The sequence below is a fragment of the Bos taurus genome, chromosome 20, assembly GCF_002263795.3.
Source record: "Bos taurus isolate L1 Dominette 01449 registration number 42190680 breed Hereford chromosome 20, ARS-UCD2.0, whole genome shotgun sequence".
Lineage (NCBI taxonomy): Eukaryota > Metazoa > Chordata > Mammalia > Artiodactyla > Bovidae > Bos > Bos taurus.
In genome coordinates, this window is record NC_037347.1 from 33,293,545 (window position 1) to 33,437,723 (window position 144,179).

Below are 144,179 nucleotides of genomic sequence, written 5' to 3' on the forward strand. Positions count from 1 at the left end.
GGCCAAGGACAAGAATTTTTTTTACATAATGGATCATCAAATGAGGAGTTATTTGGAATGCCTATAATGCTACAAAAATAGAAAAACAATGTACCCTTAAATCATAAGATGTATCAACATAAAAGCCATTCCATATATTTTTTAAACAACACTTAGTCTAGTTGTTTGCCTGAATCCTAAGTAACTTCCTTTTCCATCACTCATTGATACATGGTACTCAAAGATGAGTCCTTCATATGTTTTAGGTTAAATATTTCCCATTTTAAACAAGCCCTCTTATGGCCTTAACAGCTTCGTTATCCCCTGTCCTTAATAAAACCAGGCTCTCTCCTGACCTTTCCCTGGTCATAGCTGCTACTCACTAACTTTCAAAGAAGGTCAGGGAATAGAACTTAGTGTTTTTCTTCCTCTCCTGCTTTCCTGACTCCCTCTGTTCTTCTTCCAGATCATAACTCTTGTTCTTTTTGTAAATTCTGTCTTCTGTAGATTAATTCCACCTCCAATCCCATCATTTAAGTCTCTCCTTTTCTCACTTGGTAAGGAAAACGTCCTGACTCTCTCTGCCCCTCCACTGTCGCCCTGCCCTGCACTTCTTCTTTACCCTATTAGTGATTGTTATTAAAATTCCAAATGTATCTATTCAACTTAATTGTCAGTATTTTAGAGAGCCCTCTAAGCTCTAGCAACTTACATTTTTCAAATTTTACTTTCATGATGACCAAATTTATTCCAAGTTTACAAATGAAGAAAGTAAGGCTTGATAAGGTTAAGGCATTTGCCAGCATCACAGTTAGAAAACCTTGAACCTGTCCAGTATCAAACTCAAGTAGCATAACTCCAGAATTTTACTCTTCCCCCATACTCCTCCACTGCTTCTAAAGTATTTTGATTTGTTTTTTCAAGAATGTTTACTGTTTATCTTCTTGAAAAATTCTAAGCTTTGTGAAAGAAGGGATCATATCTATGTTGCCACATAGGTAAGTCATAGACCCACGTTTGACACAAAACAGGTGTCTGGTTTACCTTTGCTGAATAAGTGAATGAACAAACTGGTCGATATCTAATCCTATATCTTAAAAACTTAAGAGATAGTTGATAGGTTGATAGTGATCAGTATTTTTATTTTCCTAGGATAAAATCAAGCATATTGACCAAAATGGAACCACAATTATAAACCACTTAGTAATTTATAGCATGTTTTTAGATTTTTCTTTAAAAAATTTTCCATTTGCATATATAAGTGAAATTGCTCAGTTAACTCTCTCAATTTAGACTTGTACAAGAAAGGACAGGTTCAATTAATAAAATATCCTAAAGAAATAAAATTTTATTACTTAAATGCTTATCACAATAACCAAGTCTGGCAGCCTACCAGGCTTCCCCGTTCCTGGGATTCTCCAGGCAAGAACACTGGAGTGGATTGCCATTTCCTTCTCCAATGCATGAAAGTGAAAAGTGAAAGTGAAGTCGCTCAGTCGTGTCTGATTCTTAGCGACCCCATGGACTACAGCCTACCAGGCTCCTCCATTTATGAGATTTTCTAGGCAAGAGTATTGGAGTGGGTTGCCATTGCTTTCTCTGACAATTTGCTTAATGGATATTTATTGGTTCACTAATAAATTAGTTATCATTTGCTTTTCCAGTAATTTTTTAGAATATCAATACATATGCCCAAGATTATTCTAAGTATTACGGAGAATATATAAGAAGGAGAAGACCTAAGCTTTGTTCTTAAGTACTTTTCAGTCTAGCTTGATAGATGAGACAAATAATGGACAGTTTTTAAAAAATCTCTAATCAAGTGTCATTTTGTATGACACATACTGAAATGTTACAGATATTCCAAGTGGGACTACTTCCTGAGAGCTGGAGAAGGGAGGATAGTTTACAGGAGGAAGTGACTGTGAGAGAATGTAGGCTTTTCATTAATAGAAGTAAGAGAATTTTAGAAAGACAGAGAAAGCTAGAGAAATTGGTCATAGGAGGTGCTCAGTCCTATCAGACTCTTTGCAGCCTCATGGACTGTAGCCTGCCATGTTCCTCTGTCCATGGAATTCTCCAGGCAAGAACACTGGAGTGGGTTGCCAGTCTCTTCTCCATGGGTCCTTCCTGACCCAGGGATTGAACAAGCACCTCTTGCATTGCAGGCGATGTCTTTACCGTTTGAAACCAGGAAAACATAGGAGGTAGATGAGTAGAACAAAAAGGCAAATTGTTAGCCATAAAAACAGTTTGTGATAGGAAAGAATTGCAGTGCTCTGTTTAAAACAACAAACTGGCTGATGGAAGGCAGTGACTGCCACACTGAGCTCTTAGACTAACGTAAGACATGACAGAGAGCAGCGGAGGATTAAGAGCAGGGTGATGAAAAGGGTCAGCGGGAAGATCACACAGCATTATTTTTAGAAGGATGAAGGAAGAGCAGAGACTGAAGGTAGAGAGCAGCTAAGATGCTACCAGAGTTATTTAAACACTAGATGAAAGGGACCTGGATCACCATTAAGACATGAGGAACCGAAAGGAATAAAGAGATGAGTCACCGAGAAGGCAGAATTGAAAGGGCATGTTGACTGAAAGAATATACAGATCTCATGAAAGGAAGAAATAAACAGTTGTATCAAAGTTCTAAGTCAAGAGAATCAGAACAAGCATGGCACCACTATTAGATAAGGAAGAATTAGTTGTGAAATCAGTTGGTGGGTAAAAAATGGAGACTAAGAAGTTTGGGTTTTAGACACATTGTTTTGGAGGTGACAGAAAGCATAAGCATGAGATTTTTTAAAGCTTTTACAAACATAAGACTGAAATGTAAAGGAAAATCTTGGCCAGAAATTTATTTGGGAATGAAACCAAATTTTCTATTTTGTATTTAAAATGTATTACCTTTTCTCATCACACTATATAGTCACACAGAAACTTCTGGACACCACAAACAGGCTTTCAGGCATTGAGAAAATTATTCCTGGTGCATTCAGTTCCTCCAAGAACATCACTGCTTTTATGTCCCCCACCATATTATTCATGACATCATTCTGAACTGGGACTTCCCTGAAAGATCTGTATAATCTCTTCAGAATCCTAGGAATCAAAGTTCAAGATTGAACATTTTTGGATTTCCCAAAATGTATTTGGATTTCCCAAATGTATTTGGATATGTTTTGTTATCTCCCAGGGTCTCAGTTTTGGGAGAGAGAGTGTAGCCAAGATCCAGTGGTATAATGGAGGCAGGTTATACCAGCTCATGAAAGTTGACTGTTGTATTTTCAGGGATGTTGCTAGGCAGCTGTTAAACATGGACATCATTTTAAATAAAATCATACAAACTTAAGTTTAAATTAATTATATCAAGAACAAAGGTAATAAATACCCAACTCATCCTGTTCTAATAATTCTAATACATCTTTACTAATTTTATTAGCATTTTTCTAATAAAATAGACTTCACTAATATCTATGCCCTTGAGGTTATTTATGTGTAATGTATCTTCCCAGCTCCCCATTCAATGAAATCAGATTGGTAGCTTGAAATTTTCCATAAAGTATTTACAGAACAGAAATTGGCAAATGCAATGGAAAACATTTACCAACACACCACTGCTCATGATTCACCTCTTGCCATTACTCCCTTGAATTCTTCATCTCTTCTCTTTTTTTCCCATGGTCTTAGGGTTTTATTACTTCTGCTTCATGTGTGAAAGGCCTGCCCTTGTATCTTCCTCTTCTTGAGGGGAAAATTTAAAAACTGTAACAATGACATTTATTATTTACTTTAAAATAAGGGCAGCAGAGGACCTGGGCTTTCAAAATATTATCCTCATTGCATGACTACTAACTTGCTTTGCAAACTTTATCTTCCTAATGAATGAAAGGACAAGTCTCAGCCAAGGTTTCAAATCATCCCAAACTCCAAATTAATAGAGTTCCATTAGTAAAGATTTATTATAGCAACAAGTAGCAATAAACTGTGAGTTATTCTGAATAACTCACAATTTCAAATGTCCCTCCATATTTTACCACTTTGGCATTCTTGGTTCCTCATAACTTTCTTAATTTCTCATGGTTATCAAGTTGATTTGATTTATCTAGTAATTAATGAACATAAGTAATTGTGTTCCCTTGGCATCTTTAACAAATGGAATCACCTTAGAACAGCAATCTCAGAGCAGAGGATTTTCTGTTTCCAGAAATGGAATGGAAAAGGTAAGAGATTGCTTCATTAATCACTAACAATTATTTTTTAAATTGGAGAAACCACAGACTAATGAATGTTTCAGTTTCTTCCAGCTCCTACATTCAGTCTTAGTTAATTAAGCCCTAGACCAAATCTCTATTTTCTCACTCTGTTGATTAAATGGCCACTTTGCCAGAGAGAACTTAAAAGAACAAGCTTTGGGGAAATACATTCATTGTCAAATTCTCTGATGAAATGATCCCAGTTTCCCTGAGTTATGCAACATTTTCTAACCCAAAGAAACAGAATAACAAAGTTTCATTCATGGGAAAATGCTAGAATTTTTCCCTGAACACGAGAAAATGGAATTTCTATTATTAAGACAAAGAATCTAGTTACTTTGGACCACATCAATATCAATACCTTGCCATTATAATATACAGTGCTTTCCACTTTATCCTTTAAAAGAAATAATGTTATGCTCACCCAGGAAGAATCATCTTTATGGAAGAGCATTCTATACTGTTTACCTGGTTTTGTAAACTCTAGCTACCAAAACCTTATCTCTATTGGTTAAGCTAAGTCTATCCATCCAGGTATCATACATAGGAATACTTGAAGGTTTAATTTACTTTCAGGGATTTATCAAGAGACAGAAATATTTCTGGAAATTACTGAAGCAATGTTCAATAACAGTACCACATGCATAGTATGCTGCTAATGCTGCTGCTGCTGCTTAGTCATTTCGGTCGTGTCCAACTCTGTGCAACCCCATGAACTGTAGCCCACCAGGCTCCTCTGTCCATGAGGATTCTCCAGGCAAGAATACTGGAGTGGGTTGCTATGCCCTCCTTCAGGGGATCTTCCCAACCTAGGGATCAAACCTGGGTCTCCTGCATTGCAGACAGACTCTTTACCACCGGGGCACCAGGGAAGCCCATGCTTAGTATAACCAGAATCAAACAACAAATTAATTTAGTGAAAAAGCTAAGTAAACTGTAAATGTATACCCAGGTAACATTCTCGTATCACCTGATGATAATCTCGGAGAAGGCAATGGCAACCCACTCTAGCACTCTTGTCTGTAAAATCCCATGGACGGAGGAGCCTGGTGGGCTGCAGTCCATGGGGTCGGTAAGAGTCGGACACGACTGAGCGACTTCACTTTCACTTTTCACTTTCATGCATTGGAGAAGGAAATGGCAACCCACTCCAGTGTTCTTGCCTGGAGAATCCCAGGGACGGGGGAGCCTGGTGGGCTGCCGTCTATGGGGTCGCACAGAGTCGGACACGACTGAAGCGACTTAGCACCAGCAGCAGCAGATGATGATCTAGCATAGCTAGACAAAATGATCTGGTCTCACCTGGATATTGCTGTTTCTTTCACAGTGTTCTTTCACATCTTTAAGATGGGAGAGCTCTTTTTCCTTCCCAACCTTTATTAAAAAATGCACTGATTTATTTTTGCTCATGCACTTACTTAGAAACAACTGAGTATTTATCACATTTCTGCAGATGTGCTTGCCTCCCTCTAAAGTGCACTACAAAAAGTTAATTGCCTACTTTTCTGTAACAAGAATAGCTCTATGCTCTTTTCTTACGTTATTGGCCTTTGATGCTCATCCCTCTGCCATGATGTGAATGTTCTACCGGTGAAGAGTTTCTCTATCTATGATATCAGTAGAAACAGTTACACCTTCTTTAGAGATCTGAGGTGAGCATCTCTCAAATCAGATAGTCCAGTTACACTTTTTGTAGACCATATATCAAATAACAGTGGTAACAGCAGTTTGACATCATTGTTTACTTCATATCCAGTATCTTTTATGCCACCATCTCCTTACAGATCAGTGGTTTCATTTACTTTTGACAACTATCAGAAGGAGTAGTTAGAGCAATTATCATTTCCTTATTTAAGATGAGATAACTGAACCCTAAAAATGTTAATTTACATTCCCAGGTCAAAATTGGTGACTGAGCTAGCATTAGAAGAAAATTTTCATATAGATAAATGTTCATGATAGTGTCAAATGAATTTTAAAAATATAAAAATGCAGACAAAATGACATGCATGACAGAATATTAATTTAAAATATACACACACAAAGAAATAAGGCTGGTAGAAAAGCATATTTTATTTATATCAAATATCTGCTATCTTCTAGGCTATGATAGATACTATTTACAAAGAGGAGCAGAAATATGGTCCTTACCACACTGTCACTAATAATTGAATGCTAATAAAATAAATATAAAAATAAATCTATGATAACACATTGTGGAAAGTGTTAACTAAGTGCTATGAATAGTATCTAATTTAATATGAATAAGGGCTGATTAGACTCTGAAGGAGTTAATCGAGATTGCAAGCAGAAAGATGACTAGGAATTAACCAGGTGAAAATGCTGGATGATTTTTAAATTTTTCTCTTTACTTTTCTGACTTTCCAAATTTCTACAAAACATGAAGTTTACTTTACCAGTTAGGAAATAAACAGGTGTGACTTTTGATTTTTCTCTCTGGCAGAGTACTTCCCATCAGACCAAACTCTTTTAAAAAAATTCTAAAAGCTAAAATTAAAAAGAGAATAAGCAAGACAAGAAATACTTTAGCAATCAAGAAGACTGAGCAAAGGAAAATCCACTGTGGTAAAAGAAATTCTCGGTCACTTTTCCTTTTAAAGACTTGTCTGACATATGATATGGGCTAGAGTCTTAACAAAAAGTGGGAGGCTAGAGCTTTCTGGAGTCTCTTAGTCCTAGGGAGCCAAAAGCTAGTAGACTTCTAAGATAGCCAGAATTCAAGGGATAGGCAATAATATGGAAGATTTTAATCCACTGCTCAACAGTAACTTATAGGACAAGCAACCAAAATTCAGTAAAGATGCAAAAGATTTGAAGAATACTATTAATAAATTTGACTAAATTGGAATAGGTAAAAGATTACAAAATTTTTCATATACACTTTTCAAGTGTATGTGAAACATTTGTCATATGTTGGTAGATAAAAGCCTGGCGGGCTAAAGTCCATGGGGTCGCAAAGTCACTCAGACAGCACTGAGTGACTGAGCAGGCACACACACACGCACAATCACTCATTGGATCAAATCACAAGCCTCAGAAATTCAAAGGGATGGAAATATATAAATATACTCTCAAATAACAGCGGTACTTATCTATGTATGTGTATTCTACAATGTTTGGAAATGAAGTGATACAGTTCTAAATTATCTATGGATGGAAGATATAATAAAAATGGAAAATTTAAAAAAATTTAACTTGAAAAGCAAATGCAACATATCAAATCTTGTAGAATAAAATGAAATCAATGTGTAAAGGTAAATTTAAAACCTTAAATGTATGTGTTTAGGATGAAAAAACTGAAAACAAAAAATACAAGTTTATTAAAACTTAAAAAAATTAAACCCAAACGAAATGAAAAGAAAATGATAAAGGGCAGAAGGTGATAAAACAGAAAACAAGAATGCTGAAGAGAAAATTAATAAGACCAAAAATTGGAGCTTTGAAAAGACTAATACAATTGAGAAAACTTAATACTGAGAGAAAATAATTATTAATAACAAAAATGCTAGCATTAGGAATAATAAAAGACATCATTAGAGAGCCTGCAGAATCTAAATTTACCATACAGGCATTTTTTGAACAACTTTATGCCAAAAAATAGAAACAAAAAGAGAAATGGACAAATTCTTGAAAAACAAAAATATCAAAACACAAGAAAAGAAATAGATAATTTGCATAGTCTATTTTGATTAAATAGATATTATGTTTTTATTAAATTCTTTACCTCTCCAAAACTTAGGTCCGTATTGGACTTACTTGCAAATAATTTTAAATAACATTAATCTTAAACTCTGTCACATTATTTACAAAAAAAGTTTGTTTAACATGGCCAATATAATCTTATTACTGACATTTGACCAATACATTAGAAGAAAGGAAAATTATAGGCCAGTCTTTCTCATGAACATAGAGACATAAATCTTAAATGTATATAAGCAAATTAAATTCAACTAATATCCTATTAATTATATTAATAAATTATTTAATAAATAAAATTTATTAATCTTAAATTAAAATTTAAGACATAAATCTTAAATATATATTAGCAAACTCAAACATTTCCAAATTGCACTTAGTCTCAAATGCAATGGTAGCTTGAGATTCAGAAATCATTTGATGCTATCTATCTTCAGGTGTGGTACTTTTAGACAAATCCAAAGTGAGAAATATTCTAAAATTAGCTGGTCTTTATTCCTCAAATTAATTAATGCCACAAATGACAATGAAAATTTAGGCATCTCTTGTTATATTAAAAGAGGCAATGAAACTAAAGGAAACAAGATTTGGGGCTGGATTCTACACTGGAGAGAAAAAAGGCCATAAAGGATAGTACTGAAACAATTAACAGTATTGAAATGTGAAAAATGTAAACTGTTCATGTCATAAACAATATAACAAAATTAGATAGAAGTACTGTATTAGTTATTAGCTTTTCTAAATTTTATAAATGTACTTGGATCAGCAGTACACTGGATACAACTCCTAGACGCAGAGAGGAGAAGGGTGGTTGCCAGGGACTATGGGGAGTGGGTAATGGGAGCTCTTAGTCAAAGGGTGTAAACTTTCAGTTGTGCAAGATGAATAAATCCTAGAGATCTACTCTACACCATAGTGCTTGTCCTTAACAATACTGTATGCCTCTGCTGCTGCTAAGTCACTTCAGTTGTGTCCGACTCTGTGTAACCCCATAGTTGGCAGCCCACTAGGCTCCCCCGTCCCTGGGATTCTCCAGGCAAGAACACTGGAGTGGGTTGTCATTTCCTTCTCCAATGCATGAAAGTGAAAAGTGAAAGTGAAGTCGCTCAGTTGTGTGTTCGACTCTTCACGACCCCATGGACTGCAGCCTACCAGGCTCCTTCGTCCATGGGATTTTCCAGGCAAGAGTACTGGAGTGGGGTGCCATTGCCTTCTCCAACAATACTGTATAGTATACTTAAAAATTTTTGTTAAGGGGGTAGATTTTATGTTAAGTATTCTTATAAAGAGGATGGAAAGAAACCTTTGGAAATGATGGATATGTTTATGGCATAGATTGTGGTAATAGTGTATATTTATCTCCAAACTCTTCAGGTCGTATACATCAAATACATACAACTTTTTGTATCAATCACACTTCAATAATTTTTTTTTTTTAAGTAAGTAGACTGGTTAAATAAACTGTGAAGTTCCTACAATGGAACTTATCTTTGTTGTCTTCTTTGTTGTCTTCTATGCATTGAAACCTAGGGGAACACTGTTTTCATTCAAATAGACTACTTCACTTTGGGCTTCCATAGTGGCTCAACGGATAAGAATCTGACTGCAATGCAGGAGACACGGGTTCAGTTCCTGAGTTGGGAAGATCCCCCAGAGGAGGACACGGCAACCCACTCCAGTATTCTTGCCTGGAAAACACCAGGGACAAGGATCCTGGCGGGGTACAGTCCATAGGGTTGCAAAGAGTTGGATATGACTGAGGCAGCTGAGCACTGCACTTCTCTTTACCTGTTAGCAAAGCCTGAGTCAATGTAATCATGCAAAAGTTCAGTTAGGCATATTCCATGGTGCCAAGAAAACATATTTTGAGATCTCTTTTCCTGAAGGGTTTCATATTTTTATCATATCCTTGCATCTTGAAAGCTTCACTTGGTAACCTGGCACCTGGGATTGCTCATCCACCGAGCCTGTTGTATTCCTCACGGATCCCCTTTAGTATCACTAGAGAGAAGAGCAGAAGCAGCATGTTTAATCAAGCACAGTTTCATTCAACCATCTAGTCACTCTAAAATAATAAAAGCATCACAGTTTTGTAACTAATTCTCTGCTACTGTCTTTGTTTTCCTGCCTCACCTAACATATATCTCCCCAGTACACAGTGGGGTAACAATAACTATTAATTCATAAATGTCAACTACAGATGAAACCATAAAACGCAATGCCTTTATTTATTACAATAGTACCTGAGGCAAGTTCAGCTTCAGGCTGAATGCAAATCTTTCCCTTTACATTCTCATAAATTGTATTCATTATATCTGTATTCAAAACATATTGAAAAGCTTAATTTGTGATAGAAATTCAAAAGGATTTACACATGTTAAAATTTCTTAGGATGAGGAGAAGAACAGGGAAATTATCTGGTTAAATGAATACGATTAAGAGATTAAATGTATTCTCACTTGAAAGGCTACGTGAAATTCTACTGAACTTCAATTGGCCATATGGACTTAAAACTTCATCAATTTTTCTCTATAATGGGAAAGAAGTAAAATGTTGCAAATTCAAAAGGATGGGGAGAATAGAGGAGAGCACATAAGACATAACATCTTAACATCTTTTAGAAAACAAAAAACAGATGGAAGGATAGTACCTGACTTAGAACAGAGGAAGCTATATGCTAAGAGTCACACAGAGAAGAATTCTGAAGAGAAGACAGTCCATTTTCCAGAGAACCCTGTGGAGGAAAAGGACTAGGAAGCACCAATTCACCTCACTCAAGATACCTAACTTTAGGTTTAGAAAAACAGATCTTAATACGTGAGATGGAGAACATTGGAGGTACACACAAATAGTGGTTTTTTCCCTCTTAATTTCTTTAAAATATATACATTAGCTTAAATCAGTTTTCCAACCTTTGTTTTCCTTATTGCGCCTTTGAAGTCTATTTAGACACTTTTTGCCTAGTCATTCCCTCAACTCCTGCAATAAAATTTTAATACTTGACATATATGGTACACCTGTTTATATGTTGTACATGTATCTGCTTTATGTACAAAAACAACAATCTAAAGTTTGTTATTTTCGTTTAGTATAGTGTTTAAAATGACTGAATTTTTAACTTAAAAGTTACGTTAAAAAATTTAAAAGCGACATCACGTAACCTAATTTTATAACTGCATAAACACATGCTTGCTAAGTCACTGCCCTCATGTCCAACTCTTTGCAACCATATGAACTGGAGCTCTGCAGGCTCCTCTGTCCATAGGATTCTCCAGGCAAGAATATTGGAGTGGGTTGCAATGCTCTCCTCCAGGGGATCTTCCCGACCCAGGGATTAATCCTGAGTCTCTCCAACTCGATGGACATGAGTTTGAGCAGGCTCTGGGAGTTGGTGATGGACGGGGAAGGCTGGCATGCTGCAGTCCATGGGGTCACAAAGAGTTGGACACGACTCAGTGACTGAACTGAATTGAACTTGCATCTCCTACATTGGCAGACAGGTTGTTTACACTAGCACCACCTGGGAAACCCATAACTGCATAATTACTGCTAAGTAAGTTTTAATGTCATTTATTTAGTTCTGAAAGTTGTAAAAAAAATATAACAGCAAATTAGCAAGGTACATAATACACAGTAATAAGACCTCTCAAAGCAATACATTTTTGAAAAAAGCAATATAACATTTGTGAACAAAGGTCCATTTAGTCAAGGCTATGGTTTTTCCAGTGGTCATGTATAGATGTGAGAGTTGGACTATAAAGAAAGCTGAGCACCAAAGAATGGATGCTTTTGAAGTGTGGTGTTGGAGAAGACTCTTGAGAGTCCCTTGGACTGCAAGGAGATCCAACCAGTCCATCCTAAAGGAGATCAGTCCTGGCTGTTCATTGGAAGGACTGACGATGAAGCTGAAACTCAAATACTTTGGCCATCTGATGTGAAGAGCTGACTCATTTGAAAAGACCCTGATGTTGGGAAAGATTGAGGGCAGGAGGAGAAGGGGATGACAGAGGATGAGATGGTTGGATGGTATCACCAAGTCAATGGACATGGGTTTGGGTTAACTCCGGGAGTTGGTGATGAACAGGGAGGCCAGGCGTGCTGCAGTTCATGGGGTTGCAAAGAGTTGGACACAACTAGCGACTGAACTGAACTGAACTTAAATATTAAAGTTCTTAAAAATTATTTTTAGTGAAATCAACTTTTAATTTTTACTTGACATGGGACAATAAAGAACCGTTATTTATTTGAATATTGTTGGTTTTTTTGTCTTTTTAGTTCTCAACATGTTAAATAACTTTTATTGAATTCAATAAAATAAACTGAAAATAATTTTTATTTAATTCTCAAGCCCAAGCCATACACAGAGACACTGAGGATCAATCAATGATCCAATGGCAGCCAAAAGACACGAAGACCACTTCTTGCAAATATGCCTTGAGATAAATCACATAATTGAAGAAAAGAAGCCATTTACTCACCACAATTTCTTAGCACTCATCTTATATTTTGTATATCTTCCTCGAATCCAAGGTCATTACCACTCATGTGCTACCCAAGAAACCCAGCAAGTGAAATTAAATCCTAAGGAATAAGGTTCTGTTGGGTGAATTTTTACAGACTATTGTAATAGCCAAGAATTTTTCATCATCTTCACCAACAGCCATTTTCATCCTCTTGAGAACAATGTCATCCCTATCATAAATGTATAATTTAAAGCAACAATTGTAACAGTGTGTTATGTAGGTTACATTAAGACTATAGTGTAAATGCCTGGGATTAGAATAAAGGCAGTTTTGTGGGTGCTGGTATTAAGAAATGCTTCCAGGATGGCTCAAGCGGTAAAGAATCCACCTTCAATGCAGGAGATATAGGTGAGGCAGGTTTGATCCCTGGGTCGTGAAGATCCCTTGGAGGAAGAAATGGCAACCCACTCCAGTGTTCTTGCCTGGAAAACCCCATGGACAGAGGAACCTGGCAGTTTACAGTCCACGGGGTTGCAAAAAGTTGAACACTACTGAAGGGACTTAGAACACACACACACGTTCATCTAACACAGCTTAGCTCAAATGTTCATCCTTCATCCTTTTCTGACCTCCAAATCCTTTATACTTTCTCCTAGCAACCTATTATTTTTATATCACTCTTCATATTTAAACAGTTTTAAAGTTATTATTTCAAAAGTTATACACTTTATGTGTGTGCTTATTTTTTAATATGTTTTGCCTAATATACTATAAGTAAGCTCATGAGAGCAATATCTGTTTTAGCCACAATTATATTCAGGGTTGAATTCATTCACTAATATATAGGTGGCACTCCAGGGGTATTTTCAAAATGAACTGAGAAACAGTTTTTTTTAAATATTTCCAAATTGAAGATAGGTTTGGAAGTAGTTTGAATTCATTATCAACACTCTTAAAATCAAATTTTAATAGATTGGTAAGAAACAGTGGCTTTTTATTGGGTCATAGAAAGAATAAACACAGTTAAGCAATCAGTCTCATTTTCATAAGTGTTTGAAAAAAAAAATCATGAAATCAAGAAACTTCTTTGTCTTTGCATCACATACTATACCATGTCAACAGAAGTTGAATATTTTGTCACTGTAAGACTGTCCTTTGTCATCATTTATTAAAAAATACAAATATACACCAGAGTTTAGTTATTTTTAAAAAGTGACTTCCCGTAGTGCAACCCTTGACAGTTACGGGGGAAGGAGGGTGTTCTTTTTCTTTTTTTTGTAATCCAGGTGCTTGACTTAAGCTTTGATTGCCAAGGCATTCACTGCAAACACAGCTATCTCGGATAAACACAATGCAGTCACATGACTAGATAAAGAGTCAGGCCACCTTCTCCACTGAGGCTCCTTTGTTTTGGGCCACTATTTTTCTCTTCTCAAGCTTTAAATTCCCGCTCTTAGGTTTTAAATTCACCAATAAAGAGTGAGCCTGGGGAACCTTAGACCTCCACCCTTGACCCCAATAAAAGAAGAACCCCTGGTGCTTGTTCACTCACTCTTGCACTCTCTCTCTACCCAAGACTTCACTGTGTGGTTCCAGGTATGCTGTAAAATTTCCAGTTTCTGTAAGTAATAAATTTGTATTTTTTCAAAGTTTACTGATGGTTATGGTTAAAGGGTATTTTGCAATCATAAGAACCACAAAGCTAGTCGCACCACAACACTGGTAATTGATGGACTCAGACAGCTACATAACACCTCTCTAAACACTTCAATTCGTCCCATTTCTTTCTTTTCCTTTCTACTTTTGCTGTGTTGCACTGCTCTGGTAAAGATGCTATATATATCCTGTTCATGCCCTGTTAGACTTCCAAATACTTAACTAAAATAATTCCTCCCTTAAAGATCTTGAAGAAAATGGGTATTTATTTGTGTGATGCAAATTGTGAAGAGAGGATGTGCTCTATTTCTCATTGACTTTTAGCCTGTTGTTAAAAACTGGAGATGTTAAAAAAAAAAAAAAAACTGGAGATGTTGATTTGCCCCAACAAAATCTGGCATATTGAGTATAGCACTTTCACAGCATCATCTTTTAGGATTTGAAATAGCTCAACTGGAATTCCATCACCTCCACTAGTTTTGTTCATAGTGATGCTTCCTAAGGCCCACTTGACTTCGAATTCTAGGATGTCTGGCTCTAGGTGAATGATCACACCATCGTGATTATTGGATCATGAAGCTAGGTTCCTTTCTTTGCCTTGAAGCCTCAAACCTAGCCAAGACCTCACTGATCTCTTACTTGGACTTATTCTTTGCTCCATGCTTCATCTATTGCCCTAAGCCTAGAGGATCACATCAGTGATCATTATTAACTTTTCAGTATTTTTCCACAGCCTCATTATCAAAATAAAAATGTTCCCTCAAAGCACATCATCAGAACTATCTCAAGGACCTCACATCTCTGTTGCTTTTATTGCTTCACTCATTAGCTACTCACAACCCTGAAGATAAGCAGTGTTCAATACAGCCCACTCACCTCTTTTAACAGTCACACTTGAACTTTGAATGGCCTTTTTTCTTAGCCTCTTTCCTTCTGTCTTACAGGTTAATCCTACATGGTGCTACCTGAAGAAAGCTATCCAATTTCTAGCTTTCTCTTTCCATACAACCCTAGGGGGAAAAGTAAGCCATTTTTAGCAAATATTTAGCTGATTTGTTAATTTCTACAAAGTTTAAGAAGGAAATAAATTTGGATTGGCCTCAGAAGAACAGATGCACAATACACTAATAATTCAGAATTTGGAATTGAGGGGTGAGAGTTCCAAGAAAGAAATACAATGGCAGGAGAAATTATATCTCATTTCAAGGAACAGCAAATTTTCCAATCTAGCTGGATGATGGTATATACAAATGGAAGAAGAGAAATGTGTCTAAAGAGCTAATGTAGGCTCAAATTGCTCTGGGCTTAAAACAATTAGGTGTTGGGACTCTATTCCTAATCCAACAGCCTTTTACAAAAGAGCAACACTGAGATTTTTGCATAGTTCGTGCCACTGGGAGGTGAGCTACAGAACTGAGCTGAGCTTCTGAACTACTCTAGCAAAGTAGTTCAAAAGGAATTGCAGGAAGAGTCCAAAGGCTAGAGACAAATTAAGCCACTGATAAGATCTTCAAGGTGTGAGTTCATCATGGCTGGAGGGGGAGCTGTAACTGTAGACTAGGTGAGGAGGTGGAAAAGATGCAAAGTGCATAGACAAGAGAGAGTTACAGGAGTTAGAACCTAGCTTCATGACCCAATAATCACGATGGTGTGATCATTCACCTAGAGCTAGACATCCTGGAATGCGAAGTCAAGTGGGCCTTAGGAAGCATCACTACAAACAAAGCTAGTGGAGGTGATGGAATTCCAGTTGAGCTATTTCAAACCCTAGAAGATGATGCTGTGAAAATTCTATACTCAATATTCCAGCAAATTTGGAAAACTCAGCAGTGGTCACAGGTCTGGAAAAGGTCAGTTTTCATTCCAATCCCAAAGAAAAGAAATGTCAAAGAATGCTCAAACTACTGTATGATTGCACTCATCTCACACGCTAGTAAAGTAATGCTCAAAATTCTCCAAGCCAGGCTTCAGCAATACGTGAACTGTGAACTTCCAGATGTTCAAGCTAGTTTTAGAAAAGGCAGAGGAACCAGAGATCAAATTGCCAACATCTGCTGGATCATCGAAAAAGCAACAGAGTTTCAGAAAAACATCTATTTCTGCTTTATTGACTATGCCAAAGCCTTTAACTGTGTGGATCACAATAAACTGTGAAAAATTCTGAAAGAGATGGGAATACCAGACCACCTGACCTGCCTCTTGAGAAACCTGTATGCAGGTCAGGAAGCAACAGTTCGAACTGGACATGAAACAACAGACTGGTTCCAAATAGGAAAAGGAGTACGTCAAGGCTGTATATTGTCCCTCTGCATATTTAACTTATATGCAGCGTACATCGTGAGAAATGCTGGGCTGGATGAAGCACAAGCTGGAATCAAGATTGCTGGGAGAAATATCTATAACCTCAGATATGCAAATGATACCACCCTTATGGCAGAAAGTGAAGAAGAACTAAAGAGCCTCTTGATGAAAGCAAAAGAGGAGAGTGAAAAGTTGGCTTAAAGCTCAACATTCAGAAAACGAAGATCATGGCATCCGGTCCCACCACTTCATGGGAAATAGATGGGGAAACAGTGGAAACAGTGTCAGACTTTATTTTTCTGGGCTCCAAAATCACTGCATATGGTGATTGCAGCCATGAAATTAAAAGATGCTTATCCTAGGAAGGAAAGTTATGACCAACCTAGATAGCATATTAAAACACAGAAACATTACTTTGCCAACAAAGGTCCATCTAGTCAAGGCTATGGTTTTTCCTGTGGTCATGTATGGATGTGAGAGTTGGACTGTGAAGAAGGCTGAGTGCCGAAGAACTGATGCTTTTGAACTGTGGTGTTGGAGAAGACCCTATAGGGTAACTTGGACTGCAAGGAGATCCAACCAGTCCATCCTAAAGGAGATCAGTCCTGGGTGTTCATCCGTTCATGACTACTGAAAAGACCATAGCTTTGACTTTTAATATGCTGTCTAGGTTTATCATAGCTTTCCTTCCAAGATGCAAGTGTCTTTTAATTTCATTGCTACAGTCACCATCCTTGGTGATTTTGGAGCCCAAGAAGAGAAAATCTGTCACTGCTTCCATTTTTTCCCCTTCTGTTTGCCATGAAGTGATGGGACCGGATGCCATGATCTTAGTTTTTTAAATGTTGAGTTTTAAGGCAGCTTTTCCACTCTCCTCCTTCACCCTCAGCAAGAGGCATTTTAGTTCCTCGTCACTTTCTGGCATTAGAGTAGTATCATCTATGTATCTGAGGCTGTTTTTAAAATACCTTACAAAAGAAAAGAGACTGAAGATAGAATACCAGATGGGGGTAGGAAGAGAATCATAAAAAGAGAAAAGGGGAATTTCCTGAGGAAAATATGTATTGTACCATGTGCAATAGGTACAATACATCTTGTACCTGGACATGGAATGAAATTGTTAAATGGCATCACCGACTTGATGGACATGAGTTTGAGAAAGCTCTGTGAGTTGGTGATGGACAGGGAGGCCTGGCATGCTGCAATCCATGGGACTGCAAGAGTTGGACATGACTAAGTGACTGAACTGACTGACCAGGTCCAGGAGCCAATAGAGAATTGAAAAGTGGTGATTCAGTTTGGCAATGAGGAAGTTACTGATAGTTATTGTTCTTGTAGGATGGTTGTATTTATGACAGTTTCAAACAGTGAAGTTGATAAGGAGTAGATGGTAAGAAATTAAATGTGGTGAATTTAGACTATTCTAATAATTTTAGTAGTAAAAGGAAAGAGAAAAAGATCATAGTAGCCTGAGGTCCAAAGCAAACTTATATTTTCTCCACTTGAGACTTTTTATCTATGATTCTCCATGTGAAATAATTTAATTTGCATTTCACTTTATCGACTCACACATTGACTGACAAAGTACACTCTAAAGGGCTTGTGAAATAGACAGGGTCATTAGTCTTGGCGCTAATGAGAAATTACAGTATTTTTGCTATAATGATAAGTTGGCATGTGAATATTTAACATATGAAAAAGCCTTCAGAGAGTCAGCTGCTCCCACTGTTCATTATCTTATGTGTGGGGTTATTTTCTTGGCAGAAAATACCATTTGGTTGTGAATCTATCATCATTAGGAGAGGAATAAAGATTTTTAACAATACACATTCTCCTTCTGGAAAAACGATAATTGCTCCCTCTTAAGTTTCCATGTCCTGGCTCTAAGTTCCTCCCACACCCTTCTGTTTCTCTACAATTAAAGCCTTTTTTACTGGTCAGTCAAATTTAAGCTCACTAGCAAATTTCTACATTATGAAAATATGGAGCATTTTGTGCGAAAAGATATTTCTTGTCACTAGCCAACACTTTATAAAGTCTGCACTTGCTTAGAGAGCTCTGATGAACTTCATAGTATGCTTCGTTTTTCAGCAGCATGCATCCAAATATCATTTAGAGAGTACTCGTGTTCTCACCCAGAGGTAGACCTGAACATAACTGTACACAAGCATTCAGTTCCTAGCTCTGAAACAACACCCAATTATTGGACTGAAGTAACACTACTACTACTTCTCAAAGCCAACTGGACATAGTAGTTGTATTGATCAGACTAGAAATCTTTCCCTTTGGTGTTGTAGGATTCAGAAAACTTTTTCTGTAGAGGGCCAGATAATAAATATTTTTGGCTTTGCATGCTATATAGTCTCTGTTGGGACTTCTCAACCCTATTGTTGTAGTACAAAAGCAGCCACAGACAATGACTAATTGTGTGACTTTATTCCAATAAAACCTTATTTACAAAATAGGCATCAGGCTAGAATTGTCTCACTGGCTTTAGTTTTCCAATCCCTGCTCTAGAAAAGGACCCTGAGTGGGATATGCCATTTAACCATCTACGAGAACACAAGATGGAGAATCCAAATACATCATTGAAAAGATGCTAAATTCTCCTTTGATGCCAGGTCACTCTTGCATCTTAGACATTTGTACCTTCTCTCAAGAATTCCTCTATACATCCTTCAGTTCTTTCAACCTGTGTTTTTCCTGTACCATGACACACAATATTTTTACTTCTCTATCTTTCTTATAGCACACATTAATTAATAGCTCTATCTAGCCTGATTCTACTGAGTCTGGACTCTTATCTCTCCAGGGTCTGACTTTTAGCATTTTCCCTTAAGTCCAAACACAATACCTTAGGGAAAATGCATTCAATTTTAGGCCCTCAAAGAACCAACTAGAAAAAGAAGTACTCACACACAAAGGATATATTTTCTTACCCAGGCATAAAATATTTTCTCTCTTCTTTATTGTCTCACATCCTCATGGTTGAAATTGCTACACCAGCCCCAAGTGTCCTCAACACTGGCGTGCAGTACACCACTTTTCCTTTCTTCTTAGCTTAAATTTTCAGTCTTTAGAGTCTCAATACAATATAGGAGAAAGAAGACAGACTTGTATTCTGGGTCTGACCTGCTTCGGTCTTGGTTAGGTTACTAGATGCATGTTAAAGCATGGTATCTTGGAGTACTGGCTCTCTGCTGTGCTCCTACGAATCTTTATACTACTCAGGTAATCACTCCCACCACTTGGTGAAAATTTAATTTTTCTGAAGAATATTTGTTTTAGCTGCTTTCCATATTGAGGATATAATTAATATTTTAAAGACATTTTATACTGTTTTAAAAAAAATTTTTAGAGAAACATTTATTTTACAAATGAGGAAACAACTTCAATGAAGTAAAGTGATTTGTTAAAAATCACCTAGCTGGTGATTACCAGAATCGACAGTAAGGCAATTTCTATCTCCACATTTTTTCTCTCCCTTAGTTTTCTCTTTTCCTATTACACTATTTTGTTTCACTTCACCTTAGCAAATACTCATATTAGCAAATATCAAGCTATTAATATATTGTGAACCTTTCATAGAATCATAATTGTCATTAGATGTAAAGAACCCACTTGATCACTGTTATTTTAAATCTTTCCAGATTAAGTATTTTGCTTGGTTTTGCTTGGATATAGAAATACTTTTTTGATAATAAACTTGTATCCAGTAACCTTACTAAATTCATTTATTAATTCTAATTTATATCTGTAACTCCTTTTGGATTTTCTATGTACACTACCATTCTGTCTATAATTCAATTTACTTTACTTTCTTTTCAATGTGATACTTTTTTTTTCTTTCCTGATTGCACTTGATAAGATTTCTGGTGCAGTACAGAATAAAAATGGTGATAACAGGCATCTTGTCTCTTTTCTGGCCTTAGGAAGAAAAAGTTCAATATTTTTGCACTAGCTATGATATTAGCTACAAGGTTTTTTGTTTTTGTTTCATTTACTTTACTTTACCTTATACCATTTATAAAAACATAGTGTGACTATAGAGAACTAAGGAGGATATCTAAAATATAAAACTATAGGATTCTGAAGAAAATTTAGGACTATGACTTCAGATTTCTTAAAATAATTTCTTAAACAAAAGAAAAACTATCCAAAGCAAAAATTATCAGAGGAAAATAGACAAATTAGATGACATTAAAATTAAAAGTCTCTCATCAATCAAAAATACCATAGATAAAACTAATAGATAAGTGACAGACTAAGAGATCTGTAAAATCCATATCGTACAAGACACTAATATCTAGAATGTATGGGACACATCTGTACAGATAGAAAGCCAGACTGTCAGGTGAGAATGAAATGCTGAAGTTCGCTGTTGATCACTGACATGCTACTTCAACAACACTTAACAAACAAAAAATGCTAGGAAGAAGTCTTCGTAGGCTGCTAGTAAGAGTTTAAACACGTATAGTTTTTCTGAAGAGCAACCTGGAAGTCTCTTGGAATTTTTCTCAAAGGTTCACAAGGAAAGAGTACATTGTGTTTATAATTGCAGGGAGATGAAGGCAACAAAAGTGCGAAGAGAGTGGGAAAATAAAAGGTAGTCCATACAGTGAACGTCTGTGTTCCAGTAGACATACACCGCATACGGCTCAGAAGCATAAAGTTGGATGAAGAAAGGAAGAAATCAAATAAAACTTTTAGCAAAATACCATTTGTGTAAATCACAAAAATACTCATAGAAAATGAGACATCGTGTTTTTAGGGTTTAAACACATATATCTAAACAACCATATGTAAGGGTAAACATGAAATGTACTAATATATAACTAATCTTGGAAAAGAAATGAAACAAAATCATGGGGGAAGATAGTGCAATTAAATAAAAGATCTTGCACAGACCAATGATGATATGGTTCTGTAGATCATGGAATATGATAAATTCTGTGCCATTTAAATCTTTTTAAAAATGTATACTGTCACAAAATTATATATATATATGCTTTTTTTGCATACGTGTATGTGGAGAGACACATACATGTATCTGACTGAACATTATATGATTGAAGCACATTATATATGGGGTATGTACTCCAACTATGAATAATTTTATCTGTTTATGAAAAATGATTTTGCTTTTCCTCTTCATGCTTTTCACATTTTCTAAATCTTTCTCAATAAATATTACATAATCAGAAAAAATCTATATATTTTTTAATTAAATGGACACATTGCTAAAGGAGAAGGCAATTTTAAGCACTTTATTCTGACAGTTTTTTAAAATGGAGTCAGAGATTTCTTTTATCTTCAGTAGCAGTACCCATTACAATAGTTCTTGAATGGGAAAATCATTGAAAAAGCAGGACCCTGTGTAATATCTCACTCTTAAGAGATACAGGGTTGTTGCAGAGTTGTTTCAGTGCTACTCTCTCAATTCATCCCACCCTGTCTTTCCCCCACTGTGTCCACAAGTTTGTTCTCTATGTCTGTCTCTCTATTCCTGCCCTGCAAATAGGTTCATCAGTACTATTTTTCTAGATTTCATATATATGTGTTAATATATGATATTTGTTTTTCTCTTTCTGACTTACTTCACTCTGTATAACAAGCTCTAGGTTAATCCACCTCTACAGAAGTAACTCAAATTCATTCCTTTTTTATGGCTGAGTGATATTCCACACATTACCATATGTAAAATAGATAGCTAGAGATAGTGGCAAATTGCTGTATAATACAGGGAGCTCAACCCAGTACTCTGTGACAACCTGGAAGGGTAGAATGAGTTAGAGGGTGAGAGGGAGGTTCAAGAGGGTGGGGACATATGTGTACTTACATAAGACAGAAGTCAACACTACATTGTAAAGCAATTTTCCTCCACATAAAAATAAATTTTAAAAAACGTAACAAGGAAAAAAAAAAGTTTCAGGATTACTGCTGATTGAAGTAATCATTTCCAAAGTCCAGATTTCCCATGGAATGTTTGTTCTGACAGCGCTCTAGGTGTTGTTAGATCTCTGGGACATGACCTTGTGTCAGCTAGCAAAGGGGAAAAAAGATTTGTTTGGATTATTCTATAAACCCTTTTCACTGTGAGTACCTATTGTTTCCTTAGCCATCTGCAGATTAGTTCTCTGGATACCACAAACTGGATACCACAATTTTTGTTTAAGGTAAGTGACATAATGATTTCATTTGTAATTTTAAGATTTCAAAATCATAGATCATGCTTCCAACAAACTTGCCCTTTCATGCATGAAAATACATAACAGATTACAGTCTTTTACCTTCCTTTTAAAGTAAGATGTAACTATTTTGCTTAAACCTCAAAAGAACCAAAAGGTTCATATTTCTTACAGAAGTGTCCTTCCAGAGAGCTGCCTTGGTGAATCAAGTTTTTCTATGAGATAAACTACATTTAAAAGTAAAGCAAACATACCTTTTAGCCAAAGACTAGTCATGTGCCTGGGCTCCCCAGATAGCACCAACAGCAGTAAATACAACTTCTTGAGCTTCTAGGGCATGGGCAGAAGGAAAAAATAAAAAATAAGAGATTCAAGACATTTACAAGAAGATGGAAAGGAAGAACTTGAACTTAGGGTCAGACTAGAACATCTTCTGAACCTGTCAGGTAAGATGTGCTGAACTGCCTTAGGAACAAATCATTCATGTGAGTCAAGGACATGGTAAGGTGATGGATCAGAATAAAATGGATTTCACTCTATAATAGAATTCTCCACATGCTCACATAGCCATCTTCAATGGTTCAATGGAACTGCTCATTTTTAGAGTTCAAGAGGGTTGGCAATGAGAAAACTTCCAGAACTGCTGCTCTTCTACCATGCTACTGCAGTGGAAAATTTTTCTTAACTATGTTTCTCTACTCACTGAAAATTTTTTTGTTCCATGTTTATATGAAAATTGTGTGGTAATGGGCATAATGCCTGCATGAAATTTTAGATATCTCCAAAATGTCTAAAGATGTTAAAAATCGATAAATAAGGAATGCTTTGATATTAGATGCTGGGCTATGATAATAAAAAAATAAAAGAAATAATTATCTTTATTTGAATGAGAATTATTTTAACATAAGTCAACTTTTCCTTATAACAATAAAATGTTATAAAAGCTACTGATTAGCTATTTTATTAGCATCTCCTCAAATAAGAATCTTTGGCGTTATCATCTTCATTTATAGCATTTTCCAAGTTGTCTCAGAATAGTATAGCCAAATATGAGATTAGAATATTTTATATGGATTCTGTTATTGCAGTTTTATGATAAGAGGAATAAAATCCACCTATACTTTTCAAGCTTTTGGAAGTTAAAACAGAGTGTCTGCTGAGAATTGAGAACTAGTAATCTTTTGTAATTCAATTTTGCCCGATCATTTACATGCTGATCCCACAAAATAAGAATTTATTTTCTTTACAACTGAATTATTCTGGAACATATCTATCTCTTCAAAATTTAATAAGAAAAAGATCAAATAAATAAACAACAGGAAAACCCCCTCTGTTTATATCTCCTTCCTTGCTGAAACGGTTCCTGCTTGAGAAGGTCCCAATTTGGGGGTGGGGGATGGGATGTGGTCTGTCTAGTGATTAATAAGAAAACTTCATATTGTTTAGAAGCCTCAGGGCCCTTGGCAGCTGGTAGAAAGCCAGTAGAAAATCATTCAATCTCAGCTTGGGTCTGATGTGTAGCATATAGAACTCATACTATGTATTTGGTTTGAACCCCGCCTAATTTCTGGACACTCTTATCCCAAAGTCTATGGTTCTGTATTGCTGAAGAAAACCAGAAAAGGTGAGTTAAATACCAGTGAACTAAAATTAGGCTACCCTAGTGGCTCAGATGGTAAAGAATCTGCCTGCAATGTGGGAGACCTAAATTCCATCCCTGGGTTGGGACGATCCCCTGGAGAAGGGCATGAAAAACCCACTCCAGTACTCTTGCCTGGAGAATCCCTGTGGACAAAAGAGCCTGAAAGACTACAGTCCATGGGGTCGCAAAGAGTCAGACATGACTGAGAGAACTAAAATTGGCAGGCAAGTGCAGTGGTCTTTAAAGGAGTCTCTTGTTTTTATGATTGAAACAGCCTATGGGTGTAGCAACTTACATGTATCCTATGGCTGATTCATGTTGATGTATGGCAGAAACCAGGTCAATACTGTAAAGTAACTATCCTCCAATTAAAAATAATTTTTTTTTAAAGTTTGGATAAAAATCATGAAAAGCATCTTCAGTTTCTGTCTACCCTCCTCAGACAGTGATAATGAATTCTGTTTCTTTATAACTCATTCAATGAATACTCAAATAGGTGTCAATTCCATTTCAAATTAAAGGACATATTCAGCCACATGTCAGTGGATTTTGTTGCTTTTATTCTAGGATTTTTCTCTGAGCTTGTAGGACAATTTGAAAATGTTTACTGACTGACATACTAAATGATGTAAGTTAGAAAGACAAATGCCATATGATATGGGCAATATACAATATGATACAAGTGAATTTCGGAGAAGACAACGGCACCCCACTCCAGTACTCTTGCCTGGAAAATCCCACGGACGGAGGAGCCTGGTGGGCTGCAGTCCATGGGGTCGCTAAGAGTCGGACACGACTGAGCGACTTCACTTTCACAAGTGAACTTATTTACAAGACAGACTCATAGAAAGCAAATTTATGGTTACCCAAAGGGGAAAAGGGTAGGAGAGGGATAAATTAGGAGTTTCGAGTTAGCAGATACAAACTACTATATACAAAGGAAATAAACAAGATCCTACTGCATAGCACAGGAAACCATACATCCAGTTTATTTATATATATATTTGGGCTACCCTCATAGCTAAGTCTATAACCCTTAGCTAATCTCTAACCCTTGTGGCTCAGATGGTAAAGCGTCTGTCTACAATGCGGGAGACCCGGGTTCAATCCTTGGGTCGGGAAGATTCCCTGGAGGAGGAAATGGCAACCCACTCCAGTACTCTTGCCTAGAAAATCCCATGGACGGAGGAGCCTGGTGCAAGCCACTGTCCATGGGGTCGCAAAGAGTTGGACATGACTGAGCAACTTCACTATCTTTCTTTCTTTCATAGCTAAGTCAGTTAAGAATCTGCTTGCGATGCAGGAGACCCAGGTTCTAGTCCTGGGTTGGAAAGATCCCCTGGAGTAGGAAATGGCATCCCACTCCAGTATTCTTGCCTGGAGAATCCCAAGAACAGAGGAGCCTGGCAGGCTATAGTACATGGGGTTTTAAGAGTCAGACACAACTTAGTGTCTAAACCAGCATCAGCATATATATATATATATATATATATATACATATATACATGCATATATATATATACACACACATATACACACATATATATACACATATACATATATAAATATATATAACTAAATCACTTTGCTGTATCCTGGAAATTGTTGTTTTTCAATCCCTCAGTCATGTCTGGCTCTTCGTAACCCCATGGACTACACAGCAAGCCAGGCTTCCCTGTCTTGCAGTGTCTCTCAGTTTGCTCAAACTTATGTCCATTGAGTCAGTGATGTCATCCAATCATTTCATCCTCTGTTACCCTCTTCTTCTCCCACCCTCAATCTTTCCCAGCATCAGGGTCTTTTTCAATGAGTCAGCTCTTCTCATCAAGTGGCCAAAGTATTGGAGCTTCAGCTTCAGCTGAATATTCATCAGTCCTGACAATGAACATCAGGACTGATTTCCTTTAGGACTGACTGGTTGGCTCTCTTTGCAGTCCAAGGGATTCTCAAGAGTCTTCTTCAGCACCACAGTTCAAGAGCATCAGTTCTTCAGCACTCAGCCTTCTTTATGGTACAACTCTCACATTGGTACCTGTCTACTAGAAAAACCACAGCTTTGACTAGGTAGACATTTGTCGGCAAAGTAATGTCTCTGCTTTTTAACACACTGTCTAGGTTAGTCACAGCTTTCCTTCCAAGGATAAGTGTCGTTTAATTTCATGGCTTCAGTAACCATCCACAGTAACTCTGGAGCCCAAGAAAATAAAGCCTGTCACTGTTTCCACTTTTTTTCCCCCATCTATTTGCCATGAGGTTAATGGGACCAGATGCCATGATCTTAGTTTTCTGAATGTTGAGCTTTAAGCCAGCTCTTTTACTCTCCTCTTTCACCTTCATCAAGAGGCTTTTTAGTTCCTCTTCATTTTCTGTCATTAGAGTGGTATCATCTGCCTGTCTGAGGTTATTGATATTTCTCCCAACAATCTTGATTCCAGCTTCCAAGTTGAGCTTCATCCAGCCTGGCATTTTGCATGATGTACTCTGCATAGAAGTTAAATAAACAGGGTGACAATATACAGCCTTGACTTACTCCTTTCCCTATTTGGAACCAGTTTGTTGTTCCATGTCCAGTTTTAACTGTTGCTTCTTAATCTATAGATAGGTTTCTCAGGAGGCAGGTAAGGTGGTCTGTTATTCCCATATCTTTAAGAATTTTCCACAGAGTTTGTTGTGATCCACACAGTCCATGGCTTTAGCATAGTCAGTGAAGCAGAAGTATATGTTTTTCTTGAATTCTCTTGCTTTTTCTATGATACAATGGATGTTGGCTATTTGATCTCTGGTTCCTCTGCCTTTTCTAAATCCAGCTTGTACATCTGGAAGTTCTTGGTTTATGTACAGTTGAAGAGATGGGAATACCAGATCACCTGACCTGCCTCTCGAAAAATCTGTATGCAGGTCAAGAAGCAATAGTTAGAACTGGACATGGAACAACAGACTGGTTCCAAATAGGAAAAGGAGTACGTCAAGGGTGTATATTGTCATCCTGCTTATTTAACTTATATGCAGCGTACATCACGAGAAATGCTGGGCTGGAAGAAGCACAAGCTGGAATCAAGGTTTCCAGGAGAAATATTAATAATCTCAGATATGCAGATGACACCACCCTTATGGCAGAAAATGAAGAAGAATTAAAAAGCCTCTTGATGAAAGTGAAAGTGGAGAGTGAAAAAGTTGGCTTAAAGCTCAACATTCAGAAAACTAAGATCATGGCATCCAGTCCCATTACTTCACGGCAAATAGATGGGAAAACAGTGGAAACAGTGACAGACTTTATTTTTGGGGGGCTCCAAAATCACTGCAGATGGTGACTGCAGCTGTGAAATTAAAAGATGCTTGCTCCTTGGAAGAAAAGCTATGACCAACCTAGACAGTATATTAAAATGCAGAGACATGACTTTGCTAAGAAAGTTCCATCTAGTCAAAGCTATGGTTTTTCCAGTAGTCATGTATGGATGTGGGAATTGGACTATAAAGAAAGCTGAGCACCAAAGAATGGATGCTTTTGAACTGTGGTGTTGGAGAAGACTCTTGAGAGTCCCTTAGCCTGCAAGGAGATCCAACCAGTCCATCCTAAAGGAAATCAGTCCTGAATATTCACTGGAGGGAGTGATATTGAAGCTGAAACTCCAATACTTTGGCCACCTGATGTAAAGAACTGACTCATTTGAAAAGACCCTGATGCTGGGAAAGATTGAAGGCAGGAGGAGAAAGGGACAACAGAGGATGAGATGGCTGGATGGCATCACCGACTCAATGGACAAGAGTTTGGGTAAACTCCAGGAGTTGGTGATGGACAGGGAGGCCTGGCGTGCTGCAGTCCATGGGTTTGCAAAGAGTCAGACACGACTGAGCAACTGAACTGATACTGATAACTGTTGACACCTAGCTTGGAGAATTTCGAGCATTACCTTACTAGCATGTGACATGAGTGCAATTGTGTTGTAGTTTGAACATTCTTTGACATTGCTCTTCTTTGAGATTGGAATGAGAATTGGCCTTTTCCAGTCCTGTGGCCACTGCTGAGTTTTCCAAATTTGCTGGCATATTGAGTGCATGTTTTGTTAGAGATACAAAAATCAAAATGGCAGTATTAGGGGGCAAGTATGGTTTTGCTAACTCCATCCATTAACTCACAGATCCTCAAGGCTGCACAGCACATGGGGAACTACTGATCCAAGTTTTCTCCGGCATTTAGCCACATCTGAGCAAACCCTCTTGTGGTCTGGGTGGTGAAGTTCCAAGCATGTAGATTAGTATTACTAGAAATCGAATGAAAGGATACATCTCATCTAAGAATGTGGAGTCTGGGGCTTACTTGTCATGTAGCTTCAACCTTATGTACCTGCTAAAGCCTCAGCCTCATCATCCCTAAAATTAGGAAGTTTAACCTAAAGGTTTCAAAGACCCTTTCCAGCTCTAACTTCTCTGAGTCTAAAAGTAGAGATAATGGGACAATGAACTCTTTAGCAAGCTATTAATACCAAGATGCCAGGAAACTAAACAGAGCTTCAGAAAGAAAGGTTCCAAAGTCCTTCCCCAGTCCCAGAAAGGTATGAAAAACTGAAAGGAAGTACTAGGTAATACTTGAGGGTATTGTCTGCACAAAATAAGTAATTATCTTAAAAAGTGTAAGATCATATAAAAAATTCCATTTGGAAATGGATGTGATACAAATATTTACTACACACTTTGATTGGTTCTTTTCCTTTACAGGGTTTGTTTTCATTCTTCTAAGTGATATGATCTCCTCTTTGTAGAATTTTGTCTTTATTTAAATTAGCAACATTATTTAGAATTTCTTCTACACAGTGCTGGTAATGTCCTCAGTTTAACAACATGAGAACTGAAGGATCATCCTCTCTATCACATTTCCAAAATAAATGGTGGTTTTCACACTGGATTACATACATTTTAGGGCTGGTTTAGGGAATTGGAGGCTAGTTTATGCCCACTGACTTCAGCCTGGCTGGCCAGTGGCAGCTTCATTTTTATTCTGTATTGGAGTTCTACATAGATTTCTTTTTTTTTTAAGTTTCACTGCTTAAAAAAAGGTTGACTTTCCTGACTGGGTTTGAACTACACCATACTAACTAATTGTACATTATGATATACCTTCATTCAATGAACACTTACTGATGCCTGTTCTTTACCCAGCCAATGTGATAGATGTTGAGTGGTAAGATGACTGGGATTTGGTACTGACTCTTAGTCTTGTGAGCCACTTGGGCTTCCCTAGTGGCTCAGATGGTAAAGCGTCTGTCTGCAATGCAGGAGACCCGGGTTCGATCCCTGGGTTGGGAAGATCTCCTGGAGAAGGAAATGGCAGCCCACTCCAGTATTCTTGCCTGGAAAATCCCATGGACCGTGGAGCCTGGTAGGCTACCGTCCATAGGGTCGCAAAGAGTCGGACACGACTGAGCGACTTCACTTTCACTTTGTCTTGTAGCCTATCACTCACAGTTCAGAGAAACTTAACTAGTACTGGGATTTTGAACTATGGGAATGTCCACCCTAAAAGTCTTTAGAAATAGGATTTATACTCATAAGGTTGTGAATTTATACGTGTTGACTTAAGGAAGGCAAGATGTTTTCAAAGATCATATTTGAGGCTGTAACCGAGAATGATTTGTTAAGTTTTACCCCATGAATGTTTGATATGTATTACATCATTTCTTTTCAGGATCTGGAGGCCCTCCAGGCATGGCCAGACACTCCGTCTTGTATTTTATCCTGCTGAGTGCTCTAATTGACAAGAGCCAAGCCTGTTTCTGTGATCATTACCCATGGAGTCAGTGGTCCAGCTGCTCAAAAACCTGCAATTCTGGAACCCAGACCAGACAGAGGTGGGTGTGGGCTTTGTAGCTTTTCTATGTGCCCTGGGAAACCTCAAGGACAGAATTAGCAAAATCAAAAAGTGCCACACTAAGCAATGGGAAAGAAAATATATCTGCAAGTATAATTTTTGCAGAGTACAATCTGCAAAAATTTTTTTACTTTTAAAAAAAACTCATGAATTTGGGTGGAATTTGATGTCTTTTCCACGTAAGGTTAAAGTGGAGTCTACTTTTGTTCTCTCCATAAAATTGAAGCATTTTAAAGAAATTCAATTAAGAATCTGTGCAATATTTTCAGTTGACTATTTAATTTACTTAGAATCACAACTTGGGTTTTTTTTTTTTTTTTCAATCAGCACATAACTCTGCTTGCCTACAGTTAGTGAGTTAATTATAGAGAATTTTCTACTCATTAAACTGAGTCTAACAGGACCTCAATTGAGCAGCACTGCTAGCTATTAGCTCGATTGTTGGCATGGACAAGAAGGCAAGAAAACTGTGTTTTACTTGGTAACATTTAATAATTCAGTCTTTTCATTAATTCAGATTATTCCTCCCCCATAGTTTCTTTAAATCTGTTAGATATTTCTGTTCCATGAAGACGCTCACGTGACTTGGAAGAAAAAAGGCATATACTTAATGTGTTTTTAACTGTTATGGAACTTTTTAGAGATCTAATTTAGAAAACTATTTTTACATATGTAGTGTGAGTCTCATTAAAATCACCACCTGATGGCCTCAATAAACCATCTACTCCGGATGTAAGAACAGATTTGTTCGTAATACTTCCCTACTCAAGAGTCCCTTAGTAGCTCACTACTGCTGCTGCTGCTGCTAAGTCGCTCAGTCGTGCCCGACTCTTAGCGACCCCATGGACTGCAGCCTGCTAGGCTCCTCGGTCCATGGGATTTTCCAGGCAAGAGTACTGGAGTAGCTCACTACTGCCTGCCAAATAAAGTACCATAATAAAAGTTCATCCCTCTCGATTATGCTCTTCTCAGGTGCATCCCACAAACTCCTCCATGGACATATCATACTCCTTCCCTGCTAATCTGTGCACAAGCTGTTTCCTCTGAACACCCTTCCCTTTGTTGCCTGGAAAACTCACGTGGATTTTTCAAAACGTATCTCTCATGTCACTTTCTCCTTTCATCTTTAGCCCCACAGAGCTCTGGCTCTATCTCAATCATTGTACTTACCACATTGCATTGTCATCTTTTAAGCAATTAGCAGAAACTTTCTTCTTTCTTTTTCTTCCAATCCCTCCCAGGAATTCCATCACGGCAGGCTTCATAGACGTGTAGCCTGTGCATTCACACAGGACCCCACTCGGAGAAGGGCTGTGGTTTGGCTTCATGCTCTGCCTCCTCTCTTTGGAAATTCTTAAGAATTTATGAATATGTGTTGCTGTTCAGTCTCTCAGTCATGTCTGATTCTTTGTGACCCCATGAACAGTAGCCCGCCAGGTTTCCCTGTGCTTCACTATCTCCCAGAGTTTGCTCAAACTCATGTCCATTGAGTCGGTGATGCCATCGAAACATCTCATCCTCTGTCATCCCCTTCTCCTCCTACCTTCAATCTTTCCCAGCATCAGGGTCTTTTCCAACGAGTTGGCTCTTCACATTTAGGTGGCCAAAGTATTGGAGCTTCACTTTCAGCCTCAGTCCTTCTAATGAATATTCAGGATTGATATCCCTTAGGATTGACTGGTTTCATCTCTTTGCAGTCCAAGGGACTCTTAAGAGTTCTCTAGCACCACAGTTTGAAAGCATCAATTCTTTGGTGCTTAGCCTTCTTTGAACATGTGACCCCCCCCCCCACTTTTATTTTGCTTTGTGCCCCACAAATTATGGACCCAGTCTTGAGTTCCATTAAGTGGTAAAAACTGTACATATGGTGGACTGCTTGATTTTCCACGAAAACCTCTTTCCTTTTATTCACTATAATTGATGCTCAATGAATATTTTTCTTATGGGGCTGGAGCCACAGTAAAGACACTCATTCTAAGCAGCTTTCTCCTCCTTATTATAGACGGATTGTTACAGATAAGTACTATTTTGAAAACTTTTGTGGCCAGCTTTGTACCAAGCAGGAGTCCAGAGAATGTAACTGGCAAACTTGCCCTATCAATTGCCGCCTGGGAGATTATGGACCCTGGTCAGACTGCGACCCTTGTGTTCAAAAACGGGTAAGTGAAATGTGGGTATATTCAGGAAATCAGAATCATAAATTCTCAAATTCCCTGACAAACTCAACAATCATAGAAATGATGAATTACTTTAATTTCTGGAAATAAATTGTCCCAGCTTCCACTGAGGGAAATATTTTAGGGGGAGGCAGGATTCATTTGACATGCTTTATTGGCATGTGAATACCAAAAAAAAGTTCTGCCTGCCACCCCCCAAACCCTGAGGATTGGTATTGCACTCACCCAGCTCTGATTTCCACTGCCTCTGCCCTGTGAGAGCTCACAAAGCAAAAACAGGTGCTAAAAAATGTGCAGTTCAGTCCAAGATTTAAAATCAGACAGAAATGAGGTACATTAATTAAAATGACTCCTTGCCCTTTCTTTAACTGCCCCCTGCTAAGGGAAAGTCCCTCGATTTGTTTATTGTTCCCAGCTGCAATATTTACCTACCTCAAATTCATTCCAGGTAGGGCACTGGCCCGGGTGAATCCCAGTCAGGGTAGGTGCTAAGCATTCAGACATTAGGGAAGTAAAAGGAATTGACCCAATACAAGGAAAGCACCCACTATCTCACAGAGATAGTTAGGTTCCTTTGCACACATCATCTTATTCAAACTTCACATCACATTGTTTTTCTACCCATTTTACAGATGAGGAAGTTATAGCTCATTAGGGGTTAAGTAATTTACCCAAGCACACATCACTAATGAATAGAAAGCTACGTATTGAACTTGGATTTTTCTGACTTTAAAGTCAGTACTTTTGAATCCTATTCTATTTCTATCCTTCCCTGACTCTTTGATTTACTACTGACCATTTAAAACCTTTCAAAGTGTGGAAAATGTGCCAGCTTTGGTTTCCACAGTGACTTTCTCATACAAAAGCCCGCCCCCATCAATCCTTTCACATTTATCACTTCACACTATCTTTGAGGAATAAAAGGGCTACTGTTACGACCTGGAAGATTTATTGCACTCAGGACATGCTCAGTAAATATTTGTGCATTTGATTTTGATTCAATTTAGAATCCTATGATTTCAGAGTTAGAAATCTTCAGAAATTTGTTGTCCCACTTCCTCGTTTTACAGGTTGGAAAAACGAGACCCCAAAAGTATTGACTTCCCTAAGAAAACACAATAACGGAATTGGAAAAAAATCATTAGTAATTTAGCAAATGCCACTATAGGAAAAATCACTACTGTGACTGAGAAGCCCAGTTTTCTTAGATACTTTCTGGCTTCGACCCAGCCTCAGAGGTATTCACCTTTCTCTCCTTTCCTTTGAGTTCAAGGTTAGGTCCAGCCTCAGAGGTATTCACCTTTCTCTCCTTTCCTTTTAGTTCAAGGTTAGGTCCATCCTGCGCCCCAGTCAGTTTGGAGGACAACCATGTACGGAGCCTCTCATGACCTTTCAGCCGTGCATTCCATCCAAGCTCTGCAAAATTGAGGAGATTGACTGCAAGAATAAATTCCGCTGTGACAGTGGTAATGTACTTTTGAAAAATGTTCAGTCTTCACTAAAAATGACTAAAGTTATTCCAATTGACTCCCAGAGAAAGTCATGATAGAAAAGTCCCACCATATTTTAAGCCTAGGGAGACAGGGATGTTATGCTACCAATTACGTACTATTCATGTGTAAAATTACAGCTTTGAGGCTATAATCATCTTGACCACTTACCTGATTCCTTTGCTCATCAAGAACAAGTTCCCAGGTTCCTACACTGTTATGAAACAGGAGGAAGAGAATGAGGAGGAGGAAACAGAGGAGGAAGCAGATACTTTTAAAAATCGGCTATTAATAAGCACAACTGAAATAAGCAATTGAAAAGGAGTGATGCATTTTAAAATTTTAATATGGTTTATTAAGATAAGGATGTTAATGCTAAGATATTATGTAAAGGGGATGGTTAGAGATGATGTAACAAATTTTCTGGTACGGTCCATTGAATGATTCCAAAGATAATCACAAAAGAGGAGACTGCAAATGATTTAAACAATGGCAACATTCCCTTCAAGTTCAATTCTCATACAGATTCATACATTTTGATATTTAAGTATTGTTAGATTATAATCAAACCTTGAATATACTACTTAATCTATGTATTCTCTTGCTAATTAATAGCTTTCCAAAGCTCAGCATGTTGAACCATATAGGTCAGATTTCTGCAAACTTTTTCAGGAGAAGTCCAGGTGGTGAGTATTTTAGGCTTTGCAGGCCATACAGTCTATGTAGCAACTATTCAGCTCTGGAATCGTGGCATCAAAGCTGCCACGACTTGGCAGTATACAATAGACAGTATATTCAACAAATGAACATGACTATGTTCCAATAGCATTTTATTTACAAGAGCAAGTAGCAGGTCAGTTTTTGTCCATGGGCCATAGTTCACTGATTTCTTGTATAAATAGTCAATTTTAGTTAAAATAAAATTAGAGTTCTGATGAATAAAATCCAAATTATTTGCATACTCTAAAATACATTGAAAAGTAGAACTAGATGGAAGATTTCAAATTCCCATAGAAAACTGACCCCAGACTTGTACATAATGTTTCTCTTCTCTTACTCTTTGCTTCCTGCCTTCAGCTTTACCAATCTTTTCTGAAAGTCAGACAGGAAGGCTGGTTCCAGGGTTTTCTCTCTGTACCTCATCCCCAGAACGGGATGTGAGGGTGAGACATGGGTAGGGAGATATACATTATGCCTATGTAAATAAGGGGCTTCCCAGGTGACCTTAGTGGTAAAGAAACCACCTGCCAATGCCAGAGACACAAGAGATGTGGGTTCGATTCCTGAGTGGGGAAGATCCCCTGGAGGAGGAAACGGCAACTCACTCCAGTATTCTTGCTGGGAAAATTCTATGAACAGAGAAGACTGGCCGGCTACTGTCCATAGGGCCTCAAGGAGTCAGATGTGACTGAGCAACTGAGCAACCAACAACCAACTGGAAGCTAACAAGAGGCAAGAAGGATCTTCCCAGAGTTTTGGAGGGAGCATGGCCCTGCAGACATCTGGTTTAGACTTCTGCACTCCAGAACTAGGAGAGAAAAAGTTTCTGAATTTCCGTTTATAAATAAGGTCATGTCACATATTGACAAAACAGGGAATATGAGAAAAACCTTGATGGCAATGGCTAAGGGGATACAGACCTAAGCACTATATTCAGAATATTAAGATAAAAGTTTAAAACTGATGCACATCAATTTGAAGCTTGAAGGGTAGTTTCTAGAACAGATTACCAGGGAGAATTCTTATATTCAATAGATGATAAATTATGAAATTTATTATGAAAGAGTTTGTTTATGTCAAAAATATCCACAAGTCTGAGAAGTCTTTAGATATATCCATGTGCTATCAGTTCAAAATGAGTGATTTCAGGAAAGTTACTGGTATAGGCACAGCAATCTCTACTTCATCAGTAATACGTCCATAGCTAGTGATATAAACTGAACTATTGAAATGCATCTGTAATGGTTGATAAGCAGCTGCTACCCTGAGCTCTCTTAGTGACCTCTGCCCTACTGTCCAGATCCCTTCATCAGAAATTCCTAGATCTTCCCAGGATCCAACCATTAACTAGTTAATCTCTGGTACAAATATGGTTGGCATCCATTCTGACTGGGTAATGCCATGGGCTCTTGGTTGTTGAATATTCCACTGAAGATGATATACCACTGTACTCTCCTAAAAACATCCACTAATGCCACTCTCAAAGGAATAAAAGATTGGATGGACCATTATTTGTCTGACATATCAGGATGATGTAAGTCATCCTGACAAATATCAGGATGATATTTGGATCAGTTAACAACAGAAAAAAATCTCTATCTTTCCTTTCCACTCTCATGATTGCTCTTCAGAATCTTCCAAGGCTAATTGTATTATTTTGTTTTGTTTAGTTTTTTAAATATTTTCCATGGGTGCACTGTGTCCCTCCATTCTGAACCCTCCTCCCATCTCCCTCCCCACCCCACCCCTCTGGGTTGTCTCAGAGCACTGGCTTTGAGTGCCCTGCTTCATGCATCGAACTTGCACTGGTCATCTATTTTACATATGGTAATATACATGTTTCAATGCTATTCTCTCAAATTATCCCTTTAATGTATGCATGGATCTTTGAGAAGTACCCATGAGGCAAATCCCCATGCACTATGCCAACTCCTCTCAAAGTGCTAACTTTAACACAGAGATGAGAATTTGCAACTGGTTATAAAAATAATATACCATGTAGTAACATAAATCAATTCAAGTAAATAGGAAAATCATATATAATTCTAAATGACTACATAATTCCAGGTGTAAATATATACATGCATGTGTTGGCTAAAGCAAGCTGACTTCTACAAATTCTGTACTATTGAAATGTCCCTTCACCTCTGCCATTCCTTCTTTAGTATAGGATATATTTGTGGCTTACAAATCTTTCCCCTTCCTATTCCATTGTGTTTCCATGACCTGGAACCATTCTCAACTGTGTCCCATCAGTCCTATTTCACACTGCCACCCATTCCTAAACTTCGCTCAAGAGAAGTCCTCCTGCTTTCATCCCTACCCTTGCTAATGTTGTTGTTGCTGTTTAGCCACTAAGTCGTGTCCAACTCTGTGCAACCCATGAACTATAGCCTGCCAGGCTCTTCTGTCTGTAGGATTTTCCCAGCAAGAATGCAGGAGTGAGTTGCCATTTCCTTCTGCAGGGGATCTTGCCGACCCACGGATCAAACCTGAGTCTCCTGAATTAGCAGGTGAATTCTTTATCACTGAGCCACCAGGGAAGCCCACCCTTTTTAACAGAGACTCTATAATATCCCTAAAATTGTTAGCACAAGTTCACAGTGAAGTCAAACAAACCAAAATGTCAGAGTTTGGAACACAGAAAGGTTAACTGCAGAGCCATACAAGGAGATGAGTGGTTCAAGCCCTAAAAACCCCTGAGCTCCCTAAAACATTTCAGTAAAGCATTTTTAAAAGCCAGGTAAGGGAATGGGGTCACAGGATATGTGATCAGCTCATGCACAGTTCTCTGACTGGTTGGTGATGAGGTAACAGGGTTGTGTCACAGAGGTTAACTTTATCAGTCCTTAGGCTCCAGGAAGCCTGGGGCTATGTGTTCATGGTCATAAAGAGGTTAACATCTTCCATTTGGTAGGGGGTTTTCACACCTTTGAAACAACTCAGGACATGTGCATCAAATGTGTGTGTATATTCAGTAGGTACTTCAGAGAGGAGCTAAAGCAGAGGATACGAGAGAAGGCCAGCTGGGAAAGCCCCACAGGGTCCTGCTCCATTACAGAAGTATCAAATGAATAGACTTTCTTACATATCTGGTACCCTGATCACAAACCTAGGTTAATGAGAATTGTACCTTGCATGTGTATCCCTACCTCCATCTGATAAAATGGGAGTTTTAGAGTAAAATATAAAAAATCAGCTCTTGTTCAAGTTTATAAGTACTAGGTTCAGAACTTTTAAAAACTGTGAGATGTGTCATTTTTTTCTCCTTTAGGTAAAGCATCACTATTTCAAACTAAATTACCCATTCTGCACTGCTCTAGGAAAAGCAAACAAGAAAAACCAGAGATGTGTTATTTTTAAAAACTGGGTATCTTTCAGGTTATATCTTAGGACCGACAGGAATTCAATTCCCTCTATATTTTCAGTCTTGGGTGATTATGATGCTCGTACCTATAATAAGTGTCTTGTTATAAAATTTTGAATAATCAAAGGATGATTTAATTACTTTCATTATATTCCACCTTCTTACTGATGATTCCTCAGCTCAGTTCAGTTGCTCAGTCGTGTCCGACTCTTTGTGACCCCATGGATTGCAGCATGCCAGGCTTCCCTGTCCATCACCAACTCCCAGAGCTTGCTCAAACTCATATCCTGAGTCAGTGATGCCATCCAACCATCTCATCCTCTATCGTCCCCTTCTCCTCCCTCCTTCAATCTTTCCCAGCATCAGGGTCTTTTCCAATGCGCCAATTCTTCACATCAGGTGGCCAAAGTATTGGAGTTTCAGCTTCAGCATCAGTCCTTCCAATGAATACTCAGGGCTGATTTTCTTTAGGATGGATTGGTTTGATCTCCTTGCAGTCCAAGGGATTCCCAAGTCTTCTCCAACACCACAGTTCAAAAGCATCAATTCTCTGGTGCTCAGCTTTATTTATAGTCCAACTCTCACATCCATACATAACCACTGGAAAACCATAGCTTTGACTAGATGGGCCTTTGTTGACAAAGTAATGTCTCTGCTTTTGAATATGCTGTCTAGGTTGGTCATAGCTTTTCTTCCAAGGAGCAAATGTCTTTTAATTTCATGGCTGCAGTCACCATCTGCAGTGATTTTGGAGTCCAAGGAAATAAAGTCTGTCACTGTTTCCATTGTTTCCCCATCTATTTGCCATGAAGTGATGGGACTGGAGGCCATGATCTTAGTTTTTTGAATGCTGAGTTTTAAGCCAGCTTTTTCACTCTCCTCTTTCACTTACTTTCATCAAGAAGCTTTTTAGTTCCTCTTCACTTTCTGCCATAAGGGTAGTGTCATCTGCATATCTGAGGTTATGGTTATTCCTCCCGGCAATCTTTATCCCAGCTTGTGCTTCATCCAGTCCGGCATTGTGCATGATGTACTCTGCATATAAGTTAAATAAGCAGGGTGACAATATACAGCCTTGACGTACTCCTTTCCCTATTTGGAACCAGTCTGTTGTCCCATGTCCAGTTCTAACTGTTGCTTCCTGACCTGCATACAGATTTCTCAGGAGGCAGGTCAGGTGGTCTGGTATTCCCATCTCTTGAAGAATTTTCCACAGTTTGTTGTGATCTACACAGTCACATACTTTGGCCTAATCAATAAAGCAGAAGTAGATGTTTTTTTCTGGAATTCTCTTGCTTTTTCTATGATCCATTAAGATTATTAACCCCCCAAAAGTTGAAACTAAGTGCTTTCTGGGGAACTCTTTATTAGTAAAAAAAAAAAAAAAAATCAACAAAATATATAATTTCCTCAAGCACTTTAGTTGATCAAAATAGTCACTCATAGCTGTATTGAAATGTTGATCACAATTTAAGATAGGTAACGAGATGTGTGTGTATGCGTGAGGGTGCTCAGTCGCTCAGTCATGTCTGACTCGTTGCAACCCCATGGACTGTATAGCCCACCAGGCTCCTCTATCCATGGAATTTTCCAGACAAGATATTCCTGAGTAAAACATTCAATCACTGTTGATGAGACTTGTACAAAATGGTACAGATGCCAGCATTCCTGATTATATGCAAGAGACTGAGGAGCAGGAGACAGGCTATCTGTCATTGTAGACAGAGTGTTTCAATTTCAGTAATATACAGGCACACACTGTTTCCTAGGATCATTATGAAATTCAGCAAGTTTTAAAAGAAAGGGAATTATCTGAGTTGGTACTATTTTCTAAACTCACTCACATAAATTGCTATCTAACACTGTGGTATCCAGGAATTTAATGTGTCCAAAAAATAGATATAGTAAATTGTATGTAGTGAAACTCTTATTATGGTAATTATAACAGTAATCATATATAGTGAATATCTACAATAAAATATTTAATAATGTATAGTAAAGTAGGGGTTTCCCTGGTGACTCAGACAGTAAAGAATCTGCATGCAATGCAGGAGACACAGGTTCTATCCCTGGGTCAGGAATAACCACTGGAGAAAGGATTGGTAACCTACTCCAGTATTCTTGCCTAGAGGGCTACAGTCCATGGAGTTGCAGAGTCAGATACAACTTAGTGACTTACACTTTCACTTTTTTTTTTCACTTTTCAAAATAATTATTTATAGTAAAATATACTGATAGTAAGTGTGCAATTTGATTTTGACAAATATATACACCCATATAAATAACCCCGGATCAAGGTACAGAAAATCTCCATAAACCCCAAAAGTTCCTTGTTTCCTGTTTCTAGTTAATCCTTCTTGTTCTTTTTTTTTCTTTTTTTTTTAATCCTTCTTGTTCTTGAACATGAGATAAAAGACTCAGATGACATGACTCGTCTGTGTCCAGCTTCTTTCTCTCAATATAAAATTTTAGACATTAAGTCACGTTATGTGTACCAGTAGACGTGTGTGTGAAACTATAGTTTTTTAAAAATAAAAGCAGTGACCTTGAGTCTATTATCCTGAATTAAAATTCTGAGCCTCTTGTTAATTTTCTCCTACAGAACATGATTTATGCAGCAAGCTCACTGTAGTGGGAATGGGATTCTAGAGTTATTTCTTTAAGACAATCAGCTCAAGAGTGACTAAATAATTCTATCCAGACTCTTGCAATTCTAAACAAGAGAAAATATCAGTTTGTTATTCCATTTCCTTATTTCCTATCAAAAATAATGAAAACTGGCCCTCTACCTTCCCTTGAAATTTAAAGTAATCATGTTTCAAATCAATACTCTCTTCAATGACCATTACTTGTCAATATTACTATTTCTTGACCAGGTCGCTGCATTGCCAGCAAGTTGGAATGCAATGGAGAAAATGATTGTGGAGACAATTCAGATGAAAGGAATTGTGGAAGGAAAAAAACAGTATGTTCACGGAGCCATAATCCCATCCCTGGTGTACAGTTGATGGGCATGGGGTATGTAACATCTTTTTATCGTTTGGGAAGTAAAACCATTTCAAAACCAGAGCTGGAAGCAGCAATGAAGCAGTGAGACCCACCATTGTCCACATTCCTCATTAACCTCTTACTCCTTCCACTAGTCCTATCTGTCCCTGATACTTGGCTGCCAGGCTTAATGATAAAAATAATTATTTTTAATTTTTAGCTATTTAATAAATTAAAATGATAATTTCAGTTTAGCATTTCCACATTTAGTGCGTAGTAGACAATGTTATGAGTACTTCATAAACATAGTTTGTTTAAAGTCTTATGGCAGGTATTCTTTCCTTCCTGAGTTCCCTCAGGGCTCACCCGTTCACCCTTGGTGGTAGCTGCAATTGCTGATGATTGTGACATCCTTTGTTTACTGATATGGCAGGAAATATTCCATTTCTCAAATGGTTTTTAAGCATCATTCAATGACGGGTATTTTAAAAATCACCATTGTGCTTTGATCTTCTAAAACTTATTCACAATATTTCCCTATTACAATCTTATTTTAAAAAAACAAACAAACAAGCAGAAAAAGAAAAGAAAACAGGAGCTAAGCCTTAGTTGAAAGCATAAGAAAAACCAGTAAAGGTAATTTCTTGTACTCTCCTGTTCTCATGATAAATAATTCTCCCTTCAGTTTTTGGCCAGAAAGCAAATAGTATTATACAGGCTTTTATTGCTTTGTAGTGAGATTTTTAAAGTCTTTACTTGTACTGCCCGACTTGCATAAAAAGAAACCTTGAGGCACTAAAGACAAACAGCAGCAGTTGCAAATACAACCTCATTTGATTAGAATGAAAACTAGCAGCTGTAGAACCAAACTCAAGTATAGCAGAAAGTGGAAAAGTCATTAATCTGGAAGTAAGAGGAGCCCTGTTCTAGACCTGAAAGTGTTAGTCGCTCAGTTGTGTCCTGACTCTTTACAACTCCGTGGACTTTAGCCCGCCAGGCTCCTCTGTCCATGGGATTCTCCAGGCAAGAATACTGGAGTGGGTAGCCATTCCCTTCTCCAGGGGATCTTCCTGACCCTGGGATCGAATCTGGGTCTCCCGGATCTCAGGCAGATTCTTTACCATCTGAGCCACCACCTACTTCTGCATTAATTCACAATATTATGACCAAGTAAGTGAACATCTCTCAGCTGTAATTTCCCCATCTCTAAGTTGGATGGCTACAAACTGATTTGAGGTTGTCCTGAGAACTCCTAATTAGAGTTATTTCAACAAGAGTGTTTCACAGCATCTTCTTATCAAGGTACAGAAATGGTTTCCTTTTTTTCTTTTCTTTGGAAGAAAAGCTCAGCCAAAAACTCCCACTGATAATACCATTTTCCAATGTTCTGATTGATTCTGGGTAACATTACAAACTCACCTCTTGTTCAGTTGATCTAGACTCTCGAGTTACAGATGGGAAAGACCACATGCTATGTGTACTTTGGCAGAAGGACCATGTGGGACTCTGCCAACCAGAGCTGTTGTCCCAAGGATTCTCAGAAATGAGCAAAACCCGCTGGCTCAGGGACAGCCAGTCCTCTCCTCGCCTCCCCAGGGATTGAGAGTTCTGAGAGCTGCTTACTGGAATCTCTAATTTTCTGGCCTTAAAATCACGGCTTCTCTCCAACACATTTCTACCCCAAAAAAGAAGCTTCCTGAGTGACTGTCCTTCACTTTTAAATGGCATCTTTCCAATAAAGAATTTAACAAGACATTCCAACATTGCTACTTTGTCAGCATCAGTCACCAGGTCTGAAATCTGAAGCAAGAATCAGGCAATAATAGTGTGCTGTTTGTGTTCTCTCAGGCTCAGACAAGGTACAAATGCATACACACAGACGCACACACACACATGTAGAAATAAATACACAAACACACATGCATATTTATATACAGAAGTTCTAATGAAATTCAAAAAGTTATAAAATATAACATTAACAAATTAGATAATTAGATAAAACACTTTAGAAACCTAACATATTAAAAGCCACCATGTGTTTGAGACACCAAAATGTTTAAAATCAACTTAAATACCACAGAGGCGAGCAGAGAAAATAGAGCCAAAAACTGCTCCATAGCTGACTTCACTTCTAAAAGTCTCCTTGGGGTGCCCTAACAGAGCCATCTCCACAGAAGTCCTATCTTCAGCCTCTGCCAGCAGTGACTACCATCAGAGAGATTCCTCATGACCTAGGAGCCATTTTTCTCAAGCCCTTTCTTGTTTGTGATGAACTTATAAGTACACTGTATAAGGCAGTATAAGATCATCAGTTGTTTTTTCCTCATTGCTGCTGCTGCGGCTAAGTTGCTTCAGTCGTGTCCGACTCTGTGCGACCCCATAGACGGCAGCCCACCAGGCTCCCCTGTCCCTGGGATTCTCCAGGCAAGAACACTGGAGTGGGTTGCCATTTCCTTCTCCAATGCATGAAAGTGAAAAGTGAAAGTGAAGTCGCTCAGTCATGTCCAACTCTTAGCAACCCCATGGACTGCAGCCTACCAGGCTCCTCCATCCATGGGATTTTCCAGGCAAGAGTACTGGAGTGGGGTGCCACTGCCTTCTCCTTTTTCCTCATTGACCCCTCTTAAACCAGAAAGTGAGTCCTAAACACCTGTGTTAGTCATGCTAACTTAAGTACTTTGGAAAGTTTTTCCCAGACCAGCTCCTCTTACTTCCTCTCTCAAATGCCCACTGATACAAACTCAAATATGGATGAGAATTTGACTATGAGATATATCTTACAGGAAAGGTAAGAATCATTCTTTTTTTTATCAGTTTTACTGAGATTTGATTGACATGTGGGTTTTCCTATTATGTACATCTTTTATTCTCACACCATTGCCACACCACAACAATTTTGATGCCAGACATAGGCAGGGGGTTCCCCCCACCAAGCAATTGTCTGTGACACCAGGTGACTGCCCCATAATTTAATTGAATTTCAACCTTAGCTACCTGAAGATAGTATTAGATTCATAGGTTAAAGGCGCAGTCCTGCAAGACTGCCGCCACTCCCCCAGAATGTCAGATACTGATTCCAAGTTCAGGTTCGCATATGTGCTTCTGTCACATCGAGATTCCCATAAACTCCTCCTTGGGTTTGATTAATTTGCAAGAGCTACTCATAGAAACCAGTAAAACAATTTACTTAAATTTACTAGTTTGGTATGAAAGAATATGATAAAGGATACAGATGAACATCCTGTTGGGAGAGAGAGGTATGGCAAGGATGTGGAAGGGGCATGAGCTTCCATGCCTTGCTTGGGTACCACTCACCTGCACCTCCATGTGCTCACCGACCTGGAAGGTCTCTGAACCCCATACTTTTGGGATGTTTATGGAGTCTTCACTACATAGGCATAATCCATCAATACCTCTATTTTCAGCCCCTTTCCCCTTTCTGGAGAATGGAAGGTAGGGCTGAAAATTCTAAGCTTTGATTCATGGCATGATCTTTCTTGTGACCAGTACCCATCTAGGAGCCCACAAAGAATCACCTCATTGGAACAAAAGACACTTTTATCACTCAAGAAATTTCAAGGGGTTAGAAGCCTTGTGTCAAAAACTGGGGTCAAAGACCAAATATTAGAAAAAAAGATGCTCTTAGAGCTCTTACTACGTAAATTACACGGGTTTTGGGAGCTCTGTCCAAGAAATGGGCAGCAGACGCCATCATGGGTATTTTCTATTATCTCATCATTGGTTTCCCTGGTGGCTCAGTGGTAAAGAATCCACCTGCAAGGCAGGGGACGCAGGAGATGTGGGTTCAATCCCTGGGTTGAGGGATCCCTTGGAGGAGGGCATGGTAACCCACTCCAGTATTCTTGCCTGGAGAATTCCATGCGAAGAGGAGCCTGGTGGGCTACAGTCACACCAGGTGGTGGGTCTTTGTGGTGGGTCACAAAGAGTCAGACATGACTGAAGCAACTGAGCATGCACGCATTATCTCATCATATGTGATTCAGCAATACTAAATTTTTGACAAAAAACTTTTTTTAAAAGAATTAATTTAACAGATATTAATATCTATAAGAACTTGGAAAACAAGTAGCATTCTGGAGAAGTTCTTATCTACCACAAAACAGTTTCTTAAATACTTGATTTATACTAAGCTAATTAATCTCTCTGTGCTTCAATTTCCTCATTTGTAAATGTGTATAATAATTGTACCTATATCACATGGTTGTCATAAATATTAATTAAATATAATATTAATATCAAATACAGATCAAACAGTACTAGACACAGTAAACATTATGTAAGCATTTGTTAAACAGATTTTAAATATCATTATACTTATTAGTAAAAACAATAATAATAGATTACAATTCTATTAAAATATTACTATTTCATTATTAGCTCTTTATAAGAATTCTTTTACTATATGATAGTAAAGAGAGTGGATCCAGAATGGCATAAATTATGTAGTAATTTATTTCATAATCTGCTTCCAAAGTTTGTGTTGGTTTTGTAAGTCATGAAATAATTATAAACCTAAATTTTATTTCATAGTGAAAGCTTGGAACAATTAAATAAGTGGAATATAGAGAACCTAACAGAGCGAGAGGGGTTGAGTTTTGACTTCCAGATCTTTTTGGATACCTCACCATAAACTGGAAAACATGGGCTTTCCTTCAAGCCATTTGTCAGAGTCAAAAAATGCCTAAGAGAAGAATTTCTTTCATATAACTAGAATAAATTTTAAAGACTGCTTTACATCTATTGAATTCTTAAAAATTACTCTGTTTCTAGGTTTCATTTCCTGGCAGGAGAGCCCAGAGGAGAAGTCCTTGATAACTCTTTCACTGGAGGAGTGTGTAGAACTGTCAAAAGCAGTAGAGCAAGTAATCCATACCGTGTTCCGGCCAATCTAGAAAATGTCAACTTCGAGGTACGCCAGCCTATCTTGAGGGCATTCCAAGTGCCAATGGTGATTATAAGCTAAATTTCAGTGAAAAAAGAGTCATGAAGGAAGGGACAGAATAAAAAGGTAATGAGCATTCTTCATCGCTATCATGTGCTGACATTTATTCCTTCCACAGCTCAGTAATGTCAGTGTTTTCATCCTTAATTCACAGATGGAAAACAAGGAAACTAATTTGCCCAAAGTTATACATCTATCAAGAAATTGGGTTCAAGATTTAAGCACAACTTTTCCAAATTCTGGAATCCATGCTTTCTCCCATGAACAAATAGCTATAATAGGTCCCCACTCAGATAAATGACTTGGTATATTCAGAATCCTCTACCATAGTTCTCTCAGATAACCACAAAATTTAGACATAAAACACATCTAAAAAATCCAGATGAATTTAAGCATAATGGGGGTAATTCTATTTACCTTCCATCCCATTTTACTAGTTGGTTTGGTTTTCTTTTCATTCTTCTGAGTGATAAGGGGCCGTGTATTATATATTCTTAGAATCTAGCCCAGTGCCTTACACATGATAAGTACTCCATACTTGCTGAACTAAAGTAAACAGTTTGTTTATTCTCATTTATGATAAGGCAAACAGGAAAGACACGACTTTAATTGTTGTATCCATGCATACAAATTTGACACGCTAGAGAGAATTTCAGAAAATCTAATGATTTCTGAGACCACTTTTCAGATAATATGCATTCAGCAAGTCATTCGATCCTTTAAAAAAAAGATTATATTCATATAAATATAGTCATTTTCCAATTTGACAAACTAAACTTAAAAACCATCTAATACATATTAATGGATGTGGAGAAATATCCTTGGAATCCAACTGCCAAGTTCAAACTCCTTTGGGGAGACTTACCTTGAGAAGTCCCACCTCTGCCTGGAAGTAAATGTGACAAGAGTAACAGGTGACCCTGACCAGGTAAAGAAAATACTCGCTCTCTCGCCACAGATCCAGAAGATGCTAACCCCAGAGGATTCACTACCACCAAGGGAGGTAGAAAAGGCCTTGCTGGAATGCTGAAAAAGAACTCAGAAGAGACATACTTCCAAAGAAAAGATAGCATCAAAAATTCTGTCAATGATGGAAGATGTATTCTATTCTTAAGACGTAGGCTCTCTAAATGGAGCTAAAACCCAAACGTTTATATACATGATTGTTATGTTGAAGGAAGGTTTCTGGCTCCTAAACAACCAATCCATTAGCTTACTTTCAAAATAAATAACCCCCCCAAAAAAATACTGCCTATACTCTCAGCAAGCATCTCTTTTATACAGTTTTACAAGTAAAAACTCTTGGCTCAACACATGATAACAAATATGGACAGAGTTAACACTTTACTCTTAAATAATACTATGAGTTTTACTCAGGTGCCATAACAACCTTCCCAGAAAGAGAAATGAACTTTATGTTCCTCTTATTAATAATAGGAGGTTTAAGATCACTGAAGTTAGAAACTTTCTCAGAGTAATGCAGCAAGTAAATGGCACAGTGGAATTAGAATTTGTGCCAGATAAGACCTTGATAGTAAAGTATCAAGAAAGATATTAATGACTCTGCAACAAGTGCCAGGTCTGAGTACCTGTCATAAACTCTCATTTAAAAGGTATCACCTGTGAAGTTCACCAATGATGTGCTGCTGCTGCTGCTAAGTCGCTTCAGTCGTGTCCGACTCTGTGCGACCCCATAGATGGCAACCCACCAGGCTCCCCCATCCCTGGGATTCTCCAGGCAAGAATACTGGAGTGGGTTGCCATTTCCTTCTCCCAATGATGTGCTAGAGCCAGTTTTTCCAGCTTACAAAAGCCAACTGTTAAATTTTCAGGACTTTTGTAAGCTGATTATTAAACATGACCATTATTAGATATTAAATATATGATCTTATATTAAGATTAAAGATATTAAATTTAAATAAAGATATTAAAAACATATGATAATTACTCAAAATATATCATTTCTCAATTATTTTGGCACATGTGACCATGAATCTATGCTCTTGAAGTTGATTTATTGTATCATAAAAGTACTACGTAATAATTTGCAGGACACAACACTTAACCATCAATGCCAATTGGCAGTCCTTGCTAATTGTTATAAACCATTAGTTTCCCCACCACCCCCCTAAAAATAATAATTTGCTACTGTGTATCTTTTTCCAAGTTTGAATTCAGGAGTATCACATAGGTAGTTAGCTTGAAATCAGCATAGTAGAATATATACAGCAAGAGAAAGGTCAATGCTGTAGTATTAAATCACAGGTTTGTTTTTTTTTTTCCCCCTCTCAGACAATTGATTTTTAAACGTTTACCAGCAGAATACTGGATCTACCCGTGTAACTTAGTAACCCAAGCCTGCATGCCAAGTTTCAGCAGGAAATACAGCCTGAAATTCCTCATTCAGAAGGAAGTAGATTCTTCTCGTTATCCATGTAGTTCTGAAATTCATTCAGCCTTAAGAAGCTGCCTGAGTTAGTCTCTATCTATATGTCATTGAGTTTTAGATAATATTCAACTGTTGAGGAAGGTCATGGTGATATTTCTTCAAAGATATGGAAATAACCAGAGCCGAGGTCACTTACTTTCCTTACAGTAGCTTACTTTCCACTGACCCCTGTATTACTTTGTTCATGCCGTTAACAGGCATCTGTGCAAATCTAAGCTATTCCTCACTGAAAACAACAGAGGAAGAGAAATTCAGCAGGCATCTGACTTCCATTCTTCTACAGTATCAGAGCATATTGAGACAATAGAAATCATGAGCTGGCCGGTACACAAAGACTAGAGAAGGCTGCTGAATGGAAGGCAGTTGGACAGGAAGTCAGAATGGAAGACGGTAGGAAGAATCCTGCCCCTCAGGGATCTCCCAAGTGCTAAATGCAGAGCTCTGTCACAGTACTACCCCTGCACCAGTCCCCAGAGTTGTATCACTATCTCAGGACACCTCATCTCTTTTCTTAGGAGTTGCTGCTTGCTACTGGCTAGACACTAAGTACTTGCTGTCACCAGCGAAGTACAGAGCACAGTTATCACTAGTCTTTTTGATTCTTACCAATACACTGACCTACCTAGATAACATTTCTTGCTGCATCCTAAAGCCTGAAAGACTTCAAAGGTCTGCAGTGCCCCAAAGCCTCTCTAAATCCCTTGTGAAATTCAGAACTTTAGGCTCTGTCTCTAATCCTCACATCACAAGCAACCAAGTGTCGCCCATCCTGTCCGTTCCCCCAGCCTCTCTCAACTGTTTTCTACCCCTCCCTACAAACCCAGCTCCTTTCTTCAGACACAAAAGTGAAAATGTCGACACATTTCAAGCTCTAGGAGTCATCAGCCCACAAGATCCACAGATAGTCAGGATGGGCTAGAAATAAGATGTAAAATGGGGATTAAAACCTTTTTCCCAGAGCTTGCTTAACATCTCTTTCTGGGAAAAGCTAGGAAGATGAAGCTAATCAGAGCTCGCCAGCTGTTCTTTACACATTATGAAAAGAACTCTTCCTCCTTTTGAAATTGTCTTGGCTTTCCATATTCCTGTTCATGGAACAGCATTCCCATTCATTATTTCTCTCTCTCTCTCCCCACCCCTGCCCCCCCCCCCCCGCCCCCACGCACATGAACACACACACATTCACCTCTACTTGGTCAACAACTTCTGTTGATTTACCTCCTAAATATCTTTCAAATCCACCACTCTGTCTCTATCCAACCAATGCTGCCTTGGACCTAGCCATTCTGTTTCAACTGACTTTTTTGCAACAGTTTTTTAAACTGCTCTCCTTGCCTCTACTTTAGCTATAGTTAACATGATCTTTGCAAAACAATCTGCGGCATCCCCAATTTTTCAATCCTTCAATTAATATTGTTAAAGAACTTATTAGATGCAAAATCTTGCCTTTAGAAGTCAATTCAAATGCTTTATCAGAATATACGAGGCCTGGCCCGTTTCCCAGTTCAATTTTTCAGCATTGCTCAGCGATAAACTTGCCTTCTCACCAAGCTAACATACATGGTCAGATTTTCTCTGAGCTTCTTCCCAGGATACCCAATGTCCTTACTTTACATGCAAATATATTTTTTCTTTAGGTCGACACATCTTTTCTTACATGAGGGTTAATTTATAAAACTAAATATTTGTAGCCGAGGTTTTTAAACAAATATTAAAGAAATGTCAGCAACTACATTTAATTATGGTTGTATTGCTTTGTTGTTAATGGATGCGCTTCATTGTGGACATTTTAAAAGCTAACTAGCATGCACTGCAATGTCTCAAAGGAACCCTGAACTTTTGACCGTATTTTACTGTTGAGCAAGACTCTTGCAGCTGGGTTATTTCTTCCCTTGACTAATTGTGCAAGCTATTTAACCATGACATGTGGTTTGCCTCACTGTGCATTTTAATATCAAATAATTTAAAACAAGAGTTTTTTTCATTACCAACAAAACAAGCATTTTTAACATAAAGAGGTACTCTTCAATCAATCAACTTTGCAACTTTTAAAAATTTGTCCAATGTTCTCTTCTTACTAGCATAACCATAGCAAGGGTTTACCTTGTGCTTGGAAAATTCATCAAGTACTCATAATTCAAGTTTCACTGGCTGCTGTTTCTCTTCTTCTCAGACCCAGTCAGATGAAAACCGATCACCACCTACCAGACAGAACCAATGGATTATTGGTGATTTGTTCTCTGTCTTGCAGACTTGGCCAGTGAAGTGCTAATGCCCAGTATATGAATAAGGCTGAGGGGTTCAGGATGGAGCCAGAGCAGAGTAGGACAAGATCTGCCCTCCACTTTTCTAGGTCTCAATTTTCTGAAACATACCTTCCATTAGCTTGCAAAGAGCATCAAATTCACAGGCAGACTAAACATAGGTCTGTGTTCTTGTCACCTCACTAAATCTCAGTTTGGGGTCACTTCCTTGGTGGTAACTTCCCTAGTATTGCCTTTCTGAATTTTATAGTTATTTGTGGCAATCCCCTTGGCAACATAATGCTACTCTCATTGAGTGTCTGCTTGTCTCTCTCCCTCACTAAACTATTAACTTCCTGAAGACACAGACTAATACTATTCCTTGTTCTCTAGGAAAACGGGTCCACAATAACTGTTTACTCAATGCATGAATGAATGAATGATCATTGCATTAGGTGTTCACAAATAGCTCTAATTTCCTGAATTATGTTTTATTTCTTGTGGATTTTCCTCCAGGTGCAAACTAAAGAAGATGATTTGGAAGCAGATTTCTACGACGATTTAATTCCTCTTGAAGATAATAAAGATCAAGAAGCCTTAGGTTCTGGCCTAGCAACGAGCTCTTTTCGTGTACCCATTTTCTATTCCTCAAAGAGAAGTCAAAGCAGCTCCCATTCTTCTGCCTTCAAACAAGCCATTCAAGCCTCCCAAAAAAAGGTAATAAAAGTGGTTCTTGATCTTCTTAATTTCTCCTGAAAAATAACACCAATTCCAGCAATCGTGCAAGGAGAAGGAGATCATTTTAATATCAAATAGTAGGATTTCCAACATAGATTTAAGTAGACTTACTTTTTTGTTGTTATAGCCCACTTCAAAAGTTATAGAGATAATAATGCCTTTTTTGCAAGCATTTGGCTGTGTTTGTGGTTGTGTTCTTGCTATTTTAACTTTTGTCTTATTATTTTAAATGCTTTTCTTATAAAACACATGTAACAGAATTTTGCTTTTTTTTTTTAACATAATCTGACAGTCTAGGGTCTTTGCTGGAGAAATTCAGCCAACTTCTATTTAGTATCTTTCCTGAAATATTTAATCATGCTCCTTCCCTCTTTAATATATTTCACTCATTTAACTTTGTTGCTAGTTTCTTGTTTCTTTACTTTTCTTTGTCACATTTCTTCTTACTTTTTTTGGTCATTTTGGAAGTTCTACTAAACTTTTAAATTCTGCTGGTACTTACCCTTCTCTGGTTAATGCACATAATTAAACCAATGTTTTTCTTTTATTCCATAAAGTGATATATAGCCTCCACCAAAGGATTAATCATTTTTCTACTCCCCGCATTCCATTCCCACAATCTCCAAACATACTTGCTTCTTTCTTTCCCCACCACTACCACCACAAGCCTCCAAAGCCTCCAGTTTTATTGAGATAGTTCAAAACCTTTGTATTCCAAGTTATTCCTAGGGATTGTTTCGTATTCTTTTTTATATTATATATGTTCATTAGTAATTTATTCTGGATCCCATCTTCCCTATTAACAATTCCTCACATAATACTGATAAATTCCAGTCCAGAATATGTATTTTGTACTTGTGTATTACTATGTATATGTGTATGAGTATATATTTTATATAGGTCTAGCACTTTGGCCACCTCATGCGAAGAGTTGACTTATTGGAAAAGACTCTGATGCTGGGAGGGATTGGGGGCAGGAGGAGAAGGGGACGACAGAGGATGAGATGGCTGGATGGCATCACCGACTCGATGGACGTGAGTCTGAGTGAACTCCGGGAGTTGGTGATGGACAGGGAGGCCTGGCGTGCTGCAATTCATGGGGTCGCAAAGAGTTGGACAGGACTGAGAGACTGAACTGAACTGACCTCCCATATACATGCTCATCACCACTTCTTCTTTGATCTTCCCTTTCTTGAGATCCTGTTCTCATGCAATTGCCATATTTTCAGTGTTTTCTTTAGGTAGGATACATGCAAAGTATATTCCCTAAATCCTTATATATATACAAATGTCTACCTTTTAATTGAACAATAAAGATGCAAAATATCTTGACTGGATAAAGAAATCTTGGAACACAGTCTTCTTTTCTTGATAGCTGGTGGATGTTATTCTACTATCTTCTAATTTCTATTGTTACATAGGAAAAATTACATGTAAGCTGATCTTCTTTCTTTTGTTCTCTCTCTGGAAATTTGCAATTTTTAATACTCTAAGCATTGGACTTTATCTACTAATCTTGCCAGGAATTAATGGAACTTTTCAATACATAAAACTGCATCTTCATTGGTTAATCTTTCCTCATATCTTCCTTTTTCCTTTGTTTGCTTGTAAAATCTAGATATGTATTCCAACTCTTAAGTGATTTAGGGGTTAGATTTCTATTAGGCATTTTTAGACATTTACAAGTGTCTTTTAAAATAGTATCTATTTCTCATTACAACCACCACTCTAAGTAGGATTTATTCTTTCCAAAGAGACATATGGGAAGATTGAGTCCTGAATCCTAGAACTTGATGGGAGATGTGAAAAGAATAGACCAAAGTACCACTGTCAGAACCAAAGAGACCAGCACTGGAGGGCACCACTTTATTGCTCTTTATGTTTCTACCATAGTGCCCCTCATATTTTTTATTAATTCATTCATATACTTATGTAGATATGAGTACTTATAATACTTTCGGAGAAGGCAATGGCACCGCACTCCAGTACTCTTGCTTGGAAAATCCCATGGACGGAGGAGCCTGGTGGGCTGCAGTCCATGGGGTCGCTAAGAGTCGGACACGACTGAGCGACTTCACTTTCACTTTTCACTTTCATGCATTGGAGAAGGAAATGGCAGCCCACTCCAGTGTTCTTGTCTGGAGAATCCCAGGGACGGAGGAGCCTGGTGGGCTGCTGTCTATGGGGTCTCACAGAGTCGGACACGACTGAAGTGACTTAGCATAGCATATAATACTTTACAGATAATTTTTCCAAGCATTTCATTTGTCTTCAAAAGAACCCTAAGAGGTAATGTTGTTGTTCACTCAGTCATGTCCAACTCTTGCGACCCCATGGACTGCAGCACGCCAGGCTTCCCTGTCCATCACCATCTACTGGAGCTTGCTGAAAGTCATGTTCACTGAGTTGGTGATGCCATCTGACCATCTCATCCTCTATTGTCCCCTTCTCCTCCCGCCTTCAATCTTTTCCAGCATCAGAGTCTTTTCCAATGGGTTGGCATTAGGTGGCCAAAGTACTGGAGTTTCAGCATCGATCCTTCCAGTGAATATTCGAGGTTGATTTCTTTTAGGATTGACTGGTTTGATCTCCTTGCTGTCCAAGGGACTCTCAAGAGTCTTTTCCAATACCACAGTTCAAAAATATCAATTCTTTGGCACTCAGCCTTCTTTACTATTTAACATGTAATGGTAGATATTTTTAACATCATTTTGCAGATAAGTAGATTGAAGTCCATATATTTATTTTTAATTCAACTGACATCCATCACAGACCTACCCTGCATCAGGCACTATACTCAAATACAAGAAGCTAAGTGACTCGTGATCGTAAAATGAGTAAATGCCAGAATTGGGAAATGAAATCAATTTTCTAATTTTTGCCCACTATTCACATCTACCACACTCTATTTCAAGCTTCTTGCTTATTTTCATCAAACTCTGAAAAGAGTATAGCTCTAGTGATATGAGCATGTAAAAAAAGAACAAAACAGATTTCTTTTATAACACAGATTGTTAGCCTACTTTAAAAATTTTTTATTTATTTATTTTTGACTGTGCTGGGTCTTCGTTGTGACACAGGCTTTCCTCTAATATAGAAAGTGGGGGCTACTCTCTAGTCACGGTGTGCAGGCTTCTCACTACAGGGGCTTCTCTTGTTGAGAAGCATGGACTTGGGCATACGGGCTTAGTTGCTCCACGGCATGTGGGATCTTCCCAGATCAGGAATCAAACCCATTTCTCCTGCATTGGCATGCAGATTCTTTACCACTGAGCCACCAGGGGAGCCCCGGTTAGTTCACTTCTGAATGGATTATGGGTTATATCATGGATTATATGATGCCCCTCACATCCTTCTTTTAGTTTACTGAAAGTCCTCCAGGTTGCATATCCAGGATTGGAAATGACTGCCCAAAAATATAATCAAAGATGAGGAGAGAAATGGAGGTGCTGAAATATATATGTGTGTCCGTGTGTGTTGTAGTCACTCAGTCGTGTCCAAATCTTTGTGATCCCATGGACTGTAGCCCACCAGGCTCCTCTGTTCATGGAATTTGCCAGGCAAGAATACTGAAGTGGATATCCATTCCTTTCGCCAAGGAATCTTCCCAACGCAGGGATTGAAGTCGGGTCTCCTGCATTGCAGGCTGGTTTCTTTTATTGAATGAGCCACACACACGTGTGTGTGTGTGTGTGTGTGTGTGTGTGTGTGTGTATCTACACAGACATATATATATACCAGCTTCCCTGGTGGCTCAGAGGGTAAAGAGTCTGCCCGCAGTGCAGGAGACCTGGATTCGATCCCTGGGTCGGGAAGACAACCTGGAGAAGGAAAAGGCAACCCACTCCAGTACTCTTGCCTGGAAAATCCCATGGATGGAGAAGCCTGGTAGCCTACAGTCCATAGGGTTGCAAAGAGTCAGACAAGGCTGAGTGACTTCACTTTCACTTTCAATATTAAGATTTGCTTCTCAGAATTGGTTTTTAAATGTCTCAAACATGCTAGAGAATACTTACAAAACTCTTATTTGTAGGTAAACAGTTTTTATTTGATCCTCTAATATCTGCCTCAAAGTGGAAACATTTCAGACTATTCACAGTATCAGGTTCAAACATATGAAATTGCTGATATTCAACCATTTTTGACTTACAAGATTGGCAACTTTGTATGGTTCAACCCAACATCTTTGATTAGATATGAACGGAATCAGGATATCTCGGGTTAAATAGAAAATGCTTCTGCAACCTCTCTTAATCTTCAAATACTGAAAACAAGGTCCCACAAGCTTGAAAATCATTTCAAGCCCTTCAGCGGTGCTCAATGCTTTGTCAAGCACAGATCTGACTAAACATTGGTTGGTCAGATAGTCTGTTTCAAAGTCAAAAAACCAGTTATCTCAGTAGGATTCAGTGCGTTTTTGAATTGCTTTACAAAACTGAACCAACAAAAGGGTGGTTAAAATAATGCAAGATCTCACAAAATGTTGAAATAGACCATACATAGTTAATAACTTGCTGTCATGTAATTTTTTAGTCCAAAATAGCCAGTTCTAGCCATCAGAAACTGACAAATGGAGCACCAGGGAGATGTTTGTGCTAAGCCGAGTTACCTTGTATGTCCCACAATTTCGTTTTTAAAGTGACCTGAAAATTTTGAACAGCCTATTTCAATGCGCATAACCAAACAGGCATTTCAGATATTCAGGGAGTAAGAGTGCTTCTTCCTAAGAGCACCATGTCCCTCTACCTTTCCAAAGCCACACCTCCATGACAAAACTCAAGTATTAAACTTACAGTTAATGGACACTTAAAATGTAAGCTCCACAACGGCATGAATTGTTTCTGCCTTGCTCCCATTTGTGTCCACTGCCTCTGAGATAGCTGAGAGAAACATGTACTGAAGGGAAGAAGGGAGCAAGGAGAAAGGGAGGGGAGGAGGGAGGAATAGCAAGAGGAAAACAGAGGGAGGGGAATAAATGTTGCCTCTTCCTCAGGCTTTGTGGGTTTTTGTTTTTTTTTTTTTTCCCTTCTGTGTTAATAGTCATTTTGTGTCATAATTATAGCACATGGGAAGATAGCTGTTTAATAATTTGCAGCCATAATAATAACAGGTTTAACAATTTAACTAATACAGATTTTTGGCTAAAATATGCCCCTCTCTTTTTATTACTTAAACATTACAATTTGCTAAAACTAAGAAATTAGTTACAATATCTAAAATTTTTTAAAACAACAGTATTGTGGATATACTCATAAAATTCAGTGTCTGTGGGAAAGGACAATTTAATGGAATGAAATTTGGGGCAGCTACCAACCACATAATCCTAAATTAACCTGACATAACAAGAGATTATTAAAGAAAAAAGAACCTCCAAACAAATAGTTCTGTTTGTGGATATAGGACAGAGGATATAAACGATTTTGCTTAATTTTACCACCTAAGTAATTTTGAGTCATAGCATCTTGGCGTTGAAAGGAGTGTGAAGTGTCACAGATGAAGGCTGTGCACAGGTGAGTTTTCCCAGATAACTGAGGCCCAGAGAATTGACATGCTTTCCCCAGCTGGTGGACAAAGCTACAACTTGAATTTCATTGTGTAACTTCCAGCTGAAAATGTATACAATATTTTTTCAATTATTTGCATTAGCAAGGCTTTCTAAATAAAAATGCAGTAGGGGTGCACCCATGATTGCCCATCAAAAAAGCAAGATTGACTTTTTGATCCTTGATTTCTTTTTGGTAGACAGCATATCCCTCCATCACACAATTTACATGATTGAGGTCAGCTTATCTGTTTAGCATTTTGGATATCTAAGGAAACTGAACTGATGAAAAAGGTACTGGAAAATAAGATGAAAATTATCATTTTGTATGTGGGAACATTCAATGGACAGTTAACAATTATAATACTATGGGTACAATGAAGCTGATAATAAACATTTAATGTTTGATACCTCAAGCTTTCATTACCTTTAATCATCTTTTTTTTTTCACTTCTTTCTTCTCTTCCATTTAGGCTTCCAGTTTTATTAGGATCCATAAAGTCATAAAAGTCTTAAACTTCACAATGAAAACTAAAGATCTGCAGCTTTCTGATGTCTTCTTGAAAGCACTTAACCATCTGCCTCTAGAATACAACTCTGCTTTATACAGCCGGATCTTTGATGACTTCGGGACTCACTATTTCACCTCTGGCTCCCTGGGAGGCGTGTACGACCTCCTTTATCAGTTTAGCAAGGAGGAACTAAAGAACTCAGGTTCGATTTCTTCAACACTTCTTTTTAACTGATAAGATACTGTGTATTGCATTTTTCTCTTACTATATCCTTTCAGTTCTTTATTGACTTTATTTTGACCATGCTTTATTTCCAAAATTATATGAAGAACAACGAAAATGTACATACTCAAGAAAATAAAAATAGAAAATTCAGGCCAAAACAAGAAGGAGAAATAAATAGGCTTAACCTCCTTGGGCATCAGATTTGTCCCAGAATTTCCTGACATTTAAGAACATCATAAACTGCCTGCTGCTGCTGCTGCTGCTGCTGCTGCTAAGTCACTTCAGTCGTGTCCGACTCTGTGTGACCCCATAGACGGCAGCCCACGAGGCACCCCCGTCCCTGGGACTCTCCAGGCAAGAACACTTGAGTGGGTTGCCATTTCCTTCTCCAATGCATGAAAGTGAAAAGTGAAAGTGAAGTCACTGAGTCTTGTCCAACTCTCAGCGACCCCATGGACTGCAGCCCACCAGGCTCCTCCATCCATGGGATTTTGCCTAGCAGTGGTAAACTAAAGAGAGATAGATACATGCTATCACCTAGGAAAACAAAATTTGTCTTGGAACTAAACTCTAAAAAATAATTTACTTATAGAATTTTTATAGGAGATAATTTTATAAAAATGTAATTACAACAAATCCACTGACACTTTTTTTTTTTTTTTTTTTTGCTACATGGCTTGTGGGATTTCAGTTCCCCAACAGAGACTGAACCTGGGCCCCTAGGCAATGAAAGCACTGAGTTCTAAAGACTGGACCTAGTCTTTTTCTTTTAATGATTTTAACTAAAAGCCAAGGACAAAAGATGAAAAGCAATTAATAACTTGACAAGGGACTAAGTTAATATGAGCCAGACATGCCCCTACTGGTGGTGAAACTTGAAACCAGATGGGAGGCACTTTTCTTTGAGGAAAAGTTGCAATTTTATATCTAGGGATATAATCTGTGATATTTTCTGATTACATATAAAATAATAATATAAATCTTGGTTTAAAAAAATAACTTTTGATTTCTTAACTATTATCTTGCTGCTGTTGCTGCTGCTAAGTCGCTTCAGTCGTGTCCGACTCTGTGCGACCCCAGAGACTGCAGCCCACCAGGCTCCCCCATCCCTGGGATTCTCCAGTCAAGAACACTGGAGTGGGTTGCCATTTCCTTCTCCAATGCATGAAAATGAAAAGGGAAAGTGAAGTCACTCAGTCACTAATATTCATTTCTATTAGAGCTTAAGTACCTTTTTATAAATTTGTTTTCAGGCTTCAGTGTGAAATGACACAGCATCCTTGTGATGCTTCTATCTTTAAAACATGATTAGGAACTATGTAATAACCAGAACCCAAGTGTCCAATTCTCCTAAATAAATCAGAATTCTTGATCATTTGACTCTTCTACAAAAGAAATCAGGAATTTATTTTAAAAGACACCAAGCCATCCCTGGGGTCAGTAGAATTTCAGTCCCTCTATTCTTATATCTCATAATGGCAAATAGTTATATTTAATGTGGGTTCCCTGAGTTTTTCCTAACTTTAAATGAGCAGATGTCCATCATGATCTGCTTTTTAAGAGAGGAGATAGGACATATGTCTTTGAAAAGGATTTTCAGTAAGAAAGTCTTCAAAATTTTTTGCCTGACAGAGTTAACTGAAATCCCAGAGATTTACACTGTGATGGGCTTTCCATGTTGCCTCTTACATTTCATTACAGTTATCCTTTCTACTGGAGTAATGTTTGCTCACTGAATTTGATGTCTTTGCCATTGAGAACAGCATCAACCTTAAAGCTGAGCAAAAATGATTGGGGGAAGTCTCTGGCCCTTGTCTTGGTTTCGTCTCACCCTAGGGAAGAAATTATTCTGGTCACTGCTGCTGTAGCCCAGAGAATAATTTCTCATTCAATAAGCTATACTCATCATGTATTTACAGCAAAGCTGCTAAAGGCTTAGAATTCAGGTCAGTTAAAGAACTATGTGAATCTTTAATCAACTATCCAGGATTTTAATAGTTGAAGCCCTATAACTAAAATGAAGAGTGATGAGCTGTACTTTCTTCCTGAAACACTCTCACTTTCCATCTCTTTCTCTTTAAATAAAGGTAGAGACTTTAGACACACAGATATACATAATAAGAGAAAGAAAGAGAGTCTGAGGTGTCATATAAAACTGGAAACATACAACCATACACACCTATGTACACATACAAACACTACACACATATATATAATATTTATGTATATGTATATAATACATTCTCATATTTTATATGTAATATATAATCTTATAGTCATGAAATATGTGCATATATATGTGTGTGTGTATATATATACTTATCTGAGTCACAATAATAATATTGGCACTTAATTTTAACTGTGGTTTAAGATGAAACACACTTAGAGAAAATCTCATTAAAATGGAATTCTCCAGTGGGTGTGCTTGTCTGTCTTTGCCCACTCTCATATGCTTCATCTCATGTGGATGAATCCATATTTTGGCCTCCTTCCTTTTCCCCTTTTTAGTTCTTTTCCCCTTACTTCGTTTGCCACAATGTAGAGCTAGAGTTTAGGCTTAATTTTATTTGCTTTATTCAATAAGAGTTATATCCCTTGTCATTAATTTAAAAAAAAAATGACTCGAATACCTCTGAGTACTTTCTCTAGTGCAAGAAGAATAAAACAAAATTAAATTGCTTTTTATTTGCATCTCTTGATGTATTCCTCAATTCTGCAATGTTCCATGGTCAATTTAAAACCTTGAATAAAAAGTTGACCTTGCTCTAGTGTGCAAGGTAAAAAGAACTTCAGGGACACAGAGAAAACAGTAAACAATTAAAATATCATGTTATTACAACATGGTAATTTTAAATTTCTTTTGCTGGGAAGTCATGTTCTGCTCTGACTGAAAAATAAAAGCTATTCACCCCACTGTTTATCAGTATGACATTTTTGATTGACACTGTTGATCTTTGCCCAGTCAGAGTAGCTGAGGACATTTCTGCAATACTCATTCCTGTGCCACATCAAACTCAGGTTTGAGACTGCAAGTGCTTCAGCATGAAGCAACTCCTTTGTCAGTGTGGATAGGGTCAGACGTAAGCTGTAGGGCATCTTGTGGGGAAGAAAAGGCTGGTACAGAAATTCACTGATAAAGCCTTGACATTTTCAACACCGCATGACCAATACCACGGCTCACAAGAGAGATTCATCATTCAAATCTTGAAGGATTCCCCTGTAACCATCAGAAACTGAAATTAACGAGGTTTATAGTTCATTAATTATGCTATAGTTAATGAATTGGTCACATGCAATTTAATTTTCATTTATAAGTCATAGAAGCTAGGGACTTGCCCGGCGGTCCGGTGGTTAAGATTCTGCCTGCCAATGCAGAGGATATAAGTTTGATCTCTGGTCAGGGGGCTAAGATCCTACATGCCTCAAGGCCAGAAAACCAAAGCAAAACAAAAAACCCGGAAGCAACATTCTAACAAATTCAATAAAGACTTTAAAAATGGCCCACCTCAAAAAATCATTTAAAATAAATCATAGAAATCTAATGAAAGAATAAGAAAGGGTTAGGGGACCATTAAATTCCTCACACGGCCCAAACACTTGACTAACCCATTTATAAGAACAATGCCACTGGAAGAAGAATGAGTCATATTTATTCAGCCTAATCAAAACAGCCATCTTTTTTGTTAGAAATTAAAATGCCAGGTACACACGAGGGCCTCAAACCAAGACATTTTTTTACTCCCAATCTTTGATTTCTCTCTTTGAATGTGTCAAACTATTGAAAAAACTACAAAGTAGGAAGCCTCATCCGCATCTACTCAGCTTCGTTCCTTGGTGAGCTGCACACCCAGGTTTATATTCTAGCATCACATACTCACGTGGTGCCTCTGGCTCTGATAACACTCCTCCCTGCCGCTTGTAACCTGCAACCCTAAGAATCAGTATTGATAAACTACTTTGCTTTAAGGTGCTTGATAGTTCACCTAACAGCTCTATCTCTTATATGCTTGTATTTTGCAAGGCAATTTTAAACTAAACAGCAAAAAAGAAATTGGATTCTAATTTTGGTGTTTCACGTACCAGGTCAGGTGACTTGGGAAGCTGTTTAAAAAAAAAAAAAGGAAACACTTCTCAAACTACCCCAGAGACGCGGTACCAAGTCAGCCTCCAAACAGCCAGACCTGTTTCCCTGCCTCTGTCCCACTCAATCCCTGACATCCCCCACCAATTTTTGAAGTCCTTAAGAATAATGGGGAACACGTGTACACCCGTGGCGGGTGCGTGTTGATGTATGGCAAAACCAATACAATATTGTAAAGTAAATAAGAATAATAATTAAATAAATAATAAAAATTTTTTTTAAAAAAGAATAATGGACCAGCATTAGGGCAGGAAAGACTGATTCAGATACCAAAACCTTCAACAAACGAGGAAGTTTGGCAAAAGATCAGGACAACGAGGACCAAAGTTATTAGAACTGGATACTCTGAGTCTTGGAGCATGAGGGTTTTTACAAGACTTATACAACTGTGGTGTGTCATCCTGTGCAAGCAGTCCTGGGAAACTAGGAAGGTATCAAGCCCAGCTCCCGTTCCTAAAGAGCCTGGGAACCAGGCAGCATCAACCTCCCTTGAAGACAACAGGGAAAACGTATCAAGTATGGGCTTGAATTAAGATAAACAGAAAAAGTGAACAGTCCCGGAGGACACTGAAGAGTTCATGAGTCAGGAAGTCAGTTTCTGAGACAAAACCAAAGGGTTTTGGAGGTAGAGTGAATGGCCAACTCAGGGAGAGGAAGCTTAGATGAGTACGGGAATGAGTGTTCAGAGAAGGAGAGGTGACCAACGAGATTTACACTTGAGGTGGTGAACAGAGGAAGAAGTGAAACGGACTCAGTCCTCACAGAATCAGCTGTGGCCCCCAAAGAACAGTGCCCCCTGACGATGGGGCACCAAACAGAGCAGGTGTTCATCTCCTGATATGCTGTACAGGGGCAGTGGCCAACAGCGTGGGCAAGCTTAGAGGTTTACTGTGTGCAGGCAACATGGAGAGGCCAACATGATCCCCACAGGGAGGATGGCAGGGACTCATAAATACCTCTACTCTTCAGGATGTCCCATGGCCTGTGAAGAACCGCCTTTGTAGTAAAAGCCTTAATCATTCGAGCTCACGGGAAGCAGAGGAGCTGGATGCTGGTACAGAGTACCTGTACCTTCCCAAGTGCTCAGAGTCTCATGCTCGTCTCTGAATTCTCCAGGGTGCATTCTCAAGGTTTTTTTCTTGTCCTTTATTTCCCAGGTTTAACAAAGGAAGAAGCCAAAAACTGTATCCGGATTGAAACAAAGAAACGTTTCCTTTTTGTTAAAAAAACAAAAGTGGAACACCGGTGCACCACTAACAAACTGTCAGAGAAATACGAAGGTAACAGTACCCTCGTAGCAGCTTACCGAGTGGGTTCTGACTGGCAATAACTTAAGTACCATACTGCACTTGACTGTGACTGCACTATTTTTCTATTGCATTAGTTTTATTTATCTGCCTCAGAGTCCTATGTGTGGTATGGAGGGAGCAAATCAAATATTGTTACTACTCAAAACGGGACATGGTTAGTATTTTCTTCATCTCCTATTTAGGTTGTCTGAATGCACATTTATTGATTCTTCCTGTGGGCCAAACCCAGTACTAGACGTAAAGTAAGGACGGACATGAACTAGGTCTTCCATTCAAGGAGTTTACAAAGTAAGGATATATATAGACAACCATTAAAAATACAGAAGATGTAGTACACACATACAATGAAATACTACTCAGCCATAAAAAAGAATGAAATAATGCCATTTGCATCAACATGAATGGACCTAGAGATTATCATACTAAGTCAGACAAAGACAAATAACATATGATATCATTTATATGTGGAATCTAAAATAAGATACAAATGGACTTATTTACAAAACAGAAACAGATTCATGGACATAGAAAACAAACTTATGATTATCAAATGGGAAGTGGAGGTAGGGATAAATTAGGAGTTTTGGATTAGAAGATATAAACTAGTCTATGTGTGCATGTGTGCCTAGCCACTCAGTTGTGTCTGACTCTTTGTGACTCAATTGACTGTAGCTCCTCTGTCCAGCAAGCTCCTCTGCCCTTGGGATTCTCCAGGCAAGATTACTAGAGTGGCTTGCCATTTTCTCCTCCAAGAGATCTTCCCAACTTAGGGATCGAACCTGGGTCTCCTGCATTTCAGGTGGACTCTTTACCATCTGAGCCACCAGGAAAGACCTAAACTACTATATATAAAATAGCTAAACAACAAGGTCCTACTGCATAGCACAAGAAACTACGTTCCATATCTTATAATAAACCATAATGGAAAAAACTATGAAAAAAAATATATATATTTACATATGTGTGCTCAGTTGTGTCTGATTCTTTGCAACCCCATGGACTGTAGCCCACCAGGCTCCTTTGTCCATGGAATTTTCTAGGCAAAAATACTGGAGTGGGTTGACATTTCCTACTCCAATATTTACATATATATATATTTAATATATATATAAAACAGAATGATTTTGTTGTACACTAGAAACTAGCACAAAATTGTATATCAACTATATTTCAATTAAAAAAAAAAAAAAGAAAAAAACAGACTGATAAGTTCTAAGAAGGGGGATTCCCAGATGGCTCAGTGGTAAAGAATCTGCCTGCCAGTGCAAGAGACACAGGTTTGATCCCTCGGTCAGGAACCTCCTATGGAGAAGGAAATGACAACCCACCCCAGAATTCTTGCCTGGGAAAGCCTATAGACAGAGGAGCCTAGCAGGCTACAGTCCATGAGGTTGCAACGAGTCAGACGCATGCACGGAAGCTCTAAAAGTAATACATTAAAAACGCTCAGACAACCAAGTGAGAAACCTGAGTGCTGCCTTTGATTTCTCCCTCCCTCTTTCTTGCCTCTACAAGCAGTAAGCAGTCATTCCTCCTTCTTAATATTTCTCCCAGTTCTCCCCAGTTCCTCATTTCCATGCACATGCCTTCCATTCATCATTTCCAACTTGGATTACCACAAAGGCCTCCCAACTGGTCCCTTTGCCTCTGGTCTTGCCTTATTCTACACATTTTCTGTGAGAGGAATATTCTCCAAGGCAAATCTTATCATGAAACACTCAGGCCTTAAACATGTCATGGCTTCACATAGCCTTGAAGATAAGTTCCTGCCTCACTTTCTGCCTAGCTAAGTTTCTGCCTCTCTTTCCTAAATAAGTCATGCTCTCGACTGTGCCTTGTCATTATAAATACCTCCTTCTCTGTGTAAAATTCTCTCATTCCCTTATTTTTTCTGACTGATGACTGCTCAGAACAAAGGGAATCACAGAAACTCCCAAAATATGAAGCTTATATTGTCACTGGGGGACAGCCAAGGTCACCCAGTATTAAAAATAGCCAAGCTACTTATAATAATAAGTAGATAGTTTTAAGTATCAGAGGCTATTGATGGTTTACATGTGGATGCCCATGTTGAGTATAAGCAAAATGAGAGCTGATTTGATAACTACACATTTGTATTACAGTCAAAAAAAGAGCAGTATGCAATCAACCTTGTAATGTAAACCAGAGAATATACAAATTCTATACCAGTTTGTCTTGCAATAGAATAACCTAATAAGAATGAGAATTCAATAAATCAAGAGCTCAGAGTTTGAAAAGATTAAATATAAGAATTAACTGAAAAGGAAGATTTCAAAACTAAGGTGCAAGGACACAAATATTGAAAAGAATCAACATTATAGTTATAAATAGACACTGCAAATTCAAGATATAATTGTCTGAAAGTAAAATTAATAAAACAAAGATCCAAAGTAATTCATAATAAATGCAGAAAAATTCAGATATTAACCATTATTAAAGAATATCTAATGGAAATAGAATGACAAATATAATTTAATATATGGGAATTAGTGTTCCTGAAATAGCGAGCCCAAGAAATGAAAGAGAAAAACTATTTTAATAAATAAGTAAATATATGAACGTGTCCCTGAAAGAAAGGATGAAATGTGTCTTGATTAATTGTATCAGAAATATGGTTCAAATATGCAATTTCAAGGCAAATTCTAGCTAATTAACTAAATTCAAAGATTTTTAAAATGAATTCAAGTACCTTAGCTGAAAAAATAATTTCCCTATAGAATAACAACAAAATCTGGCTGGCATCAGACTTATTCACAAAATGCAATGCTAAGACAATAGAGGAATGTTCACAAACTTCTAAAACAGAAAAGAAAATGTGTTCATCAGAAAGATATCTCAAAACCTGAGAGCATTCTGGAAATGTTCATTCTTGAGTACTCAATGAATAAAAACTACTCAACTGTAAAATCCCTCCAACATAGAGATGAGAAAATGTCCAAAATGAACTCATAACAGGAAGACACTGCAAAACCAGAGACTATTGCAGTGGTATCCAAACCAAATAATCAACCCAACCATCCATCCTACCCAGCTTACACATTGCTAATATTCCTGAATTGTGTCAATTCCCCAACCCAAGTTTTTAGTGCCTGGTTTATAGAACATTGTCAACTAACATTGATCAATCACAATGACAATTTGCCTAAAAACAAAGACGTATTTATGTTGTTTACTAAAAGCACACTTAAGAATATAGATATGTCTATTTCTAACCCTGAGCTAGTTTCAAAAGATAGTCTATATAAAATAGAATTTTTCATTATCTTGCTCATCATCGTTGTCATTGAGTCTCTCAGTCAAGTCTAACTCTTCTGTGACCCCATGGACTACAGCCCGCCAGGTTCCTCTGTCTATGGGGTTTTCCAGGCAAGAATACTTGAGTGGGTTGCCATTTCCTTCTCCAGGGGATCTTTCCAGCCCAGGAGTCAAACCCAACTATCCTGCCTTGCAGTGCACTCTTCACCTCTGAACCACTAGGAAACCCCTGGTTTTGATATCATACCATAGTGATAATAATTCATAAATCTGCTTGAAACTTTTGATGTGTTTTGAGGCAGCTTTGGTGTCAAACTCATGTTGTGACAATGAGAAGCTTGCATAAGAAAGAGAAATATCTATTCTTCCTTCTAGTTGTTTTGCTTATGTTTGCGCTATAGGTATCATCTTCAGTCTGAATTTTCTTTCTGGAATTTTTTTAAGCCATTTATTCACTTGTAAGCATTCTGTTCATAGTACTTAATAGAATAATAAATAGACTTAACTCTAGTTCTTTCTTTAAGATTCCAAGCTTATCATGTATAACTCTTACCATAGTGTCATTCCACTTATGACATATATGATATCAATCTAGCAAGTCAGAATCACTGTCAGTAGGTATTTGATATATTGGTAAATAATGATTTCTCTCGTATTTCACAAGAAAAATAAATGCAAAAAAAAAAAAAAAAAACACCTTCTAAAATGTTCTTCCTATATCCCTCTTAAGCAGCTCACTTTGAAAAAGACCATAGTTTTTCCATAGAGAGAGTATTTCATCCATTGTTTTAATCATCCTAGTCTCCCTCACTGCAGAATTTCTAAACAGGGGCATGGCTGAACTTTACTGAAACTCCAGAACAGACATCAAATCAATACCATTAACTGTTACCCATATCACTAACCTCTTTACCATTTCATTTTCTCATTACAATTTCTTATCACCCAGCTGGGCTTCTCAGGTGTTGTAGTGGTAAAAATCCACATGCCAATGCAAGAGCCTCAGGAGATGAGCCTCAGGTTTGATCCCTGGGTCAGGAAGATCCCCTCGAGAAGGAAATGGCAACCCACTCCAGTATTCTTGACTGGAAACTTCCATCAACAGAGGAGCCTGGCAGGCTAGAGTCCATGGGGTCGCAGAGTCAGACACGACTGAGCACGCACACAGACTCATATTAAAGACACTATTAGTTAATAGGAATTGTCCTGAAAATGTATGTAAAAGATCTTTCCTATATACAGTAAATGCTTTACCTCTAAAGCAACATTGTGCCAACTCCTATGTTTAATTTTTCCCTTTGGTTAGTTGTACTTTTACTCCTATCTTTAAGCTTAAAAGCATTCTATCACCTTTTTCTGTAATTGTAGTCAATTATGGCATAGTGGTCCACTGAATGGGTGTCAGAAACCATGTGATTTATGTTATTCTGGGGCCCAAGACATATGCTTATATAAGTCAAAAGTGGGAGGTTTGGCATCAAAGAGCAGGAGGCAGAGTCCTTAGGCCTTGGATTACGTCTGTATCCCACCTCTTCTCTCTCCTTAGTAACCACGTGTTCTAGGCCAAATTACTTCTGGCTTCAAAGTCCATGTTTATTATAACACCTACTTCTCAGGACTGTTATGAGAATTACATGAATAATGAGAGTAGAGTGCCCAACATACACGAGTTGCTTAATAAATGGTAGCTGTTAGCACTATGGTTATCATTTCTATTATTAAACTCCCTCTAGGGACAGGAGGTGTGTTTCCAGAGCTTTCACTTAGCTGACTTAATGGAGCTACAAGGTTCTGCCATCTGCTCCTTTTTCCTGTGCAAATAGGCTTTACTTTCAAGTTTGAATTTGCAGTAAAATTAAACAAGTCATTTTCTTGAAATACCTTGCAGGTTCCTTTATGCAGGGATCAGAGAAATCCATATCGCTGGTTCAAGGTGGGAGGAGCGCATATGCGGCGGCTTTGGCTTGGGAGAAAGGGAGCCCGGTTCCGGAAGAGAGGGTATTTTCTGACTGGTTAGAATCAGTGAAGGAAAATCCTTCTGTGATCGACTTTGCGGTAAGGTCAAAAAGCATTATGGGTAAGAGCTAAAGCTGTTGTCTGGCTGCCCAAACTATGCATCACACAATTCCTTTTCCATTTTCTTCTCAGATGATAAAAGAAATGTGTTTCTTTGGTGTGCATGCACAATATACCTTTTTAAAAAACATTGAATTACACATCCCTTGTTTTAGCTGTTCGAACAAGCATTCTGTAGTTAGGCATTTAGAATTCATAGCACACATAAAATACCAAAAGAGGAAATTTGGTGCATAAAACTGCCTAAACTTGCCTAAAGTAGGGCTCTTTATCTTCCCATGTATATAATACATTTGATTTCTGTATTTTTCTTGCAATTCTTTAGTAGATGAGCACTCCTAAATCTTCATTTATAGCTCTGTGGGATATATGAGATTTTAGATCCATTTGAAATTCTGTTTCTATCACCATTGATTAAATTTACCAGTCTTATATTTGTTGTAATTACATTAAAGGGGGTTTTTTATTATGTCTGAAATACTTTGTCCACAAATCAGTCATATGCCACTTAAACCAGTTTTGCCTGAAACAGAAGCACATTTTTTAAAGCCACTGAAGGAGCTATTCTGCTCATTTCATTCAAATGAAAATAAAGGAATTCAACCATCATGAAAGTAGGATGATTTACATGCAGTGTGAAGATATTTGGAATTCTACAGGTTATGGTAGGAAAATGTGGTCCAGCCATCCATCTGGGCACTTGTGAGTCATACACTGCATAGAGAGTCATTCCTCTGGGGTTTTAAAATGTTGATGAGCCTTGATTTTTGTGTTAGCCCCCATATTTGCTATTGTAATTCTTCTATAGATTCTACCAGCAAGTTCATTTCTTTGTGTTCTCTTTCCACATTTTTTCACCTGATTCACCAAAAGCCAATAGTATTATCCCTGGAAAAACAAAGAACACAGACTTCACTCTTCCCAGATCTTTCTGCTTGAGTCAAACTTGCTGATGTTTCACCAAAACATTCCTGAGCTGCCTGACTCTTAGTCACTTATCTCCAGACGCTGATGCTCAATAAATAAGATTCTCATGAGTGACACCTCATCTGAGGCTTCCTCCATAGTAGAAGCGCAGGGAAAGTAAACTCTAAGTACATTACACTTGCTGTACTTTAAGGACAGTGGAAGCCAGCTAATCCTGAAGACTGCTGCTCTACCCAGGATAGAAGGGAAGAAGCTCCCTGCCCTCCCCTTCCCTCATGGAGAGGGCTTTTCTCTACTGGTTCAATAGACAGATATGCCGTATTCTACAATAATCACTTTGAAGCATACGATTGCCCAGGTCTTGCCTCTGATTCCATGAGAACTGGGTGGTGATGTCAACGTGTGCCAAAGAGGTGACTCTGACTAGAGCTTCCCCCTCCCATCTGCTCTTAGCTTGCTCCCATCACGGACCTGGTGAGAAACATCCCCTGTGCGGTGACAAGACGGAACAACCTCAGGAGAGCTTTTCGAGAGTATGCAGCCAAGTTTGACCCTTGCCAGTGTGCCCGATGCCCTAACAGTGGCCGCCCCGTGCTCTCAGGGACCGAATGTCTGTGTGTTTGCCAGAGCGGCACCTATGGCGAGAACTGTGAGAGACGGTCCCCGGATTACAAATCTAGTAAGTGTCAGTAACTTACTAGGGGGCAGGAAGCTTTCCCCTCCCCAAGGTATTCTGGGTTGGTTGATGAAAACAGCAAAACAAACAAAACTTGTCCTTGCAATTTCCACCTTATGCAAATTCACAAGGAAATTAGGCCTGGAGAAAATTAGACTCAAAAGTCAAACAGTTTGATGTCAATCTCAGCTGTAACCTATCAGCTGTGTGACCTTGGAAAAGTCACCTAACCTCTCTGTGCCTCAATCTGTTTTCCATAAAATGGGGATAAGGCCACTATGCACTCGAAAGCTATATATGTGTGTTTATGTAGTTGGGCTTCCCAAGTGGTGCTAGTGGTAAAGAACCCACCTGGCAATGCAGGAGATGTAAGAGAAGTAGGTTTGATCCTTGAGTCAGAAAAATCCCCTGAAGAAGGAAATGGCAACCCACTCCAGTATCCTTGCCTGGAGAATCCCATGGACAGAGGAGCCTGACGGGCTACAGTCCATCAGGTCACACAGAATCAGACACAACTGAAGTGACTAAACAACAACAACATATGAATATGAAATAAACAGCACAATGCCTATAACATAAGGTAAATAAAATTTAAAAACATACTATAAAGTAAACTATATGATACTGATGTTATGAGTCTCTTATGCATTATAATGTAGAATAAGGATGGCTTGTAATAAGGGACAAATTAAGCCACAATCAAAATTTTCATACTGGACTAAGATATATTCATAGCTACCTCTAATCCTCTTTAGAAAGAGATGTGTCATGGGAGTAAGAATATAGTCTATTAGCTTTAGAAATGTATTTTAATATATATATTAGATAGATATACTTTTCAGAAGATGTTAATATGTATACATTGCTGCTAAGTCACTTCAGTCGTGTCCGACTCTGTGCAATCCCATAGATGGCAGCCCACCAGGCTCCCCTGTCCCTGGGATTCTCCAGGCAAGAACACTGGAGTGGGCTGCCATTTCCTTCTCCAATGCATGAAAGTGAAAAGTGAAAGTGAAGTCGCTCAGTAGTGTCCGACCCTCAGCGACCCCATGGACTGCAGCCCACCAGGCTCCTCCGTCCATGGGATTTTCCAGGCAAGAGTACTGGAGTGGGTGCCACTGTCTTCTCCGTGTACACATCGGTGTATGCATATATGTACTGTGTGACACATTGCTGATAGTTGAAAATTATTCAGAGCTGTTGCCATTTTATTCTTCCTGTGGGAACAGGAAAGTAAAAACAGATGATGTATCAGCCACTTTACACAGAGAATTTCTTCTAATCCTGACAACAACTCTATGATATGCTGCAAAGGATCCCACAGCTAAAATGCGAGGCAACCAAGTTGGCCTGGCTTCAAAGCCCAGTTCTCTGGGCTGCACTGAGATCGGTGGGTGGATGTCCCTGTCTTCCAGATGCTGTGGACGGGAACTGGGGCTGCTGGTCCTCCTGGAGCTCGTGTGATGCTACTTATAGGAGATCGAGAACCCGCGAATGCAACAACCCTGCTCCTCAGCAAGGAGGAAAACGCTGTGAGGGGGAGAGGCGGCAAGAGGAGCACTGCACGTTCTCCATAATGCAGAACGAGTAAGGATGGGAAGACGGGCACCGGAGAGAGTGGGCAGCCCCCATCCCCGCTGCTAGAGACTTGCAATATTTATTTTCTTATTGCTAAGTGAAGAAATACTTAGAATTTTACCTATTCCAACATATCAGTGAGGTGTTAGATATGCTACTACCCCCTTTCCTCTCTAATATTTTCTCTCTTTTTTATCTGTTTTATATATATATATGGGCTTCCCAGGTGGTGCTAGTGGCAAAGAACCCACCTGCCGATGCAGGAGACATAAGAGACACAGGTTCTATCTCTGGGTCAGGAAGATTCCCTGGAGGAGGTCATGGCAACCCACCCCAGTATTCTTGCCTGGGAAATCCCATGAACAGAGGAACGTGGTGGGCTATAGTCCATGGGGTTGCAAAGAGTCAGACACAATTAAAGCAACTTAGCATGCTCTAAAATATATATATACACACACATACATACATAATGTGTGTGTATATATATATATATATGCATCCATATATGTACATACATAGACATTTAAGTATGTGTACATATTTATTTTATTATACACGTCTTTTTTTTCCCTTCTAGTGGACAACCATGCATCAGTGATGATGAGGACATGAAAGAAACTGATCTCCCTGAATTAGAATCAGATTCAGGGTGTCCTCAACCAGTCCCTCCAGAAAATGGATTTATTCGGGTAAGCATCCCGACCTTCACTTTAGGTTTGGACTCCTAAAAGGAGAACTTAGGAAGCATGCATTTTCTTTTATGTGGAGTTATTTTTTTCTTAGTTTAATAACCTATTGACTTAAAAGGTAAAAAAGGTAATATTTAGAAAGGCTCCACCACTTCCCCTCTTGAATTCCCTGAAGACATCCTCATACCTAGTTGTTAGACCAAAGAACGGCAGGGTCTTTTGTGCTCCTTGGCACTAACTCATGTGCTGATGACATATTTATGTGAGTGGAGAATGGATTGGATGACTTCTCTGCTGCTGCTGCTGCTAAGTTGCTTCAGTCGTGTCCGACTCTGTGTGACCCCAAAGACGGCACCCCACCAGGCTCCCCCGTCCCTGGGATTCTCAAGGCAAGAGTACTGGAGTGGTTTGCCATTGCCTTCTCTGGATGACTTCTCTAAGAGTCTACAAATAAGATCTGACTGTTTATTTCTGAATCTGAACAAACTAACCCCCTAACTAAGGCACATTATCAGGGAAACAAACTAGTTTGACTATAACATAGGCAGTGTTGAGCCTATAATGATTTATTAGGCTAAATACCTATAGAACTCTTAAGCAATCAAAGTTTTATTACCTTTTATCTTTTTTCTTTAAACCACTGTATGTTTCTATGATTAAAAACAACTTTTTTGTTAGACAGTTCTGTGACTTTAGATACAAATTTTCAGGAGATACATAATACTTAAATTGATCACAGGAGACATGTGCCTTAATCAATTTTACATTTTTAAAAGAAATTTTACCTTTCTTAAACCCAATAAAGCCTTTAATCTGTTTCCAACTGTGTCATATTTATGATTAAAGAGCAATAAGCTTTGATTCTCCAAAGCCAGCAAATAAATAGCCACAGAACAGTGTCTGCACTATATATCTTCCCTATTCATACATCTGCTCATGTATAAGGTGTTAGGCCTAGAGGTGTGAAGGGGGAGAAATATTTTGGAGGAGAGTAATGTCCTTGGCCACCTGATGTGAAGAGCTGAATTATTAGAAAAGACCCTGATGCTCGAAAAGATTGAAGGCAGGAGGAGAAGGGGATGGCATCACCAACTCGATGGACATGAGTTTGAGCAAGCTCCAGGAGCTGGTGATGGGCAGGGAAGCCTGGCGTGCTGCAGTCCACGGGGTCACAAAGAGTCGGACATGACTGAGTGACTGAACTGAACCGAACGTTCATTAGTCCTTACTGGAGAACCAGAGATTCTCAAACTCCAAAGTCTTGAGCAAGGCCCAGAAACTTCCGTAACAAGCAAGATCTTGTGTAATACTGGTGCTGCTAGTTGGGGAGCCACACTTGGGGAACAAATCCTTTAGGACAGGGATCAGCAAACTATACCCATGGGCCAAATCTGGTCTGCCGTCTGTTTTTCTTTTTCTTTTCTTTTTTAGTGTTTATTTAGTCATGTTTGGCTGAGTCTTTGTTGCTGCTCCATTTTTTTCTCTAGTTGCAGCAAGCAGGGCTTACCCTTCCTTCTCACTGCCGTGGTGTCTCTTGTTGAGACACAAGCTCTAGAGTGAGCAGGTTTCAGTAGTTGCGGCCTCCAGGCTTTAGAGCTCAGGCTCAATAGTTGTGGTGCACAGGCTTAGTTGCTCCAGGGCATGTGGGATCTTCCGGGACTAGGGGTCGACACGTGTCCCTTGCATTGGCAGGTGGATTCTTTACCACTGAGCCACCAGAGAGGCCCTTTTCTTCTTTTTCAAGTGAAGTTTTTTGGAACACAACTACATTCGTTTGTTTACATAATGACTATGACTTTTTTGTGCAACAGTGGCACAAGGTGACAGGCGCTACCTGGCCTGTAGCTGACTCTCAAGGCCCTTTACAGAAATAGTTTGCCAATCCTTGCCCTTTTCAACATTATCCTCAAAATTACACTTTGTCACATCCAGATTTCTAAATAATTTTTAATCTGTTTGCATCAGTTGCTTACATAAAGTGTTAAAATGATTGACGTTCTAATTTTAAAAACACACAAAAGGTTTAACAGTGATTCATTATTCCAATGACTCTTCACAAAATTAGAATATATGTTTCCATTTCTACGAATAAGTTCACTCCTTGCTTCAATTTACTCTTTATTAAAGGCCTAATTCCTACCTAACAATAGTTTTTGCTCAAAAGTAAGACAATTTTGACTTTCCTAATGAGCACCTTCTAGAATTCCAAGTAGCAAAATGCCCCTTTTACGGAGTCAAAGGCAGATATGCCTCATTCCAGGCTAGAGTAATCGTGCCACTGCACGTGAAGGTATCTGTTTAGTGACCAAAGGCACTTACCCCAGAGGCAAGTGACAGTGACTCTGGGTAAAGGCCCTTGCTAAGTTGGTCTAGCAGATGTGTTGACCAAAGCTTGATGGCTGCAGCATATACTTATAGGTTATAGCTTCATAAGAGAAATGAAGCAGAAGCTTGTGACAATAACTTATTTCAGAGTGATTGTGAGGGAAAAGGTTCAGCCTTTGAATAAAATATCCAGATCATTAATACTAGTCATCATGCCATTCCCCTTGGAAACACAGCCATATCCATAATAACCAATGATGGGATACTTTTTTTGTATTCAGAAAATTAATCGTCTTCTGGGAGACAAGTTGAATCACATGGCCACGTAGTAACAAAGGTTGATAATTGAACTTTCACGTCCCTCAAAATTCCCATCTTCAGTTCTCAGAGAATAACTTCCTAGTCAGTCCTTTGTACTTGCCTCCCATTCAGTAAGGAGAGACCGTTACATTACTGTCTTCCTAAAAAGGAGAGTGTTTTTCATTTTATTCAGCATAGTTATCAAGCCCTGTGTAAGGCTCAGATGGTAAAGAATCTGCTTCCAATGCAGGAGACCGGGGTTCGATCCCTGGGTCAGGAAGATATCCTGGAGAAGGGAATGGCAACTTATGCCAATATTCTTGCCTGGAGAATCCCATAGACAGAGGGGCTTGGAGGGCTAGAGTCCATGGCATTGCAAAGAGTCGGTCTCAACTGAGTGACTAACACACAAAGATTTGTGAGGCAGAGATCTGGTAGAAGAAATACCACTCAGGCATAGGTGTGGGGCTGATAAATGTGATAAACATAAAGTAGAGCTTATACAAGTTTAAGCATAGGGGTGGGGCTGATAAATGTGATCAACATAAAATAGAATTTTGTGCAAGTTTCTCTCCAAAACCGAAAGGATGATACATGTGATGAAACTGGTAAATGAAAGAGATTTCCCACACAGGAAATTCTACTTGAGTTGCGTCTTGGGACAATGGAATAGAGAAGATGTTGAGGATAGAGGAAACAGCTAATAAAGATATGGAGGCATGAAAGAGAATATTATGTGCAAAGAATGGTAGATGCCTAAATGCCTTTGTTTTCCTAGAGCATTCTATGGGAAGAAATGGCAAGAGGTGAGGATGGGGAAGTGGGTTAAGTTTCATATTCCAAGTTAAGAATATAAAACCCACTTTATCTTAAAATCTTTTTGTGAACTCCCACATGCCAATAGTTGCACTTTATTTACACATTAACTGGGAAAATATGTAATGCCCAATAGGTTATTAAGAACACTTTCAAATGATTTGTAGTCAATTTGTTACCATAGCAATTGCATATATTTGCTTCATATGTAGAATACATTACTTATTCAGTTTATAGCCACTGCGGTGTTGCTTCAGTCGTGTCCGACTCTGTGCCACCCCATAGACGGCAGCCCACCAGGCCTCCCGTCCCTGGGATTCTCCAGGCAAAAACACTGGAGTAGGTTGCCATTTCCTTCTCCAATGCATGAAAGTGAAAATTGAAAGTGAAGTCGCTCAGTCGTGTCCGACTCTAGTGACCCCATGGACTGCAGCCTATAGCATATAGTTTTCTTATTCTTGCAATAGTAAGCCAACACATATACAGAGGGGAGTAAGTTATTAAGTAAATATATATATATATATTCTAATCAATTTAAAGTAGCAATATGGAAGAAGGATTAGAAGAGGGACTAGTTAGTTGTTAGATAGGTAGATAGTTGTGGTGAGTGAAGTCGCTCAGTCATGTCTGACTCTTTGCAACCCTGTGGACTGTAGCCCACCAGGCTCCTCTGTCCATGGGATTCTCCAGGTAAGAATACTGGAGTGGGTTGCCATTTCCTTCTCCAGGGGATCTCCCTGATCCAGGGATCGAGTTGAAGAGATAATATGTACTGTGAGCAAAGGCAATGATGATGGCAAAGGAAAGGAGTGAACTTTGAGAGATATTTGGAAGTATAAATTTAGCAGACTTTGAGTAGATACAGGAATGAAGGAACAGAAAAGATCTAGGAGGGCCCTGAGGTGTTTGAAGATACCATTCATCACATTAGTAATGCGCTGATTTTGGTTTTAATTCTAGAATGAAAAGAAACAGTACTCAGTTGGCGAAGAAGTTGAAATTTTATGCTTTACTGGATTCAAAGCTGTTGGATACCAGTACTTCAGATGTTTACCAGACAGAAGCTGGAGGCAAGGAGACGTGGAATGCCAACGTGAGAACTGGGCAGACCCTCTATGTGACTCTGCTAAAGAATGAACGTGCCCAAAATAAACAAAGCAAAGTCACACCCTTAGATTAGTACATTTTACCATTTTTCAGTAACTCTGGTGAAAAGATTTAGTGAAACAGAAAATAGAATTCGTCTGCTAAAGTTAGATTTCAAACTGTCTTCATATTTTAGTTCTCACCCCTGCATGTTAGCCGGTCCGTGAGGCTTGTGCTTAAAAAGAAATTGGGGACTTTTGCTAACTGCATCCAACTACCGACATCAGCCTGGCCCAGTGTACCAAGAGATGCAAGCTAATGGGTCCCAGGGAAATGATGCTTAACTCTTACGTGTCAGAGATGGCATATCATGTGAAATGAGGTTTTCTCCTTGGAGCACATTGGCATGCTTTGCTGGAAAAGAGAGCAAGGGTTTGTAGGCTCCACATATACCCATGCTTCATCGGAGTCAAAATGTGAATCAAACTAGGTTCAGATGGGGACTCCAAAGAGTTATTATTGAATACCATAACACAAAGTTGAAATCAGTATCAATTAGAACTTCTGCCTCTGTGTCACCCATGGTGCAGCCACCTGCTTTTGGGAAAGCTCACTGGGGAGAAGAGTGAAAAAGATTATTTCTTGAAAATGTCCCAGTGATGTAGTAAAAGTTACGAATATCTGAAATCGTTTCCATAGCAAGTTCTTCCGTTAATGGAACTAAAGGCAGTTTCTCAGTGGAAGCCTGGGATCCTCAACCCCCTGTTTTTCTGCTCAAAAGGCAGCATTAACACTTAACCAATGTGGTCAATCACATTAAAATCATTTCTTGGAATGCACAAAATCTGCCTGTATCCCTTGAGTGTTCTGCTCCACCAAAAGCATCTGAAATGTTTTTCTCTCTGCAGGGACAGAGTGCCTCAAGCCAATAGTGCCAGAAGGACTGACGCTGTCACCATTTCAGACATTATATAAAATTGGTGACTCCATCGAGCTGACCTGTCCCAGAGGTTTGGTTGTCAATGGGCCATCAAGGTACACATGCAGTGGGGATTCCTGGACACCACCCATTTCGGACTCACTCAGCTGTGAAAAAGGTAACAGCTCAGGATCCTGGGGTCTGCTAGGGTGGTGTCCTTTGAGATTATCTGTGTAGCATCCACAGAGATGCTGTTGCTTATGATGGGCTGAGTTGTATTTCACCTTGTATCGATGACGAGCTCAGGCAACACGTAAGTAGCTATTGGTCAAGTGGATACTTTCAAATCTTGGAGAGTGAGATCAATTTTATTTTCTAATCTAATACTTCAATATTTTGATACAGCACAAGTGCTCTCATATAACAAGATCAGAATTGAGAGTTAACTGAAATTTTAGCTCAAGTGGAGAGTGACAAAAAAATAATACACACTGCTTTTTGATTAATTAAATATTTTATTTTAACTTATTTGCTTGTTTGGTGAGTCACTTCAGTCCTGTCTGACTTTTTGCAACTCCCTGGACAGTAGCCCACCAGGCTCCTCCATCCATGGGGAGAAGCAAGAAGACTGGAGTGGGTTGCCATTTCCTCCTCCAGGGATCTTCTCGACCCAGGGATCATACCCACATCTCCTACAGTCCCTGCATTGCACGTGGATTCTTTACTGCTGAGATACTGGGAGCCTATTATTTTTAATTTAGAAGATAGAAATACACAAATATTTCCCAATTTTCTAACATAGGACCAACCTCTTATTTCATAAAGGGTCTCCTGATTTGAGTTCCAAGATTTCTTTCTTGAATAAAACAAATACCTAATTCATCTTTTGCTATCCCATAGATAGAAATTTTGCTATCCCATATCAATTTCTCTAAAAAAATAAGTTTTTAAACTCCAAGTAGGGAACCTCTTTAAAAAACACCTCTGCTTAAGTCCCTTTCCCTGATTCTGATGTCATTGAGCTAAGACAGCCAGTATTTGTGTTTATATAAAATCTTTCCGAGTTAATCTGGATACAGCCAAAGTTGACAATTACTGTTTTGAAGAGAGTTGAAGGCTTAAAGGCAACTTTTGCAGCAAATTTGACTAGAAAGTGCTTTAAAATTTTTATATGTATTGTTTACTTTAATCTTTTACAGTAGTTTCAAACCCACAATTAATTCAGAGAAACATTTTTGCAAACCATTTTAAATTACTCAATGTTTTCGACTTAGTTTTTATAAAAATAATTTTTCTCCTTCATTTTATCAGTTGATATATTTATCAACTTATATGTAAGTTTGATATATTATGTAAGTTGATATATTTAATCAACTTACACAATTACAGTACGAATTGGCATAAATAGACTTGGAAACAAATAAAACTGACTCTTGGTAAGTCTATAACTGGACTAGTGAATGCAGAAGAATGAAGCTGTGAAAGAGAGGAACATATAAACCCAGAAGTTCAGTTTCTGACAGGCAGCTAGCAGGAGGAGCTGAGAACTCCCATTAGTCTGGCGTGTTGGTTACTTGGAGGAAAAGGAAGGGAGCTTCATCTGTTTCATATCTTTCAAATTTCTCAACATGCTTGTTCAAGTTATGTCTCATTTTTAATCAGAAAATCCTGGAGGGTTTATCTGAGCTCAGATATGATTGGGCCTATTTTGCCTATGAAAAAACTAAAGGCAAAGAGAGGTTAAATTAGACCCAAAACCAGACAGTTTGGGTCAAACAAGCAGCTCTGCTAATTCCTCAAGCTCTCTGCTACCTTGTTTTCTTTATCCTGTTCTGTGCTTTTATAACGTCTGAAGGAAAAGGGGAAACTTAATCTCTTACATGGGTTTCCCTGGTGGCTCAGACGGTAAAGCATCTGCCTGCAATGCAAGAGACCTGGGTTCAGTCCCTGGGTTGGGAAAATCCCCTGGAGAAGGAAATGGCAACCCACTCCAGTATTCTTGCCTGGAGAATCCCAGGAACAGAGGAGCCTGGTGGGCAACAGTCCGTGGAGTCACAAAGAGTTGAACACAACTGAGTGACTTTCACTTTTCAACTGTTATATAACCTTAAAACTATTGATGAAGAGATCATATGGAAATCTGTGAGAACTTCAGGTTGGTATTGTGGCTTAGCTTCACTTGATTCTTGATCATGCACATCAGAGAGATAAATGTGTTTGGGAACCACACAGTTTACAAAATTAAGATTCTCTGGGCATCTTAGGTAGATACTTCTCTTTATACAAATAACAGCATATGTATACACATACACACACCCCTCCATGTTTTTAAAAGAAATTGCAATTATAATTCAAACTGAGAGATAACGAAATGCTCTACATTGAGATAAAAGAAAGAAATACTCTATCTCATCTACTTTCTCTCTGACAACGTTGGCAGAAAGATCAATGAAAGGAGTCACAGAAAAAGAAAGTCATCAATAAAACTGAACCTCTTTCCTCTCAATGTGGCAGGAGATGTGTGATATAGAGATGTCCAGGTCATTGGTTGACCAGAAAGACTTTTAATTCTTTTAATGTGAAAAAGAATTTTGCTTCCTGAAGAAATGAGATGCCGTACACCTCCCCTGTCATTTTTATCCCTTCCTCTAAGAAGTTAGCACCTCCAAAGATCCCCTTGCCCTCATCACTCTTTAAAGATTGCAATGTTTTCATTTCCAGGTTGCTCACAAATTGTGCAGGGCAGAAAATGTGAGCAGCTGAGGACCAGTTCTGGCTTCCACCTGACACTTAGTGAGGGAGCAAAGAGTCCTTTTATGTGTTCACTGATGACGTCAAACTGGTAGGCAGGGAGCAAAGCTCTGTGTGCTTGAAAACTGATGCTCTTTGGAAATGTATAACTTAGAGTCCCTCCTTGACCTGAGTAAGTGTGGATTTATTTACAAAAGCCAAAGAGGCATAGCCACACAAGACACCAAAAAAAACAAGCCCGTGTCAATGGATATCTTAGTATCTGAGAACTTAGCAGCAGTTATAGGTCTCCATGTTCATGAAAGCTCTGAGCCAAATTTCACCAGATAGAATGAGGGTCCTAAAAGAGGAGAATAGTAGGAAATGCATAGCAGCAAAGAAGAAAATGTACCAATTTTTAAAATCTTTATTTTTGCCTCTAACATAAACGTGCTTCCCTACCAAACCTCCTGCCTGATATACCTTTCTACTTCCCTCCTTTGTCAGTTGCTTGCTTCAGAGGCCACTGCTACTGTATGGATGCCTGATTAATCAGATCCAGTCTAGGGACGTGTGTTTCATCCAGGAGGCTCAGGATGTCAGCTCCATGTTTAATTCAAAACTAAAGCTTCTTTGGGTGAGCCTCAACATAAGCAAAGATAGCCAAGATTTCCCCTTCCATATAATATACCTACTGCAACGCAGATATATAATTCACGTGAAATATGGAAGACCTGGTTTCGATCCCTGGGTTGGGAAGTTCCCCTGGAGGAGGGCATGGCAACCCACTCCAGTATCCTGAAGAATCCCCATGGACAGAGGAGACTGGTAGACTACAGTCCATGGAGTCACAAAGAGCTGGACATGACTGAGCAACTAAACACAGCATTCAGAACATAATATACCCGTGTTCTTCATTCTACTTTAATCTCCCTTCCTCCTATTCAGCATTCAATTGCTCACCTTAGCACAAGCATCATTTCCTTATAAATCTTCCTTACCATTCTCAGTTTTTGTTTTTTGCTGATATGGTCTCCTGAAATCATATTTCTTCCAAATACCTAACTCAGCTTTTAATTATAAACTCATCACTATGATTATTTGATTAATGTCTCTTTTTCCACTATTGCTTAGATTCATGGAAAAAGAGGATAACTGCTGTCTTCATTTTTCTTCTTCTTTTTTCCCACCATAACATCCTAGTACCTAGAATATCGGGCAGGGATAAATAGCTACATTTGGGAGCTGTCCATTTCTCCACTGATTATTTGTATAAGAAAAGTCTGGCTTTTCATTATCCCCTAAAATCCATTTGCACAATTGTTGACACTGATATCCATATTGCTAAACTTAATGGACAATATTTCGGTCCTCATCTGCTTTGGTCTCTCAGTAACGTTCGACAGAGCTGACCTTCTTCTGCAGATGCATTCTTTCCCTGCTTCCAACACACAATGCCATCTGGTTTAGCTTCTACCTCAATGATCCCTCCGTAGGCTAATAACAAATTTAAATCTTTCCCACAGACTTCTCCACTGAGCTTTAGGCCTGAGTATCCAAATTTCTATACATCTGTTTTGTTTGGCTGTCTTAGAGAGATCACAGATTCAGCATTTGCAGAGAGGAATTCCTGAGTCACCACCCTTGCCTCCCTACCACTAACTTTTTCTAATATTTACTATTTCAGTTTAGGCACCAACATCTATTCCCTTATGCAAACCAGAAATCTAAGAATGATACTTGACAGTTCTCATAACCTACCCACAATATGCAATCTCATGCATTTTACATGCTTGAAATGTCTCAGGTTCACCCACTTCTCTCCATTTCCACCTCTGGCACTTTGATCCAAATGACCATTCTCTTTCACCCAAACTACTATAGTGAAAGTGAAAGTTGCTCAGTCATGTCAGATTCTTTTCGACCCCATGGACTGTACAGTCCATGGAATTCTCCAGGCCAGAATACTGGAGTGGGTAGCCTTTTCCCTTCTCTAGAGGGTCTTCCCAATAATAACCTCATAAATCGTCTACTGTCTTGACCACCATGCCTCTCCAAATGCATTCTCTACACAGAAGCCAGAATTAAATTCTTTTCCAAATCCAGACCTGATTTTGTCACACCACCCCCTGCTAAAACCTATCAGAGATTTACCACTGCTTATGAAATAAGACAAAAATCCTTCAAAAGCCCTTTATGACCCTACACAGTTCACCGCACAGCCATCTCTCTGGCCATTTCTTGCTGCTTGCCCTTGTTTCCCTGGCTTTCTTTCAATTCCAAGAAAGTCAAATGTTCTCTCTCTATTGAGCACTTTCATGTCTGCTGTTTCCTTTCCCTCCATCATACTCCCTGTTCTCTTCCCATTTTACTGTTCATAACCTTCCTAGCTACATCAATTTTCTTGATTATATGCTTTCTCTTTAATAGCACTAATAACAGCAGAAATTCTATGTGTAGAGTGTGTTTGTTTGATTAATGTCTGTCTGCCCAGAAGACTAGAATTTCTGAGAGCATGGGATCTGGGTCAAATTTTGCTCAACTCACTATCCTCAGAATCTATCACAGTGCTGGTAAATCATAGTCGTTCAATAAATATTTGAAAAACGAACAAAAATTTCACCAATTTCATTTTGTTGAACTTAATAGCAGTTTTAGGTTGGAAACATGACAGCTCACAAGGGCTAGAAAGGACTTTTCGGATGGACTATTTCATAACAACAGATTTGTAAAAGCTAAAATGAGTGCTCTAACTCTAGGAGATAAGTGAGAACATTTCACCATAGCCTTTTCTCCTAAATTCAAACTTACCACTTGAAATCCATGCTGTGAACTGTTCTTTTCTTCATTTTCTTTTGTTTCAGATGTCCTGACAGGCTTAAGGGGTCACTGTCAACCAGGACAAAAACAGTTGGGATCTGAATGCGTTTGCATGTCTCCAGAAGAAGACTGTGGGTAAGAGATACTCTCTGGACTGAGCTTGGGAACTGAGAAAACCAGTCTAGTGTAACCAACTTCATGAAGGAGCCGGGCTTCTTAAAGCATGAATACAAAGCATATTAATTTTTAATATAACTGATACCCCCTGTGCTCTGTTGAATTCTTCCTTCCCCACTGAGTAGCAGGCATTCTTAATTATCTCTCAGCCTTGTTCCCTAAGTTTGCATAGCTTTTGTACTAAAACAGTTTCATTCTGGTGATAAAGACATTTCTATCCTGTTTAAAGCATCAGACACAATTATCTCAAAGCCTTCTTCTCCCCACTAAGTATAGAGGCAAAGTTGTGACTCCAAGAGGTTGGAGTAGAGAAAGAGGTATGAGCATGGACTTCACACACACATGAACACACACAAACACACACATCTCTTTGTTAGTTTATCCTTTCACATGTTGGCAGAGAGCATAAAGAAAAATGATATATCCTTATATGGCTGCCATGACTCTCTGTTGTTATAATTGCCTTTTTCTACATAAACAGACCCAGGAGTGTCGAGTGCTTATTAATGTCAGGACTACATTCATGGGAGTAAAATCCAAAGTTAAGACTCGCTTAAGGAAAAATTTTGTTTCTCTATCTTACAAAATAAATTCATGGGGAAGGCAGTCTAGGGATGGTCTGGTGATTCTTTTCTTTCAGATAGAACTGGAGCTCCTTCCTGCTGTCTGTTCTGCTATGCTTTTTTTTTTAATCTAATATTCATATTTTATTTTTTATTGAGGTATAGCTGATACTTTATTTCTTTTTATTAAAGTTGTCTATTCTGACATTCTTGAAGTTATATCATGGTCCAAGATTTCTCTGCTGGAGTACAATAGAAGGAAGACCAGAAATGGACACATGCTCTCTTTTTAAGGAGAGTTCCTGGGGGATTCATCACGGCTTCCATTTCACTACTCTTCTCTTGTTCACATGGCCATGTGGCCCTGCAAGGGAGGCGATGAAATGCCTAGAATCAAAATCATTGGCTAGAAGCAAAAGCATTTTTTCAATAAAATTCTGTTCAATTCAGTTCAGTTGCTTAGTCATGTCCGACACTTTGTGATCCCATGGACCACGGCACAACAGGCCTCCCTGTCCATCCCCAAATCCCAGAGTTTACTCAAACTCATGTCCATCGAGTCGGTGATGCCATCCAACCATCTCATCCTCTGACATCCCCTTCTCCTCCTGCCCTCAATCTTTCCCAGCATCAGGGTCTTTTCCAGTGAGCCAGCTGTTCGCATCAGGTGGCCAAAGTATTGGAGTTTCAGCTTCATCATCAGTCCTTCCAATGAACACCCAGGACTGATCTCCTTTAGGATGGACTGGTTGGATCTCCTTGCAGTCCAAGGGACTCTCAAGAGTCTTCTCCAACACCACAGTTCAAAAGCATCAATTCTTTGGCACTCAGCTTTCTTTATACCCCAACTCTCATATCCATACATGATTACCGGAAAAACCATAGCCTTGACTAGATGGACCTTTGTTGGCTAAGTAATGTCTCTGCTTTTTAATATGCTGAAATTTAATATAACTTTCTTTCCAAGGAGTAAGAGTCTTTTAATTTCATGGCTGCAGTCACCATCTGCAGTGATTTTGGAGCCCCAAAAATAAAGTCAGCCACTGTTTCCACTGTTTCCCCATCTATTTGCCATGAAGTGATGGGACCAGATGCCATGATCTTAGTTTTCTGAATGTTGAGCTTTAGGCCAACTTTTTCACTCTCTTCTTTCACCTTCAAGAGGCTCTTTAGTTCTTCTTCACTTTCTCCATAAGGGTGGTGTCATCTGCATATCTGAGGTTATTGATATTTCTCCCAGCAAACTTGATTCCAGCTTGTGGTTCATCCAGCCCAGCATTTCTCATGATGTACTCTGCATATAAGTTAAATAAGCAGGGTGACAATATACAGCCTTGACGAACTCCTTTTCCTATTTGGAACCAGTCTGTTGTTCCATGTCCAGTTCTAACTGTTGCTTCCTGACCTGCATACAGATATTTCAAGAGGCAGGTCAGGTGATCTGATATTCCCAACTCTTTCAGAATTTTCCACAGATATTGTGATCCACACAGTCAAAGGCTTTGGCATAGTCAATAAAGCAGAAAGAGATGTTTTTCTGGAACTCTCTTGCTTTTTCCATGATCCAGGGAATGTTGGCAATTTGATCTTTGTTTCCTCTGCCCTTTCTAAAACCAGCTTGAACATCTGGAATTTCACAGTTCACGTATTGCTGAAGCCTGGCTTGGAGAATTTTCAGCATGACTTTACTAGAGTACGAGATGAGTGCAATTGTGCAGTGTTTAAGCATTCTTTGGCATTTCCTTTCTTTGGGATTGGAATGAAAACTGACCTTTTCCAGTTCTGTGGCCACTGCTGAGTTTTCCAAATTTGCTGGCATATTGAGTGCAGCACTTTCACAGCATCATCTTTTAAGATTTGAAATAGCTCAACTGGAATTCCATCACCTCCACTAGCTTTGTTCGTAGTGATGCTTCCTAAGGCCCACTTGACTTCACATTCCAGGATGTCTGACTCTAGGTGAGTAATCACACCATCGTGATTATCTGGGTCATGAAGATCTTTTTTGTACATTTCTTCTGTGTATTCTTGCCACCTCTTCTTAATATCTTCTGCTTCTGTTAGGTCCATACTATTTCTGTCCTTTATTGAGCCCATCTTTGCATGAAAGTTTCCCTTGGAATCTCTAATCATCTTGAAGAGATCTCTAGTCTTTGCCATTCTATTATTTTCTTCTATTTCTTTGCACTGATCACTGAAGAAGACTTTCTTATCTCTCCTTATTATTCTTTGGAATTCTGCCTTCAAATGGGTTTATCTTTCCTTCTCTCCTTTGCTTTTTGCTTCTCTTTTCACAGCTATTTGTAAGGCTTCCTCAGACAGCCATTTTGCTTTTTTGCATTTCTTTTTCTTGGGGATGGTCTTGATCCCTGTCTCCTGTACAATGTCACAAACCTCCATCCATAGTTCATCAGGCATTCTGTCTATCAAATCTAGTCCCTTAAATCTATTTCTCACTTCCACTGTATAATCACGAGGTATTTGATTTTAGTCATACCTGAATGGTCTATGATTTTCCCTACTTCTTCAATTTAAGTCTGAATTTGGTAATAAGGAGCTCATGATCTGAGCCACAGTCAGCTCCTGGTCTTGTTTTAGCTTCTATATACATCTCTTTGCATCTTTGGCTGCAAAGAATATAATCAATCTGATTTCAGTGTTGGCCATCTGGTGATATCCACGTGTAGAGGCTTCTCTTGTGTTGTTGGAAGAGGGTGTTTGCTATGACCAGTGCGTTCTCTTGGAAAAACTTTATTAGCCTTTGCCCTGCTGCATTCTGTACTCCAAGGCCAAATTTGCCTGTAACTCCAGGTGTTTCCTGACTTCCTGCTTTTGCATTCCAGTCCCCTATAATGAAAAGGACATCTTTTGGGGTGTTAGTTCTAAAAGGTCTTGTAGGTCTTCATAGAACCATTCAACTTCAGCTTCTTCAGCATTACTGGTCCAGGCATAGACTTGGATTACCATAAATTGAATGGTTTGCCATAGAAATGAACAGAGATCATTCTGTCATTTTTGAGATTGCATCCAAGTACTGCATTTTGGACTCTTTTGTTGATCATGATGGCTACTCCATTTCTTCTAAGGGATTCCTGCCGACACTAGTAGATATAATGGTCATCTGAGTTAAATTCACCCATTCCACTCCATTTTAGTTTGCTGATTCCTTTAGAATGTCAACGTTCACTCTTGCCATCTCCTGTTTGACCACTTCCAATTTGCCTTGATTCATGGACCTAACATTCCAGGTTCCTATGCAGTATTGCTCTTTACAGCATCAGATCTTGCTTCTGTCACCAGTCACATCCACACCTGGGTGTTGTTTTTGCTTTGGCTCCTTCCCTTCATTCTTCCTGGAGTTATTTCTCCACTGATCTCCAGCAGCACATTGCACACCCATCTTTCAGTGTCCTATCTTTTTGCCTTTTCATACTGTTCATGGGGTTCTCAAGGCTAGAGTACTGAAGTGCTTGCCATTCCTTTCTCCAGTGGACCACATTCTGTCAGAACTCTCCACCATGACCTGTCTGTCTTGGGTGGTCCTACATGGTGAATAAAATTAGAGTTAAGTTACTGAGGAAGAGAATGAATAAATGGTGAAATAATAAGTCAACAGACTGTGTCCAGTTGTGATATTTCACTTTTTATATATTTTAAACAATGCAGGCTGTTCTAGGGCAATTTTCATCTTTATTTTTTATTTTTTTAATATAAATTTATTTATTTTAATTGGAGGCTAATTACTTTACAATATTGTATTGGTTTTGCCATACATCAACATGAATCTGCCACGGGTGTACACATGTTCCCCATCCTGAACCCCTTTCCCACCTCCCTCCCCATACCATCACTCTGGGTCATCCCAGTGCACCAGCCCCAAGCATCCTGTATCATAAATCGAACCTGGACTGGCAATTCATTTCACATATGATATTATACGTGTTTCAATGCCATTCTCCCAAATCATCCCACCCTCGCCCTCTCCCACAGAGTCCAAAAGACTGTTCTATACATCTGTGTCTCTTTTGCTGTCCATGTACATAATTGTTGGGGCTTCCCAGGTGGCTCAGTGATAAAGAATTCACCTGCCAATGCAGGAGGCACAGGTTCGATCCCTGGGTCAAGAAGATCCCCTGAAGAGGGGAACGGCAACCCACTGCAGTATTCTTGCCTGGAAAATCCCATGGACAAGGAGCCTGCTGGGCTACAGTTCATGGAGTCACAAAGGGTCAGACACAACTTGGCGACTAAACAGCAGCAGCAGCAGTTCATAATTGCTACCTTTGAATTTTTCTTCTATTTCTTTGCACCCAGGTTTTTTTTCAGCTTTAACACTGATCGCCTCTCACATTCTTCTGAGTTCCAAGTAAACAAACGCTTGTAGAGACACTTTGTTTATTTATTTATTTATGAGAACACTACGGGGACTTTTTCTGTAACATCCCACTGTTGTAATTCAGCCCAAAGTTGGCTCTGTCTACCTTCCTAAGAATCGACCACAAGTGGTCCGCCTTGTATGAGCTACTGCTGCTGGTGGGTCTCCTCACCCAGAAGATGGCCTTCTAGGGAGAACTCACAACATTCACATTGTCCATGTAACCAGAGGGAACTTCTTTCTTTGTCTTTGCAATACCAGACTATGAGAGTACAGACTGTCCTCTAGAACTGTCTGAATTTCAGCTCAGCCCTCCCTCTCCAGCCTCTTCCTATACTCCTCAGTTCTCTTTGATATGGCATCAAAGGTGTTTGTGAGAGTGACTGGCCCCACAGCTTAAGTTCCCTGAACTTAAAAAGTGGCTTTTTGTTCTCTCTCTGGGCTTCAGTTCCTGGAAACAAATTTACACACTGGTGCACTGATTTTTAACTCTGAAGTTGACATCGGAGAAGAAACTCAGGTTTGGAGTAATCAAGTTCTTGTCCTCTCAGCAAGAGAAAGACTATGGCTATCTTCTTGTTAGCAGGACCCATCTCTTTACTTAGATTTAGTGACTTATTCAGAGATCGACCTAAAAACTCATGCTCTTAGTCACAATACAAACACACTTGCAATGCTATATAATTATGTATAAGACTTTGGTGTTGCAATTGAGTTCAGGGGAAGTGCAGACTAAAATGGTCTAGGTTGATCAGGATTAATGTAGCCAAGAATTGACCTGAACATAGACAGCCAGAGAGGGGAGACAGTGCAACATGGATTGAGCAAGGCATGGGATGGTAGCAAAGGAAGAATAATCTTGTCAGTCTAGAAAATGCTCAATACATTGTCAGGTAATAAAAAGGGATTAAGGAGGATGGGAAACTGATTCTAGAAAGGAAAGTTGATTGGATGAATTCAAAATACGGAAGATTTTGATTATCAGAATTAATTGTGAGTAGTAACAAGCTTAAAATGAAATTTTTTTTAAGGAAAATGAATCCCAGAGCATGCAAGATTAAATGAGAGACTGAAAGAAGAGAAACTGGGGAGAAGAGAGTAGGGGGTACAGAACTAGGTGGTAAGCTAACATATGAGTTGGCTACACACCATCTTTTCTAGTCTTCATGTATAAATGCTTGCTTTTCTCTCCCGTACAGCCATTATTCAGAAGAAATCTGTGTGCTTGATACAACATCCAGCGATTACTTTACTTCATCTGCTTGTAAGCTTTTGGCTGAGAAATGTTTAAATAATCAGCAACTCCATTTTCTACATATTGGTTCATGCGAAGAGGGTCCACAGTTAAAATGGGGTCTGGAAAGGATAAAACTTTCATCCAGTAGCACAAAGAATGAATCCTGTGGCTATGACACCTGCTACAACTGGGAAAAATGTTCAGGTAAGCTCCAGTGGTAATTCATACTAGAAAAGCTATCACTTAACCTTCATCTCAGCTGCTGCTACTAAGTCGCTTCAGTCCTGTCCGACTCTGTGCGACCCCATAGACGGCAGCCCACCAGGCTCTGCCGTCCCTGGGATTTTCCAGGCAAGAATACTGGAGTGGGTTGCCATTTCCTTCTCCAATGCATGAAAGTGAAAAGTGAAAGTGAAGTCACTCAGTCGTGTCCGACTCCTTAGCGACCCCATGGACTGCAGCCCACCAGGCTCCTCTGCCCATGAGATTTTCCAGGCAAGAGTACTGGAGTGGGTCGCCATTGCCTTCTCCATCACCTCAGCTAGTACATCTTATTTGTATTTATACACTGTTTCTTATAAATAACCTTTCCTTAATCAAAACTAATTCTTTTTTCATTATAAAAAAGTGTTAGGAAATGAGTTAAATAGAAGGGAAAATTAGAACCCAACCTATCCACAATTAGAAATAACTACTTTAACAACTTTGGTGTAAATCTTTCCAGTCTTTTTCTGTACATACATAATCAGACCCACCCGTCGTCCCCAAGTAAGAACACCCATCCTGATCTCATGCTTCAGTACCCCTCTTCCCCACCTTTGGAGGGCCTTTATCAAATTGTCTAAGTTTTCTCTGGCAGATGGAACCAGCTTGGGCCAGCATAGGTAGAGTGCCTTGAGCCTGGACTGGGTTCCTCACCAGTACCAATTACCAGAAGCATCTGCCTCAAGTGTTTTGAAGTCCCTTTGTAGTGGCTGGGATCAGCCCATGCTGGTAGGGTTCACAGGCAGGATGCCTTGAACCCACATGAGATCCCTTGTGAGCCCAAGCCCTGTTCCCCCTTGTGGGACATTCTTCTACCCTCTACTGCTTCTCTCCTCATTAGGTGTGATGTCCCAAGAAGCTCTAGGACTCTATCTACAGAGTCCTTCCCGGCTCAGAGCTAGACCCTCATTCCCAGAGAGCAGCCTGGTGAGCCACTGGCCAGCAGGGTAGTCTTTCTCAAAACTGCTTGAGATCGGAATGCTAGTAAGGAGTTGACACTAATTTAGAATGACTTCAGTCATTTATATAAAAGAAACACCCCATTTAAAAATTCCCTGGAGCCTCACACACCTCAGGGATGGCATTGTTTACGTTACATGTTTGAAAAAAATAGGATCATATACTGCATCTTATTTTATATATTGCTGTTTTTTTCACTTTGATGTATCATGAAACTATTTCCATATCATTATATATTATTCTGCCACATAATTTTCAATGTCTGCAAAAGCTCATATGGGCATTTTGTGATTTTACTTAATCAATCTTTAATTTGATATTTAGATTTTCCCCCAGATTTTGCTGTTAGAAACAGGGCTGTGATAGACAAATCTATCACAGGTAAATTTATACTCCAAGATTCTATCCTTAGATTACACTTAAATGGAATGTTTCTAGATAAATACTATTTTAAAATAGAAAGTCATTGTTGATGCTATGTATCAACTTGCTTTCTAGAAACGTCTTTATCATATTATATTCATATTTACAGGGTGTGATAAAGACTGCCTTCCACACCCTCACCAAACCTTGGAGCTATTACCCGTTTATATCTCTGCCTATTTGATACTTAAAAAGTAGTATTACATTTCTATTTTCTGTAAGTGTATTGCCTATTGGCATTTCATTTGTGAATTGCTTACAAGCAGAAACTTCACAGCAGTGCATTTGCACTAAGGTGAACTTGGAACCTGAAATAGTTCGACTGAATTTCATATAATACATAAATATGGGTTGAAGATTAGGACCTAACAGAACTCAAATAGGCAGCTAGATTTCCCTCTGGCTCATCTTCAAAAAATCATCTGAAATCGAGGCATAAAGTAAGCAACGGGAACTTACTGAATTGTTAACATCTACCTTTTGCTGAAGCCACTTTAGTTTTGCAAAAACAAAGATAAAAACCTTATTATTACCCTTGACTTCTCTTTCACTTTTCAACCCAGTTCTTTGAGTCAGTCCTGGAAAAAGGGAGAGGCGTTATAAACCAAATCCAGGCTTTTCTCAATCCACTTAAAGCTGATTATCAAGGTCCAGCTCCCTTGACAGGTGGCAGGATGGAATCCATGACAGAAGGTCACCATGATTGGCACAGCCAACAGGCCATCTGATGGTGGCTACTCAGCAGGTCACTCTCTGGGGCTTCTCACCTTGTGCCCCGAATAAAGCAATTTCACATCAGTTCAGTTCCGTCGATTAGTCATGTCCGAATCTTTACAACCCTATGGACCACAGCATGCCAGGCCTCCCTGTCCATCATTAACTCCCGGAGTTTACCCAAACTCGTGTCCATTGAGTCGGTGATGCCATCCAACCACCTCATCCTCCATCCCCTTTTCCTCCTGCCTTCAATCTTTCCCCAAATCAGGGTCTGTTCAAATAAGTCAGCTCTTCGTATTAGGTGGCCAAAATATTGGAGCTTCAGCCCCAACATCAGTCCCTCCAATGAACACCCAGGACCGATTTCCTTTAGGATGGACTGGTAGGATCTCCCTGCAGTCCAAGGGACTCTCAAGAGTCTTCTCCAACACCACAGTTCAAAAGCATCAACTCTTTGGCGCTCAGCTTTCTTCACAGTCCAACTCTCACATCCGTACATGACTACTGGAAAAACCATAGCCTTGACTAGACGGACCTTTGTTGGCTAAGTAATGTCTCTGCTTTTTAATATGCTATCTAGGTTGGTCATAACTTTCCTTCCAAGGAGTAAGAGTCTTTTAATTTCATGGCTGCAATCACCATCTGCAGTGAGTTTGGAGCCCCCCACAATAAAGTCAGCCACTGTTTCCACTGTTTCCCCATCTATTTGTCATGAAATGATGGGACCAGATGCCATGATCTTCGTTTTATGAATGTTGAGCTTTACGCCAACTTTTTCACTCTCCTCTTTCACCTTCATTAAGAGGCTCTTTAGTTCTTCACTTTCTGCCGTAAGGGTGGTGTTATCTGCATATCTGAGGTTATTGATATTTCTCCCGGCAATCTTGATTCCAACTTGTGGTTCATCCAGCCCAGCGTTTCTCATGATGTACTCTGCATATAAGTTAAATAAGAGGGTGACAATATATAGCCTTGATGTACTCCTTTTCCTATTTGGAACCAGTCTGTTGTTCCATGTCCAGTTCGAACTGTTGCTTCCTGACCTGCATACAGGTTTCTCAAGAGGCAGGTCAGGTGGTCTGGTATTCCCCTCTCTTTCAGAATTTTCCACAGTTTATTGTGATCCACACAGTCAAAGGCTTTGGCATAGTCAATAAAGCAGAAATAGATGTTTTTCTGGAAGTCTCTTGCTTTTTTGATGATCCAGCGGATGTTGGCAATTTGATCTCTGGTTCCTCTGCCTTTTCTAAAACCAGCTTGAACATCTGGAAGTTCACATATTGCTGAAGCCTGGCTTGGAGAATTTTGAGCATTACTTTACTAGCGTGTGAGATGAGTGCAATTAGTTTGAGCATTCCAATTTCACGTAGGAGATGGAAAACCAGGCGTAAATACTTACATTGTTTGACTCTAATCATTGTTCAATCATCATGTAGGTAAGCATTACTATTCATTTTTTTGTTGCCTGACCAACACCATTACCTAACTGACATCTCTCTCAGAGACAATAATTTGTGGTAGACAAGAGCTGAAAGTACTATACAACTATGTATTTATTTAAAATTTGGATTTAAAACATAAACTTTTTCTCTAAAAATTATAATGTAAGAACATTATTGCAAAAATACATACAAAAAATAAAAGGGACTTGGACAGCAGGAAGGACAAATGGTGCCTGTCTGTACCACAGTAGGTAGCACAGGTATTCGGGGATGTGTTTAGTGTTAACATCTATTTTCCTTGTTTATCATGGAGAAAGGTCTTCATGCAACTCCTCTGTTTCAAAGAGTTTCTTTTTTTCCCCCCCTTTTTCTTTTCCTACAAATTACTCTTTCCAAATTTGGCTGAGTAACAATCATGACTTATGATTTAGTCAAAATATATCTTTATTATTAGCTCTTTGCTTAGTGTATGCATGCTTAGCCCCTAGGTTAGGTCCAACTCTTTGTGACCCTTACGTATATCTAAATCCCACAGCCACCAGGATCCTAAGCTTGTCTTTAAAAAAGAGCAGTCAACTAAAACTGTAGTCACAATCTGAAAGTAGAGAGTTAATTTGTTTGGTGGGAACATCTAGGACCTTGAGCCTGAGCCCAGGAGACAGGATCTCAGTAGCTCTGAGAAAACTGCTCCAAGGATGTGGGAGGGGGAGTCAGGCTCTATACAAGTTTGCAACAAAGGGAGCAGGCCCTCTGAACATCAAAGATCAGATACCAAGTTAAGGAATTTAGCATTCTTTGTATGGGAAGATGCAAGCCTCTCTGCTCTCTGAACTCATTCCTTTCATATGCACCTCAGCTATCTAGAGCCGATCCTGTTTCCTTCCTTGTTCACCTTAAGGAGTGGCAGATGGCTGCTTCTTGCATTTCCCCAGCTCCTCAGCAATCACTGCAGGTGGTGGCAGCATCTGCTAGGTCTCAGTTTTGGGAGGCCTCCTTCACATTTGGAAGCCAGAAATCGCTGATGGCTATGACTGTGATTAAGTCATTCAGTCATGTCTGACTCTTTGCGACCCCATGGACTGTAACCTACCAGGCTCCTCTGTTCATGGGGATTCTCCAGACAAGAATACTGAAGTGGGTTGCCATGTTCCCCTTCAGGGGAACTTCCCAACCCAGGGATCAAACTCAGGTCTCCTGCATTGCAAGCAGATTCTTTACCTGCTGAGCCACCAGGAAAGCCCAATGGCTGTGACATTTCTTGTTTATTGATATGGCAGGAATTATTTTCATTTCACAGAAATATAAAGTTTGAATACTTAACAAATATTGGTCAAGTTAGCAGAATGTCTTGGGGTAGTAAAAATAAAGCATAAACCTTACTTAATAAGAGAGTTAAGTCATTTAAAATATCCTTTGATCCTACACACAGTCCAAAAACTGAAGCATTTTCCCCCCTAAAGATATGATCTGCCTGTGCCAGCCTTCTTTAGCTGGTGAGCAAAAGTCAGTGTCACAGAGATATCTGTTCATGTGGCACTCCAGAACAAAAGTATGACCACAGCATTTATGAAAAGAGGAAACAAAAAACGTATTTCATACTCAATCTACCCATGACAGGCTAGGGTATTATTAATTTTGAGTTGAATTCAATGTCATCTTGATTAAATTGTGTTCTTGATTACACTGTATAGTCTGCTACCCTTTTCCTTCTCTATCTAAAATGAAATGAGAAAAAGTTTAAAGTGGAACTTCAAAGTAACATGAAATTCACTTTTCAAAAGTTGGAACACAAGAGCCTTCCCAAGGAGTCTAATTTTGTGGCATTAAATGTTTTGTCTAAATTTCAAAAATATCTACCAAGAGGGGAAAATGTATTCAATAAACATCCTTTTAGTATCCCCTATGCTAAAGTCATTGTTCAAAGTAAGGTGAGGGGTATAGTGATAAAGGATGTTTATATCCTCAAATTGTTCACAGTTGGAATAACATTCCACAGTGTTGTTGTTTAGTCATCAAGTCGTGTCCAACTTTTTGTGACCCCATGGACTGTAGCCCACCAGGCTCCTCTGTCCGTGGGATTTCCCAGGCAAGAGTACTGGAGTGGGTTGCCATTTCCTTCTCCAGGGGATCTTCCCAACCCAGGGATCAAACTCACTTAGCATGTAGATTCTTTACCACTAAGCCACCAGGGAAGCCCCAAAATTTCACAATAATTACATGAATACATTTAATGCAAGACAGTATGTGATAAGAGCTATAAGAGAGATAAATATCTTATCACCTGGAAGGGTTTCGTTAGGATGGAAGCATGAAAACCGACTGTTGGAGGTGGCAGGAAGGGCCTCTTCATGCTGGTAACCTGAAAATCATCTTGCTAAGAGCACTTAGGTTATAACCGTACTGCAGGAGTGGTGACCATGGCCTTTCCACAAGCCTGGGGACCTGACATCCTCTCTAGAGGTAGAGCTGTCTCCTGTTCTTTGTCAAATCCTAGAGTTTCCAATAACAAACAAGACTGTCCCCAACTAAAATCTTCTCTAGCTGGTTGACAAAGAAGGTAAAAGGGAAATTCATGTCTTTTCAAGAAATGCTTCCTACCATGGACGGGAAGTTTATGTGCTTACAAAATCTCCCCATTTCCTTTTGCTGTTTTCTCCCATCAGTTGAGATACATGAGAAAGAGTTGATATTTGCCCAAAAGAAGCTACAGACTGTTTCTCAGTCTGACTCAGACATTTTGGCAACATAAATTATCCCAAATCCATCGAATACTTTTCTTTTTGAATACTTATATCTGCACCCCAAATTCAGAATTGAAACCAATTGATGAAGCAGAATTAATTGAGCACCTTGTTAAGAGCTGGTTGGGACAAACATAAGGATGAGTCGTGGTTACTGCTTTCTCACACAGTCTTGGGAGAAAGACATATGAAAAGCTAGCTTTCTCCAGGGGAATCTATCCAATCTAGGGATTGAACCCCAATCTCCCGCATGGCAGGCAGATTCTTTACCATCCAAGCCACCAGGGAAGCTAATTAACAAAAAATTATAAAAATGTCAAATGTAGTACTGAGAAATTTACACCATTAAAATTTAGTTATAGAAAACCTTGGTGGGGGATATGTGGCTATACAATGCTTCATGGAGGAGGCAAGGCTTATAGGCATTGGACATGTGCGGGAATATTGGAAAGAGCATACCAGTCTGGCAAAAGAAGGGAATAGGATGGGCAATGGACAAAAACTGGACCACCCTTGGGGTCCTTATTGGGAAACAGAGCGCGAGTCACCCTATCTGGGATGAAGAAAGCAGAGAATATCTGCTGCAAAGGGATATTGAGGCCAAATGGTGGAAGACCTTGAACTTTGATTAAATGAGCCTATATCCCTTTACTCTAAAATGATTTAATATACTTGGCTTTGGTAACTTTACCCCAAATGGTCATTTTAAAACTCTTTCATGAATACAAGATTTATATGAATTATGAAGTGATGGGGTGGTTTTGAAACCAAGCCTGAGAAAAGTATCACCCAATTTCACTGCTTATTAAAATCCAGATTCCCAGTCATAACCTAGGAATATTCTAGGAAGAAATAAAAAAATGCAGTGCAGAATTATAAGAAGGCAGCCCTATAAGTCATTTATGATTTAAAACCTGCCTCTACCACTTACTAAATCGTGGGACATTGGGCAAATCACTCAGCCTCTCTGAGCTGACTTCGTCTGTAGGGTTAGTACGATACCTTGTAGTTCATATGTTCATTGTGAGGCTTAAATGAAATAATGCATGCAAAGCACTTGGTATATTCTGTGGTTTCATCATGCATGCTCAATAAGTGATATAAGTATTCCGAGGTGGCGCCAATGAGAAAAGAACACGAAGGACAGTTTGAAGACTTTGTGGAAATGGATTGACAGGAGGTAGAAAATATGCCAGCAAATTTGGAAAACTCAGCAGTGGCCACAAGACTGGAAAAGGTCAGTTTTCATTCCAATCCCAAAGAATGCCAAAGAATGCTCAAACTACCGCACAATTGCACTCATCTCACACGCTAGTAAAGTAATGCTCAAAATTCTCCAAGCCAGGCTTCAGCAATATGTGAACTATGAACTTCCTGATGTTCAAGCTGGTTAGAAAAGACAGAGGAACCAGAGATCAAATTACCAACATCCACTGGATCATGGAAAAAGCAAGAGAGTTCCAGAAAAACATCTATTTCTGCTTTATTGACTATGCCAAAGCCTTTGACTGTGTGGATCACAATCAACTGTGGAAAATTCTGAAAGAGAGGGGAATACCAGACCACCTGACCTGCCTCTTGAGAAACCTGTATGCAGGTCAGGAAGCAACAGTTAGAACTGGACATGGAACAACAGACTGGTTCCAAATCGGGAAAGGAGTACGTCAAGGCTGTATATTGTCACCCTGCTTATTTAACTTATATGCAGAGTACATCATGAGAAACGCTGGGCTGGATGAACCACAAGCTGGAATCAAGATTGCCAGGAGAAATATAAATAACCTCAGATATGCAGATGACACCACCCTAAGGGCAGAAAGTGAAGAACTAAAGAGCTTCTTGACGAAAGTGAAAGAGGAGAGTGAAAAAGTTGGCGTAAAGCTCAACATTCATAAAACGAAGATCATGGCATCTGGTCCCATCACTTCATGGCAAATAGATGGGGAAACAGTGAAAATAGTGTCAGACTTTATTTTGGGGGCTCCAAACTCACTGCAGATGGTGATTGCAGCCATGAAATTAAAAGACGCTTACTCCTTAGAAGAAAAATTATGACCAACCTAGACAGCATATTTTAAAAAGCAGAGACATTACTTAGCCAACAAAGGTCCGTCTAGTCAAGGCTATGGTTTTTCCAGTGGCCATGTATGGATGTGAGAGTTGGATGGTGAAGAAATCTGAGCGCTGAAGAATTGAGTCTTTTGAACTGTGGTGTTGGAGAAGACTCTTGAGAGTCCCTTGGACTGCAAGGAAATCCAACCAGTCCATCCTAAAGGAGATCAGTCCTGGGTGTTCATTGGAAAGACTGATGTTGAAGCTGAAACTCCAATACTTTGGCCACCTCATGCGAAGAGTTGACTCACTGGAAAAGACCCTGATGCTGGGAAAGATTGAGGGCAGGAGGAGAAGGGGACGACAGAGGATGAGATGGCTGGATGGCATCACTGACTCGATGGACGTGAGTCTGAGTGAACTCCGGGAGTTGGTGATGGACAGGGAGGCCTGGCGTGCTGTGATTCATGGGGTTGCAAAGAGTCGGACACGACTGAACGACTGAACTGAACTGAGCAGCTGATTGGATGTGGCTAGTGAGGGAGAGGGAGGTGTCAGAGGTAGCCCAGCTCCTACATCTTACTGACTTACCAGCAGCCTCACCTCGCTTACATCCAGATGACTCCATTCAACCACAGTTGGGTCTTTTGAGTCAGTGCCTTTGTGCCCGCATTCTCACTCACTGCCACCAAAGTGCTTGCTGCACGGGGGAGGAGTCAGGTAAAATCAAATCCTAAAGCTCTATAGAGAGTCACACTGTCTCTCTCCTTGCAGCCACCACCTCCAAGTGTGTCTGCCTGTTACCCTCCCAGTGCACCAAGGGCGGAGACCAACTCTTCTGCGTCCAAATAGGATCATCAGCGAATGGGAAAACAATGAACATATGTGAAGTAGGAGCTGTAAAATGTGCCAAAAGGGAAATGGAAATACTGCATTCTGGGAGGTGTTAACACTAACACGATTACCCATAAAACAGAGTTACTGCCCCCCCCCCCCCCCAAATAACCCCTACAAAAGGACACTGTTGAATAAACATCAGACTGGCACATTCAGGAGTTACCGACAAAAATCCTCAGGTGTTAGTTTCACACAATAATTCTTCCTGCCTCTCTCGTGTCTTCTCCCTCGTCCAGTTCCCATCCATGCAGCTCTATAGCATATCTCTAGGTAATAACTTCCACATCAATCTAGTAAATTCTTCAGTTCATGTCACACTAAAATGATTGGACTTCTGACGACCTTATGATGCCTGCTGTATTAAGCATACTGTAGAAATCAGAATAAAAATCATAATTTTCTTCAATGAATCAATAAACATAGAAATCTAAACAACTTGTCCAACACATTCTTGAAAACCAACTTTCATGCACTCATTCAATAAATAATTGGGAATGTCTGTAACAAACCTAGCACTATTTAGGGCTCTGGGGAACCAGCACTGAATAAAACAGACAAAAGCCCTGGTCTTCATGACGCTCACGTTCTTGTGGAGGAAGACATACAGAACATAATAGAAGCATACAAAATATATAGTATGTTTGATGGTGATGATTCTTATGGAGAAGACAATACAGGGAAAAGTGAGTCCCATTCTTAAACCTCATCTTATGTGAGGAAATATTCCATAGTTAATAAGCATCATAGGAAGGACAACTGAATCCAAGTGGAAATTGCCTTGCTTAAAGTACTTAAATTCCTAAAGTTTCCTCCTTCTTAGGAGACTCTTTTTGCTTCAGCTAAAGTGCAACAGAAAGCTTTTAAGCTAAAAGTGTGTGATTGATGGAAAAATCATCAGAAAATTTCAAAAGAATAATTCTTAAGGTAAGTCATATCTATCATACTAGGCCCTACCAAGTAAACACCTGTTTCATAGAGAGGCTAGGGTGTCATTTTGAATTGGAGAAGAGAAACGTCTTTGGAGCAGTGGTTCTCCAGCATGAGGGTGCGTTGGAGTCACTTGGAGCACTTTTTAATACAGATGCCTACAACCCACCCCCAGTTCCTGGTTCAATAGGTCTGGGGTGGGGCCTGAGAATCTGTATTCCTACCAACAGCAGGTGGGACTGCTGATGATGATCACATTTTGAGAACTTTCAGTCTAGAAGTGGAGCCATCAAGCAGCTAATCCAATTACTAAAGTAATTGATCCCAACTTGAGCCAGTCAGTCTCCAAGCAGGTGAGTGGAAGCAGATTCCCTTCCTCTAAATCTCACTGGGATGCTCACCTAATGGAAGGGGCTATGAGTCACAGCCATCCAGCAGCACTCTTATTAGGCTTACACATTAAACGTCACTCCTCCTCCATCTCATTAAGATCTCAGCCAAAATCTAAAACATCTTACAGAGTTCCCTGGTGGTCCAGTGACTAGACTCTGCATCCCCACTGCAGAGGGCACAGGTTCAATCCCTGGTCAGGTAACTAAGATCTCACATGCTGAGCAGCACAGCAAAAAAAAAAAAATACCTCTAAAACATCTTGCAATATCAAAGGATAAGTATGAGGAAGGGAAAAGCCTAGAAACAGAAAACCCATTTTCCTGGAATTGATCTTTGTCCAGGAGTCAGTGACCCATCTTTTCCCATCATGCAGCCTCACGCCCTTCTCACTACCAAAGTGGCACAGGCTACTCTTGTAAGTTTTGTGCCCTCAGCAAAACCAAGGTGCCAGAATGAAGGCAAAGTTTAGGCATTAAATAGTCCCACATTCAAAGGAGAGACACCAACAACTGAGTCCGGAAACTTTGCTCAGGACTGACTTGGCTCTGCTCTACCAGCTCTCACACCAGCACCATACCTTTCCAGGCTGTTCAGCAGGACTGGGGGTGACGGGGGGCGGGGGGGCTATGGGGCTCTGCAGGTGCAGGGAGGCAGTGCTCATAGTGAAGATCCTATTACCTCTCCAAAGTCCTTTTCTTCCCCTTGGTGAGGGGGAGGGAGATGCTCTAAGTATCCCCTGAGGCCAGGCAACCAAAGCCTTGAGAGAATCACTTGTCATGGTACCCATATCCAGGATATGTGATGCCACCCTCACTGGCTGGAGGCTGTGGAATCTTAGAACTACTGCTGGTGAGCAGGTTGCTGGAGGAGTTTCTGGAAGGTATGGATCCACACCAGAGCAATTCTCTCTTACATGAGCCCAAGACCTCTTACTGCCCAGGGCATGTGGGAGGCAGGGTGTTGACAAAATGGTCTGAATTGTTTCCATAGTGACAAGGGAGTGGTGTGGCATGACTGGGAAAAAAGATAGGTGCAGCCCTTTCTCCACCTCAATCCCAAGGCATAGACAAGGAATGAAGGACTTAGGTGAGTTACATGGATCCATAGGAAGGAGCACAGAGAAGAAGAAAGGCAGGAACTCTGAGGCCACCCTGTGTCTTGGACATGAACCTATTGGGAACACCAAAAGGAAGCATAGCTGCCTCTCTCACAGAAAGTTCTGGGAGACAGCATGGGTAAGAGTAAAGCAAAATACCACCCCAAGGAAACACAGGGGCCACCAATATCATAGAGTCAGATTTAGTAAGAACAAGTCCAGAGGGCATGCCCCATCACTGACTGTTGTATCAAGAAGCTTCTGCCATCTTTCCGAGTCCACTTCCTTCCAACAGCAGAGAACCAGATCCAACAGATGCAGGGGACAAGGGTGTCCTAGAATGAGACATGCCTCTGCCCATCACTTCTAAGAGGGGTGGGAAATTTGCAAGAACCGTTCTCATCCCTTCCCTACTCCGAGTCCTCTGACCAACAGGCCTGGCTGATACTGGAGGCAGGGAAGGAGATGAGATATAAATTGGATCTGAGATTAGAAATGTAAACTGGACTGACTTTTAAAAATAGTAACTGACCAGAAATCTATGTGACCTGTCTCAGACTTAATTGAGGCAAGAGAAGAATGGGGTTTGGCAGAGCATAGAGGAAAACTATGACTATTGCTAGTTTGTTGGAGCTACCATAGCAAAGCACTGCAAACTGGGCATCTTAGAACAATGAAAATACATTGTCTCACAGACCGAGGGGGCTAGAAATCCAAAATCAGTCTGTCCACCGGACCATGTTCTTTCTGAAGCTTATGGTAGAGAACTTTTCCCTGCTTCCTCTGGCTTTTGGCATTTGCCAGAAATGCTGCCCATTCCTTGGTTTGTAGATGCATCACTCTAGTCTTTGCTTCCATCATCTCATGGCCCTCTTCACTGCCTTCCTTCTGTGCGTATCTGTCTGCCTAAATGTGCATTACCTTAGGAGGACAGCAATCTTGTTGGATTAGGCCCCTCTAATGATCTCACCTGGAGAAGGCAATGGCACCCCACTCCAGTACTCTTGCCTGGAAAATGTCATGGATGGAGGAGCCTGGTAGGCTGCAGTCCATGGGGTCGCTAAGAGTCGGACATGACTGAGTGACTTCACTTTCACTTTTCACTTTCCTGCATTGGAGAAGGAAATGGCAACCCACTCCAGCGTTCTTGCCTGGAGAATCCCAGGGACGGGGAGCCTGGTGGGCTGCCATCTATGGGGTCGCACAAAGTCGGACACGACTGAAGTGACTTAGCAATGGCCTCACCTTAACTGTATTACATCTGTGAAGACCCTATTTCTAAATAAGGTTCTGTTTGCAAGTGCTAGGTGTTTGGACTTCAACTTGTCTTTTACTGCAGACACAATTCAATCCAGAGCACCCTGACCGGGGAAAAAAAAAAATATTTCCTATTTATACCCCATAATATAATCAAAGGTTTATACCAGCTATTACATTCATATTGTTTGATTAAAATCAGTCAAGCTTGCTTGCTTGAAATTATTTTGTTCTTATACTTGTAGTAATATTCCCTTTTAATGGTGATTAGTTGGTCTTTTTATCACTTTAGTTACCTTTGTTTCAAAGGATTTTTTGAGTGCATGAATCCATTAAAGTTTGCATTAGGCTAATTTGCATACCACTTACCAGTTGAATTTTTCACACCCTGACATTAATATTAATATAACAATTTAGTACAATAAGTGTTAAAAGCTAGTGATAAAATTGTCACCTGAAGCAAAGAGCAAAACTGAGACATATTAAATACCTGGAGTTTGGACCTAGAATCTCCAGTGCTGTCCTAGAAGATTAAATAAATTCTAGATCAAAGGTAAAAGCTTTATCCTCTTAGGCTAGAGATGAATGCTAAGCACTCATACTGGTAACTTAAGCAATTGGAAACCAACTCAAGTCCATTTTTTATATGGATTTTAATTTTTTGTTGATTCTACAAAATAAATGGGACCTCAGTTTAAAGAACTTTATAAATAGACATGCTATAAATCTCAAATGTCCTAGAAGCAGAGTTCTAAGACTAGATTTTTTCTAGTCCTCTGGTGTGGTAACATTCAAGCTTAACCAAATAGTTCCTCTTTTTGGTAATCTTCAGTAAAGCTCAGTAAATTTTAGACTACATTGTTACTCTTTCTACAAAGGCCTACAACTCCCACAACCAACATTCCTTAGAGTTAAAATTTAAGCTATTCTGTTCTCCTGAAGAGCACCCACAACTAAACAGAACCCATATCCCTTCCTACATTCTAATTCTGAGTAACAAGGATCTAATAGATCATGCTGGGTCTGGTCGGTGCTGGGCACCAAATATCCTGAGGCTGGATTAATTGGATTCTGGATGGCTGGCTGTCTCCAAGGTCACCTTCATTCTTTAGGGATACTTTGTGTATGGCATCAATGAAGCATCTAGCTGTTAGCCAAATAAATGGTCTGCAGAATTATGGTTGTAACCATTTTATTTTATGAGCGTGAGACAGGCCACTGATACGCTATTTGTCTTCTTGACAAGTTCTAGCTACACAGCTTCAGCCCCACATGTCTAATATCAGTTAGTAAAGGTGTGCGTCACCAATCAAGGGACTCCAAGTGAAGGACGGTGCGCTGAAAATCATGCTCACAGAGATTTATATAGAAAGATGTTCATCACAACATTATTTATAATCGCAAAAAATTGACAGAGCCTAAATGTGCAATAATAAATCATGCACCTTCCATATGATAGAACAGTATGAGACCACTGACAAGCATCTTTTAAAAAGATTTTAAAGGACACAATAAAGTGAAAAATCAGGCTGCAATACTATGTATGCTTACAGTTGTGTAAGTTTTGTGTGTCCACATGCCCTTAGAAAGAATGATTTAGAGAACAAATCTCTGGAATTTGGAATTATTTTTATTTTCTTATTTATATCTTTCTGCATTTCCTAGATTTTCTAGAATCAGCATGTATTTTTTAATCTTTTTTCTTTTTATTCCAATCATAAAAGTAGCACAAGCTTATTGCAAATGTTTAGAAAATATAGTACAAATAATTTACATTTAACAAATCATTTTCATATTGATCTGTTATGCTCACACGTTTGCTGCTATTATTCATTAAATATATTACTCAGCATGAATTTTTATATAATCAATCATGAAAATTGTTCTTAAAATATTCTTTTCAACCTACGTAGAAAAAACAGATAACTGATTCTGCTTTTATAGAAAACTGATAGCAAATTGGCCTTGGAGGTCAGACAGCTCATCTGGTCTAGATTTGCACACATGGTAGTCTTCAGCTAGGGTAGACATGTGAGCCTCACACGGATGCATTCATTCATTCATAAACATTGTCTGAATACCTGCCAAGTCACAAGGGTTAGACCTATAATTGTGCAAAGATTTTGGAGGTACTTACAGTACCCTGTGGAGATTTTAAAGGTGTATTTAAATCAGCATTATATAATATAGAAAACTATTTTAAAATTAGAAGTAAGGATAACATCAATAAAATAAAATAAAATCTAAATTCCAAAGTTTTATTACTGCTGGAGACACTGAACAGCTGTTTGAACTTGAACAAACATCTAAGACTCTTTCCTCATATAAAAACAGGAAAATACCAGCCAACTCTCTATTTGTTCTGAGAATAGGCTAGAACATATAATACACACAACTACTAAAAAGCCTGGAATTCTATGTGCATTCACCTACTCAAATACTATTATTATTATCATTTAACACCAGTGGATGAGAGTAGCTGGACTTCTCCCTTTATTTCCTGCCGTATGAGACCCTTCATCTATTGCCATTCTTTCCATCGAATTGTGATTTATTAAAGAGCCCGTGGGCTTACTTAGATTGTTCAGGGGAGAGAAATGGGTAGAATATTCTAACTAAGCATTCAGACTAAGCTGATGAAATGTGCTTGTTCACTGTGCTCATGCAGGCATAACCACAATGAGCAACACCAGCAGTAAAGGTTTTTTAAGTTCTCTTTAGAATGAATCATGCTTCATACCATATAAATGGAGATGGCTCAATGTTTGAAGTCAAAAACCTAACAATCTATGATATCAAAAGCAATGTGGATGGAAGACCCATGATTAGAAAGTGAAGAGGAAGTTAGACTGGGCAGCTGGAAATACCCTCCAAGATTATTTGCTTGATACCATCCTACCAGTATTGGGGGCAGGAGGAGATGGGACGACAGAGGATGAGATGGCTGGATGGCATCACCGACTCGATGGACGTGAGTTTGAGTGAACTCCAGGAGTTGGTGATGGACAGGGAGGCCTGGCGTGCTGCAATTCATGGGGTCGCAAAGAGTCAGACACGACTGAGAGACTGAACTGAACTGAATCCTACCAGTATGCAGTGACAGAGTAGATTTTGAAAAAGGCTACATTTTACCTAAAATATGACCCTTAATGTGAGGGAAAAGCCATACCACAGTTGCAGTTCATGAGGTGAGATTCTGTTGTCCTTTATGAATCTGTATTTGTAGTAATACTAGGGTATAGAGCACACCCTAACTGAAGCATTTCCATTTTGGTTATAACTAATGAAGACTAATGTTCTTTTAGGGCATGTCTCCCCTTCTACTGAAAGGCAATGATTCACACTGGTACATCTTTGCCATTGTCAAAAATACTGCTCACCATTGTTGCTGGCTCTCCATCTCCCAGGGACCTGGTAGGAACATACTTCTTAGCCCCCACAGGTTGGGGTGCCATGTAATTGATTCTGACAAATAAAATGTGACCAGAAGTATGTGTGTAGCTTCTGGACAAAACAAGGAATTGCTGGCATGAAGACCTCCCAACACTCCTTTGTGGCACATTTGAAATGGTAGCTCCTCTATCAACCTGATTCACTAGCACAAGCAGAGTCCTCTATACGTCGTCAAACTTCTGTAGGTATATGACATGAGCGAAATATAAACCTTTCTGAGATGCGGGGGTGGTATACTTGTTACATTGTTACTACCTGTTTGATCCTAACTGTAACAGATGACATGATGACATGGGAAGCTGATCTCTTTCACTTGCCCAGATTGCATCTAGAACACTCAGTTCCTATGGGCATTACTGAGTAAATAGGAATTGCTTTTGGTCTGAACAGAGCCTATAATCACTAAAATGATTGGGAAAAAAAATACAGGACAAATTAAAATTAGTGAAGAGGAGTGATTATGCTTAGTTCTTAAATACATTCATAATTGCATTCCTCATTTTATAGAGAAATGGATTAGTGGAAAATTAAAGTTAAAAGAAAATAAATCCTCCCATAGAGAGTTTACTGGCTAGGACTATAAAGAAACATAAATGCAAATGCAAAAATGGTGAACACACTTTTAACAATCTCTTTATTATATTTGAGAAATTTTTTAGAATCTTAGAAACATTTATTACTTTAAAAAGCATTTCAAAGTTAATTAAATCTACTTCATTTTTCTTGATTACCAAATCATTCTTATTATGTTTCATGCCAATTGCTTATCAAAATGCTTTCTAAAGAACGTCAGGCATTTGCTAATGATGCAAATGTACCAAATGGATTTTTTTATTCTAGTTTCTAATGCTTGGTTATAACACAATCTAACTAGTATACTGTAGCAGGTAGTATTTACTGCTCCTCCCCCACCAATTTATTCAGCTCCCGGCCAATGGCCAGTATTTCAGAAGAGGTTGGTACCAGCCCCAACACTAGACCCAAGAAGTAAACTACAACTGGTTTAAGTCAATCTTCAGGGCTGCATTTCCCTCCCAAAGTGGTTTGGACGTGTACAGGGGATGCAAATCTGATGAATGGGAGATGAGGAGCATCTTCTGGAGGGCTTCTTAGAAGGAGTTTCTCATTCCGAAAGGGTTCACAGGAAGGATGGTCTCTTCTGAATGTTGCCATGTCTGAATGTGATGCTTGAAACTGCTGCAGCCATCTTGCCACCATGAGGAGGTTTACATTTGTGGTCCAGGCCAGCATATGGAAGAGACTGCACTAGAGACATAGAGAGAACCCTTGTGAAATCATTGATCTATTCATTTACCCAGTTCTGGAGTATCCATGTTTCTGGTCTTCCTGTTGTAACAATTTCTCTGTAGCATAACCTATTTTTGAGTTGTTGCTCTGCTACATTAGCCAAAGGTATCCTAATTCAAAATTAGTCAAGGTCTTGAGGTTTGTACCTTCATGATGTTAATACATTGTATTACCATGTTAGATTGGTAATGCATTTTTCTTTTAAATGACATAAATTGTTTTTTAAAAATAGAGAATTCTGTCTCTTGATTGATGATACTAAACTTGCATGTGATAAAGAAAGATGAACCTTCAGAAATGGAAACTCAAAAGGCAACAATTTAAGCATATAACGAATTTCATCATTTTGGGGAAAACTGAAGTTGCCTCTAAAGCTTTCCAACCAGCCAATAACTAATTGTAGGCCTCCTGAGCACTCAGGGTATGTTTAATTCTATGAAGGTCAAAGGGAAACCTAAAGCTTTCTAAGCCACTACTGGGCGCCAAAATCATGATAGTTTATTAGGCTTCACAGCCACCTAAGACATAGGTATTATTGGCCTCATTTAGAGATGAGGAGACTAAAGATCAGAGGCCAGAATTACTTGCCAAAGGTCTATACCTTGTAGAAAGCAGAGACAAGAGACAGACTTCAAACCTGCCAGTCTAACTCAAGGACTCAAGGACCAGTGGTACTGTAACAGTGTTAAATTTGTTGATCTTTATAATTACACTGTGGTTATTGTGAAGATAATAATAGAGATGGCTGCAAATTTTTTACTCTCTCCCATTAAGATGTGGCTTCTACAACTGTCCATCAATGGATGAATGAATGAACAAGGCATATACATACATACAAGAGAATATTATTCATCTTTTAAAAAGAAGGAAATTCTGACATATGCTGGGTTAACTTTGAAGACATTATGCTAAGTGAAGTAAATATTGTATGATTCTGCTTATATGAATTACCTCAAATGGTCACATTTATTGAGACCAGGATGAGAGCATATCAGAAAAACAAACAATAACAAGAATAAAGCTGGATTCTATTAAATTATTAACAAGCATCATTTAGGACTCTTTGACTGCACTTAAGGGCTGATGGCCACTGATCATTCCACACAGACTGTTAATGATCACAGTCCTGATTCTTTCTTGTGACCCTAGGAGCAAATCCTTTTCCTTGTCATTTCTAGCCCCTAGAGATTGTCTGCTTTCCTTGGCACATGGTTCTCTTCCACCATATTTGAACCTAGAAATTTCACCACTCCTACCTCTGCTTCTGTCATCACGTCTTCCTCCTTCTCTCTTTTCTCTTCCCACTTTCTCGTATCAGAGCCTTTGTGATTGCACTAATCCCACCCAGATAGTCCAGGGTCATCTCTCTATTTCATCATCCTTAGTTTAATAACATCAGCAAATTCCCTTTGTGCATGTAAGGTCACACAGTCACAGGTTCTGGAGATCAGAACATAGACATCTTTGGGGAGACATGATTCTGTCTGCCACATCTGGTGTATTCCAAACGTCATTAGCCATAAGAGATTCAGAGTTCTCCATAAACTTGGAAGCTTTTTTTTTTTTTTAATTAAAGAGAAATCATTTCACAAAGTAGAAGACCAATATCATTCCTGCAAATAGTAAGGATATCCTGTCCTCTTTGTTTCTGACCCCATAACATGGGACCAGAGATGTTAGAACTTTCCAAAATACTCACATTTGAATATAATCAAGACTGTCTCCTTATCTCATATTTGAGTTTCTTTATGCATTCTGCCTTATTCTCTATCTCCACAGATGAGCTGTATCACATAGTAGAAAACATGACAGCCAGATTTTAAGGAAATGAGTGGATAAATCTTGGCTCTCTGCATCTCAAGTTAAAACCCCCAGGAAGACTCTCATTAATCTTGCTTCAGTAAGATGGTTACATATAGACCAATCAACTGTGATCAGAAGGCAAGGTCATGCAGAGTAAAGCAGCTTGGACACTAGCCCTCTGGAAGAAAGAGAGATGGAGGGAGGGGTGCAATTCCCTTGAGATTGGTTACCATACCTAATACAATAGTACAATGTCTCAGCAAAGCTTCAAAATTTCCATTGAGTTACAAGAATGTGAGGGCATGAATCAGAGTAATGATAACTCCCTCAGAAAGTGGAGACACTGTTACAGCAATAAGAAATCTACTAACAGGGGTTCCCAAACCTAGCAATCATGGAAACCATTTAGAGAGCTTTTTAAAAAGATTGATTCCCAAGTCCCACCCAGAGTTACTACACTAGAATGTCCAGAACAGATAAAAGCACACACTCAATTAGAAACCCAGTCAGCAAAACTGTTTCATATCTAGGCTGAGGCGGACAATTTATTATATAACAGGAATCATACTCCCTACCTGCTCTGAGTCCCTGGACACTGGTGTTAATCCAAACCCTATCCCTCACCCACTCTCTCACACCCTCTTCAAGGCTTCCACAGCTGTCCTAGGCTTGTGCCAGTAAGATCATATGGCAATAAGATCACATGGCCAGCATTTTCAGAAAGCTGGTTCCTTCAAGCACTGCACTCAAGTCCTCCGCTTTGGCTGGCCTTGCTGGCTGACTCTAGCTTTAATCTTAGGAATATGGAAAATCGATACCCAGTGGTCAAGGGAAATATTTCATTTCTACCTATTACCTCTAGAATGTGTATGGCTCTAAAATAGCAAGGAATGGAGGAAAAATAAGGAGAGAAAAATGGTAGAGAGTAAAATGACAGGCTGGGATGAAAGAAGAATGTGCCATGTCAAAGGGTAGGCAATTTATCCTCCAACTCAAAAGCTGGTGCCAAGATCACCTGTACCAAAACTGACTCAAGTAGTGCTACTCAAAATGCTTATCTGTGAATTATCTGTTATGGTCTCCAGAAAGATAATGGGCTAGCACCAAAATGCAAAGCAACAAACTGCTTCCTTTATCCATAAAGTCTTGCTACCAAAAAAAAAAAAAAGGGTAAAGTAAGCAGTGTAATTAGCACTAAAGTTTACATGCATTCTGTCACAAGCTCCTTGTCCCATGAAAACCAGCAAGACTTAGTTCTCAGGTGACACTTCAAGCATACTTAACCTAGGGTACTTGTTTAAATAACAACAACAACAATAATAATATACTGAATATTTACTATATGCTTCAGTGTCATGTATAAAGAGATATTATAAATTTTATTAGTAGTCTACTAAAATTGATAGTGATATACATGAGGAAAGGAGCTAAGCTAAAAGTCTTCTTAGTAAACTTCAAAATACATAGTAGAGAGCTATTGATACAGCAAGTGATACACTTACTTGAATAGAAGTAAAAACATAAGAGAAATAAAGAAAATGGATTAGAAGGGGATTAGAAATATAAAAGTATAAGTCATCTACCAGCAACACAAAAAACCATGTAAGTAAATAATTTCCCTAAGAGAATTAAGCCCAATTTTCTTTTTTGAATTATTCATCCACTAATTCATTTTAGTATTTATTCATTCAATTGAGAGTTTACTAAAAGCATTATTAGGGACAAGCATGTTTCTTATTCTCATGGAACATAAATTATTATGGAAGAAACAAACAATAAATTATTAATTACTAGTAAGTAAGTTACAGTATTACAAACTGCAATGAGAACCAAAGAGGTGGAAGAAGCCATAGAGCATATGAAGTCTGAGGGAGAGTAGAGAAGATGTGGAGAACAGCCCAAGCAAAGACCCTGAGCTGAGCAAGGGTCGGGGACCTTTCCAAGAAGTGAGGCTAATTTGACTTCTGCTTTTAAGCAGGTTGGAGGCCAATATGCTGTTAAAACAAAAAGAAAAGCCAGACATATTTTTAAGTGTATCTATTAAGGCGTAAAAGGCTATAGAAGCAACAAGGACTAAAGGGGATAACATTTCAGAAAAGGGACTTTCAAGAGGTGAGCTGGTGATTTGCCTCTGCCCCTGGGGACACATGGAGTTCCCTGGTGGCTCAGATGGTAAAGCGTCTGCCTACAATGCAAGAGACCGGGGTTCGACCCCTGGGTTGGGAATATCCCCTGGAGAAGGAAATGGCAACCCATTCCAGTACTCTTGCCTGGAGAAATCCATGGATGGAGGAGCCTGGTGGGCTACAGTCCATGGGGCCGCAAAGAGTCGGACACAACTGAGCGACTTCACATTCACATGCTGGGGACACATGCTGATCCTCAGCATCTACTACAGACCAAGAATCAGGGCAAAGACAGGCAGCGCACCAATGCTGGGGCACAGAGGAGTGTGGGATCATTTGGTTGTGCAGAATGGAGTGATAAATGGAGAAGTAAATGGCTTGAGGCATTTGGCCACTTTCTCTCTCAAAATACTGACATTCCAGAGATGTGAAACAGGAGGTTAAAACATTAAGCTGAGTCTTAGAAAAGCAGAGGGATTTCTTGCAGTCTCCCAGTGCTTAGGAGCACAAGATCTGGGAAGAAAAGACCAAGTAGGAGTCAGGAACCCTTGAGGAAGTGATGAGATGACCCTGGCAACTTCTTAACACATTTTATATGGGAGCATGTACCTATATGGAGTTTCCCTGGTAGCTCAGCTGGTAAAGAATCTGCCTACAATGGAGGAGATCTGAGTTTGATCCCTGGGTTGGGAAGATCCCCAGGAGAAGGGATAGGCCACCCACTCCAGTGTTCTTGGGCTTCCTTGGTGGCACAGACAGTAAAGAATCCACCTGCAGTGTGGGAGACCTGGGTTCAATCCCTGGGTTGGGAAGATTCCCTGGAGGAGGGCATGGCAACCCACTCCAATATCCATGCTTGGAGAATCCCCATGGACAGAGAAGCCTGGAGGGCTGCAGTCCATGGAGTCACAAATAGTGAGACAAAACTGAGAGATTAAGCATAGCACAGCACATGTACCTATATAGGAACATCAGCACTTCTAAAGGCTGAAAATCCAGGCTGGTTCCTGGAAAAGAGTCACAGATGAGGTAAAGAAAAGCCAGCAGGACTTTTGGCAGTCCTGTAGACTAGGAGTGACAAAAATGGAGATTTATGGACTTCAGTACTGAGTAAGTCTCTCCCTCAAGGCATCTGCCAACTGAAACTTCATAGGGTGGCAGGCTAAAGAGCTAAGTCAAAAACCTCTCAGTGTGTGTGCTCTTTTGCAACCCCGTGGACTATAGCCCACCAGGCTTCTCTTCTCATGGGATTTTCCAGGCAAGAATACTGGAGTGGTTTACCATTTCCTCCTCCAGGGGATCTTCCTGACCCAGGGATCAAACTTGCATCTCCTGCCTTGCCAGGTGGATTCTTTGCCACTGAGCCACCTGGGAAGACCATGCAAGCCACTGCTGCTGCTGCTGCTAAGTCGCTTCAGTCGTGTCCGACTCAGTGCGACCCCAGAGACGGCAGCCCACCAGGCTCCCCCGTCCCTGGGGTTCTCCAGGCAAGAACACTGGAGTGGGTTGCCATTTCCTTCTCCAATGCATGAAAGTGAAAAGTGAAAGTGAAGTCACTCAGTCGTGCCCGACTCTTAGCGACCCCACGGACTGCAGCCCACCAGGCTCCTCCATCCATGGGATTTTCCAGGCAAGAGTACTGGAGTGCGGTGCCATCGCCTTCTCCATGCAAGCCACTAAAAAGGCCTAAAATTAGATTGAGGTGATGGCTGCACAACTCTGTGCACTAAAACACTAAAAACTGAAAACACTAAATTCCATTGTACATTTAACATGGGTGAATTTTATAGCTTAAAAAAGCTGTTAAATAAAAACCTGTCAAAATCAGAGTTGAAGTGTCACACCATCAGTTCAGTTCAGTTCAGTCACTCAGTGGTTGTCCGACTCTTTGCAACTGCATGAATCACAGCACGCCAGGCCTCCCTGTCCATCACCAACTCCCGGAGTTCACCCAAACTCATGTGCATCAAGTCGGTGATACCATCCAGCCATCTCATCATCTGTCATCCCCTTCTCCTCCTGCCCCCAATCCCTCCCAGCATCAGAGTCTTTTCCAATGAGTCAACTCTTCGCATGAGGTAGCCAAAGTACTGGAGTTTCAGCTTTAGCATCAGTCCTTCCAAAGAACACCCAGGACTGATCTCCTTTAGAATGGACTGGTTGGATCTCCTTGAAGTCCAAGGGACTCACAAGAGTCTTCTCCAGCACCACAGTTCATACCGTATCTCTCCACTAAGGAGATGCAAGTCCACAAGCCTCACTGGAAAAGTCCCAAAGGACCAAGTCCTAAGGACAAGCGTGACCTGGGGGTAAACCACAGTGCAACCTCAATCGAGCTCAGCAATGAGTGGATTAAAGCCATCAGTTCTGCCCTCTATCTCCTTAACAAAGAAAAGAGAGAAAGTTCCCTGATGAGTCGTAATATCAACTGGAACCTCTAAGTTTTTAAAATATATATACTGTCTGATACTTAACTAAAAATTACTAGACAGGATCATATAAGGGTTATACAAGGAATAACCAAGAGGAAAAATAGACAGTAAATATAGACTCTCATGTGACCCAGACATTGAAGTAAGGACATGGGCACTTAAATAAGTATGATTATTATATTCAAGAAAATATTTTTAAAATAGACAAATAAGGCCAATGTAGCTGGACCATACAAGAGAATGAAATATAAGATTTAAGATATAAGCAGGGACTGCTCATGCAGGCCCTTTTAGGCTATGGTGGAAAGTCTTAATTCTATTCTGAGTTATAGTTTTAAGTAAGAGAGTGAAATAACTCAATTTGCATTTAAAAAAGAAGAATCAAGGAAATCATCTAAGAAGCCATAACTCTAACCCAGCTGAGAGATGATGGAGCTTGGACTGGTATTGTTGTATAAGATATGAAGAGAAGGAAATAGATTCAAGTTATATTTTGGAGGTAGACACTACAGGACTTGCTGGTGGTTTGAATATAATTGGCCAGAGAAATAAAGATAGTAAAGATCTCTCAGGTTTCTGACTTGAGCAAGATGGGGTAGAATGATAATAGAATAGGTTAGGAAGCTGAGGGAAGTTGGGAAGCTTTCCTGAGACTACTAACTCGGTAGCAAAAGGACTAGAATCCAAGTATCCTGATTTTACTCCAGTACTTTCTACCACACTAAGCTAACTTTTCTCCAGGAATTATTTTCAGTAGTATGATGTCTGTCTGTTTTACATGGACGGAGAAAAAACATTTTGTGTTAAGAAGTCCAGTTTCCAGGTAGTCAAATATCAGTTTTGAGGCTTTAAACATGGGTGACAAATGCCAGTGCTTTCAGAGGCAGGGCATAAGATGGGTAAAGATCAGGGTTTTTGCTAATAGAGAATGGGGTGTGGGATCTTTTGATGAACCTGCAGCATATACACCATCTACTGTCATTCAAATACAATTTTTAAAATATTTTAATTACTCTCCTGCCAATTAAAACATATTTATAAGCAGTTTACTAACTCCTGCTAATTAGATGCAAATGTGTTTGGAAACACCTTTGCTTTTTGAACATGAGCAAAAAGATAGAAGAGCTCAGTGCAAGGACTCTACTCTCATATAGCCACTTATTGGAAATGGCAACATGCTCCTAGATGCCTGAATGTTTTTATGTAAAATAGAAGTCTAAAGTTTATTCCATAAACAAATAACTAAAAGAATAAACCAATCATGATAATGTATTGAGATCCAGCAATCATGATGCTTCTAATCTTTTACAACAAAAATTCAAATAAATTAACTGGATTATCTTGCCTGATGCACTTATTGTCTCCTTGAGATATGATGCCAGGAAACTTCAACCTCATCACTTAGGAACAGAAAACAGAAAGAGGGAGAAAAGCATGTTTATTACATAGAAGCTGCCAGTGATGTACTAACATAAGGGAATTCAATAAAAAAGCAGTGGGGAAAAATTGTGACATAGAAAGCCCTAGTTTATGTCTATTTCAAGAAATTTCTTAAAGTTTTAAGAAAATGTTTAATTTTTATGTTTCAATTTAGAAGGCATTCAGCTGAAATGTTTCTTGCCAGTTTTGTAATTTCTAAAGTCATTAATATAGAACCACATTTGGCAGAATATCAGGGGAGTGTGTTTTTTGACAAAATGCCTGAATGTCTTTTACATGCTTATTTTCTGAAAATGTATTCAATGAAAGGACAAAAATTCAATTCATTATATAATACACAAAGCAAAATAATTCAATACCAATGAACTATCTTGAAGATGTAAGACCCGCAGGATTGTCACTATCAAGTGAATATTTTAGAATTTTTATTTCACTTTGCATCTGTTTTTTCATAACATGTTATCTTTTAGGGGAAAGACAATCTCTCAAGATATCTGTTGTGACTTGATTAATTTATTTCCTTCCACTCCTTAATAAAATTGGGCTATTTGATCTATTTCTTCTGCTATTTTTCTATAAACAAAATAGTTTATATTTTAAATAGCTTTAATATAACTATATAAACATAGCTATTTCCCTTCATTGGCTTCCAAAAATGTATGAATGCACATCAAAAGTAGTGTTGTGCATGTAGAAAATCAAATGCTGTCTTTAGAACAGTTTGTATTTTTTAAAAAAGTAGGCTTTTAGGTGATGACAATCTTTTTTTTTTTTTTTTTTTTTTAACATGGAAGAGCTTTTATATTAATAATCATTCTCAGATTATTAAAATCATTCTCAGGCTTTACATATAGCCAGTTACTTCAAACCTTCGTCGTACCCCAATGAGATGATGAGGGTTATCTTCACCTCCAGCAGGGATGGTCAGCATTTTCAGTCAACTCTACTAGTTTGTGGTTGGTCTCCCCACTTCATCTCCTCCAATGATAGATCCAAAATATCACCAGTCTCCTATTTTCTCTAATTTCAACCCTCATTTCCATTGGGGTTCCTCTACATCATGGGGAAAATTGATGCTATTTTATGGTATGTCCTTCAATTCTTTAGCCGTCTCTTAGTGATAAACTTTCTTTCTAATTTATTCTATTTTCTTTTCTTTGGGCTTAGAGGTTCCTTCTCTGGTGTAAGACCAGTCCCTTCTGTCTTCCAGGATTTTTCTCCAAACACCCCATCCCCTCCACCCACTGGATAAAACCTCAGCCTTTCCCTTTCTACTTGGCTTCATGCTCTGAGAGTAGCCTTTCCAATGACCCCACTTATCAGATATCCCTCTCTTAATATCTCATCCGTTTAGCTCCCATCTTTAATCTTTTTGCTTTCTTCTTCCATTCTTCCTTCCTATTTTTTTCTTTATTTTTTTTAACCCAAATCACCATTAATTATTCAACTCACTGAAATCTGAATTATCTTTTTTTTTTTTGGTTCCAATGAATCCTTCTTAGGCCAATGATTTGTCTTCTCACCAAGCTTGCCATTTGCCAAATAGCAAATGCCAGTATTTGCCACTTCTGAATGTGGCAACACTGTCATTTAGCTAGCTAACCCAGAAGTTTCACCCTGCCTCTTTTCACATCTTCTACAGTCAACCAAGTTCAATTAATATTTATTTGTTTCTGTCTTGACAGCTCTCACTGTCACCTTGCCCTTGGTATTCCTGCCCCCACCACCATTGTTCAGATCTCTGTAGTCTGCTGTTCCACTACATCCTCCACCTCCTAACTAACAGCCCCTCCTCCAGACCTCATCTATTCAAGCCCCTCCTCCCATATCGAAAGAGGAAATCCGTCCACATTCACCATGTAAAATGGAAAGCTAATCTGATTAAAACCCTTATTACCTCCCTGTTGCTATAGGATAATGTTACATTATCTGTACAAGGCTTTCCACAGTATGACTGCCAGTTTTCCAGTCTTCGTGCCCACCAAGTCTACCTTACTCTTTACCCTCCAGCAACACCCAGTCATTGATTGTTCCCCTTATTTAAAATCAGATCAGATCAGATCAGATCAGTCGCTCAGTTGTGCGACTCTTTGCGACCGCATGAATCGCAGCACGCCAGGCCTCCCTGTCCATCACCATACTCCCGGAGTTCCTGAGATTTTTCCATCGAGTCAGTGATGCCTAGGTGATGACAATCTTAATGTGAGCCTACACTGCAATAATTGCTAGCATTATTTCTATTACTGCCATTGATAATAACAACAATACTTATTCTAGCAACTTTAGTGTAAACATATAACAGTGATAAAATATCTGCATATGTTTTAAAACATACATATGTATTTGTGCTTAAAACAGTATTAACCAGATATTCATGAACCAGAAAGAGAATTATATTGAATTAAGACCCCAGACCTATTGAATTTCAGGGTGATACCAGACCAAACATCTACATCAATTTCTAGGTAGCTTGTTAGAAAACTGTATAGTCACATTGGTTTTTGTTTGTTTATTTAGTTGCTAAGTCATGTATGACTTTTTTGTGACCCCATGCACTGTGGCAGACCAGGCTCCTCTGTCCACGGGATTTTCCAGGCAAGAATATGGCAGTGGGTTGCCATTTCCTTCTCTAAGGGATCTTCGCAATCCAGAGATCAAACCCGTATCTCCTGCATTGCCAGGCGAATTCTTTTCCACTGAGCCAACAAGGAAGCTCACCTAATGTCACATACGTTTTAGACAACCAGGGTCAGTTTTGTGACATAAATTCAGAGATGGGGCTTCTTGTCTTAACAAAGTCTTTTTTTTTTTTTAAGCCCATTCTATACGGAGAAAATAGTAGCATTTGAGACCACAAACTTGGGTCAAGCCATTCTGTTGGCTTACAAAATGTGTTTCTGATATTCTCCCAGCATAATAGACCCTTGATAAAATACCAAAATCAAGTCTGGTTCCACAATGAGAAACCAACATATCGGTTAACTTAACAATACTAACACAGAGGTAAGTATGTGGCAAGGGAAAAAGAAAACACATACAAGGGCACACACACATACATCCTACCCAAAATCAACTTGCAAATAAAAAGTTTGAAAGCACCTAAGAATAATAAACATCATTAAGCTCAAAAAACAGAAAAAAAAATATTCTAAAATAATGGCATATATTAAAACAGTCTTCCAAGGACTTTAAAATCTCCATAAAGAGGAGTGGAGTGATGAGGAGAATAATATTAATACTAAAATCAACAACAAAATAATAGCAGTTAAAATGAATTGAGTACTTCTGCCACTATTCTCAAGTGGACTGATTCATTTACTATAACAAATCAATGAGTAAAATAAAGGAGAAAACTGCAAATTTTTACCTGACTCCTATTCAACAAAATCAGTGCTTAACTTCTCAATCTCTTAACTTTGGAGTCAGCAAACACCTCAAGAGAAAACAAATGGTGCCGAATGCTGAACATTTATCATTGAGCTTCTACTTTCTCCCCTGAATCTTGCTCTCATCTCTATAATGCAAAATCAATCATTATGAAACAAAACCAGGAAGATAGGAATCAAGAGTAACTAGAGCAAGAGGAAAACAAATCACAAAAATGAAAAATACAATCACTGTAATAGGAAAAGACAAAATAAGGATCTAACTGATGAGATAACTGGTGAATTGGAGGATTATTCATTTGTGCTCAGTCATGTCTGACTCCTTGAGACCCCATGGACTACAGCCCTCCAGGCTCCTCTGTCTATGGAATTTTCCAGGCAAGAATACTGCCTACTCCAAGGGATCTTCCTGACCCAGGAATCAAACCCACATCTCTTGCACCTCCTGAATTGGCAGGTGGATTTTTCACCACCTGGAAAGTTCACCACCTGGAAAGTCCAAATTGGAGAATAGTGGTTAAGAATTTACCTGGAACCAGGGCAGTAATGGAGACACAGACATAATAGAGAACAGACTTGTGGACCTGGGGTGGGGAGGGCGGGGTGGTGAGGAAAGGAGAGGGTGGGATGTATGGAGAGACTGAGATGGAAACTTACATTACCATACATAAAATAGATAGTCGATGGGAATTTGCTGTATGACTCAGGGAACTCAAACTGGGGCTCTGTAACAGATTGGAGTGGTGGGATGGGCAGGGAGACGGGAGTGAGGTTCAAGAAGGAGGGGACATATGCATACTTATGGCTGATTCATATTGATGTTTGGCAGAAAGAAACACAATTCTGTAAAACAATTATCCTTCAATTTAAAAATAAATAAATTTAAAATTAAAAAAGAATTTACCTGGAAGAAAATGTAGAGCATAAGCAAAAATAAAAATGTAGAAGATAAGAGAGAATAGATAAGAAGTTCCAACATATATCTGACCATTGTTCCACAATTTAAGACCAGAGATTTTTAAATTAAAAGATTAATGATTTTCCCAAATTAAAGGAAGTCAGAAATTATCAGAAAGAAAACTCTTGGTGCACAACAGAACAAATCATATCAAGCCTACACTGATGAGTTTGATTACATTAAGAGTGACATTTCCATAGCGCTTCACTGAGTGTCTCACACAGGGGTTCTGCTTCTAACAATGGCAATGAGGACAGCTGGGAAATCTAGATAACTTGTTAGCAAAATTTATGTGAAAGCATCTGAGAGCTACCACGAAGATGAGGATCTTTGGTAGCAAGATCTAGGCAGAGGGGAGAGGCACAGAAACTAGCTCTTTCATTGAGATAATTGCCAACTCTGAAAATGGCAGCTGAGGATTGAGAAACTGAGCAGAACTATACAGCAATCTGTGGTGTTACTGCAGTTGAGTTCAAGGATCACACAAAAAGACAGGAGCTACTAAATATGCCAGGCTTTTGATTGAGCCTATGAAGAGCTGCACTCTAAGAATAATGCTGTATTAGACCACATGTAGGTTAAACTGCTGAAAACTAAAGACAGAAAAAAATCTTTAATGTCATTATAAAATGAAAAAAAAAACTTCAAAAGAATAGAAACTAACCTTTCAGCTTACTTCTAAAAAGAAATAATGGAAGCCAAAGATAATAGAATTGTAAGGGGATGGAAAGAAAACATCTATTAATATACAATAAAAATACCTTTTGAAAATGAAAATGATGTAAATATATTTTCTAAGAAACACAGAGAATTTATCACTAGCAGACCTACACCAAGACAAATGACAAAAGCTGTTCTTTAGATAGAAGAAAAATGAGGGGAAAAGGATAATATGTGGGTAAGTGAATAGAGAGTGTACATAATCAGGATGTGTGAGGATTGAACAAAATGAAGAGAAAAATAAATGGAAACAACATTACATAATTGGAGAAAAGAATAAATAAGGTTTAAATGTTCTAAGATCCTTGCATTGTCTAGAAAGTGATGTGTGCGTGCTTAGTCACTCGGTCGTGTCCAACTCTTTGGGACCCCAAGGGCTGTAGTCTACCAGGCTTCTCTCTCCATGGGGATTCTCCAGGCAAGAATACTGGAGTGGGTTTCCATGCCCTCCTCCAGGGAATCTTCCCAACCCAGGGATCGAACCTAGGTCTCCCGCATTGCAGGAGGATTCTTTAACCAGCTGAGCCACCAGGGAAGCCCAAGAATACTGGAGTGGGTAGCATATTCCTTCTCCAGGGGATCTTCCCAAGCCAGGAATCTAACCAGAGTCTCCTGCATTGCAGATGGATTCTTGATCAGCTGAACTACAGGGAAGCCCAAGTAATTGGAGTAAGGATAAATAAGGTTTAAATGTTCTAAAGTCCTTGCATTGTCTAGAAAGTGGTAAATGTATTAATTTATATTATACTTTAATAACTTAAGGATACAGATTGTAATCTCTAAACCCACTTTAATAATTTAAGGATACAGATTGTAATCTAGAGATGTAATCTAGAGATTACAATCTGTATCCTTAAGTTATTAAAGTACAATATAAATTAATACATTTACCACTTTCTAGACAATGCAAGGACTTTAGAACATTTAAACAAGATAATAGGAGAAGGCAATGGCAACCCACTCCTGTACTCTTGCCTGGAAAATTCCATGGACGGAGGAGCCTGGTAGGCTGCAGTCCATGGGGTCGCTAAGAGTCAGACACGACTGAGCGACTTCACTTTCACTTTTCACTTTCATGCATTGGAGAAGGAAATGGCAACCCACTCCAGTATTCTTGCCTGGAGAATCCCAGGGACGGGGGAGCCTGGTGGGCTGCCGTCTATGGGGTCGCACAGAATCGGACATGACTGAAGCGACTTAGGAGCAGCAACAAGGTAATAAGTGATGATTAAAAGTATAATTATGATTATATAAGTATAATATGACTAAAATGTTATGATTTAAAATATAATTTGAAAGAAGTCAAAAGGAGCAAAATAAAATTTTATTTTGTAAATATTACTGTGATGAGCATCTTAGGAGATACTAGGTCACATAAGAATGAACACTGTTAAAGCCCTTGGTATAAGCTGCCTAACCTTGGTGATGCTATTTAAATACAATATGACTTGAAAAGAAACCTGTAAAACATAGGAATCTGAAAAACAAAAAATCTTGAAAATGCAAGACTCCCTAATGAAGGTTTTCATGACATAGGTACAGCACAAATACAGCACTTTAACATTTAAAAAGAATTTTATTATATATTGTTTTATTTGATACTGAAACCAATTCTATAGAAGTGCTATGACTGATATCTCCATTGGTAATGTGTCCCAAACCCATCAGTTAATAATCTATATGAAAGTGAAAGTCGCTCAGTCGTGTCTAGTGCTTTGCGACCCCATGGACTGTACAGTCCATGAACTCTCCAGGCCAGAATACTGGAGTGGATAGCCATTCCCTTCTCCAGGGGATCTTCCCAACCCAGGGATCGATCTCAGGTCTCCCACATTGCAGGCAGACTTTACCAACTGAGCCACCAGGGACACCTTAGAATACTGGAGTGGGTAGCCTATCCCTTCTCCAGCAAATCTTCCTGATCCAGGAATCAAACCAGGGTCTCCTGCATTGCAGGCGGATTCTACACCAGCTGAGCTGCCAGGGAAGTATAATAATCTATATAGCTGAGACCAAAATAGGTCTTGTAAATGCATATGCACTCTCCTTATTCCACAGTATTCAACTTGATATAATACTGTATATATATATATACATATATATATGTATATATATATATAGATCAATACTAACCTTTTTAAATGAGTATTGCTGAAGTTTTACTCTCATCCTTGTGCTTAAGTTTTATATTACAAAAAAACACAAAAGAACCAGTTCTGGTTTTAACCAGGTAATGGTCATACTATCCTTAAAGTCAGATGGTTTCTCTTCCATATGCATAAATACGTTCCAAGTGCTGATGAGTTTAGACAAAATGTCATGGGTAATTTTCATCTCTAATATAATAAAAGTGATTGTATTACTCCTACTCAGCACTGGAATAAAAATTGCAGTGCTCCAGGAAAGGAAAATATGATAACATATTTAATGATTCTGGTGGAGAGAATATATGTCCCCAGAGATTCTTTTTATTACTTTGAGCAGAACTTTTACAAGGGCTCATCCTTCCTTTCTGCCTCAACTATACAGACTGGCATCCTTTCACAGCCAAAGCCTATATTCTTTGCACTGAAAACCTTCTTTCCACATATATTTTTGTTTGTTTGTTTCTTTGAAGGGAATTTGATACAGCTCATGACAATTCTGCCATGACAAAAAATTTGTTTCCATCCAGTTCTGTAAAGTCAATTTGGTTTCAAACACACTACCTCATGTATTCCCAGCATGCAAAATCTCTGTGTTATTTTAAACTCCAATCTGCTGCAGACTCAGAGAATGCTGTGCTGTGCCTGCAACTCATGTTTATTTTTAGAGTTATATGACTTTCTTTAGAAATCACAAATCTGTCTTAAACCCAGTTTAGACTTATGTTCTGACAAAAGAATGTTCTTGCCAGGAGAGTTTCAATGAGTATGCTTTGAAAAATAATCAAAGGAATTATTCCTGGGGAGATATAATGATGGTGGAATATGTTCATTGGTATCCCTCTTTTAGGGTTAAAAGCATCCTTCTAGGTAATTGACTCATACTACCAAAGAATGTCAGGTGAGGGTTTCATTAAAGATGGAGATTATGAGCCTTAAAAAAACAAAAACAAAAAAAACATGTCTCCATAAAGGAAGATGAAGAGATATTTGAAAGAAAGCATGTTTGAAGAGGAACTAGCATTTATAAGTGCTTACCAGGTCCCAAGCACTTTCTGCACCATAACAAATAAGCATTGTTAGCAGCTCCATTTTAGAGTTAACAAAACTGAGCAAATAAAGAGCAGAGCCAAGATGTGAATCCAAATCTGTCCAAATTCCAAAAGCATTGCTTTCTCCAGCTTTTTGTACTGTTGTGCACATGTTGAATGAGAGTGTGATCTTGCTCATAGTGGTAGTCTGCCTTAATGCTCCCAAATTTTCACCACTTCCTGTAAAACCACCCTTTGCCATGTGGCTCTCAGCTTTTTACTACTTCCTGCATTTTGTCTGCTCTGGGTCTTCGTTGCTTTGCCTGGGCTTTCTCTACTTGTGGCAAGCAGGGGCTACTCTCTAGTCGAGGTGCACGGGCTCCTCATTGCAATGGCTTCTCTTGTTGTGGAGCACAGGCTCTAGGCACACAAGCTTCAGAAGTGACAGTGCATGGGCTTAGTTGTTCCATTGCACATGGGATATTCCAGGACCAGGGATCTAACTCTCATCCCCTGAATTGGCAGGCAGATTTTTTTTTTTAACCACTGGACCATCAGGGAGGTCCCTGACAGAAAACTTTATAGGGCCTGGTAGCTCAAATCGTAAAAAATCTGCCTTGAGTGTAGGAAACCTGGGTTCAATCCCTGGGTCAGGAATATCCCCTGGAGAAGGGCATGGAAACCCACTCCAGTATTCTTGCCTGGGAAACTCACAGACAGAGGAATCTAGCGGGTTATAGTCCGTGGGGTTGCAAAGAGTCGGACATGACAGAGTAACTAACAGACTCACTATAGGTGGAGTCCATGCTTAGTTGCTCAGTCATGTCTGACTCTTTGCAACCCTTTGGACTGTAGCCCTCCAGGCTCCTCTGTCTATGGGGATTCTCCAGGCAAGAACACTGGAGTGGGTTGCCATTTCCTCTTCCAGGGGACCTACCCGAACCCAAGGATCAAACCTGAGTCTTCTGTGTCTCATGCATTGCAGGCAGATTCTTTACCTACTGAACCATAGGTGGAGAGTAAACTTCAGTCAGGGCTCAGCCATGTGACTTGCTTTGTTCCATGGGATATTAATAGACATAATGCAAGCAGGCACTTTAAAGTATTTGCATGGTTGGGTTTGCCCTCTTTTACCTCTGCCAACACCATGAGAAAGACTGGTTCAGAAGTAAGATGAGAAAAACATGAACCAAATATACCCAGCCTGGACCAGCTGAACCCAGCAAACTGCAGACACGTGAGTATGTAGCCAAGATCAGCAGAACCATCCAGTCACACCCCTGCCTAACTCAACCACCCACAGCCAGCCTATAGACCTGTAAAAATAAATTCTATTGCTTTAATGCATTGAATTTTGGCGTGATTTGTTACATAGCAGTTTTATGGCTAATAGATGAATAATCTACCCCCCAAACCCTGTCCCCACATGACACACAAATTGGATTGTATTTTTCTTTTTAATCCTTCAGGTTGCAAAACCTATAAAAGATTGAATATTGCTTGTATTCATAGTGAAGGAAAACCTTTCCATCAAACAATTAATCCTAGAAATGTTCCTTAAGAGTTCTTTAAATATTAAAATGCTAGCCACATTACACAGTTAGGCAACTATGAAACAATAAGGCTCAAGATCAGCAGCTTTTGACTTCCCAGAATGTAATTAACATTCTAGGGGGGAAAGGCATGTTTCTAAGAGACACCAGCCAGCTATGATTCTGAAAACAGGAAGTATGTAAAAATTGCAACCTATAAAATTCACACTTTAAAATAACTGATAGGGAAAGTTAATTAGTTTTTATTGTTTATTCCTACAGTTTCATGGGGTCTCTCTTGCCCCAAAGAAGTTACTGAATTCTCCTTTATGGTAGAGAAAAATAACTATGTGAAGATAAACAGATCAGTTATATCTCTGCTTTTTGCTTAGTATTACCCTTCTACTAACACCCAGAGCATGCTTCTATTTCACACATTCTATAGTGTCTGCAGACCACTTATTAGAACAAGACTTTTTTGTTATATAGTGAAATTTACCCATGCTTTGGGACTCTGATCCAATTTTTGCTCTTTAATAAAGAGTTCCATAGACTGTTCTCTCTTTCTAACCTAATGACTTGCCATCAGCCAAAAATAATCTCTGTCCCAGAGTTCTCCCCTGGCGATTTATTTTAAAGTAGTTTTATGATACTTTCCAGTTGGATTTTGAGGCATTTTTTCTGTGTGTGCATTTTGCCCCATCTGCAGTACGACGGGCCATAATTTGAATTGCCTCCAAACACCAGAAGGGTAATGATGAGTAAAGCGAACTGACGAATGGCAATCGTGGGTGGTGGAGTTCCTAGCTAACTGAAAGAGCACATCCTTTCTGAAGGGAAAAAGCTCTACACAGATCCACCACGTTTTTGCCAATAAAAGAATATAGGCTCAGATGTGACAAAGCTACTAATCTTTAAGATTTGAGAATACAGATTTTTATGTAAGATTGACCAACTTTATGTGCAAGTTTAAATGATTTTAAATGTTGCTGTGATAGACATTTCCTTGTTGTTCTGAATTACACACCCACTGCCTTGACGTGTGTGAAATTCCTGGCCCCTCTGAGGAAGGGCTTGGCCATGTGACTTGCTCCAATGAGTGATCCTCGTACTGCACATCTAACCAGAGCTGTAAACTCAGTGCCACTGTAGCCACTGATCCTAAGATGGAAGAGATCCCTCACATGCAGTCTAAGGCAGAACCACCCCAGCCGACCTGTGGACTCAGGAGTGATGGATATGGATGTTTGTTGTTGTATGCCCTGACATTTCCGGGTTGTTATTTCACCCAACATTATTGCACTTGAAATAAGTCTAAAACATTTGGCCATAAATTTTTTTAAAAAAATTAAAGCACAAAACAATTGGTAGCTAAGTTTGGCTCACAGGCCCACAGGTTTCAACCTTCATTACTGGCGGTTTTTTGAAGGGCATTTATAGTGAGAGTATTTCCATTTTGACTCCTTCTTCTCCATCACCGCAAATCTAATATTGTTCATATAGAGTTATACCCGTGGTAGATTCATGTTGATGTATGGCAAAACCAATACAATATTGTAAAGTAATTAACCTCCAATTAAAATAAATAAATTTATATTTTTTTAAAAAGCAGGAAAAAAGTTTTTTATTTAATAGTAATCTCCCACTTTAAGTCAACTCTCTACTCTTTAAAAATAGAAACTTTTTGTCGAGTCAGATTATGGAGAGGTCAATCTATAAAGGATGCTGAGTCATAACCAGAATAAACAAACACGTTTCCATGCACCGTTCCACACATAAACCCTACTAAAATAGCACCTGTGGAGGGAAATTTGAAAACACCCCTCCCACCACCTCTTTTGAGGCCATTGGCCCAGATGGGGAGTAGAAAGAACCCTGAGCTCACCTCCTCTAATGAGCACACCAAAATCACAGCGATCTGCAGAACAACCATCTAATTAAAATAAAAGACCAGAACCTTCAAGAAAATCTCTACAACTAAAGACATAAAGAAGGAACCACAGCAAGACAGGTTGGAGGGGTGGACTCACAATATAATTAAGTCCCTGCACCCCCAGGTGGGAGATCCACAAACTGGAGAATAATGATACTGCAGAGGATCTCCCACAGAGGGAGAGGTCTGAACCCCACATCCAGATCCCCAGCCTGGGCGTCTGGTATCAAGAGGAGGCACCCTCAGAGCATTTGGCTTTGAAGGCCAGTGGGGCTTAATTTCAGGTGTCTGAGGGCTGAAGGAAATAAAGGCTTCACTCTTAAAGGGTGCACACAAAATCTTACAGGCTCTGGGACCCAGGGTGAAAGCAGCAACTTGATAGGAACACGGGCAGGCCTTCTTGCTAGTCTGGAGAGTCCTTGGAGAGGTGGGGGTTGGGGCGGGGGGGGGGGGGGGAAGGCGGCTGCAGCTCTCCCTGGGGACACAAGACACTGGTAGCAGATGTATCTGGGAGACACTAGTGTGCCAGGGAGCCACCATGTGAACCTCTGCTCAGGTCATTAGTGGCAAGACCTGGCCCCACCTAACAGCCAGTAGGGCCAGTGCTAGGACATTTCAGGCCAAGAAACTTATTGGTTGTGTTGGCTGTGTCCCTACCCAACAGCAGAGAAACTGCTCGCAGACTTCCTGAGCCCACAGCTGCTTCTAGACACACCTCTACCCATGGCCCTGCTCACTACCCAATTCTATCAGCCAGTGGGCAGGCACCAGCCCCTCCCTCCAGGAAGCCTGCGCTAATCTTTAAACAAGCCTCACTCATGAAAGGGCAGATACCAGGTGCACGAAAATCACAGTCCCACTGCCTGTGCATCCAGCCCACCCACCACAGGCCAGATTTGTCCAGACCAGCCCTGCCCACATTTTGACAAGTTTTTTTTTTTTTTTTTAATTGGAAGATAATTGCCTTACAACACTGTGTTGGTTTCTTCCCTACAACAAAATTAATCAGCCATAAGTGAAAGTGAAGTTGCTCAGTCATGTCCGACTCTTTGTGACCCGTAGACTGTAGCCCACCAAGCTCTTCTGTCCATGGGATTCTCCATGCAAGAATACTGGAGTGGGTTGCCATTTCCTTCTACACATATATTCCCTCCCTCTTGAGCTTCCCTTCTACACCCCACCCCCACCCCACACCTCTAGGTCATCTCAGAGCACCAGGCTGAGTTTGACAAGTTTTTAAACACTGATTCTGCTCTGTCCGTGCATGTGAATTTATAAGTAAATCTGTCTCTTTAACAACAAGCAATCTAACTTCTTTAACAAAGACTGCTTTTTCCTCTTACTTCCATGAGTAAACATTGAAGACAGACAAAATTAAAGCAAGACCGTAATTTTAGGCTGCCTGAAATGGCCAGAGGATTTAATCTAGTCTTTGGCTTGTTTACCATAGGACTGATATTTGTAAACTTCATTTTGAAATGAGAGTTGGTGAGTTTCACTAATTATATGCAGGCAGATGAGCTGTATTTATTCATTAAGTGGCTATTTATTGAAGGGTTCTTCTTCACTTTCTGCCATTAGAGTGGCGGAAACTAAACTAAAGAGCCTCTTGATGAGGGTGAAAGAGGAGAGTGAAAAAAGTGGCTTGAAATTCAACATTGAAAAAACAAATCATGGCATCTGATGCCATCACTCCTTGGCAAGCAGAAGAGGGGAAAGTGGAAACACTGACAGGCTTTCTCTTCTTGGGCTCCAAAATCACTGTGGAAGGTTACTGCAGCCATGAAATTAAAAGAGGCCTGCTCCTCAGAAGGAAAGCTATGACAAAACTAGACAGCATACCAAAAAGCAGAGATATCATTTTGCTGACAAAGGTCCGTATAATTGAAGCTATGGTTTTCCAGTCGTCATGTACAAATGTGAGTTGGACCGTAAAGAAGGCTGAGTTCTGAAGAATTGATGCTTTTGAAATGTGGTGCTGGAAAAGACTCTTGAGAGTCCCTTGGATGGCAAGGAGATCAAGTCAGTCAATCCTAAAGGAAATCAACCCTGAATACTCATTGGAAGAACTGATGCTGAAGCTGAAGCTCAAATACTTTAGCCACCTGATGCGAAGAGCTGACTCATTGGGAAAGACCCTGATGCTGGGAAAGACTGAAGATAAAAGGAGAAGGGGGAGGTAGAGGATGACATGGTTAGATAGCATCACTGACTCAATGGACATGAATTTGAGCAAACTCCAGGAGATAGTGGAGGACAGAGAGCCTGGTGTGCTGCAGTCCATTCGGTCACAAAGAGTTGGGCATGACTCAGCAACTGAACAGCAACAACAACATTTGTTGAAGGACAACCTTGGCAAGATACTTTGCTCAGCACAGAGGATACAAATGGATCCCAAAGCACACATGATCCTTGTCTTCATGGAGATGAGACAGACACGAATCACATAATCACACAAGCATGATAACATTGGGAGATTGGGATTGATGCATATATACTACTGATGACATGTATAAATTAATTGTGTAGCACAGGGAACCCAACTTAGTGCACTGTGGTGACCTGAATGGGAAGGAAGTCCAAAAGAGAGGGGATATATGTATATGTATGAAGGGTTCATTTTGCTGTATACTAATAATAGAAGCTGAAAAAAGCAACTGTAAAGCAACTATACTCCAATAAAAACTAATTTAAAATAAAACAATTCTAAAAAAAGAAAAGAAATATGATGACAAGTGGATGTAAGTGCAACTAAAGTTGATACAGAACTCAGGGCAGTGTGTAGGCAAAGGGAATATGAAGATAAGCCCTCAGTTCAGTTCAGTCACTCAGTTGTATCTGACTCTTTGTGACCCAATGGACTGCAGCATGCCAGGGTTCCCTGTCCATCACCAACTCCTGGAGCTCACTCAAACTCATGTCCATCGAGTTGGTGATGCCATCCAACCATCTCATCCTCTGTTATCCCCTTCTCCTCCTGCCTTCAATCTTTCCCAGCATCAGGGTCTTTTCCAAAGAGTCAGTTCTTCACATCAGGTGGCCAAAGTATTGGAGTTTCAGCTTCAGCAGCAGTTCTTCCAATGAACATTTGGGAATGATTTCCTTTAGGATTGACTGGTTGGATCTCCTTTCCATCCATGGGACTCTCAGGAGTCTTTTCCAACACCAGAGTTCAAAAGCATTAATTCTTTGGCGCTCAGTTTTCCTCATAGTTCAACTCTCACATCCATACTTGACCACTGGAAAAACCATAGCCTTGACTAGAAGGGCATTGTACAGGAGGCAGTGATGTTGGAGGGCACAAACAAAACCTTGTGTGCACCAGGACCCAGGAGAAAGGAGCAGTGACCCCACAAGAGACTGACCCAGACTTGCTAGTGAGTGTCCAGGAGTCTCTGGCAGAAGCATGGGTCAGCAGTGGCTGCTGCAGGGTCAGGGGTACTGACTGCAGCACTGTATGCACAGGATCTTTAGAAAAGTGAAGTGAAGTCACTCAATTGTGCCCAGCTCTTTGCGACCCCATAGACTGTAGCCCACCAGGCTCCTCTGTCCGTGGGATTTTCCAGGCAAGAGTACTGGAGTGGATTGCCATTTCCTTCTCCAGGGGATCTTCCCAACCCAGGGCTCAAACCCAGGTCTCCCGCATTGTAGACAGACGCTTTACCATCTGAGCCACCAGGGTCACCATTATCTTCATTACCTCCACCATAGTTTGGTCTCAGGTCAAACAACAGGGAGGGAACACAGTCCCTCCCATCAATAGAAAATTGGATTAAAGATTTACTGAGCATGGCCCTGCCCATCAGAAAAAGACCCAGTTTCCCCTTCAGTCTTCCCTGGTGGCTGAGATGGTAAAGCGTCTGCCTACAGTGCAGGAGACCTGGGTTCGATCCCTGGATCAGGAAGATCCTCTGGAGAAGGAAATGGCAACTACTCCAGTACTCTTGCATGGAAAATCCCATGGATGGAGGAGCATAGTAGGCTACAGTCCATGGGGTCGCAAAGAGTCGGACACAACTGAGTGACTTCACTTCACTTCCTCTTCAGTCAGTTTCTCCCATCAGGAAGCTTCCATAAACCTCTTATCCTTATCCATCAGAGGACAGACAGAATGAAAATCACAAAAAACTAATCAAACTGATCATATGGACCACAGCCTTGTCTAACTCAATGAAACTATGAGCCATGCCATGTAGGGCCACCCAAGACAGGCGGGTCATGGTGGAGAGTTCTGATAAAACATGGTCTACTGGAGAAGGGAATGGCATGCCACTTCAGTATTCTTGCCTTGAGAACCCCATGAACAGTATGAAAACACAAAAAGATAGGACACTGAAAGATGAACTCCCCAGGTCAGTAGGTGCCAAATATGCTACTGTAGAAAAGTGGAGAAATAAACTCCAGGAAGAATGAAGAGATGGAACCAAAGCAAAAACAACATCCAGTTGTGGATGTGGCTGGTGATGGAAGTAAAGTCTGATGCTGTAAAGAACAGTATTGCATAAGAACATGGAATATTAAGTCCATGAATCAAGGCAAATTGGAAGCGATCAAACAGGAGATGGCAAGAGTGAACACTGACATTTTAGAAATTGGTGAACTAAAATGGACTGGAATAGGTGAATTTAACTCAGATGGCTATTATATCTACTACTGCGGACAAGAATCCCTTAGAAGAAATGGAGTAGCCATCATAGTCAACAAAAGAGTCCAAAATGCAGTACTTGGATGCAATCTCAAAAACGACAGAATGATCTCTGTTCGATTCTAAGGCAAACCATTCAACTCATGGTAATCCAAGTCTATGCCCTGACCAAGTAACACTGAAGAAGCTGAAATTGAACAGTTCTGTGAAGACTTACAAGACCTTTTAGAACTAACACCCAAAAAAGATGTCCTTTTCATTATAGGGGACTGGAATGCAAAAGTAGGAAGTCAGGAAACACCTGGAGTAACAGGCAAATTTGGCTTGGAGTATAGAATGAAGCCAAGAGAACGCACTGGTCACAGCAAACACCCTCTTCCAACAACACAAGAGAAGATTCTACACAAGGACATCACCAGATGGTCAACACCGAAATCAGATTGCTTATATTCTTTGCAGCCAAAGGTGGAGAAGCTCTATACAGTCAGCAAAAACAAGACCAGGAGCTGACTATGGCTCAGATCATGAACTCTTTATTGCAAAATTATGACTTAAATTGAAGAAAGTAGGGAAAACCACTACACCATTCAGGTACAACCTAAATCAAGCCCCTTACGATTATACAGGGCAAGTGACAAATAGATTCAAGGGATTAGATCTGATAGACAGAGTGCCTGAAAAGCTTTGGATGGAGGTTTGTGACATTGTATGGAAGACAAGTCCTGCTGGCTGCTGGCTGCTGCTGCTAAGTCGCATCAGTTGTGTCTGACTGTGTGCGACCCCATAGACAGCAGCCCACCAGGCTCCCCTCTCCCTGGGATTCTCCAGGCAAGAATACTGGAATGGGTTGCCATTTCCTGATTCAATGCATGAAAGTGAAAAGTGAAAGTGAAGTCACTCAGTCGTGTCCGACTCTTCACAACCCCATGGACTGTAGCCTATCAGGGTCCTCCGTCCATGGGATTTTCCAGGCAAGAGTACTGGAGTGGGGTGCCATTGCCTTCTCCAAGATAAGTCCTAAGAGAACACAAAAAGCTTTTTCTTAACACTCAAACACCAACACTAGCTCTTCTTGTTTATCTTTTGTTTTGAGGGAAAATCTAAGGGATTTGTGAAGAATATGCCACCCAGAAATGTAATATATTGGCTTCTTGGTATCACAGTTATGCCTTTTATGCATGCTATATTGATAGAGCAATTAATTTTTACTCCAGTCTAGTTTTCTACGAAGAAAACTGAGTAGTCAGTATGAATAATAGGAAACAGCTTTGAGATATGTTTGTCCCAAACCATATTCTCTGCTTCTCTCATGAAAATCTTGTTGAGCTGCCAAAATGATAATAGACCTCATTAAAAGCATCCCACCAGTCAACACTCAGCAGAAATTGAGAAGGAGGATGCTGGGAAATTACCATTGCTGTGCCAAGATGCTGGGTGTAAATTAAAAGGAGTAGGTTTTTCCTGTCAGGAGCATCGGGTCCAAAATAAAGTAACATTTCTGGATTACACATTATCCAAGATATTCTACAGAACTGTGGCTTCTACTTTAGGTTTCCATTCTGCACACGTTTGTGTCCTATTTTATTATTTATCTCTAATGACATTCCTACAAAATCCCACTCAGTCCCCTGCCTCCTTGGCTAGTTGCCCTTTTTTCTATGCTGCTGCCTCCTCCACAACACCCAGATGCTCCCAAGAGGACGCTCACTCAATTCTCAGCTCTGCTTGTAAGCCCCTAGAAGTGCCCTGATCCTGTTCTACTGCTCAGTGTTCAGCAAAATAACAAAATTTTTAAACACCCAGAAAGTTGATTTTCCAGCTCACGCTGAGCACCTGCTGACTTTAGTACAGAACCTATTTGCAGGGCAGGAATAGAAGTGCAGACGTAGAGAGTAGACAGGTAGACACAGTGGGCAGGGTGGAATGAATTGAGGGATTACGCTTGATGGATATACACCACCATGTGCAAAATAGATGGCTTGTGTGAAGCTGCTCTATCGCACAGGGAACTCAGCTGGGTGCTCTGTGATGGCCTAGATGGGTGAGATCGTGGGGGGCATGGGAGGGAAGTCCAAGAGGGAGGGGATATATGTACACATATAGCTGATTCACTTCATAGTACAGTAGAAACTAACAGCATTGTAAAGCAATGATACTTCAATTAAAGAAAAAGAAATTAGGAAAGAGAATTATTCATGAAATCAGGAGATGTGAACAAGTTGCCATGTCAGTGGAAGCCTTGGTATTCTCAACAGTAAAATGTAGTTTAAAATAGCAGTGATTCTGTACCCTGTGGAGTTTCAATGAGATGAAGTTTGTGAAAGCATTTTAAAGATGACAACATACACTATATACGCCAGAGCCATGAGAATCAAGGTATTCCCTAAACACACTGGGTGTGGGATGTTTTAAAGACAAAATCATGCTGTGTTCATGACTTCACTCCTCCTTCAAATCTCAGAAAAATCCAGTTTATAATGATACCTGGAATTCAAACAGTTGCCATTTTCAGGGGTCTCCAGAAATCCCCTAAAAATACCCAAATGTACCCAGTACTGATAACAGTTGAAACTTGAGAACAGATTCAGAAAGGGGTTTATCAAATTATTTCATTCTGATCTTGCTAGGTGGATGAAATATCTTAGAGAATGGGATACAACTTGAGTAAATTTGGGCTGAATTCAGGTTTGAACTACTTATGTGTTTGAGTAAGACACAAGGAGAATAGACATTAGAATCAGTCCCAAAAGGGAAATGTGAAGGGAAGTACTATAGAGAAACTTCCTCTACTTAACCACTTGACTCAATTCTAGATCAGAAGGACAAGATTTGACTTTGAAACTTAATTATCTTTCTTTCAAAGTCCCTTTCATTACAACCTCTGTCAACTTTGGTCTCCTCATTTGTGAAATAAGAATAGCCATACCTGGTACTTTTTTGGGAAGATTAGATATTAAAATAATTAAATGCACCAAGACATCATATTTAGAATCTAGTATGTGCTCAGTAACTTTCTTGAACGATGTTTGGATGTTTTTATGTTTAAGGGTGCAGAAGGGAGAATGGGCATAAAGGGGAAAAGAAAAGTGATATGAGAACTAGGCTCAGAGAGAATCACTTTGATAGATGTGGAAAGTCATAAATAAATGTACAATCTCTATAAAACAGTAGCAAAAACATTATGAGTGCCTAAAAGAGCATAGTTTTATTTCAATTGGACAATTAGCAAACATTCTCACAACCATACTGTCAAGAGAGAGAACTCTAAAATGGAGACATACAGGAAGAAAAATTGGAAGAATTATTGAGCACAAATCCTCAAATAGCTAGTTCATCGTTGTCAATATACCCAGAATAATCTCCAGCCTCAAATTTCAATTCCTGCTAGATTTTCCTTGTTCCATCTGCCCCATTTCTAGAAAGGGACTCTCCAAATTCTCCCTTTAGGCAGCCTAGAACCTGTCCCCTCTCCCAAGCCAATCTTCACAGCAGAATATACCCCAGCTTCTTGTTATGACCTCACATGACAGAAAAAGTGCTAGGGAGCTCTCTTGGGGTCTCTTTTATAAGGGCACTAATGCCATTCACAAGGGCTCCACCTTTATGACCTCATTACCTTCCAGAGGTTCCACTACTTATTATTATCACATTGAGGGTTAGAATTTCAACATGCAATTTTAAACATTTATTTTATTAAAGTATAGTTGATTTACAATGTTGTGTTAATTTCTGCTATACAGCCAAATTGATTCATATACACACACACACACACACACACACACACACACACACACACATATTATTCTTTTTCATACTCTTTTCCATTATGGTTCATAACAGAATATTGAATACAGTTCTTTGTACTATATAGTAAGATCCTTTGTTTATCCATCCTATTTATACCAGTTAATAGTTTGCACCTTAATCTCAAACTCCCAATCCATCCTTTTCCCTTGGCAACCACAAGTCTGTTCTCTGTGAGTCTGTTTGTTTCATAAATTACTTCATTGTGTCATGTTTTATATTCCACATATAAGTGATATCATATGGTATTTGTCTTTCTCTGACTTACTTCACTTACTATGATAATCTCTAGGTCCATCTTCAAAATACGAATTTTGAGGGACCACAAATAATCAGTCCACAACACAGACTCTCCTATCCCTCAAGGTCTTCTTTAAAGCCAATTATACCCAAATCTCAAGAACTAGGAGTAAATCTTGGGCACCTGGGTAGTGTCCTCAAATTTCAGTGCTAGCCCGACTTTCTTCCCCATGAAGCCAAACCTATATGATCCTAAGCGTTTCCATTAGTTGTTGTTCTGCTTGGCTCCTCTAGTAGCTGCGTTTTGCCTGTTGGGTTGGGGTTGTGGAGGCCTCCAGGTTCCTACTGTGCTCCTCCCTAGGACAGTCCTTGGCCCTCACAAACTCACTTCTCCTACCTACTAATGAGGATCTCTCTCCTCATCTCCTCTGTAGCTATGATTTATTCTCTATTTGTCTGCCACCTGAAATCCCAGGATCCAGAAGTCTGCTCATCTTCCTGAATAAGTATAAGCTATTTTCTTACTTTTCTAAGAATACTTATCCTTCATCTCAATAAACATGTCTCTGGTGCCTTAATATTCTCTTCCTACTGGCCGGCCAGTGTTATCAGTTTCTAATTATTTCTATGGGTGAGATCATCCAATTTATAGGCTCTAAAATATTTTTGAAATGTTTATTCTTAATGTATTCATTCAACAAATACTTTCTGAGAACTTTCCTAGCACTATTCTAGGAACTAGAAACAGATAAATGAATAAACAACTAAATTTCCCTGCCCTCACTTAAGGTAAGATATATTTAATTTTAAAATTTTCTAAAAACTAGGAGGTATATTCAGTAAGTTAGGAGACAAAATGGTCAAAGTAAATTTTATGATAAATCAAAATAAATAAAACTATATTTAGAAAAGTAATACATTTGGTGACAGGCTTTTAAAACTCCTTTGTTTAAATATAATTTGGGAAGATCTGGTATGCTGGCAGTGCAAGTGAAAAAGTTCTGCGAGTTAATCACAGCATAGAAGCCCAACAACTGCCAACAAACCAAAGCAAAAAAACACTGAAGTAAGAGAAGTTCAATGTCTACATCTGAATGAAATATTGGGATCCATTATAAACGATGAAGAGGGGCTTTTAAACACTAGAAAGTAATCAGAAGGAAATGAGAAAGATGGTTACGAGACATGGAAACCATGTTATCGGGGGTGGGGAGTAGGGAGAACAATTAAAGAGATCCTTTAGAGACGTTTTCCTGGAAAACAGGAAATCTGCAAGGGATAGCAAGGTTCTGGAAACCTTTCCAAATATTTGAAGTGCTATCATATGGAAGTGAGAACAGAATTTTCCAACTGCAAAGGACAGATCTGAAGCAAACATAAGCTTTCAAAACCAAAGAAACTCATCAGCTGGGTTTCCAATAACTCTAAGTTGTGTCAAAGCAATGTAGTCTAGCTGTGTGGAAGCAGTAAAGTCTCTGTCCCTGGAAGGTTTCCAGCAGAGGTCAAGATGCCACCTGCTAGGAACTGAGGGGGACAGAAGGAGTTCTGCAGTCAGACATATGTGAACCTGTATGACCATTTAACATCCTCTCCAATTATAAAGTCCTCTCATCAATACTTGCTACTCTACCATATACCAAAGGAAGGAGAGATATTCCCAGGCACTAGAAAATACTCAAAGAAATCTGATAATCATCCTGCAATGGAGAAAGCTATATCTAACAACAGAGCAGTCAGCACAAATTGAGGCAAAATGGCCCTTGTGAGGATTTCTAGTTCAGTCACTTAAATAAAAACTGTCTAAATTTAGATGTGCATATGGTATTCATTTAATAAATTTTAAAAGTGACATTTCTTGACAAGCAAAGGAAATATTTAAGTGCCAACTTCAGAACTACAAATCTGTCTGAATACTAATTTATGAATGAGATTCTTTGCCAATTTTTAATGCAAATCAAAAAAATTTTTTTAAATTTTTAATGCAAAGGTATATACATACATATACAGGCACAAACATGTAGACACACACATACGTGCTTTTAGAAGTATTCCTTCTTATGTTGTATGCTTTATGTTTATAAAGCAAATGCTTATAGCTTTAACTGGACTGTGTTACTGTTTTTAAGATTATTTTCTCTTCTTTTCCTTTTTTTTTTTCAGCTACACCAGTGTTTTGTAAATTGGGAAAAAGAATTATTTTGTCATAGCCCACATGTTGTTAAGTAACAGTGAGCAGTAGTAGATTTTGCTTCATGTTGCCCTTAAAACCATAAGCAATATTGTTTATGTATTAAAAAGATATATTTTTATCATTCAGTTGAAGAAAACATATTTATCATATATATTTGGTTTCTAGCCATTTTTCTGGCTCATGGCTTCCAAAACCTTTGGAATTTCTTAAGTACTGAGAGTAATAAAGAAGTTTTTGTTATGTCAGTGAGGTGGCTTTTGGAAAGCATCAAGGATGGGGCAAGTTGCCAATGGAGCCAACTTAAAAGGATTGAAACTTTCAGTCCATGACCTCTGCAGAAGGGAGAGGAGTTGGAGATTGATTTCAGTCACCATTGGTCAACAATTTACTCAATTAAGCCCATGCAATGAAGCCTCCATAAAAACCCAACAAGAGAGGGTTCAGAGAATTTCTGGTTTCGTGCACACTGGAAGATCAGGGCAGAAGTTCCGTGCGCTTCCCCTATACCTCTTCCAATGCATCTCTTCCATCTGGCTGTTCCTGAGTTGTAACTTTTTCTAATGAATTGGTGATCCAGTAAGTAAAACGTTTCACTGAGTTCTGTGAGCCACTGTAGTAAATCAGTGGAACCTGAAGAAGGGTTCACGGGAATCTCCGATCTATAGCTGGTGGGTCAGATTGTGCATGCTCAGTCGTTTCTAACACTTTGTGACCTCATGGACTGTAGCCAGCCAGGCTCCTCTGTCCATGGAATTTTCCAGGCAAGAATACTACAGTGGGTTGCCATTTCCTCCTCCAAAGGTTCTTCCTGACCCAGGAATCAAACCCATGTCTCCTGCACTGGTAGGTAGATTCTTTACCACTAGCACCTCCTGGAGTGTGTCAGCATGGGTGGTAATCTGGGCTGGTGACTGGTATGTAGAAGTCTTGGGACTAAGCCCTATGCCTATGAAATCTGATACCATCTTTGAGTGGGTAGTGTTACAGATGGGTTGAACTCTTGAAAAGAAACCAGCCAAAGTGGAAAACTTCATAACTCATGGGATCCAGATAGGACTCAGTAGGCATCACTTCATTAGTGAGACCAAATTAGGTCTTTATTAAGGTTGCCTGGTCTTCACACCTTATAAAACTTAAAAGTAAGCTTGAAAAGGATCAAATTGTTTATAGGTGACTTGACTCTGTCACAGAACAAAGCTCAAAAATATTCAGTACGCAACAAGAAAAAAAATAATGTCTGCCATCTAATGGGAAAAAAACATTCAAATAAGCAGGAAAATATGACCAATAAGAGAAATAACCATAATCAATAAAGAGAAACAGAAATCACATTCTTCAGGATGTAAACAGCAAGGAAAGTGATTTGTATATTTGCTTTTATAGAATTAATATACCATCAGGAAGCAATGAGGATTTAAGGAATATTATTTAACAAAATATAAATGAGAAATGCTTAAGAAGTAACCACAATTGGGTAAGGATTACATTCATAAGTATGATTATTTCATTAAATGTCCTGGAAAAGCATGTGTTTTTTTGAAATCAGAAACCATACTCTTAAAACCTCAATAAGCATAATGCTGCTGGATTGATGTGGTCTGACTAGTCTGTTCTTTGGTAACATTACAAATTTGACAAGAACCAGAACAACACAAAATAACAGGAAATGATAACTTAAATAAAATTTAATCTTCTCACCTAACCATTTTACAGAAGATGTAAGTGAGCCTTGGGTAGATCAAGCAACTTTATTGCTAAACATCTCTATTATTTATTAATGAATATGTCTATTTTCTACTTTAGCCAGCACAAAATGCCGTCATGAGCTCCAGGTTCCTCTTCTGGAATGTGTGTGCTCATCTCTGTGCCCTATAGAAGCAGAAGAAGACTGACACATTAGCACAAGGACCAGCCATGAAAGTTACGTTTTGTTTCTAAATCCTGGGTCTAGAATAGAGTCTTGTGATCTGCCTTCTTTCTGGCAAAAATCCCCATTCTGTAACCAGAAATTTCATTATTTGAAATTTTACCTAATAGCTGTTGATTAAAATGTTTTGACAGAGAAGGCAATGGCACCCCACTCCAGTACTCTTGCCTGGAAAATCCCATGGACAGAGGAGCCCAGTAGGCTGCAGTCCATGGGGTCGCTCAGAGTCAGACAGGACTGAGCGACTTCACTTTCACTTTTCACTTTCATGCACTGGAGAAGGAAACAGCAACCCACTCCAGTGTTCTTGCCTGGAGAATCCCAGGGACGGGGGAGCCTGGTGGGCTGCCGTCTATGGGGTCGCACAGAGTTGGACACGACTGAAGTGACTTAGCAGCAGCAGCAAAATGTTTTGAATAGTTTTATTTATTGTTGTTTTTACAAAATTCATTGAACATTTGTAGAATTACAAAAGTTTCTAAAATGAAGCTATCCACATTTTCCCCCCTAAGAGGTTTATTTATTTAATTAATTTATTTATTTTAACTGAAAGATAATTACTTTACTATATTATGATGGTTTTTGCCATACATCAACATGAATTGGCCACAGGTATACATGTGTCCCCCTCATCCTGAACCCCCTCCCACCTTCCTCCCCACCCTATCCCTCTGGGTTGGCCCAGACCACAGGTGTTGGGTGCCCTCCATTCACTGAACTTGCACTGGTCATCTATTCTGCATATGGTAATGTACATGTTTCAATGCTATTCTCTCAAATCATCCCATCATCGCCTTCTCCCATTGAGTCTAAAAGTCTGTTCTTTACATCCGAATCTCCTTTGCTGCCCTGCACGTAGGATCATCATTACCTTCTTTATAAATTGCATATATATGCGTTTATGCTGCTGCTGCTAAGTCTCTTCAGTCGTGTCTGACTCTGTGCAACCCCATAGATGGCAGCCCACCAGGCAGGCTCCTCTGTCCCTGGGATTCTCCAGGCAAGAATACTGGAGTGGGTTGCCATTTCCTTCTCCAATGCATGCATGCATGCTAAGTCACTTCAGTCGTGTCTGACTCTGTGTGACCCTATGGACAGCAGCCCACCAGACTCCTCTGTCCATGGGATTCTCTAGGCAAGAATACTGGAGTGGGTTGCCATTTCTTTCTCCAATATATATGCGTTAATATACAGTAATTGTCTCTCTCTTTCTGACTTACTTCACTCTGTATAATGGGCTCCAGGTTCATCCACCTCACTAGAACTGACTCAAATGCCTTCCTTTTTGTAGCTGAGTGATATTCCGATGTGTATGTGTACAACTTTCTTACCCATTCATCTGCTGATGAACATCTAGGTTGCTTCTATGTCCTAGTTACTGTAAATAGTGCTGCAATGAACACCGGGGTACATGTGTCTCTTTCAATTCTGGTTTCCTCAGGGTATGCCAAGCAGAGGGATTGCTGGGTCATACTGCAGTTTTTTAAGGAGTCTTCACACCGTTCTCCTTAGTGGCTATACCAGTTTGCATTCCTACCAACAGTGTAAGAAGGTTCCCTTTCCTCCACACCTTCTCCAGCATTTGTTGTTTGTAGACTTGTTGACGATGGCCATTCTGGCCAGAGTGAGATGATATCTCATTGTGGTTTTGATTTGCGTTTCTCTAATAAGGAAGAAAAGTTATGACCAACCTAGATAGCATATTGAAAAGCAGAGACATTACTTTGCCAACAAAGGTCCATCTAGTCAAGGCTATGGTTTTTCCAGTGGTCATGTATGGATGTGAGAGTTGGACTGTGAAGAAAACTGAGCCCCGAAGAATTGATGCTTTTGAACTGTGGTATTGGAGAAGACTCTTGAGAGTCCCTTGGACTGCAAGGAGATCCAACCAGTCCATTCTGAAGGAGATCAGCCCTGGGATTTCTTTGGAAGGAATGATGCTAAAGCTGAAACTCCAGTACTGTGGCCACCTCATGCAAAGAGTTGACTCACTGGAAAAGACTCTGATGCTGGGAGGGATTGGGGGCAGGAGGAGAAGGGGACGACAGAGGATGAGATAGCTGGATGGCATCACTGACTCAATGGACGTGAGTTTGAGTGAACTCTGGGAATTGGTGATGGACAGGGAGGCCTGGCGTGCTTTGATTCATGGGGTCACAAAGAGTCGGACACGACTGAGTGACTGAACTGAACTGAACTGAATAAGGAGTGGAGTTAAGTATCTTTTCGTGGGTTTATTAACCATCTGTATGTCTTTGGAGAAATGTCTGTTTAGGTCTTTTGACCACTTTTTGATTGGGTTGTTCATTTTTCTGCTATGATATCCACATTTTTATGGCATATCTACAAAGCATTGGAACTATCAAAATTATGAATTAGAAACATGTTTTTAATCTTACAAAAAGTAGGATTCAGTTCAGTTCAGTTGACTAGATGGACCTTTGTTGGCAAAGTAGTGTCTCTGGTTTTGAATATGCCATCTAGGTTGGTCATAGCTTTTCTTCCAAGGAGAAAGCGTCTTTTAATTTCATGGCCGCAGTCACCATCTGCAGGGATTTTGGAGCCCAGGAAAATGAAGTCCCTCACTGTTTCCATTGTTTCCCCATCTATTTGCCATGAAGTGATGGGACCAGATGCCATGATCTTAGTTTTCTGAATGTTGAGTTTTAAGCCAGCTTTTTCACTCTCCTCTTTCACTTCCATCAAGAGGCTCTTTAGTTCCTCTTCACTTTCTGCCATAAGTAAGATTACTTATTACAAAAAATAACAGAATCCCATTTGTTTCTTCATAATCAAAGTAAAGGATTTTCTAAATACAAGATAATCACCCATAGGCAATGGAATTGTCTCTTTTTGATGATACTTTTAATTTATTTTTCTCTAAAGTAAAAACAGTCAATTACAAAAATTAATACAGCAGAACTTAATTTGAGGACAAAGGTCCATCTAGTCGAAGCTATGGTTTTTCCAGTGGTCATGTATGGATGTGAAACTTGGACTATAAAGAAGGCTGAGTGCCAAAGAATTGATGCTTTCCAACTCTGGTGTTGGAGAAGACTCTTGAGAGGCCCTTGGACAGCAAGGAGATCAAACCAGTAAATCCTAAAAAAAATCAGTCCTGCATATTCATTGAAGGGACTGGTGCTAAAGCTGAAACTCCAATACCCTGGCCACCTGATGCAAAGAACTGACTCATTGGAAAAGACCCTGATGCTGGGCAAGATTGAAGGCAGGAGGAGAAGGGGACGACAGAGAATGATATGGCTGGACTCAATGGACATGAGTTTGAGCAAGCTCCAGGAGTTGGTGGCAGGCAGGGAAGCCTGGTGTGCAACAGTCTATGGGGTCTCAAAGAGTCAGACATGACTGAGTGACTGAACTGAACTTAATTAGAAATATTTGTTGGCAATATAAGAGCACAATGAATGAAACAATTGAAAAGAATATCACAGTATATTTTTAGAACTATTTTTCTATCCCTTAAAAATATACTGATGATTGTTTCTTCTAAGATTTATATACTTGGGCAGTTACAGAACCCAAGTAATCCATTCTGAAACACTGAGGTAATGCAAGAATCTTACTTTGAATTATCTAGCAACTGTTAAAGGTGAATTCCTCAACCAGAAAGATAATGTTGTATTTCTCACTAATGCAACCTGCAGAAGACTCTTGAGAGTCCCTTGGACTGCAAAGAGATCAAATCCATCAATCCTAAAGGAAATCAACCCTGAATCTTCACTGGAAGGTCTGAGACTGAGGCTGAAGCTCCAATACTTTGGCCACCTGACACGAAGAGCCAACTCATTAGAAAAGACCCCAAAGCTGGGAAAGATTGAAGGCAAAAGGAGAAGGGGGCAGCCAAGGATGAGGTGGTTAGGTAGCATCACTAACTCAATGGACATGAATCTGAGGAAACTCTGAGAGACAGTGGAGAACTGAGGAGCCTGGTGTACTGCAGTCCATGGGGTTGCAAAGATGTGTACACGACTTAGAGAATAAACAAACAACAAAACAGCAAAAAAATGCAACCAGAGGGTCCAAGAAGCCACTGACAGTTAAAATTTAGTCCTTCTAAAATCTCTTGAGGGCAAACAGGCTCCAGAAAGCAGAAAGCAAACTCTTGTGATGCCAGACCACAAGAGAGGCAGGGTGTTTAGAGGTACAAAGGGCTCCTGTCGTGTCTGTCACTACTCCAAATTACAAAACAGACTGTATTCTTCTCCTGACATCTATTAGTAACAAAACTATAACAGAAATGCCTACTATGAGAAAGTAAAATTTTCTCTCCCGTGTCTGACTCTTTGCAACCCCACGGACTATACAGTCCATCGAATTCTCCCAGGCCAGAACACTGGAGTGGGTAGCCCTTCCCTTCTCCAGGGGATCTTCCCAACCCAGGGATCAAACCCAGACCTCCAGCATTGCAGGCCGATT

At 39.4% G+C, this 144,179-nt stretch overlaps 1 protein-coding gene across 3 annotated transcripts; it reads left to right on the forward strand.

Moving 5' to 3' along the window:
* The first annotated feature begins 13,936 nt into the window (after window positions 1-13,936).
* On the forward strand, window positions 13,937-99,431 carry C6 (complement C6). 3 transcript variants are annotated; one of them, XM_010816782.4, is made up of 19 exons: window positions 13,937-14,033; window positions 22,488-22,545; window positions 29,883-30,045; window positions 32,068-32,224; window positions 33,564-33,708; window positions 40,696-40,837; window positions 45,599-45,737; window positions 50,979-51,179; window positions 57,216-57,456; window positions 62,778-62,900; window positions 68,095-68,261; window positions 69,663-69,888; window positions 71,301-71,472; window positions 72,041-72,152; window positions 76,554-76,686; window positions 77,588-77,776; window positions 83,193-83,283; window positions 89,463-89,704; window positions 98,874-99,431. In XM_010816782.4, the coding sequence occupies exons 3-19, from the start codon at window positions 29,903-29,905 to the stop codon at window positions 99,047-99,049; spliced, it is 2,799 nt and encodes a 932-aa protein (XP_010815084.2). In that variant the 5' UTR covers window positions 13,937-14,033; window positions 22,488-22,545; window positions 29,883-29,902; the 3' UTR covers window positions 99,050-99,431.
* The last annotated feature ends 44,748 nt before the right edge of the window (window positions 99,432-144,179 follow it).

Bases quoted from the DNA above. Each gene is read 5' to 3' on its own strand.
- C6 (XM_010816782.4), top strand. From the start codon at position 29,903: ATGGCCAGACACTCCGTCTTGTATTTTATCCTGCTGAGTGCTCTAATT. The intron at 51,180-57,215 runs GTAATAAAAGTG...TCTTCCATTTAG, and splicing joins TTCAAGCCTCCCAAAAAAAG to GCTTCCAGTTTTATTAGGAT. The intron at 71,473-72,040 runs GTAAGGATGGGA...TTTCCCTTCTAG, and splicing joins TTCTCCATAATGCAGAACGA to TGGACAACCATGCATCAGTG.